Below are 123,692 nucleotides of genomic sequence, written 5' to 3'. Positions count from 1 at the left end.
CACATAGAGATAAACAACCATTCACACCTACGGTCAATTTAGAGCTACCAATTAGTCTAACCTGCATGACTGTGAGGGAAACTGGAGCACCCAGAGGAAACCCACATAGACACGGGGAGAACATGCAAACTCCACACAGAAAGGCCCTTGCCAGCTGCTGGGCTCAAACCCAGGATCTTCTTGCTGTGAGGCGACAGGGCTAACCACTACACCACCATGCCACCTGATGTAATCATCCATCCATCCATCCATCCATTATCTGTAGCCGCTTATCCTGTACAGGGTCGCAGACAAGCTGGAGCCTATCCCAGCTGACTATGGGCGAAAGGCGGGGTATACCCTGGACAAGTCGCCAGGTCATCACAGGGCTGACACAGAGACAAACAACCATTCACATTCACACCTACGGTCAATTTAGAGCCACCAATTAGCCTAACCTGCACGCCTTCGGACTGTGGGAGAAACTGGAGCACCTGGAGGAAACCCACGCGGACACGGGGAGAACATGCAAACTCCGCACAGAAAGGCCCTCACCGGCCACGAACCCAGGACCTTCTTGCTGTGAGGCGACAGTGCTAACCACTACACCACCATGCCGCCTGATGTAATCATATAAACAATAATTTGGTTTATGATGATTGTATTTTGATTTTGAAAGACAAACATGAGTATATATCCACAATGAAGAGTGTGTTGTAGCTAACTTATTGGAAGATATGATTTAAGAAGCCAAGTTGTCTGTCGATGACAGGGTGCATCAACGAGTAATGAAGCATTACATCACTGATCAGGACAGTCTTATGAAAACAGAGAGCAGAGGTGCAAGCAAAGATAAGTTTCAAGGATGTAACTGAAACTAGACAAAACAATTAGCAAGCAAACTGGCCAAAACCAGTTGTAAGCATGCAAAACAAATATCACTATCAGTGCCCTCTTACATCCTGAATGGATCTGATGCATGCTTGCTCACACTGGACTTTCCTCATCTTTAAGTTCGAGGTCTTGCAATGGTACGGCGATATAAGTGGCATTCACAAGTCATGCCAGTATACGGGTCATAAGTGATTGTCATGAGAAAGCTAATACAGATTACTATAGACCCCTTTGCATGTTTGTAAACAAACCGACCATTGCCAGGATGCGTGTGCAGCCTGGACCCAGAAACAATGGCGCTGCCCATAGACCGGCATTATGAGCTGTCAGATTATGCAAAACAATTGTTGTTACAAGATCGAGAATGCTACATAAATAAGTTAACTCTAACAAGTGGACATCGCCTACCGGATCCGTATTTAATTAAAGAGTGGACGGACGATGTTAGTAAGTTCCCTGGTATACAATGGCCAGATATATACTCGTACCTTATTGACAAGACTTCAGTGTACACCCACGAAAAACTTCGTGCCTACAAGTCTTTAGACGCATATGATTATGTTATGTGCGGGCATGTACAACTTGATTAACAATGGGACATTCATATTCATTTTGTTTTAATCAAATTATGCCAGTGATGTGATGGCAATGTGGCTTTAGCTACAACAGCAAATACCAACACTAAACAGCAATTTGCAGGAGGTAATGGCATGAAAGGAATGATAGTGTAAAGAGTGCAGCTAAGAGAAATCAGAGCTGCGTAAAAAGCGAGAGGCAGAGAGCAGAAATGAAACTGAACAGGGCGGGAGCTAGGTTAGAGCAGTCAACGTAAGTTGGCATTTAGAGTGAGGGCACACAATTTTACCTTTCCATCCTTGCTTTAAAATTGTGATTTTCGCCACTGTCTGAGGCGTCCACCTCCATGATGAATGGTTGGGAGGTGTCCGGGAGGACCAGAATGGGTGCCATGCAGAAGCGGTGCTTGAGGTCTTTGAACGCCTTTTCCGCCTGAGGAGACCAGACATATGATCCACCTGTCCCTTTGGTGAGGTCCGACATGGGTGCTGCTACAGAACTAAAGTTCCTGATAAACTTGCGGTAGAAGTTAGCAAATCCTAAGAACCGCTGAACCTCTTTGACGGACTTGGAAGTGGGCCAGTCCCGGACGGCCAGGGTCTTGGCTGGGTCCCTTTGGAGTTGGCCTGTCCATACAATAAAACCCAGAAAGGAGACCTCGGGAACATGAAATTCGCATTTCTGGGCCTTGGCGAACAGATTGTTCTGTAGCAGCCTCTGGAGAACCTGGTGGACATGGTGGCGGTGCTCCTGCACGGTCTTGGAAAAGATAAGGATGTCGTCGAGGTAGACAAAAACGTACAGGTTAATCATGTCCCTCAAGACGTCGTTGATTAGGGCCTGAAAAACAGCTGGTGCATTGGTGAGTCCGAAGGGCATCACCTGGTATTCGTAGTGCCCAGACGGGGTGTTAAAGGCAGTCTTCCACTCGTCTCCCTGTCAGATACGGATGAGGTGGTATGCGTTCCATAGGTCCAACTTGGTGAAGACGGTGGCGCCTTGGAGCAGGTCAAATGCTGTGGACATCAGCGGAAGGGGATATCGGTTGTGCACAGTGATCTTGTTCAGGCCCCTGTAGTCAATACACGGCCGGAACCCCCCATCGTTCTTGCCGACAAAGAAGAAGCCGGCACCAGCAGGTGAGGTGGAGGGTCGAATGAACCCAGAGACCAGGGCATCTTTGAGGTATTCCTCCATGGCCTTGCGTTCTGGCTGAGAGAGGGAAAACAGTCTGCCACGAGGAGGGGTAGTCCCAGGGAGCAAGTCGATGGCACAGTCATAGGCCCGGTGCGGAGGGAGAACGGCGGCCCTGCTTTTGCTGAATACCTCCTTCAAATCCCAGTACTCTGTGGGAACTTGAGATAGCTTGGTGAGATCAGGGGGCTCGGCAGGAGACACAGGAGAGCTAGAGAGCAGACAAGAGGCATGGCACGCAGGGCCCCATTTCACAACCTGGCTTGTTACCCAGTCTATGCGAGGGTTGTGGCGGGTAAGCCAAGGAAGGCCTAGAATCACTGGGAACTCTGGTGAAGGAATCAGGTGCAGGGATATTTCTTCCTTGTGACCTTGAGACTGGAGGAAGACTGGAGAAGTTACTTGGGTGACTCTTCCATCACCTAAGGCTTGGCCATCCAGGGCAGACACAGACAGTGGGACTTCAAGAGGTGCAGTTGGGACATTGATACTTTGGGCGAAGTGAACATCCATAAAGTTTCCAGCCACCCCGGAGTCAAACAAGGCTTGACAAGAGTGGACGGACTCACCCCAGGAGATGGAGACCGGGATGTAGACTCCTTGGCCAGGAAGTTCAGGAGAGAGGGTAGGCCCCGTCACAACCCTCCCTCGGCTGGACGGGGCGCTCCTTTTCCCGAGAGTTCGGGACATGATGCTCGGAAGTGACCAGGCTTGCCACAGTAGATGCAGCACTTGTCCCTCCTTCTGCGCTCCCTCTCAGATGCGGAGAGGCGAGTACGGCCCACTTACATGGGTTCTGGACAGTCACTGGAGGAGGTAGACGGGCTCCAGGTAGAGGCAGTGAGGCCAGGGAGACTCAGGACTTGGTGGTGTTCTCTCATCCTGTTGTCCAGACGAGTAGAATGTGAGATCAGTGTTTCGAGGTCACTTGGGCATCCGATAGAAGCCAGACCGTCTTTGATGGGGTCAGCCAGACCATAGTGGAAGGCTGACACCAGGGCAGTCTCGTTCCATCCACTTACTGCTGCGAGCATCCGGAATGAGATGGCGTAGTCTGCGGCGCTTCCCCCTTGCCGGATGGACATGAGCTTGGACATGGCTGCATCTTTACTGATGTCTGCTTGATCGAAGACATGAAGCATCTCCTCAGTAAACAGCTGGAAATCAGAGCACTCAGGTCCCTGTCTCTGCCAGATAGCAGTGGCCCAGGCCTGCGCCTTACCAGCTAACAAGGTTATCACAAAGGCAATCTTGCGGCGATCCGTAGTGTAGGTGGTAGGCTGAAGCTCAAAGGTGAGTTGGCACTGGGTAAGGAACTCTTGACACTCACTGTGCTTGCTGTCATACCTCTGTGGTGCAAGAAGGCTGGGTTCGCGAGGTGAAGGCAGCATGGCAGGAGGCACTGGAGCAGGTGCGGAAGGTGGAGCAGGAGCAGAATCAGGAGGAGGAGATGGGGGCAGAGAAGTCAGCTGTGCCAGGGTTTTCCCAATCTGCTGAAGCCGTACCTCGTGGCGAGCAAGGGTCTCACGTTGGCTTGCGAGAGTCCGTCCATGAGTGTCCATGGTGGATCCGAGGCATGTTAACGCAGCCATCATTCCCTGAAGGTTGGCCGGGTAGACAGATGAAGAAGCCTCTGCTGAGTCGGTCATGACAGAGTCTTTCTGTTAGGGTTTTGCTGGGATTCAAACCTGGTTTGCTGGTGTGATAATCCAGCAAACCCCCACTAGGCCACCAGGGGGATGACTCAAGTGCAGAGGCGTGAGGCGGAAGTAGAAAAGTATCAAAAAGTTTATTTACAAAATGTACAATCCATGGCAAAAAACAAAAGTAATCCAAAAGCTCAGAAGATAAAGAGAAAATAAAAAATATCCAAAAGTTCAAAGTCCAAAAATAAGAAAAGAAAAGGCAAAAATGCAAACGCTCAGAAGATCTCAAAAATGGTAGAAACAAAATTCAAAAAGTTCCAAAAAGAAAGCAAAGTACAAAAACCACAAAGACACAGGCAAGGCACATGGAACAGAGGGAACTGGCACTAACAGGCATAGCATAGGAAAAAGACTCCGTAACAAGGGAACAAACAGAGGGGTATTTATACACACACTAATTAAGGAACAGGGCGGGGCAGGAAACAGGCAATGAAGACAAACACAAAAACACAGTGGCGGCCTCTAGAGGCCAAAACAAACATGACAAGATGGAAATAACAGCGGCCTCTAGAGGCCAAAACAGTCCCAGTCCTAACAATGGTGGCATGGTGGTGTAGTGGTTAGCGCTGTCGCCTCACAGCAAGAAGGTCCAGGTTCGAGCCCCGTGGCCGGTGAGGGCCTTTCTGTGTGGAGTTTGCATGTTCTCCCCGTGTCCGCGTAGGTTTCCTCCGGGTGTTCCGGTTTCCCCCACAGTCCAAAGACATGCAGGTTAGGTTAACTGGTGACTCTAAATTGACCGTAGGTGTGAGTGTGAATGGTTGTCTGTGTCTATGTGTCAGCCCTGCGATGACCTGGCGACTTGTCCAGGGTGTACCCTGCCTTTCGCCCATAGTCAGCTGGGATAGGCTCCAGCTTGCCTGCGACCCTGTAGAACAGGATAAAGCGGCTTGAGATAATGAGATGAGAATAATAATTTATTGACTTATACTGCGCCTTTTACATAAAAATGATCAAAGGCGCATTACAACATATCATCTCATCTCATTATCTGTAGCCGCTTTATCCTGTTTTACAGGGTCACAGGCAAGCTGGAGCCTATCCCAGTTGACTACGGGCGAAAGGCGGGGTACACCCTGGACAAGTCACCAGGTCATCACAGGGCTGACACAGACACAGACAACCATTCACCAAAACAAACCAAAACACTCTGTCTGAGGATCCTCCAGATCTACACCTTTACCTCATAAACACCATTAACAAAAGGCTTGACTAAACAGATATGTTTTCAGCCTAGACTTAAATGCTGAGACTGTGTCTGATTCCCAAACACTACTTAGAAGACTGTTCCATAACCGTGGGGCTTTGTAAGAAAAGGCTCTGACCCCTGATGTAGCCTTCACTATACAAGGTACCAGCAGACAGCCTGCACCTTTTGATCTAAGTAGGCATGGCACGTCATAAAGGACCAGAAGTTCGCTCAGGTACTGTGGTGCGAGACCATTCAGTGCTTTAAAGGTCAATAGTAGTATTTTATAATCAATACGAAATTTGATTGGGAGCCAATGCAGTGTGGATAAGACAGGGGTGATGTGGTCATATTTTCTAGTTCTAGTAAGGACTCTTGCTGATGCATTTTGAACTAACTGGAGCTTCTTTATGCACTTATTGAAACATCCAGACAGTAAGGCATTACAGTAATCCAACCTGGAGGTAAAAAAAGCATGAACTAGTTTTTCTGCGTCGTGTAGTGACATTAAATTTCTTATCTTAGCAATATTTCTGAGATGAAAGAAAGCTATCCAGGTAATGTTATCAATGTGAGTTTCGAATGAAAGACTGGGGTCAATAATCACTCCAAGGTCTTTTACTGCTGCACGTGAAGAAACAGAAAGGCCATCCAGAGTTACTATGTAATCAGAAAACTTACTTCTAGCTGTATGTGGTCCTAGTACAAGTACTTCAGTCTTGTCAGACTTAAGCAGAAGGAAGTTAATAAGCATTCACTGTCTAATGTCCTTTACACATTCCTCAATTCTATTAATCTGGTGTCTCTCATCCGGTTTTGCAGAAACATGCAACTGTGTGTCATCAGCATAACAGTGGAAACTAATACAATATTTACAAATAATATCACCCAGAGGTAACATATATCAAGAAAAAAGCAATGGACTCAAGACAGAACCTTGTGGAACATCAAACTTTACCTCAGTATGTCTAGACAAATCACCATTTACATCAACATACTGATAGCGATCAGTTAAATTAGACCTGAGCCAGGAGAGGGCCATTCCCTTAACTCCCACAACATTTTCTAGTCTATCCAGAAGAATGGAATGATCAATGGTATCAAATGCTGCACTAAGTTCAAGCAACACAAGCAGCGAGACACAGCCCTGATCAGACGCCAACAGTAGGTAATTTACTACTTTAACAAAAGCTGTCTCTGTGTTATGATGAGGTCTAAATCCTGACTGATACATTTCATGGATGTTATTCCTATGTAAATATGAGCATAACTGCTGTGCCACAGCTTTTTCAAGGATCTTGGAGATAAAGGGGAGGTTTGATATTGGCCGATAATTGGACAGCTGACAGATATCCAGATGGAAGAAGAGAACCCATGATACTTAATGAAAAATTATCTTCCCTTCCACATGGAGATCCCAAATGAGCCCCCAAAAATCTGATAAGATTTGATCTGTCTGTACTGAAGAAAGTTGAATTGACAAAGTATGATCTTGGAATGGTGATGTCTGTTAGGACTGGGACTGTTTTGGCCTCTAGAGGCCGCTGTTATATTTATCTTGTCATGTTTGTTTTGGCCTCTAGAGGCCGCCACTGTGTTTGTCTTGATTGCCTGTTTCCTGCCCCGCCCTGTTCCTTTATGAGTTTGTGCATAAATACCCCTCTGTTTGTTCCCTTGTCACGGAGTCTTTATGCTATGCTATGCTGTTAGTGCTAGTTCCCTCTGTCCCATGTTCCTTGCCTGTGTCTTTGTGGTTTTTGTACTTTGCTTTCTTTTGGACCTTTTTGGACTTTGTGTTTACCATTTTTGAGATCTTCTGAGCGTTTGTATTTTTGCCTTTTCTTTTCTCATTTTTTGGACTTTGAACTTTTGGATATTTTTTATTTTCCCTTATATCTTCTGAGCTTTTGGATTATACTTTTGTTTTTGGCCGTGGATTGTTTATATTGTAAATAAATTGTTTTTGATACTCTACTTTCGCCTCACGCCTCTGCACTTGAGTCATCCCCCTGGTGGCCTAGTGGGGTTTGCTGGATTATCACACCAGCGACCCGGGTTCGAATCCCAGCAAAACCCTAACAGAAAGATTCCGTCATGACCGACTCAGCAGAGGCTGCTTCAACTGTCTACCCAGCCAACCTTCAGGGAATTATGGCAGCTTTGACACGCTTCGGAGCGACCATGGACGCTCATGGACGAACGCTCACAAGCCAACGTGAGGCCCTTGCTCGCCACGAGGTACTGCTTCAGCAAATTGGGAAAACCCTGGCACAGCTGACTCCTCTGCCCGCATCTCCTCATCCGGCTCCTGCTCCCGCTCCAGTGCCTCCCGCCACGCTGTCTCCTTCACCTCGTGAACCCAGCCTTCCTGCACCACAGAGGTATGACGGCAAGCACGGTGAGTGCCGGGAGTTCCTTACCCAGTGCCAACTCACCTTTGAGCTCCAGCCTACCACCTACACTACAGATCGCCGCAAGATTGCCTTTGTGATAACCTTGTTAGCTGGTAAGGCACGAGCTTGGGCAACAGCCATCTGGCAGAGACAGGGACCCGAGTGCTCTGATTTCCAGCTGTTTACAGAGGAGATGCTTCGTGTCTTCGATCAAGCAGACATCAGCAAAGACGCAGCCAGAAAGCTCATGTCCATCTGGCAAGGAGGAAGACTACGCCATCTCGTTCCGGACGCTCGCAGCAGTAAGTGGATGGAATGAGACTGCCCTGGTGTCAGCCTTTCACCATGGTCTGTCTGACCTCATCAAAGACGGTCTGGCCTCTATTGGATGCCCAAGTGACCTCGAAACTCTGATCTCACATTCTACTCATCTTGACAACAGGATTAGAGAGCGCCGCCAAGTCCTGAGTCTCCCCGACCTCACTGCCTCAATATGGAGCCCGTCTACCTCCTCCAGTGACTGTCCAGAACCCATGCAAGTGGGCCGTACTCGCCTCTCCACATCTGAGAGGGAGCGCAGAAGGAGGGACAAGTGCTGCATCTACTGTGGCAAGCCTGGTCACTTCCGAGTATCATGTCCCGAGCTCTCGGGAAAAGGACCGCCTCGTCCAGCTGAGGGAGGGTTGTGACGGGGCCTACCCTCTCTCCTGAACTCCCTGGCCAAGGAGTCTACATTCCGGTCTCCATCTCCTGGGGTGAGTCCCTCCACTCTTGTCAGGCCTTGTTAGACTCCGGGGCAGCTGGAAACTTTATGGATGTTCACTTCGCCCAAAGTATCAATGTCCCGACTGCACCTCTTGAAGTCCCACTGTCTGTATCTGCCCTGGATGGCCAAGCCTTAGGTGATGGAAGAGTCACCCAAGTAACTTCTCCAGTCTTCCTCCAGTCTCAAGGTCACAAGGAAGAAATATCCCTGCACCTGATTCCTTCACTTGAGTTCCCAGTTATTCTAGGTCTTCCTTGGCTTACCCGCCACAACCCTCGTATAGACTGGGTCACTAGCCAGGTTGTGGAGTGGGGTCCTGCTTGCTATGCCTCTTGTCTGCTCTCTAGCTCTCCTGTGTCTCCTGCTGAGCCTCCCGATCTCACCGAGTTCTCAAGTTCCCACAGAGTACTGGGATCTCAAGGAAGTTTTCAGTAAGAGCAGGGCCGCCGTTCTCCCTCCGCACCGTGCCTATGACTGTGCCATCGACTTGCTCCCTGGGACTACCCCTCCTCGTGGCAGACTGTTTTCCCTCTCTCAGCCAGAATGCAAGGCCATGGAGGAATACATCAAGGAAGCCTTGGCCTCTGGGTTCATTCGACCCTCCACCTCACCCGCTGGTGCCGGCTTCTTCTTTGTCGGCAAGAAGGATGGGGGGCTCCGGCCATGTATTGATTACAGGGGTCTGAACAAGATCACTGTATGCAACCGCTATCCCCTTCCGCTGATGTCTACAGCGTTCGATCTGCTCCAAGGCGCCACTGTCTTCACCAAATTGGACTTACGGAATGCATACCACCTCGTCCGTATCCGACAGGGAGACGAGTGGAAGACTGCCTTTAACACCCCGTCTGGGCACTACGAATACCAGGTGATGCCCTTCGGACTCACCAACGCACCAGTTGTTTTTCAGGCCCTAATCAACGACGTCTTGAGGGACATGATTAACCTGTACGTTTTTGTCTACCTCGACGACATCCTAATCTTTTCCAAGACCGTGCAGGAGCACCGCCACCATGTCCGCCAGGTTCTCCAGAGGCTGCTACAGAACAATCTGTTCGCCAAGGCCCAGAAATGCGAATTTCATGTTCCTGAGGTCTCCTTTCTGGGTTTTATTGTACGGACAGGCCAACTCCAGATGGATCCAGCCAAGACCCTGGCCGTCTGGGACTGGCCCACCCCCAAGTCCATCAAAGAGGTTCAGCGGTTCTTAGGATTTGCTAACTTCTACCGCAAGTTTATCAGGAACTTTAGTTCTGTAGCAGCACCCATATCGGACCTCACCAAAGGGACAGGTGGATCATATGTCTGGTCTCCTCAGGTGGAAAAGGCGTTCAAAGACCTCAAGCAATGCTTCTGCACGGCACCCATTCTGGTCCTCCCGGACCCTTCGCAACCCTTCATCGTCGAGGTGGACGCCTCAGACAGAGGCGTCGGCGCGGTCCTCTCTCAACACTCGGAAGGAAGGTTGCAACCCTGTGCATACTTCTCCCACCGCCTGAGTTCTGCAGAGTCCCGGTATGACGTGGGGGATCGAGAACTGCTAGCAGTTAAACTGGCCCTTGAGGAGTGGAGGCACTGGCTGGAGGGAGCGCAACATCCATTTTTGGTCTGGACGGACCACAAGAACCTGGAGTACCTCCAGCAAGCAAAGAGACTCAATCCACGACAGGCTAGGTGGGCCTTATTTTTCAGTCGGTTCGACTTTACCCTATCATACCGCCCCGGCTCCAAAAATACCAAACCTGACGCGCTTTCCAGGCTGTTCGCTCCCACCAACAGGGAGAGCGAAGTTGGGCCTATTATCCCTGTGTCCCGGATTGTGGCCCTGGTCTGCTGGGGTATTGAGGAGGCCGTCCGACGAGCCCAACGCCAGGACTCCAGTCCTGGGATGGGGCCACCGGGCCTCTTGTACGTCCCACATCAAGCCCAGGCCAAGGTTCTCCAGTGGGGTCACTTGTCCCCTCTCACTGCCCACCCAGGAGCTCGAAGGACCCTGGACTTTTTGAGAAGGCGCTTCTGGTGGCCTAGCATGGAGAAGGAAGTGAGGTCATTCGTCCTTTCCTGCGAAGTGTGCACCAGAAGCAAGAACCCACGACAGCATCCCCAGGGTCTCCTGCATCCTCTGACCATTCCCCGGCTTCCCTGGTCCCACGTGGCAGTCGACTTAATCACGGGTCTCCCTGAGTCACAAGGTAACACTGTCATATTGGTCATAGTTGACAGATTCTCCAAGGCCTGCCGCTTTTTACCACTGTGCAAGCTCCCTTCTGCTCTTGAAACTGCTAAACTATTATTTAATCACGTCTTCTGAGTCTTTGGTCTCCCACAGGATATCGTCTCTGACCGGGGGCCCCAGTTCTCCTCCCGAGTGTGGCACGGGTTTTGCAAGGTCATCGGAGCCACTGCCAGCCTCTCCTCTGGGTTCCACCCACAGTCCAATAGCCGGACGGAGAGGCTCAACCAGGACCTGGAAACCACCCTGCGAGGCCTGGCTATGGATAACCCGACATCGTGGAGCACCTGGCTGCCATGGGCAGAGTACGCCCACAACCATGCAGTCATCGGCCACCAAGCTGTCACCATTCCAGTGCCAATTCGGGTTCCAGCTACCTCTGTTCCCAGACCAGGAGGAGGACGCGGGGGTGCCCTCGGTCAACCAATATGTGAGACGGTGTCGCAAGACCTGGAGCAAGGTCAGGAAGACACTCATCCTGACCTCCAGAACCAACCAGACTCAGGCCAACCGCCATAGAAGACCTGCCCACGCTTTCCGCCCTGGGCAGTGGGTTTGGCTGTCCACCAAGGACCTTCTGCTGTGGGTGGAGAACCGCAAGCTTGCTCCTCGCTACATTGGCCCCTTCAAGGTGGTGCGCAGGGTGAACCCTGTCGCCTACCGGCTCCAGTTGCCCCGGACTCTGAGGATCAACCCCACATTCCATGTTTCCCTGTTGCGGCCCGTACTGACATCCATGTATGCCCCTGCCCCTAGGAATCCCCCACCCCCCGCATCTTCCAGGGTCAGACTGTGTTCACCGTGCATCGCCTGCTTGACTCCCACCGGGTCCGCGGTGGGCTTCAATATCTGGTAGATTGGGAGGGCTATGGCCCTGAGGAATGCTGTTGGGTCCCCGCCCAGGACATTTTAGATAAGGGACTGTGCCGGGACTTCCATTTGGCCCATCCGGATTGCCCTGGGAACGTCAGGAGACGCTCCTAGAGGGGGGGGGTCCTGTTAGGACTGGGACTGTTTTGGCCTCTAGAGGCCGCTGTTATGTTTATCTTGTCATGTTTGTTTTGGCCTCTAGAGGCCGCCACTGTCTTTGTCTTGATTGCCTGTTTCCTGCCCTGCCCTGTTCCTTTATGAGTTTGTGTATAAATACCCCTCTGTTTGTTCCCTTGTCACGGAGTCTTTATGCTATGCTATGCTGTTAGTGCTAGTTCCCTCTGTCCCATGTTCCTTGCCTGTGTCTTTGTGGTTTTTGTACTTTGCTTTCTTTTGGACCTTTTTGGACTTTGTGTTTACCATTTTTGAGACCTTCTGAGCGTTTGTATTTTTGCCTTTTTTCTCATTTTTTGGACTTTGAACTTTTGGATATTTTTAATTTTCCCTTATATCTTCTGAGCTTTTGGATTATACTTTTGTTTTTGGCTGTGGATTGTTTATATTGTAAATAAATTGTTTTTGATGCTCTACTTTCGCCTCACGCCTCTGCACTTGAGTCATCCCCCTGGTGGCCTAGTGGGGTTTGCTGGATTATCACACCAGCGACCCGGGTTCGAATCCCAGCAAAACCCTAACAGATGTCTACCACCTCGGAAATTCTGTCTCGTGGTTTTCCGAGAGCAACAGACACAGCTGTTCAGATGTCTCTCAGCGTATTGAAAGACAAACATGAGTTTGGAGATGGGAAATTTAGGGCTAGTATTAAGGTAAAACAATTAAATGATGAGATTTGAAATAGAAATCTGTTCATCAAAGAAAGATAGGAAGGGATTTGGATATTTCACTCTCTACAATGCATAATATCATTAAACAATTCAAGGAATCTGGAGTAATTTTGGTGCGTAAAGGGCAAGGGCACAAGCCAAAGCTGAACACCCATGATCTCTGATCCCTCAGATGGCACTGCATCAAGAACCATTAGTCATTTTTAGACAGTATAACCACATGGGCTTGGGATTACTTTGGCAAACCTTTGTCAAGTACTACAATATTGAACTACATCCACAAATGGCAATTAAAACTTTACTGTGTAAAAAAGAAGCCTTATATTAACTATGTCCAGAAGCACTGTCGACTTCTCTGGGCTCTGAGGTATCTGGGATGGACCACACAGTAGAAACATGCATTGTCATCAGACAAATCAGTATTCCAAGTTTTTTTTTAAAGAAATGGACGCCGTTTGCTCCGAACCAAAGACGAAAAGGACCATCCAGACTGTTACCAGCAACAAGTCCAAAAGCCAGGGTCTGTCATGGTATGGGGTTGTCAATGCCCTTGGCAAAGGTAACTTACACTTCTGTGATGGCAGCATTAATGCAGAAAAGTATACTGGGATTTTGGAACAACATATGTTGCCTTCAATACAACATTTTTCCAAGGATATTTCAACAAGACAATGCAAAACCACATTCTGCACACATTACAAAGGCATGGCTGTGGAAGAAGAGGGTGCCTGTCCCCTCTGTCCTCAAAAGAGAATGTATGGTCAATTTTAAAGCAAAAAATATGACAACGACGACCCCGTACTGTTGCACACCTTAAGACCTGTTTGCAGGAAGAATGGGACAAAATAACACCTGAAACACTTCATCAATTGGTGCTTTCAGTCCCTAAACATCTTTTAAGTGTTGTGAGAAGGAATGGCAGCATTATAAAGTGATAAATATTTTACTGTCCCAACTCTTTTTGAAATATGATGCAAGAATCAAAACTGAAGTGTTTATTAAAAATAGATAAATAAATAAATAAAATTCATGAGGAAAAACATCAAATTATGTGCTGTTATACTGTTTTGAATACAACAGAGGTCAAAGATTATTTACATACCGTCCTAACTTTTTCTGATTTGGGGTTACATTTAGCAAATTGCACGTTTTTAATCAAAAAAGGAAGCATAAAGTTCTAGATTAATTCAAAATATTAATTTACGATATGTATATAGCATACAATTTATTTATTATCTATTGATTTGCATACCTCTTACTGTAAGTCAAGATGCTAGTGGTTAATGGGTTTTTGTTTGTTTGTTTTTGTTTTGCTTTACATTTGAAATCCCAATCAGTACTGGATTTTTCAAGATTGTTTATTTATTTATGCAAACAAGGCTTTATCTAATTAAACAGGCATACATTTGCATACTTTATAAACAACAAAATTGTAGTCTTTGGATGAGAATTGGAATCTTTTCACTGATAACACAATGAATATGCTTTTGAAAATAGATGTATACAAAACACTTCATTTATTGAGAAGTGTTGCATGTCTGGCTAGCAGGGACGCAAAGGCTAATGCTTTACACTTAGCTTTAGGGAGCCCCTCCTCTTCAATTACACCAAATAGTGCTATAAGTGGATCAGGTTGAAATGTATGTTGTAATATATCAGACAATGTTTCAAAAACGTCTCGCCAAAATTTTTCAAGACTAGGGCAAAACCAGAACATATGAATCAATGTTGCTTCAAAGTTACCACATTTATCACAGTTGGGGCTGAGTTCTGGGTACATTTTGGACAACTGCGTTTTGGATATATGAGAGTGGCATGCACACAAAGAAGAAGAGTGCACTTGGCTTAAAATTCTTTCCCATGTATCTTCAGGAAGTAATATATTTAGGTCTTGGTCCCAGGCCAACTTAATCTTATTTAGTGAGGTTCAGTTTAGCCCTGATATAAGATTGTAGATAACTGATATTGACCCTTTAGCGAGTGGTTGAAGGGAGAGAAAACTATCAATGGGATTTTCAGCAGGCATATAGGGGAAAGAAGATATCTCATCTCATCTCATCTCATTATCTGTAGCCACTTTATCCTGTTCTACAGGGTCACAGGCAAGCTGGAGCCTATCCCAGCTGACTACGGGCAAAAGGCAGGGTACACCCTGGACAAGTCGCCAGGTCATCACAGGGCTGACACATAGACACAGACAACCACACTGAAAAAAATTAAACATTGGCTCAAATTAAAAAAATTGAGGTAATCGATCACACCTAATATTGTAGTGTTATACAATATAAATAATTCATTTGATTTGACCTGAAATATTTAACTTCATGTAAACCAATTTCTGATGGTTGAACCAAAGCAATTATTTCAGATTTTCCTAAATTAAAATAAATGCATTGTTTTTTTTTCACCTTTATTTGATAGGACAGTGTAGAGACAGGAAATGAGCCAGGGAGGGATCTGGAAATGATATCAGGTCAGAATCGAACCCAGCTCCCCAGATTTATAGCATGGCGCCTTAATCGACTGAGCCACAGCATTGTGCATTGACCACAGCCCAACCATACATTGGTTTTATTACTTAATGTACACTGAAAAAAGTGAAACAAAGCTGTTGTTCATTTAATGTATTTGTTTTCATTCCAGTGAATAAAAAAAAAAATAGTTTGCTCCTAGAGGTCTGCGCGGGTCGGATTTTTCAGTCCCGCTCCCGCCCGCGCCCGCATTGTGCAGTCCCACTCCCGCCCGCGCCCGCAAAGAATTATGATTTTCAGTCCCACTCCCGCCCGCGCCTGCCATATTTTGTCCCGCTCCCGCCCGCAAATCCCGCCCGCAAATCCCGCATGATACAGACGTTCATGTTATTTCTCAGGAAAATTCTTGGTGCCCCACCCCCTACTTTAAGTGGATTTGAGCATAAATATCTACAGCTCACGTTTGTTATTGTTTACCTTGTTTCTGAATTCAGCATATAGTTTCTCTAATAATAATAATAATTAGTGCTGTCAATCACAAATCGCACATTCTTATCACATGAGAAACCATTGTAATTCTCTGACCAGCATAAAAAAATGAATGGGCTTGCTTTGTACTAATGGTGTGTTTTTTTTTTTTTTTGTTTTGTTTTTTTGCAAAGCAGAGCTAGTAAGAGAAGTGAATTGCTTGAGTTAGTCTACAACTTTAATCAGAGAGACAGGTTACACAGTGACGGTAGGCTTGACTCAATGCTATCCCAGAAATCCTTCCTGTAATATGCAAATTTGGCCACCTCTGATTGGACAGCCAAATTTGCATATTACAGGAAGGATTTCTGGGATAGCATTGAGTCAAGCCTACCATCACTGTGTAACCTGTCTCTCTGATTAAAGTTGTAGACTAACGCAAGCAGTAAATCGCTTCACTCATGGTTCTCTTGCTAGCTGGGTGTGAACTGTGAGTCATTAGAGTGATTAAAGGATTTCCTGTTAGGGTGATCAATGGCAAGTTTAAGATGCCATTCCTCACACAATTTGATTCTCTCTGCAAATTTAGGCATCTTAAAATGTTTTTATTAATGCCAAATAAAATATCCAGCACAAATTATATATGATAGACATAAATTAATAATTTATAAATTTTAATTCAAACACATTTTTAGTTAGTGGGACTGCAACTTATCACCGCCCGCGCTGCATATGTGCACTTCCGGTCGCGCCCGCAATGAGCTTTCAAAATTTGTCCCGCGCCGCACTGCTTTGTGGCGGGTCCCGCGAGTCCCGCGGGACTCCAGCGGGAGTGCAGGGCTCTATTTGCTCCCATATTCAAAAGTTGTTTAAATGAATTTAAAATATTCAGGTTTAACAAAGATTATTTAATCTTTGTTAAACCTGAATATTTTAAATTCATTTAAACAACTTTTGAATATGGGAGCAAACTATTTTTTTTTTATTCACTGGAATGAAAACAAATACATTAAATGAACAACAGCTTCGTTTCACTTTTTTCAGTGCATTCACACCTACGGTCAATTTAGAGTCACCAGTTAACCTAACCTGCATGTCTTTGGGGGAAACCGGAGCACCTGGAGGAAACCCACACGGAGAACATGCAAACTCCACACAGAAGGGCCCTCGCCAGCCACGGGGCTCGAACCTGGACCTTCTTACTGTGAGGCGACAGCGCTAACCACTATACCACCATGCCACCCCAGAAGATGTTACATTTTTAATATAATGTCTGACCTGCAAATACCTGAAAAAGTGGGTAGGTGGCAAATTATATGCTTCAAATCCTTCAAATGAGCAAAACAATCTCCACTAAACAGGTCCCTAAAAGACGTTATACCTTTTCTGTGCCATTCTGAGAAAGTTGAATCCTGTAAGGACGGGGTGAAGAGGTGGTTAAGGGCAATAGGACTTAACAGTGAAGGCAGTTGTAGCCCAAAGCTTCTCCTAAATTGGGCCCACACTCTCAAGGAATGGTGTACAATTCTATTGCTACCTGATCCTGGAAGTAAAGGAAGCGCTGCCCCCAACAGCGCAGGAAGAGATGTGTGTTTGGTAGTGTTGGCTTCAATGGAAATCCAAGCTTGGGGGGTTAGGATGAAGATGAAAATGCTTCCAGAGCATCAGAGCTCTAATGTTACTAGCCCAATAATAAAAACGAAAATTAGGAAGCGCCATACCTGTACTGCACTTAGGCCTCTGCAGGTATGCCTTGCAAAGTCGGGGCTGTTTATTTCTCCATATATAAGAAGAGATCAGTGAGTCTAAAGATTTAAAAAAAGATTTGGGAATAAAAACAGGGATACATTGAAAAAGATACAGAAACCTAGGGAGTACCTTCATCTTCACCGAGTTAATGCGTCCTATCAGGGACAGAGACAAGGGAGACCATTTTGTTATGTCTTGCTTGACCTGATTAAGGCACCTGACAAAGTTTTCTTGAAAAATGTGTTTATATTTATTTGTTATGGAAACTCCAAGATAAGTCAAACAATATTTTTCAAGTTTAAATGGTATGTTTGAATAGTCTAGTTTTTATGCGTTTTCATTAAGCGGAAAAAGTTCACTCTTTTGTAGGTTTAGTTTATAACCAGAGAACTCACCAAACTGGCCAAGCAATGAAATTGCAGCAGGAAGTGAAGTTTCTGGGTGGGAAATGTAAAGAAGGAGGTCGTTTGCATATAAGGAAACTCTGTGTTCTACATCTCCCCTCCAAATCCTTGACAGGTGACTGCATCCCCAAAGGGCAATAGCTAGTGGTTTGATTCCCAAATTGAAAAGTAAAGGGCTCAAAGGGCACCCCTGGCAGGTTCCCCACTGTAGTTGAAATGGTGTTGAACACACAGAGTTTGTTACCACAGAGGCTGTTGGAGAAGTATATAGCAACTTTATCCAAGAGATCAAGTTTGACCCAAATCCAAATTTCTCCAAAACTGTAAATAAATATCTCCACTCCACCCTGTCAAATGCCTTCTCAGCGTCCAAGCTGACCACACATTCAGGGACACTATTGTCAGTTGAGTACAGAATATTGAGTAAGCGACGTACATTGAAAAAAGAATGGCGGCTCTTCACAAAACCTGTTTGATCAGTGTCTATTACAGACGGAAGTGTGTCTTCTAAACGTCTTGCTAGCACCTTGGATAAGATTTTAACATCTGCATTTAGTAGTGAGATCAGCCTGTAAGAGGCACAATCTTCTGGATCTTTCCCCTTTTTAGCTATCAGAGTTATGCAGGCTCGATTGAATGTTGGTGGGAGACCACCAGTTTTGAAGGATTCTTCCAAGACAGAGGACAGAAGAGGAACAAGTTTTGCTGAGAAAGCCCTATAAAACTCGGCTGGAAAGCCGTCGGGGCCTGGGGATTTCCCACTTTGCATAGATGATATGGCCTCAGCAATTTCAATATCTGTTATAGGGTCATCCAATCTGCTTTTTACATCTTCTGATATTTTTGGGAAGTCTACTTCTCATCTCATCTCATTATCTCTAGCCGCTTTATCCTGTTCTACAGGGTCGCAGGCAAGCTGGAGCCTATCCCAGCTGACTACGGGCAAAAGGCGAGGTACACCCTGGACAAGTCACCAGGTCATCACATAGACACAGACAACCATTCACACCTACGGTCAATTTAGAGTCACCAGTTAACCTAACCTGCATATCTTTGGACTGTGGGGGAAACCGGAGCACCCGGAGGAAACCCACGCGGACAACATGCAAACTCCACACAGAAAGGCCTTCGCCGGCCACGGGGCTCGAACCCAGACCTTCTTGCTGTGAGGCGACAGCGCTAACCACTACACCACCATGCCACCCGGAAGTCTACTTGACCTAGAAAATTATCCATTGTTTTGGTATCAGACTGAGACTCAGAGGTGTATAGGTTTGAATAGAATTCTTTAAACATGTCATTAATTTTAGTAGGATCAGTTGTCGCCTCCTCTTTGTTACATATCCTTGTAATCATTTGTTTAGCCTTGATACCCCTTAATTGGCTGGCCAATATCTTGCCTGATTTTTCACCATGCTCATATACAGTACTTCACTCTTAGTCTTTTGTAATAAGTTTTCTACGTGATATGTGGAGTGGAGATCAAACTCCGTTCTAAGCTCAAGTCTCTTTTTATACAGTGTGGGTGTAGGGGTTTGGGCATATTGTTTATCTAGTTTTAGAATTTCAGTTGAGAGGTCAAGCCTCTTCTTATAAATACTTCTATTTTTGTTTGCAACAAAGGATATAATTTGACCCCTTAAATAGGCTTTGAGGGTGTCCCACACAGTAAGACAGGAGACCTCGGATGTCCTATTTGTCTCAAGAAAGAGAGATATTTGGTCTGACACCCATGTTACAAATGCTGAATCAGACAGCAGTGTGGTATTCAATTGCCAATGCCTCTTTCCCTCACCACTGCCAGGGAGAGAGAGGCCTAAAACTAGGGGGGCATGATCTGATATCACAATGCTTTTGAACTCACAGGAGTGAGTGTGTGTGATTAGCTTATTGTCTATAAAAAAGCAATCAATTCTAGTGTAAGTGTGGTGAACATTAGAAAAGTAAGAGTATTCCTTTGTAGAGGGATGTAAAAAACGCCAAATATCAGACACACCATATTCAGAAAGGAAGGACTGTATGTGACTAGTTGATTTGCGTACCACAGCTGGATTGGAAGAGGATCGAGCTAACACTGGATCTAGTCAGCAGTTAAAGTCACCACCAAGAATCAGAGTGCGTGTTAAGATCAGGTAGGAGTGAGAAAAAGCGGTCAAAAAAAGCAGTGTCGTCAAAGTTTGGAGTATAGACATTGGCTAGCACAACCTGGGCACCAAACAGCTTCCCTTTTATAATTATGTATCTCCCATTACGGTCCTTGGTTACACTAGAGGGCTCAAAAGGTATATTTTTGTGTATTAAAATAGCCACACCCCTTGATTTAGCCTGGAAGCATGAACAAAATAGTTGTCCCACCCATTTGCCATGTATGCGAAAGCAGTCAGCATCTAGCAAGTGGGTCTCTTGCAAAAATGCGATCCCAACTTTCAGTTGTTGTAAATGCAAGACAACCTTATTCCTCGTAACCTGATGATTTAAACCCTTGACATTCCAACTGATTAGGTTCACATTACTACCCACTATGAATGCCTAGTTAGCTCAGTTAGGACAGCAGATTGCATATTTGTGTTAGTGGACAGCCACTGTGGCATATAAATATAAACTGTATTTTCCAACAGGAGAAAAAGAAAAAGTTCAAGTCCCACTTGAAGAAAAATTAAAAAAAAAAGCTGAGAATAAAACTCCCTCCCCCATATCCATAATCCCTAGTGCTGCTACATAAAACAACAGCAAACTCTTTAACACAACCATTGTGTAACACACTTCACCTAGGGTATCCCAATAACTCTCTGTCCATTACAGGCTGGGTCTGAACCCCAAAAAGTCAAAAAGGAAAAGAAAAAAGGTCTGTCTGTGCTATCAAAACCACATAAACACAAGGCTATTGTACATTAACAGCATTTATCACTAAACATGAAGGCTTGGGTTAAATCTAATTCTACACACAATTAGGAATGAATAGTAAGTTACAGGGGAAAAAATCATTATAAAAGGAGACAAAGATGACTGACGGAATGAATCAGCAGATAATTGCGAGTCCAGTTAGACTGTTAAGAATCTAAAGAAAATTAGCAATTTATGATTGCTATGTAGGCCTATCCTACGTTAACAACAATTTACAACAGCCCACTTAGAAGCTTGGTCATGATAGGTGATGCTGATTTAGTTAAATGACCAATGCAAGACAAAGGATAATAACTGTCTTTAGTGCTAATCATCTGGTCCGTGTTGGCCTATGCCAACATCATTAACTTTACCAGCCTTGTACTCCTTAATGTACTCTTGTGCAGCTGCGACCGAATCCAGACACTTCTTTCCGCCGTTGGGGAGGGTGATGCGCAGACGAGCAGGTCGCAATCCCTGTTTGTAAAGATCAGCCATGACTTCTTTATATTCGGTCCGCTGGCATAGCACGTCTGGGTTGTAATCTTCTACCACATGAATGCTGTGACCCTGGTAGATCATCTTGCCTTTCTTGCGAGCTTCGCGAACTAGGAGATCTTTTATCTGGTATCTGTGCATGCACAACAGAACTGGACGCGGTCTCTCACCTGCCTTGGGCTTGGCCGTAAGACTATGGTGTGCACGATCGATTTCTGGAGGAGTTGGTAGTAGTTCCTTTCCGAAGACCTCAACAAGAAACTCTGCAAAAAACTGAGTCGGACGGCCGCTTTCAATGGATTTGGGCAAGCCAAGGATACGTAAATTGGAGCGGCGGCTACGTCCCTCCAGGTCGGATACTTTTGCGGCTAGCTTAGAGTTGGCATCATGCAGGTTAACACACATAGCTTCCAATTCTTGTAATCGTTGACTAGCATCGTCAGAAAATTATTCGAGTGAGGATATTCGTTGACCATGGTCTTCCGCCAAGGAACGAATTTGATCTAGCTTAGAGTCCATCGCTTCCAGAGCATATTTAAATTCAGCAGATAGGGATTCTTTATGTTGTTCTAAAAGCATGGTCATAGCCTCCACAGTTAAGCTAGCCTTGGATACTGGCTCCTCTTTTTTGCTGTATTTCCCTGGTTTACCGGCCATTCTTGCACTCTCCAGTGGCAAAAAAGTATGACACAATTAAATCAAAAGCATTGACTGTTGATGTGGAAAGTTAAATGGGGTTAGAGATTAATTTTATCTACTTTCAACGAGAGCTTGAGAAATTCACGTCTACTCCATATTCGCCAAACCCGGAAGTCCCAGTGTGTGTTTGTTTAAGCATATTGTTGATGGAGTAAAAATGGGTGGCACGGTGGTGTAGTGGTTAGCACGATTGCCTCACAGCAAGAAGGTTCTGGGTTCAAACCCAGCGGCCGGCGAGGGCCTTTCTGTGTGGAGTTTGCATGTTCTCCCCGTGTCTGTGTGGGTTTCCCCTGGGTGCTCCGGTTTCCCCCACAATCCAAAGACATTGGGGCGTGAGGTTGGGCTGTGGTGCTGAGGCCCCACGTCAACAATAGGTTGATGTGGGGTGGCCTTGGGCTGAGGTGCCCTTGAGCAAGGTACCGAACCCCTGACTGCTCCCTGGGTGCTCTGGGCTGCCCACTGCTTTGGGTGTGTGTGTGTTTTCACTGCTTCAGATGGATTAAATGCAGAGGATGAATTTCACTGTGCTTGAAGTGTGCATGTGATGAATAAAGGTTTCTTCTTCTTAAATTCATCCATCCATCATCTGTAGCTGCTTATCCTGTTCTACAGGGTTGCAGGTAAGCTGGAGCCTATCTCAGCTGACTAACCGCGAGGTAAAAATTCAGTGTCTGTAAAAGTTGACAAACAGCTTTTGGTAAAGGTTGTCTCTCCTTAGCCTCCTCAGAAAATAAAGCCATTGTTGTGCCTTACCACTGCTGAGATGTTGTCAGTTCAGGAGAGGTCCTCTGTGATGGAAAAACATGAAAAACATGAAATATAAAAATTATGACAGTGTACAAGGTGGCAGTATGAGGATAAATAACTGTACAATGGTACAATATGTATAAATATGATAATTAGAAAAACAGTATATACAAAAATATCGTGTGGTGAAATTTGCTTATGAGGCAGAAGGATCAATAGCAGTGGTATGTGTACAGAGGGGGTGGTTAGTGCACCAGACAAGTTAGAGTGCATCTGAAGAAAGGGGAAGGGGCTGGAGGGGTGAGTAGAGGGACAAGGACGGTAGAGAGTTGAGGAGCTGAACTGCTCTGGGGACAAAGGTCGCTCTTCTCCTCTGTGTTCGGCAGCTCGGACAATGGAGCCGGCGTCCTGAGGGGAGCCACTCAAATGCAGGGAACAGGACATGTAAAGGGTCCTAAAGAATCCTGCCCACTGAGTTTACTGTCTGCTGCTCACAGAGAGTTGAGAGTGACCTGAGGGGGAGTCATACATGTCAACCCCTTTGGGCGTCCACCTGTAGTATCAGAGGAAGAAATCCATAAAATCAACATAAAATCCTTATAGCCTTCGAATCGCACCAAACTTAATAAATAAATAAGTAAATATAACTTGCCTGAGAACTTCGTCCAGCATGTCGAAAATCGCCTCGCCCATGCCGATATTGCACACGAGCATGTCTATGATTCTTGACTTCGCCCCTCTGTTTATGTTGAAGATCCGCACCAAAACGGCCAGTCGCTTGTCCGTCTTTTTGTCATTGGATTCATCGATCAAGGAAAATGGCGACGTCCGGCAGTGCTGGATGATCGGTAGTGTAGCTTTGGCGTTCAAGCTCTTTTTGATTATTTGCGTTGTTTTGGTGCGCCTACAGCTGATAGATTTCGCAATCGTACTGTCCGTGCAAATTCGCGGCAACAGTTCTGTCAGGTGGTCCGCAACGGCTAGCAACAAATTGTGCTGAGCAATAAAATTACAGATCGTAACTTCTGCTCTTATTACACTTGTTGGTTGATCATCGGTCTTAGGCTTTGCAAACATCGTCATTTGCGGCTGATTCTGTTTCTGGTGCAAATTTCGCTGATGTAGTTTGGACCTCATGTGTTCCCTCACGTCGTAAACTCCAGATGCCGCAAATTTTATATCTCGCACACAAACTGTGCAGTGCGCGTACTCCTCATTTTTCGCCTGAACAATGACACCATTAAATGTCTCCTTCCATTCAGGAAGATACTGCCCACCGTATCTCATTTTCTTTCTCTGTGTTCCCATTCTTTCACTCAGCAGACGCTATTCAAAATCTCTCAGGTGTAAACAATGTTGCTCTGCACAATGAGAAAATTGTTCGAACAATGACCGTTTGGCGCGTTTAAATGCAGATCGTGCGCATGACCAGAACGAGCGAAGTCTCGCAGTCGCGATACTGCACGAGGCTTGAGGAATAAACATCCAGTTTCACATAGTCTGGGTTACCTGCCCCTGCATACACGCTGTTCTTTGTCTATAAATCGAGCTTTTGTATGTTTTTGCGACGATCAGCTGACGATGTTCAAGTAAGATACACAAAATAAATTTAGGTCAGAAAATACTGAAAATCCGTAAGACTTTGTTTATACGCCCGTATGCCCTTGAAATAAGCTAAAATCCATATAATTTCCAGACAATCCATATAGGTTGACATGTATGGGGAGTCCAGTAATTTTAGAGCACACCTTGACTGTGCTCTGCAGGCGGTTTTTGTTCTGAATGCTAAGGGAGTGGAACCAGCAGGTTATGGAAAACGAAAACTGTGTTGGTCTGGACAGGACTATGTGTGGTCTTCTTGGTAGTCCTAATATCCATGATAATCTCCTTGGTCTATTTGGTGTTCACCACGCTGTCAGGTTCTGAACTTCCTCCCTGTATGTGGCTCGTTGCTGTCTGAAAGGAGTCCAACAACTGTCGTGTTATCCGCAAACTTAACAGCAGGTTTTGGGTTGTTGATGGGTTGGCAGTCATGCGTGAAGAGTGCCTAAAGCCCAGCACACACCTTCCCGATTTCATCGGGGCTTCATGTGTCAGGCGATCAGTTACGAGTATACGGGCCCGATTTGATTGGTTCAAAATTCCCCGCACACATTTGCAAGACATCGTACACGTTCAGCCCGAACAGATGGTCACATGTTCAAGATATCACATGATAGTACTATATATATATATATATATATATGGGGCGGCACGGTGGTGTAGTGGTTAGCGCTGTCGCCTCACAGCAAGAAGGTCCTGGGTTCGAGCCCCGGGGCCGGCAAGGGCCTTTCTGTGTGGAGTTTGCATGTTCTCCCCGTGTCTGCGTGGGTTTCCTCCGGGTGCTCCGGTTTCCCCCACAGTCCAAAGACATGCAGGTTAGGTTAACTGGTGACTCTAAATTGACCGTAGGTGTGAATGTGAGTGTGAATGGTTGTCTGTGTCTATGTGTCAGCCCTGTGATGACCTGGCGACTTGTCCAGGGTGTACCCCGCCTTTCGCCCGTAGTCAGCTGGGATAGGCTCCAGCTTGCCTGCGACCCTGTAGAAGGATAAAGCGGCTAGAGATAATGAGATGAGATATATATATATATATATATCATACATCCATCCATACATAAAGTATTACATTTTGAATATTAGAATCAAAAAGGGATAATAATCCCAACTAGATAAATCAATAATAAGAATTGATTCTAATTTGTTCAGTCATTCTTAAAATTCAACTTGTTCCGGGATTCCGGACAAGCGATTTCTGTACCACTTACAATGCTATAATACTTTACCAGGCATTTTCAAAGCTGACACGATTACAGCCATAGCCTCGTTCCTCTTTTCCCATTTGCTGTAATCAGGTGAACTAATGTCATAAAGACAGGTGGATGCTTCCCAAAGTGACACAAGTTGTGCTTCCTGGTCTGCAGTCCATGTGTGATCAATCCTGGCACTCCAATTGGCTGTTTAAAATGATCGTAACCGATGAGATCGTAGTAACAACACACACACTACCGATTGTGTTGCATACGAGGAGATCGCGTCCAAAAATATCAAGACCAGTTTGATCTGAACCGAGCAACCGAGAACTGATGAAATCGACTACGAGGGGCCCGTGCACACATTTACAATTCGCAAGCGTTTTAATCGGCCCGACAAAATCGTAAGCGAATCGGGAAGGTGTGCGGTGGGCTTAAAGGAAGGGGCTCAGCACACAGCCTTGGGGGATGCTGTTACTCACTATACCTAATATTCTATTTTATATTAGATTTTAAAAACTACTTGCAGTTTTTAATGTTACCCAATTTAAAAATTAGAATATTACTGTTTAAATTTATTATCTCATCTCATTATCTCTAGCCGCTTTATCCTGTTCTACAGGGTCGCAGGCAAGCTGGAGCCTATCCCAGCTGACTACGGGCGAAAGGCGGGGTACACCCTGGACAAGTCGCCAGGTCATCACAGGGCTGACACATAGACACAGACAACCATTCACACTCACATTCACACCTACGGTCAATTTACAGTCACCAGTTAACCTAACCTGCATGTCTTTGGACTGTGGGGGAAACCGGAGCACCCGGAGGAAACCCACGTGAACACGGGGAGAACATGCAAACTCCACACAGAAAGGTCCTCGCCGGCCCCGGGGCTCAAACCCAGGACCTTCTTGCTGTGAGGCGACAGTGCTAACCACTACACCACCGTGCCGCCTAAATTTATTATAATTATGATTATTATTGGGCGGCATGGTGGTGTAGTGGTTAGCCTCACAGCAAGAAGGTCCAGGTTCGAGCCCCGTGGCCGGCGAGGGCCTTTCTGTGCGGAGTTTGCATGTTCTCCCCGTGTCCGCGTGGGTTTCCTCCGGGTGCTCCGGTTTCCCCCACAGTCCAAAGACATGCAGGTTAGGTTAACTGGTGACTCTAAATTGACCGGAGGTGTGAATGTGAGTGTGAATGGTTGTCTGTGTCTATGTGTTAGCCCTGTGATGACCTGGCGACTTGTCCAGGGTGTACCCCGCCTTTCACCCGTAGTCAGCTGGGATAGGCTCCAGCTTGCCTGTGACCCTGTAGAACAGGATAAAGCGGCTAGAGATAATGAGATGAGGAATAGTGATGTAAATAATTAGTCCCACAAATGTTGAAATAAATAATCATACACAATTTAATGATGAAAGCTTTAATTTAACATTTTCATGAAATAATCATCTATGAAATTTTTCGCTCGGTCGTTCCCCTCGCCCTTTTTTTCATTAGAAGGACTCATTTTCACAAAAACCTCTATATTATTCATGGCTAAATATAAAGCCAAATAAATCCCTTCCGCACTGCCAGGGGGCGGCGGTACCCAGTTCCAGGTTCCATCCCAAAAACTCTGTAACGTAAATATAGTGCACTACATAGGGCGTAAGAAGCCATTACTTCATCCTTCCTATAGTGCGCCTATGTAAGGAACATCGAAGTAGTTGGTATTCAGCTGTTTTCTACGCACAGCATCCTACAGTTTGTCGTATGGTCAATGGTGAGTTACGTATTTTCTCGTGCACACGTATACTGTTTAGTGCGCAAGTATGCAATTTCCAATCTGACCGGTATGTGTAGGAAACCGAACCGTTTGTAGCCAGGCAGCATCTTTAACGGACAGAGATATAGACATAGCTTCAAAAAGTGATTAAAGTCGGTTAAAACTGAATTCCGAATCTAAACACAGTGTCAAGGTAAGTAGCTGGTTCATTCTATAGGGTGAACAAATATGGCGGTTAATGCTGACTAGCCGTTTAGCTAGCATCCTAATTAGCTAGCATCCTGGTGTTGAGGATTTGTGGACAGAAGTGGTAACAGTAAATGGTTTTATTAATAGTTTGGGACGTCTTGTTTGCAGGTTTGTGCTTAATTGTTGTGTTTGAATTTTGCACTTAGCTTTTGCTAGCTTGCTTCGGTCATTCAATGTGACATTGTTGGATTCATACTTGAGCTGCTACATGTTTACAGATCACACCGCATTATAACTCAGCACTGTTAGACCTAAAGACAGGATGGAGCAAGAGCAGCAACGGGATTAACATTAAATTGGGCAAAGTTTATGCTTTCTGTTCATTCATTCATTCGGACAGTGAAAACTCCTGTACAGCAGTGGATTGTGCTGTATGGCAGCTGTATTACAGTTAATACAAATCAATAAAGCAAAAAAAAAAAATTGATCTTGCATCTCGAATATACACCTTAACTATATGTACATTACAGAAAGCATCACGTTTGATTTTAAATTCTATGTAATTGGATTAGCCAGGTCTTTATTTTAAATTTTTTTTTTAATATTTCAATTACTATTTTTTACGCTTCACCTCTATCACAGGACTAAATCAATCAAATTTTATTTATATAGCCCTTTACAATAACCGAAAGGTACCCAAAGTGCTTTACATCAAAGCCATAAGTCAAGTCAACTTTATTGTCAAATATGCTATACATGCTCGACATACCGTACAGCACAGATGAAATATCAGTCCTCTCTGACCCACGGTGCAAACAGGCAATGCAATAAATAAGAATAAAAATAGAATAATTGAAAAAACAATCAAACAATAAACAGTATAAACACTCTAGATAGGAACTAGACATGGACTAAACACTCAGACAATATAAACAGTGTAAACACTAGATAAGAACTAGACGTAGACTAAACACTCATACACGTAAATTGGTGCATATAAACAAACAGTCAAGGGCAGTTGATCAATAGTGGTGTGAATGTCGAGGGGCAGATAACACTAAAACACAAAACAATGTTTTGTATAAAACAATACATAAAACACAGGTTTTGACTGCAGAAGGTGCCACAGTGCTGCAGGTTATTAAAAGCCTTTCAGAAGTACATGAAATGGAACAGACGAAACAAAGTACCCCTCAAAAACAAGACTCCCCTAGTCAGGATTGAACGCCAATCTAAAAAACTTGGATTTAAAAAGGCCGAGATCAATAGTGGTGCGAATGTCGAGGGGCAGATTATTCCACGGTCTGGGAGCAGCGACAGCAAAAGAACGATCACCCCACTGTTTGTCTCGACCTTTGGACTTCTAACAGAAGCTGACCTGAAGAACGCAGGGCCCTACCATGATCACGGATAGTTAAAATCTCAGACAAATAAGAGGGAGCTAGGCCACTGATGGCATTAAAAACAAACAACAGAAGTTTAAAGTCAAGTCTAAATGACCACAGGCCTGTTGCACTGACATCTGTGGTCATGAAGTCCTTTGAATGACTTTAGGTCACCTGCTAGCAGGGGCGGAGCCAAGGGGTGGCCAGTAGTGGCCAAGGCCACCTAAATTAATCTCTGGCCACCCCCAACACCGCTTTGTCGGCAACTTTTTTTGCGGAACTATGTCTGTATGCATTTGTTCCCATATGGACGCAATTCAACAGTGCACTCTCAAACCAGTAGTTTTCCACCCAAACAGTAGGTTGTGGTAATACGCTCTACTTGAATATCAACCACCACCAACACAGAAGAAGAACAAGTAGCTGTCTGGAGATGACTTGCAACCCACGTGATCAAAATGTGCTATGTCATGAGCGTCCGCCATGATGGTGGATATACAAAGCAACTAGGATGGCAGCCACTGAAAGCGTGTCTGTAAACAATGTTGAATTTTTTCAGTATTACCACGATTTGAACGATCGAGCGAAGATGGATATGTGTGGTTTTGACCCATATTATTTAAACAAGTCAGGCTTTTCTGAAGATAAGACATTTCTACCAACCATCGCGTACAAACACGGGTCATTTCGTCCATGGCCTTTTTCAGATGCACTATCAGTTATTTTACATTTCATGTATTTGTTTGAAAAAAGGAGGAATTCTCAATGGAGTTTGACTGAATTAAAACACATTTTTGTAAAGCAAATGAGTGCCATTGTCTGGATCATGTTAAATCTTTAGGCGCCAAGCAGCGCTCTTGCGGGTGCCTTGTTCTCGAATCCCGGGCCGAGGTGCGGTCCTGCTGACCTGAGACCGTGTGCTTTCCAAGGGGGAAGCTTAGAGGGAGGTGTATATCTGTGAAGATACTCAGTCATCCAGGTACATACATAGTAATCTGTGGTTGGTAGAAGAGAGCAACTGGACTTGCTTGAAAAGTCTTGAAGACGTTTCGCCTCTCGTCCGAAAGGCATCCTCAGTTCTGTCTGTCTAATAGGGAGTATCCAGTATTTATCCTCTCATGGATCATCATAGAATCCGAATCAGAATGCTGATGGCTGCATTGTAGGTGGCTGATAAAAGATGTCATAGACACCCACCTCTGTTCAGTGATGGTCGTTCCAGGTTGACAAAAATGAACGATCCTCTCTGGCTAAGATGTCTGCCAGTTTTCTGGAAGTCCTACTCCCACGCCAGTCGAAGGGAACTCATCCCAAAGTGCGTAGAAACATATCTGTGAAGATACTCAGTCATCCAGGTACATAGTAATCTGTGGTTGGTAGAAGAGAGCAACTGGACTCGCTTGAAAAGTCTTGAAGACATTTTGCCTCTCGTCCGAAAGGCATCCTCAGTTCTGTCTGTCTAATAGGGAGTATCAAGTATTTATCCTCTCATGTCTGTGAAGATTCTCAATCATCCAGGTCATAGTAAACTGTGGGTGGTAGAAATGGGCAACTGGACTTGCTTGAAAATTCTTGAAAACGTTTCACCTCTCGTCCAAAAGGCTTCCTCAGTTCTGTCTGACTAATAGGGAGTATCAGATATTTATCTTCTCCTGGATCAGAATCAGAATTCTGATGACCAGCTCATCTAAGGTGTCATTGAGGCATCATGTTGGTGTGGGTCACTGGAGGCTGGGTGTGAACGGCGAGTCGTTAGGGTGATCAAAGGATTGAACACCCTAATGACTCGCCGTTCACACCCAGCCTCCAGTGACCCACACCAACATGATGCCTCAGTGACACCTTAGGCTACGTTTACATTAGGCCGTATCTGTCTCGTTTTCTTCGCGGATGCACTGTCCGTTTACATTAAACCGCCTGGAAACGCTGGGAAACGGGAATCCACCACCGTCCACGTATTCAATCCAGATCGTGTCAGCTCCGGTGCTGTGTAAACATTCAGAATACGCGGATACGCTGTGCTGAGCTCTAGCTGGCGTCTCATTGGACAACGTCACTGTGACATCCACCTTCCTGATTCGCTGGCGTTGGTCATGTGACGCGACTGCTGAAAAACGGCGCGGACTTCTGCCTTGTATCACCTTTCATTAAAGAGTATAAAAGTATGAAAATACTGATGCAAATACTGCCCATTGTGTAGTTATGATTGTCTTTAGGCTTGCCATCCTTCCACTTGCAAGTGATAAGTGATATGCGCTGGGATCACACACACAACGGCTCAGTCCCGAAAACACTGCTTGTTCACTTCACTCGCGTGCTCTGTGAGCTGCGCAGGGCCGGAGTGCGCACCCTCCAGAGGGCACTCGCTGTTCAGGGCGGAGTGATTTGGAGTGCAGGATGCCTGCGGAGCCGAGCGTATCCGTGTATTGGTATTGCTGTGTGCACGCAAATCGTGTATTGCTGTTGCTGTGTGCACGCTAATCGTTTTAAAAACGTTAATCTGATGATCCGCTGATACGGTCTAATGTAAACATGGGCTTAGATGAGCTGGTCATCAGAATTCTGATTCTGATCCAAGAGAAGATAAATATCTGATACTCCCTATTAGTCAGACAGAACTGAGGAAGCCTTTTGGACGAGAGGTGAAACGTTTTCAAGAATTTTCAAGCAAGTCCAGTTGCCCATTTCTACCACCCACAGTTTATCCTCTCATGGATCATCATAGAATCCGAATCAGAACGAGAGGCGAAACATCTTCAAGACTTTTCGAGCAAGTCCAGTTGCTCTCTTCTACCAACCACAGATTACTATGCATGTACCTGGATGACTGAGGATGACTGAGTATCTTCACAGATATGTTTCTACGCACTTTGGGATGAGTTCCCTTTGACTGGTGCGGGAGTATGAGAGGACTTCCAGAAAACTGGCAGACATCTTAGCCAGAGAGGATCGTTCATTTTTGTCAACCTGGAACGACCATCACTGAACAGAGGTGGGTGTCTATGACATCTTTTATCAGCCACCTACAATGCAGCCATCAGCATTCTGATTCGGATTCTATGATGATCCATGAGAGGATAAATACTTGATACTCCCTATTAGACAGACAGAACTGAGGATGCCTTTCGGACGAGAGGCGAAACGTCTTCAAGACTTTTCAAGCAAGTCCAGTTGCTCTCTTCTACCAACCACAGATTATTAGAGGGAGGTGCCTTTCAAATTTGGCTTTGCTGTGAGCTCCGTTGGCCAAGTTACGGTATTAATTTTTTAAAGCCGGCTGGATCATGTTAAATATTTATTTAGGCGCCGAGCAGCGCTCTCGCGGGACTTTCGTTTGTGGACACAGTAATACTTGAAATATAAACTAATTGATTGTGCGTCTGAAAAAGGCTTTGGACGAAATGGTTGTTGGACAAAGTGTCCTGATCCTTTCGTCTCCTCTCTGTACTAAGCCTCAGAGTTTCCTCTTTCCGAATCACGGATGGAATTCTAAAAAATTGGAACATGCCATATTCACGAGTCATCTTTAAAAAAAAAAAAGTGTGTAAATTTTTTTTTAAATTATTGTGTGAGCTTTATCACCAATTAAAAAGGCACAATTTTCACAACTTTTTTTTTTTTAAATATCAGCTTAGTAATACATTAAAAAGCTTATTATGCAGGTCTTCATGGTGTAATTCTACATGGCAGTCACTGCCTGCCCAAATTAATGAGTGAGTGACCAAGAAACACCACTAAACCTACAGCAACTTGCCACACAGAGAAATAACAAGAATATATCAGTTTATGTGCCACCCCTGTGTGAACAATGGTCTCAGACCCCGTCCACACGTAGCCGGGTATCTGCTAAATCGAAGATATTTTTCTACGTTTTGGCCTGTCATCCACATGAAAACACATCAAAAACGAATATTTAAAAAAACTCCGGGCAAAGTGAAGATTTTTGAAAACTCCATGTACGCCTTTTCATGTAGACAGAGATAACCGGAGTTTTGCGTTTTAGAACGTCACAATCTGCGCCAAAAAAATGACAACAAATCTGCCCTGACGTCAAACGTGTGACCTTTGTTTACTGCAGAAGCCAGATTAAGCATGGACAAAGAGTAATGGATCGGATTAGTGCCTTGAAAGCGTTAATTATTGTGCAGGTGCTATTTACATGTTTAATTTTAGAAGCCCAACTACTGACAAGATTCCCAATCAACGTTTTCTTGCATCTTTTGAAGTTTATACTCCAAAATTGTGTTTAGAAGCAATTCTGTCTCCGAGTCTGTCCAGACGAATGAGCTTGGCGCCATGTTTTATGTTTAGGCGGAAGTGACGCCAACAGAGGGCTATACTGATGTGATTAGGGGGTAGGATTTGGGGAAATAATGCCATCTACAGGTTTGGAATGCTTATGAATGTGATTGAAAACGCAGATGTTCGGTTATGTGTGGAAGGGATTTTTTTCGAAGACGAGGTGGTGTGGATAAAACATTTTTATAAACGGAGGGGGGGAAATGTTCGGTTTTAAAAATACCCGGCTACGTGTGTACATGGCCTCAGTCTGGCCACCTCTAGAAAAATTGTCTGGCTCCGCCACTGCCTGCTAGACCCCCTGCAGTTTGCTTACAGGGCAAACAGGTCAATGGATGATGCAGTCCCATGTTGACTGCCCTGGGACCTACACAGGAATCCTGTTCTAAGACTTCAGCTCAGTATTCAACACCATAATTCCAGAAGTACTGTCCTCCAAACTGTCCCAGCTCAGTGGATCACCAGCTTCCTGACAGGCTGGGGACAGTCACTTGTGGCATAGTCAGTCAGTCAGCACTGGTGCTCCTCAGGGATGTGTCCTCTCCCCATTGCTCTTCTCCCTTTACACCAACAACTGCACTTCCATGGACTCAACTGTAAAACTCCTGAAATTTGCATATGACACTATGGTCATAGGTCTCATCCAGGATGGCAACAAGTCTGCATACAGGCAGGAGGTTGAACGGTTGGTGCTCTGGTGCAGTCAGAATAACTTTGAGCTAAATATGCTCAAGACAGTGGAGATGATAGTGGACTTCAGGAGACACCCCTTTGTGACGCTCCCCCTCACAATATCCAGCAGCCCTGAGTCAACTGTGGAGACTCACTCATTAATTTGGTTCCGGCAGACCAACTGCCGGAACCAAATTCTTTGTGTCAACATTCTTGGCCAATAAACCTGATTCTGATTGATGATTCCTTTTAGCAATAAAGGCTGAATTACAAGGACCGTCAGCAAGACACAAACAATCCTATATACAGTAATACGAATCAGTAAACAGTAAATAATTATTAAATACTATAATTTATTAATTAATTTTCCTGTCTAAATTCTTCCTCTTTTTCTTCCAGCATAGTATTTCATTTGCTTGAGGTGTCCCTGTGCCCAAGTCAGCATGGCAGAAGCTCACCAGGCTGTGGCTTTTCAGTTTACTGTCTCTCCTGATGGAATCGACTTGCAGTTGAGCCATGAAGCTCTGCGCCAGGTCTACCTGTCAGGCCTCCACTCCTGGAAGAAGAAGTTCATCCGCTTCAAGGTACCAGCAAACATCCAGCATGGCACTGTTTTCAACTGTCATGTGATTTAGTTCATTCTGCCTATGGCAGCACCAGTAAAAGATTGACTGATTTTATATATATATATATATATATATATATATATATATATATATATATATAATACTTCAGCTTGCCACTGGATAAGTACTGATACAACAAAATGCAGTTGGCATCTAACCGGAAGTGCAAATTGGCAAAGCATAACAGGTCTATTGTAAGTATACATATGTAATCAAGAGTATTAGGAGATAAAAAATATATATATTACACACACACAGGTAAGTCAAAAGTTCTAAGACAAATGAAAAAATCTTTATTGATGAAAATAAAGCTATTTCTCTACATATCCTCCATTTAAGTCTAAACTTCTGCAAGCGGTGTTTCCATTGAGAATTCCTTCTTTGTATTCCTTTTTTGAATTCCTTTTGAAGTTATAACATTTGTCTTAACTTTTTGACTTACCCTCGTGTTTTTTTTTTTTAATATATACATATACAATATTTAAGTCATATTTGCTGGCTTTTAGTGGCATATCAGATATACAGGTAGTCGTCAACTTACGACCGATCGACTTTACGACCGTCTGGTTATGACTGGCAAGTGTTTCCCAGCTGAGCTAGCTGAGCATACGACAGTTTCCGCCCCAGCTCCCGGCAGCGCCCAGCATCAAGCCAGTGTTGCTAGATACTGCTGACGGTTTCCAGCCCAAAATGTGTTCAAAACCTGCCAAAATGCACTTAAAACCGCCCAATTTGGCAACACTGCATCCAGCCTCTTCTATTATGTGTGCAGTGTTTCGCTGGACAAACAACGAGCGAGCTACAGCGTGCGTACGGCTTAACCAGATCTTGTACTATAACGTGCACAGCTGGTCATCAAAGTAACTTTCACTTTTCTGTTCTGTTACACTGTTCTCTGTCCAATGTCCAAAATGAAAAGTTAGTTTTCAACTGTTCAGCTAAAAAAAAAAGTAATTAAAACGATTGTGTTGTTGAAATGATGTGTTGGCAATTTATTTATAATCAAAAACTGATACAGGTGGATGAAGGAGTGATAGTGTGATAAAGTACTATACTACCCCTTTTCCACCAAATCAGTTCCAGGGCTGGTTCGGGGCCGGTGCTGGTTCACAACTCGTTCAACTTGCGAGCCAGCTGAGAACCAGTTTGCTTTTCCATAGCTCGCGGTGCTAAGGGAAGCCACGTCATTACGTCGCTGTATACGTCAGTTATGTCGCTACGTTTGCATAAACTTTGGCGCGAATATCGAAGCAAAAACAACACAGAAGAAGCAGCAGCAACAACAATAATAATAATGGATGACTTCGCGTTTGTACAGCAGCTGCTTCTCGTCGCTTAAAAATGGCGATCTTTCGCGGTCTTATTGTTGTTGGTCTTAACAACTCTGCCCCCCCCCGCTGACGTAAGCGGTTCTTTCCTCTGGCCCAGCAGAGAGTTGGCGCTAGCCTGGAACCGGTTTTTCTGGCCCCAGAGCCAGTTCTTTGTCAGTGGAAACAGAAAACCCGGTTCCAAACTAAGCACTGGCCCCGAACCAGCCCTGGAACTGCTTTGGTGGAAAAGGGGCATACTAGTACTACTGAGTGATAAGAAGTCCTAGTGAATGCTTGATAAGTAGACAATAATAAATAATTAGGTGTATTTTTCGATGCGCGCACTATGACTCAAAATAATATACTGGCAAGAAATAAAAGTTACTTTCACCCCTGAGTATGCAGTGTTTTGACTTAAACCAAATAATGAGCCAAGGTAATGAAATAAGAAAATGTTGATAAAATATGCAAATATCAATTCAGTGTGATTTAGAATTTTCTATATTTCTGCATAAATATGACCTAAAACAACATCAGATTTTCACACAAGTCCTAAAAGTAGATAAAGAGAACCCAGGTAAACAAATGAGACAAAAATATTACACTTGGTCATTTATTTATTGAGGAAAATGATCCAATATTACAAATCTGTGAGTGGCAAAAGTATGTGAACCTCTAGGATTAGCAGTTAATTTGAAGGTAAAATTAGTCAGGTGTTTTCAATCAATGGGATGACAATCAGGTGTGAGTGGGCACCCTGTTTTATTTAAAGAACAGGGGTCTATCAAAGTCTGAGCTTCACAATAGAGCCCTGCACTCCCGCGGGAGTCCCGCGGGACCCGACGCAAAGCAGCGCGGCGCGGGACAAATTTTGAAAGCTCATTGCGGGCGGGAGTGGGAGTGCACAATGCGGGCGCGGGCGGGAGAGGTGATAAGCTGCAGTCCCGCTAACTAAAAACGTTTAAAATAAAATTTATAAATTATTAATTTATGTTTATCGTATATAATTTGTGCTGGATATTTTATTTGGCATTAATAACATATTTTAAGATGCCTAAATTTGCAGATGTAGTCTAATCTCGCGTACATTTCCGATTCCTTCCCCTCTTCCGTGTTTGAGATCTCCGATCATGGCAGAAGAGCAGAGCTCCTCTAGTGAAGCTCACAGTGCTTCAGAAGTAAGTGCTGCTTTAAAAAGAGGTACATTTACCATTAAAAAGTCAAGAGTATTAGTCCTAAGTATTAAAAAGTATTAACTAGTATTAAAAAGGACTGTGTATCGCACAGATTGTTCAATTTAAAGCTAGAAATACAGTGTATAATCTGAGGAGCTGGTTGTGGTTGCGCAGCACTTCATATGAAAGGAGAATGAAATCGTGGTTGGAATCATAACACCACAGACTCGGAAGTGGGAGTGCGAGTGCGCAAAGCGAGAGCTGTCAATCAAAGCGAGAGCTGTCAATCATGAGTGCATGCAGCGCTCAACTTGGAATGTGTCAGCAGAATGTCAGAGTCTAAACAATAAACTTACAATAAATGAAGGATCGGTCAGTGGAGAGCTCAGCTAAGCTCAGCATGTTTAATTCCCCAAGCCAATGACAAGAACTTTCGTGAGAAATAACGCGAACGTCTGCATCATGCGGGATTTGCGGGCAGGAGTGGGACTGAAAATCATAATTCTTTGCGGGAGCGGGTGGGAGCGGGACTGAAAATTCTGTCCTGCGCAGACCTCTACTTCACAACACGTTTGTGGAAGTGTATCATGGCACGAACAAAGGCGATTTCTGAGGACCTCAGAAAAAGTGTTGCTGATGCTCATCAGGCTGGAAAAGGTTACAAAACCATCACTAAAGAGTTTGGACTCCACCAATCCACAGTCAGCCAGATTGTGTGCAAATGGAGGAAATTCAAGACCATTGTTACCCTCCCCAGGAGTGGTCGATCAACAAAGATCACTCCAAGAGCAAGGTGTGTGATAGTCAGCAAGGTCACAAAGGACCCCAGGGTAACTTCTAAGCAACTGAGAGCCTCTCTCACATTGGCTAATGTTCATGAGTCCACCATCAGGAGAACCGTGAACAACAATGGTGTGCATGGCAGGGTTGCAAGGAGAAAGCCACTGTTCTCCAAAAAGAACATTGCTGCTCGTCTGCAGTTTGCTAAAGATCACGTGGACAATTGTAATGGAAACTTCTAATAAACACTTCAGAATGCTTAGCAGTTGTCTTTTCAGTTATTTATTATAGTAGATCATATAAAACAGATATATAAAATAGGAAAGGAAAAAAGAAGAAAAGACGACACCACTTCAGTGATGCCGAGAGTACGCGCACTCTGAGTTGTGTTTTAGTGGCTGTTATTATACTCCTAAAGGCATTTGCTTCCTGCTTGCGTCTTCACGTGATTGGCTCAAGGTTTTCTATGAAACTTGGTTAAAGCGTGCACCTGGAATGCTCTGATATGTGCAGGCAGATGCATAGTTAGGGAGAACTCAGGCACCCTGCTTATCACCACCAAGGCCACAGAAAGGCAGTTACAACATGGGAAAAACAACTTTCTCAGTACACTAGGCCACTTGAGCTCAACACACAGAGAAACTGAGAATAGGAATGTTCATCCACTAAATTTCCCTCACATTTCCCCCCTTTTTATCCTACAGGATAATTGCTAAAGAAAGAAATGTTCACAGTTTCAGTGGTAAGAGTTCCCAGAGAGATTTGACTTAACACGTCATTGAGTGTACAGGGATAATGCTAAGGCTGTTTTTGTAAGACATAGATGTCTTAAGTTAATGCTAGCAAGCTATATACATAGATCAGGAAACAATAAAACAGGAAACAACCACAAATGAAAGTGTTTTAAGTTAGGGCTAGTTTCATGTCAGCTGTGCTGATGTCATCAAACGGTGGGTTATAGTCTTCGCGTGGGTTTGGAGGCCAGTCAGGCAAGTCGTCTGGGTCTCTTTTCACCATCTGGTAACCAATATTTTTCAGCTGCCTCTGAAACACAGACATACAACACTGACAGAAAACAGGGAGCAAACATAGTATCACAATCACTAAGCCCAGGACCGGTATGGTGGATAGAATCGGAGTCTTCCATCCACTAAACTAACGCCACCAGCTGTTTTTGACTCCTACATGTTCATCTGCTCGTAATTGTTCAGCAACCTTGCGCATCTTGTTCAGTGCCTCAGTGATGTTACCGAGTTAACCCTTGTCCTTCTTGACGTTTGTTGGTGCTCAGAGGGCGGGCACGCCATATCAGCCCTTGTCCCACCTCACCGGGACTTGGAGGAAACTCAAAACCCTAAGACTTATCTATCGGCTAGACACTGAAACACACTTCCTTATTGAGGGTGCGTGTGTGATTGATGTGATACTCGCACTGTTCCATGCAATGATGCCTTTCTTCCTCACGAGCTTTAGTCAGCGTCTGGGTCACTTAGGCCCTCCTCTTCCTCCTGCTCAGCTGGTTCAGGAACCCTCCTGCAGTGGATAGCGTGGATCCACGTTAGTCTGCCTGTGACCTTCACTGCCGTTGGGGTTGTGAGCAGAACCTGGAATGGGCTATTCCACCGTGGCTTATTCCACTTGGTTCGTCGGAAGTCCTTCACCACTATCCAATCCCCTGGTTGTAGATCGTGCAGAGGTCCCTCAGAGGGCTTGGGAAGTGCTTCTTTTACCTGTTTGTGGATAGATTTCAAAGCAGAGGGCAGCGTTGCACAGTAATTCAACATTGCATCATCACGCAGTGTTCCTTGGGCTGGCCCTATCCCCATGTTGGGTACTCGTCCAAACAGAATTTCAAATGGGCTTAACCCATGTTTAGGCCTAGTTTGCATCCTCATTTGTGTGAGTACTACAGGGAGGACCTTTATCCATCCTAGCCCTGTTTCTGCACAAGCTTTGCTTAGTTTATTTTTAAGGGACCCATTTTCCCTCACTAAGTGTCAGTTCAATGAAGTCCATTTGGAGATGATCAAACGGTTAGTCTGGTATTGGGTGTGCTGCTTGAGTTAGTTTGATACCTTGACCTGGATTATGTTGTGCACATATCAAGCATTGCTTGCAAAATTTCGCAGCATAATTTGAAAACCCCTTTGTGAACCATCTCTTTGTTACTTCTGCTACCATCCCGTCTTTTGACACATGGGTGAGCCCATGGGCCAATTTTGCATAGAAAGGGAACGTGTGTTTTGGTAGACAGGGACGGCCCGAGGGACAAACCCAGACTGAGTTTGCAACGATACAGCCGGCCCGTTTCCAGACTTGTCTCTCATCCTGGGTGGCAGTGCTCTGAAGGTCCGCTAACTGTAAACAGGGGTTAGAAACCTGAGGAAAAGCAAGGTTAGAGGGTGAACTGGAAGCTGAGGCTGCACACTTAGCTGCCGCGTCCGCCCTGGCACTCCCTTGAGACACAAGATCGGTATTGTTAGTATGGGCAGCACACTTACACACACACACACACACACAGCAATGGCTCTAGGGAGTAGAATGGCATCCAACAACTCAGAGACCAGTTTATGATGTGCAATGGGAGATCCTGTGCTAGTGAGAATTTCTGTATTTCCAAATGGTGCCAAAATTGTGCACAATGCCAAATGTGTACCTGCTGTCCATAAAAATATTGACAGATTGCCCTGCAGCCAATTTGCATGCCTCGATAAGGGCACAGAGCTCTGCGGCCTGTGCCAACAGGTTTGAGGACAGACACGACACCTTGAGAACCTCGTGATCTGAGACTATGGCAAAACCTACTTTGTTCTTTCCTGTCTCTGGGTCTCTGGAGGCTGAACCATCCACATAAAGGACCATGTCTGGATTTTCCTAAAGGATTGCTCTTTAAGTTTGCCCTGGGGGAACAAAAATCGTTAGTGAGAGCAACAGAGTCATGTGGTTCTTCATCATCCTCTGTAGGGAGAAGAGAGGCAGAATTCAGAACAGAACAACGTTTCACAATGATGTTAGGCATATCAAGTATGACAGTGTTATACTTTAACCATCTCTGTGCTGACAAATGTGACGTCTTTTTCTCCAACAGAAGCAGGAAGACAGCATCTGGGACCAAACGGGTGAGGTTAGAGTACCCTACAATATTTCTGGAAGCAGTTACTGCCTTTTCAGCTGCAGCAACTGCACACGGCAAACAGGAAGTCCAGCCGCCACTGGGTCCAATTTGCTGGAGAAGTAGGCTACAGGTCTTAATCTATCCCTGTGTTTCTGCAAAAGAACAGAGGTCATGAAACCCTTCTTTTCATCTACAGTTGGAACAAATGGTTTATTGGGGTCAGGTAATCCCAGAGTGGGTGTGGTCTGCAGAGTGCTCTTTAAGGATATGGGACATGGATTTTTACCTGGGCATAATTATGTATAAAGGACATAAGAAATGCCATCTAAATCACTGCAGGGCGTCAAAAATGTGAAAATCATCACATTATTCAAGTTTTTTTATACATCAGCGTAAAACAAGGATTCATTAATGAGCTAGGTGGTCACGTGACCCGTGACGTAACAAAAACTTTCCAAGGAGCCAGCGCTTGGGAATCTAATGTAAACAGGTTACCGAAATGGACACCATCGACAGTGACATTCCCGATGTTTCACAGAGATGTGAAGTTAGACCCTATCAATTCGAACCGATAGCTGGAAATTCACATGAACATGGATCTTGTATTTACTCTGACGGGTCAGATGATTCTGAGAGTGAGGGTTCATTCAGTCCCCATGAAACTGAAAGCGGTCGGCTCGATAACACTTCCTGGTAAGTTAAAAACAATTCTGCTCAAAGGCTAATGATCTGTTGAAAGAAGTATTATTTTTGTATCATACATTAAAAGTTTATCATAGATCTAGCTAAAGTCTGTTGCAAGATATTTTTTTTTTTTTTTTGCTGATATTTTTCAAGATTGATTGAGATGCAATGCTTCCAGAGTCCGAGATGAAAACATTCAAAATGGCGAAACGAGTCAAAATTATGATAATCAATAATTGATACACCCAAAATTATAATACTAATCCTTACCTCGGCTTTCAGTCACTTAGCGAATGCACCTCGGCATTTTTCCGCATGAGGCCCATGGTAAAACCACACTTCCAGGAGGGGCTGCCGTCTGCCTCCCAAGCCGGCCGAGAGCGCTCCTCGTCGGGCATGGCCAGGCGGGCGAATGCCCTGGTTCGTCCGCCCTGTCTAAAAAATAATGGTACAACTCCGAGTGAAGGTAAATTTGGCTTGGCAATTAATTTCGTTCAGTACCTGAGTATTAAAGTTGAAAGAATCCTCTGTGAAATGGTCCGAACACAGTTTGTGGGAAACAGTAGGTGCAAAGTTTTTTCTACGGCAGTAGTGAGCCCACACTTTCCTCAGCTTCGGGTCCTTGGGGAATGCAAAAAAAACTTACTCCAGGGCATTTCTCATTGGAATTATTGCAACCATAAGCAGCACAATACACCATGATGTCCAATGTACTTTAAAGACTATAAAAACAATTTTCTTGTCATCCACTTCTCCATTCATCTACCCGCTTGTGCTGTGCCCGAAAGTTTTTGTGACGTACAGTGGTGCTTGAAAGTTTGTGAACCCTTTAGAATTTTGTATATTTCTGCATAAATATGACCGAAAACATCATCAGATTTCCACACAAGTCCTAAAAGTAGATAAAGAGAACCCACTTAAACAAATGAGACAAAAATATTATACTTGGTCATTTACTTATTGAGGAAAATGATCCAATATTACATATCTGTGAGTGGCAAAACTATGTGAACCCCTAGGATTAGCAGTTAATTTGAAGGTGAAATTAGAGTCAGGTGTTTTCAATCAATGGGATGACAATCAGGTGTGAGTGGGCACCCTGTTTTATTTAAAGAACAGGGATCTATCAAAGTCTGATCTTCACAACACAGGTTTGTGGAAGTGTATCATGCCACAAACAAAGGAGATTTCTGAGGACCTCAGAAAAAGCGTTGTTGATGCTCATCAGGCTGGAAAAGGTTACAAAACCATCTCGAAAGAGTTTGGACTCCACCCATCCACAGTCAGACACATTGTGAACAAATGGAGGAAATTCAAGACCATTGTTACCCTCCCCAGGAGTGGTCGACCAACAAAGATCACTCCAAGAACAAGGCGTGTAATAGTCGGCGAGGTCACAAAGGACCCCAGGGTAACTTCTAAGCAACTGAAGGCCTCTCTCACATTGGCTAATGTTAATGTTCATGAGTCCACCATCAGGAGAACACTGAACAACAATGGTGTGCATGGCAGGGTTGCAAGGAGAAAGTCACTGCTCTCCAAAAAGAACATTGCTGCTCGTCTGTAGTTTGCTAAAGATCACGTGGAGAAGCCAGAAGGCTATTGAAAATGTTTTGTGGACAGATGAGACCAAAATAGAACTTTTTGGTTTAAATGAGAAGCATTATGTTTGGAGAAAGGAGAAACACTGCATTCCAGCATAAGAACCATATCCCATCTGTGAAACATGGTGGTGGTAGTATCATGGTTTGGCACTGTTTTGCTGCATCTGGGCCAGGACGGCTTGCCATCATTGCTGGAACAATGAATTCTGAATTATAGCAGCAAATTCTAAAGGAAAATGTCAGGACATCTGTCCATCTCAAGAGAAGGTGGGTCATGCAGCAAGACAACGACCCTAAGCACACAAGTCGTTCTACCAAAGAATGGTTAAAGAAGAATAAAGTTAATGTTTTGGAATGGCCAAGTCAAAGTCCTGACCTTAATCCAATCAAAATATTGTGGAAGGACCTGAAGTGAGCAGTTCATGTGAGGAAACCCACCAACATCCCAGAGTTGAAGCTGTTCTGTACGGAGGAATGGGCTAAAATTCCTCCAAGCCGGTGTGCAGGACCGATCAACAGTTACCGCAAACGTTTAGTTGCAGTTATTGCTGCACAAGGGGGTCACACCAGATACTGAAAGCAAAGGTTCACATACTTTTGCTACTCACAGATATGTAATATTGGATCATTTTCCTCAATAAATAAATGACCAAGTCTAATATTTTTGTCTCATTTGTTTAACTGGGTTCTCTTTATCCACTTTTAGGACTTGTGTGAAAATCTGATGATGTTTTCGGTCATATTTATGCAGAAATATAGAAAATTCTAAAGGGTTCACAAACTTTCAAGCACCACTGTATGATCACGTGACAGCGGCTCTTCCGGTTGTAGAAAATGCATATTGGAAGTCGAGCAGAAATGCCATATAATCATCACGAATATAACGATTTTGCTGAATTTAATAGATGATTTTGTATTTGTTGATGCAATTAATTCATATTTTTAATGGAAAGAAACTGATATAGCGTGCATTTATGTTTCATGTCCCATATCCTTTAAGGATGTCGGGTGCGCATGGAACAACCGCAGCATTGACTGCTTTCAGATCTTGGACAAACCTCCACTCATCGGGCTTGGACAGTTTTGCCTTCTTAACTGGGAAAATAGGAGTGCGCACTGGAGAGTCCTGGCACGGGGCAATTACATCTGCCTTCAGCAGCGACTCAAAGACCGGTCTTATACCTGTGATTGCTTCTGGTTTGAGTGGGTACTGGGTCTGTTCAGGCCTGAAATCTGATTTGGGGGTGATCACCACTGGTTCAGCATTCTTTATTAGGCCTACATCATGTTTACCCTTCGCCCAAACGGAATTTGGAACTCCCGCCAATTCGGGGTGCACCTCTGCTGGAGTTATGCCTGTGGAAACGGAGACAAACAGGCCACTATGACCGGGGTCCCCAGGATCCCGGTCATCAGTGGCTAATATTACGCTGCGCTTAACATGCACACGCACAGCATGACTTTGTTTGTAGACCCCAAGCTTTTGGCAAAACAACACACTAGGGTCCTCTGTTTGGGACCATTCATTGCCATTGACTGCGCACTTCTTGACTCATTTCCCCACGTCTTTCCAATGAGCGGCTCGTGGCTTTGCTAATGAGACATGGGGTATAGAATTAACAAGGTCAAAGAAATCATGTTGGCAGCAGTCGACCTCAGAGTCCTCTGACATGAGGCCGCGTATAACATGTTTAAGAGCACTGCAATGAACATTGATGCAGCTGTTTGGACAACGAGTAAAATGGACCTGCACAGCGCAATAATGTTTAGACCAATGCATAGTTTTGATGGTCAGTCTTTTACGTACATGGGTGTCTGCAAACCAAGTCTTTTCAAACTCTGCATCTTGCCCTTGGTGAACATGTGCTGTGCAATGCAAATCTTCCTCTTTCATCTAATCTGTGTCAACTGATGAGGTGTTCAAGTGTGCGAGCTGTACAAGGTGTTTGGGAGTTTGTGTGAGTTGATGTGAGCAGAGCTGCCAGACATACACATACAGGGGGCTTCCAAGACCATACTGCACACCACACATTTCATTTAGTTCAATAGTTAGTCCATCTGAAGTGGACGTGAGATTTACTCCTAATTTGCACATTAAATCGCGTGCTAACAAATTTACTAGACATGTATGTGAGATGAGGAATGAGTGGGATGTAACTATTCCTCCCTCGCTTTTACACGGGAGGTTGACTGAGAAAGTTTCGGTCACAGGTCGTCCTGAGATGCCCATCGTCTGAATAGAATTTGAGCTGAGCGGTGGGTCTACTGGAAGTACCCCATGTTGTATAACTGAGTGTCCTGCTCCAGAATCTACTAAAAAGGTTAACACATGCCCCCACACAGTGAGGGGCATACAAGGGAGTTTAGAGAAGGGAGTAGTTGTGTATTTTAACAAATTTAATGCAACTTCAGGTGTATCTATTTGGACTGGTGTATCGGGTGTTTCTGTGTAGTCTTGCTGTTGTATGCAGGTGCTGCTACTAATGTGTTTTAGCGTTATGTGGATGTTCTTGTCTCTGTGTATGTATATCATCAGGTGTGTGTGTTACCTCCCCTGTTCTCTGTGTGGCGCCTGTTCCCGGAGTCCGCCCGTCAGTCTGCTTTGCTGTACTCCTCACGGGGCCTCTGTTTGCTACTGTGGAGATAATCTCAAGCAACGTGTCCCTTCTGATTGCAGTTGTAGCAGGTTGCACCTTTTATCCAGGACGAGTCACTCCAGGTCATCCTGCCTCGGCCCCTACCTCGACCTCTTCCTCTTTGTCCAGGTTGAGCAGTCTGGAGAAGAGTGAGAGTGGTGGCGTGTAGGTCTTGGTCTCTTTGTGTTGACTTTGTCGTCTTCTCTTTCAGCAGCCTTTCTGCATGCACAGCGTACTGCTTGATCTTGGTGAGACTGGTGGTTTCCCACAGGAGACAGAGCTGCTTTACTGACTTGGCCACTGCTGGATTCATACCGTTCATGAAACTGTTCCGCAGGTGCGTTTCCCAGACCTCAGGAGTGCCTTCCACTCCAGCCAGGGTCACGGGTCTGGTCAGGCCACTGTTTCTTGTGCGCGGCGGTGAGACGGGTGAGAAACGCTGACACCACTTCTCTATCTTCTTGCTTACACATACTGATCTTAGTCATGTGTATGTTCAAGGGAAAAGCACTGTCCAGATGAGCACAGAAAGCAGTGATGGTATCTCTGTACTCATCATTGCCATCCGCTCTCCAGTCTGGTGTAGTCATTCGCTGGTCAGCTTCCGGCCACTCTCTGGAAACTTTGTTCCAATCTTTACCCATCTTGGTCATGAGTAGGCAGCGAAGTTCATGGGTGGTCGGTCGGAATTCTCTGTAAAACATCAACAGTTCGTTACCAAATCTCTTTCCTCCTACCTCTCTCACGTTGGGAAGAGAAGCCATGCTTTCCTTGATATCAGCTGTCATCCAGGGTCTGTGGACTAGAAGCACACTGTCAGCTCCAGCCACTTCCACCATTGGAAGATGAAGAACTTCAGACTTTAGGTTACGGCCTTGTGGACCCACTGGTGAGCATGTGGTCAGGTCCGGGGGGGGGGTGTCTTCCGTCACCATATGCAAGACCGGATCTCATGTGTGATGGAGAAGCGCTGATGCTGGAGGCGGCTGGTAGGCTGGGAGAGATTCCAGAGGCTCAGTTTTTTTTTTTTTTTTCCTTTGTCTCGACTTCTCCCCCTTTCTGTGGGTGAGGCGCTTGTGGGAATGATGCTCCGCCTTGCTGAGGAGGAAGTGTGTGTCGGGGTGTTGGGGCAGACTCCAGGTCAGGGTCCATCTGAAATTTCAAACACTGAGAAGAGGGTGAGAGCCCTGCCTGTCTTTTTTCTCTCTTTTGTGCTCTCTCAAGTGTTTCTTCTTTCCATGCAGAAAACGCCCACCAGTCCCCTAAGAACTTAACATTTTCTGCAGACTCTTCTTTTTCCTTCCATTTCAGCTTTTTTCTTCTAACTGTTCTATCTGCCTAGGACTAAAACTGCCTTTCTCAGGGAATCCTAAGTCCTTTACCCATATGTCAAACTGTGCCAAACAATCCTCGCCATACGAGGTTTTCATAAACTGGATGTTTGGGCTGTCATAGGAACATCCAATTCTTATTATAGCACATATAGCCTCAGGCTTACTTGCTTTTTTCTTTTCTTTCCCTAACTTACCGTTTCTGTTCCTCATTGTACACTGTTATAGGTTATGACAACAATGGCTGAGTGTTTTTTTTTTTTTTTTTTTTTTAAATATATCCGGATCGCAAGAACAAGTTAGACTATGTCCAAAAATGCGACACAATAATCCTTTTAGGTATGTTCTTATTAGTAAACAATTTATCTGACATTTGCCTTAAACTAAAGTAGGTATCATTTAGCACAACAACCTCAAAGACAACTCACGCATGTGTACAAAATCTATTTCTCCGTTTCAGAATTTGGAGGAGGACAGTCCTCTGTTAATTCATCAATATTTTGCATGCACACCGGTGTGTCTTGGCGACTTCGTGATCGAACCTCTCTATCCTGTTCCTCCGACGGGCCAGTTGTTCACACAGAACAAAGGGAGCAAGATTCAATTCTTTCCCAGTTACGAATTGCTGAACGCGAGTCCGTCAAAACACGCACCTGTACTTCCCCCTCTCAAGTAGGTGAGCCGTTACCCAGTCGTCACTTAGGCGGATAATTCTCTTACACAACCCAATAAACTACTCGTGGTTTATTGTCTCAAAATTGTGTTTTATCCATTTCTGCAAACATATTGATGATACCACAGCTTAACAGTCCTCCCGGCTCGGACAAACTTCTGTCCATCTCTTATATCAGTCTTTAAATACTGTTTCCACTAATTTCTTTATACAAGAATGCAAAGTTATCACTTACTGGTTCGGTGAGCCCTGACGGTCTGGTCTCTCGTCCGAGTTCTCAGCTCTGCACCGTAGCCTTGGGAGTGTCCTGTTGTCTGAGGATCAGACGCGTAGGGCCCACCCAGGGACACCAAATTGTAATGAAAACTTCTAATAAACACTTTAGAATGATTTACCGTTGTCTCGTCGTCGTCTCGTCGTCTTCCGCTTTATCCGGGACCGGGTCGCGGAGGCAGCAGTCTAAGCATGGAAGCCCAAACTTCCCTTTCCCCAGACACCTCAGCCAGCTCCTCGGGAAGAGCACCGAGGCGTTCCCAGGCCAGCCGAGAGACATAGTCCCTCCAGCGTGTCCTGGGTCTTCCCCAGGGCCTCCTCCCGGGGGGACATGCCTGGAACACCTCCCCAGGGAGGCGTCCAGGAGGCATCCGAAAAAGATGCCCAAGCCACCTCAGCTGATTCCTCTCGATGTGGAGGAGCAGCGGCTCTACTCTGAGCTCCTCCCGAGTGACTGTGCTTCTCACCCTATCTCTAAGGGAGCGCCCAGCCACCCTGCGAAGGAAACTCATTTCAGCCGCTTGTATCCGCGATCTTGTTCTTTCGGTCATTACCCAAAGCTCATGACCATAGGTAAGAGTTGAACGTAGATCGACCGGTAAATTGAGGGCTTCGCCTTTTGGCTCAGCTCCTTCTTCACCATGACGGACTGGTAAAGTGACCGCATCACTGCGGAGGCTGCACTGATCCGCCTGTCGATCTCACGCTCCATCCTTCCCTCACTCGTGAACAAGATCCCGAGATACTTAAACTCCTCCACTTGAGGCAGGACTTCTCCACCAGTTGTCTTTTCAGTTATTTATTATAGTAGATCCTATAAAACAGATATATAAAATAGGAAAGGAAAAAAGAAGAAAAGAGAAGATACCACTTCGGTGATGCCGAGAGTACACGCACTCCGAGTTGTGTTTTACTGGCTGTTATCTATTATACTCTAAAGGCATTCACTTGGCTCAAGATTTTCTATGAAACTTTGTTAAAGCGTGCACCTGGAATGCTCTGATATGTGCAGGCAGATGCGTAGTTAGAGAGAACTCGGGCACCCTGCTTATCACCACCAAGGCCACAGAAAGGCGATTACAACATGGGAAAAACAACTTTCTCAGTACACTAGGCCACTTGAGCTCAACACAGAGAATAGGAATGTTCATCCACTAAATTTCCCTCACACAAGCCGGAAGGCTATTGGAAAAATGTTTTGTGGACAGATGAGACCAAAATAGAACTTTTGGGTTTAAATGAGAGGCGTTATGTTTGGAGAAAGGAAAACACTGCATTCCAGCATAAGAACCATATCCCATCTGTGAAACATGGTGGTGGTAGTATCATGGTTTGGGCCTGTTTTGCTGCATCTGGGCCAGGACGGCTTGCCATCATTGATGGAACAATGAATTCTGAATTATACCAGTGAATACTAAAGGAAAATGTCAGGACATCTGTCCATGAACTGAATCTCAAAAGAAGGTGGGTCATGCAGCAAGACAACGACCCTAAGCACACAAGTCGTTCTACCAAAGAATGGTTAAAGAAGAATAAAGTTAATATTTTGGAATGGCCAAGTCAAAGTCCTGACCTTAATCCAATCGAAATGTTGTGGAGGGACCTGAAGCGAGCAGTTCATGTGAGGAAACCCACCAACATCCCAAAGTTGAAGCTGTTCTGTATGGAGGAATGGGCTAAAATTCCTCCAAGCCGGTGTGCAGGACTGATCAACAGTTACCGGAAATATTTAGTTGCAGTTATTGCTGCACAAGGGGGTCACACCAGATACTGACAGCCAAGGTTCACATACTTTTGCCACCCACAGATATGTAATATTGGATCATTTTCCTCAATAAATAAATGACCAAGTATACTGTAAGATTTTTGTCTCATTTGTTTAACTGGGTTCTCTTTATTTACTTTTAGGGCTTGTGTGAAAATCTGATGTTTTAAGTCATATTTATGCAGAAATATAGAAAATTCTAAAGGGTTCACAAACTTTCAAGCATCACTGTAAAGCTTACGTCATCTTTTATAAAAATGTCTCCACAGAATGGCATTATGACTGGTGTATACCCAGGCAGTGCCCCAGGACTGATGTTGGTGCTTGCAGGATACATGGGAAGGGCAAAATATGCTCAAGTGGATCCCTCCTTAGGTCTCTTCAGTAAAATTGGCAAATATCTCCCAGTAAGGTAAACCTGTAACTATTACTCTGTTTCTTTCATAAACTGACTTGTACACCTCCAAAATTTCTCTAGACTTTAAACCTCCCTACATATCAGATGTACATTTTTTCCTTAAAAATTTACAATCTTCATGATGTACTCTGTATCAAGTGGCTTTCTTTGTATTTGTCACTTAATGAGCTGTTTCACAATCAGGATATTCTTTGCAGGTCCAAAACAGTCCAAAAATCAAACCTCAAATGTTTGTGTTTCTCTGCTGCCAAAAATGACCTTTTGAGATGGAAATGAACTGTGTAGAACTTCAGAGCTACAGGTCATATAGTGGACATGTTACTTGTGGTGAGAAGATGTCATGTAGTGTATTTCTAAAATTGACCCACTTTCTTATAGTCTCGCATCAGAGTAATGTTTACGAGGTGAAAAACTGTTGAAATTGTTTGAAATTATGATTTTAAGTACAAATTTTCAAGCACTGTGCAGCAATGTTTGTACATGGTGGTAACGCTGGTTACGAATGTAACCGTGGTTCTATGACTAAGTGGAAGACCGCCAGGGCGGTGCTGAAAGCACTAGTGGAAGCATCTTTGCATCCGTGCGTTTCAAGAACCGCAAACAAAAGTTGTCATCTCATGACGTGCCTGCCTACATAAGGCAACATCCCACGTCATTTGGCCTCAAGATCATTCTCGCGCAATCCGAGTGACCAAAGACCCTGGTGGTCTTCCACTTAGTCATAGAACCACGTTTACATTCGTAACCAGCGTTCTATTTCCTTCACTCCAGACCGCCAGGGCGGTGCTGAAAGCACTAGTGGAAGATGAATACCAACCCAGTCAGGAGGAATTCAGAAGAGCATCACCACCTTCTGGAAGAACAGATGCACACAGCAATGGCATGGACACAACATTTAGCCTGTACTGTAGTACCAGGCAAATGTACATGTATTGGACCAAGTTGCAGCAGCACAAATGTCAGAGAGTGGTACGCCCTGGAGAGCTGCCCATAATGTTGCCTGAGCACGCGTCGAATGGCAGTGGACAGGAGAGGGCACAGTCCGTCCCATAGATTCATAGGCATAGGTGATTGCCTCCACAACCCAATGGGAGAGCCGCTGCTTGGACAGAGGCCTTCCTCTCAGAGCACCACCAAAACAAACAAACAATTGGTCTGTCGTACGAAAGGCTGCCGTCCTATCAGAATAAAACCTCAGAGCCCTGACAGGGCACAACTCTGCACGCAAGTCCATCCTGTCCGCCGGTATAGCAGTCAGCAAAATCGGCTGGTTGCTAAACTGGGGAGATAAGACTTTCTGGAGGAAAGCTGGGTTAGGCCACAATGAAACACTGTCAAACATAAGGCCCCAACGAAGACAAACAGTACTCACTGAGAGGGCATGTAGCTCACTCACACGCAGGGCTGTTGTGATGGCAAGAAGAAAAGCCGTTTTAACAGACAGCCACTTAATGTCAGCTGCTGACAGGGGCTCATAAGGAGGCAAGCAAAGGGATTCGAGCACAGTGTTCAGATCCCATGATGGACTCCGCACAAAATGAGGAGGATTAAGATGAAATGCCCCTCTCAAAAAGGCTACCACCAGCCCGTGGGACCCAAGTGAAACACTTCCAACCTCTGAACGGTGGGCTGTTAGTGCTGCAACATACACCTTAAGTGTAGATGCAGCCCTGCCAAGCTCTAAAAGGTGCTGCAGGAAATCTCAAGTCTGTGGAACAGAGCAGCTTAGGGGGTCGATGTTGCGTTCCGCACACCAATCACAGAACACCTTCCACTTGCCTGCATACAAGCGTCAGTTAGATTCTGCACGTGCGTTCACCACAGTGTTCCTGGTCCCTTCTGAACACTCCAGTAGTAGCCCCAGGGCACCAAGGGCCACACCCAGAGCTTCAGGCATTCGGAACATGGGTGTTGAATCCTGCCCTCCATCTGCGTCAGCAAGTCGGGCCTGTTGGGCAGCTGACAAGGGGGTCCCACTAGTAGTGACAGCAGGAGCTGGAGCCATGGCCTGGATGGCCAATGAGGAGCTGTCAATAGCACATGGTGATTTGATCACGCACATGGCAGAGAGTCCTCCACAACAGTGGTAGAGGGGGAAAGGCATAAAGGATGGCCCTTGGCCAGTTGTGGGCCAGAGCATCCTGGCCCAACGCTGCCGTTTCTTTCCCCAGGGAAAACCATGTTGGACAATGAGTTGTCTGACTGCTCGCAAACAGGTCCACAGTCGCTCTCCCATAGGTTATCCAGATCTGTCCCACCATGTCTGGATGCAGTTTCCAATCCCCTTGAGACACCTTGCCACATGACCGAGCACCTGCCACACTGTTTAGGCATCCAGGTAGATAAGATGCTCTTATGGAAAGGAGGTTGTCCTGAGCCCATACCAGGAGACACTGAGCCACCTGAAGCGCAGCTACAGACCTTGTGCCCCCGATGATTGATATAGAAGACAGTTGCCACATTGTCTGTATGTACCAATACATGTTTGCCCTGTAGCACTTCCTGAAAGTGGCACAACATCAGAAACACCGCCATCAACTCCAGTGTGTTGATGTGGGACGTGCGCCACGGAGTAGGCCAGGTGCCGTTCACACCTTGCCGACGCCAGACTCCACCCCAACCCATGAGGGAAGCATCTGTCTGGATAACCTCCCACCATCCCGGTGGGGGACCAAGTGGAACTCCATGAGTGAGAAAGTGTGCCTGGGACCAAGGTCTTAGCGTGAGCATGCAACGGCGTGTTATTCTCACCCTCGTGTGTCTGTCTCGCACTGGACACAGTTGACGAAGCCATCTCTGAAAAGCCCTTAGCCACAGAAGACCCAGAGGAATGACTACTGAGGCCGCTGTGAGTTTCCCCCAACAGCTGAAGGAGAGAAACATAATGCTGAGTTCCCCCGACACAAAGGTGGTTCACTCCAGTGAGAATTGAACTTACTCTGTCTGGCGTGGGACTGGCCAGCATAGTGTTCGAATCCAGGGCAAGGCCGATGAAATGTTGCCTGGACTGGGACCAGTTTGCACTTCCTCTGGTTCACCCTGAACCCCAGAGCCGTAATGTGTAGTAGTAACCGGTGAGCATGTTCCCTGGCCTGTTCGGGCGATGCCGCACAAAAAAGCCAGTCGTCCAAGTAAGGGAGCACTCTTATGCCCTCCTTCTGAAGGGGTTCTAGTGCTACTTGGATGCATTTCGAGAACACCCTTGGTGCCAGAGAAGGTCCAAAGGGGAGAACTCCGAACTGAAAATTTTTTCCCATGAATGAAAAACGAAGGAAGCGCCTGTGGTCCGCGACAATGGGTATGTGAAAACAGGCATCCTCGAGATCTACGGTCACAAACCAGTCCTGGTTTGTGACCGCTTGCAGTACATCTGTTGTTCGTAGCATTCAAAAAGGAAGCACCTTCAAGAAACGGTTTAACCTTCTTAAATCTAAAATCAGCCTGAACCTGCCGTCTTTCTTTGGAACGAGAAAATAAACTGAAAAGAAACCCCCTGGGTGAACAATGCGGTCGACCATCTCTATGGCTCCGTTTTTGTAGTAACAACTGAACTTCTTTCGACAAGGCTTCTGCCTGTCTTGGATTGGTTATAACTGTCTGCCTCACACCCGAATGCATTGGTGGCCAGCGGCGGAATTGCAGGCGGTACCCTTCTGAGAGGGTTGTGAGTAGCCATTGGTTGGTTGTTATTTCGTGCCAGTGCGCTAGCTGGCTGCCTGTAAAAACTCCTGCCACTGGCCCTGACCTGTCAGTGGTCCTGTCTTCGTTTTTCAGAAGGGATTGGGGGGGTGACGACGGCGGGGAGGACCTGTCTGTCGAAAAGGGCGAAAACTCACGTGTGGCTAAGTGCCACCCTGCCTGGCCGAGGGAGGTGAGGGATTGGGGGCCCGCTGCTGGGGTCGATGGGGAGACCTTTGTGCAGCTCTAGGGACCACATGCCTAAAGCGTGTGGCAGAAGGGTTTGGCGGAGCTCTGAAGGTGGGTGCTACGCCCACATGACGGGAGCGAGACTCTGTAACAGACACACGTCTGTCAAGGGCCTCTTGTGCTGCTGGCCCAAAGACCTGTCCAGGTGCCAGTGGGAGGTGCCTCAGGTTGTTCCTGCATACTTTTGGCAGAGGCGATTGAGCCAGCCATACTTGCCGACAGGCTTGCAGCAAGGTGCTCAAGGTAGTGCCACACTGGTTGGCAATGACACCCATAGCCTGCAATGCAAGTTCCAGTACCTCAGCCGCCAGTGGGTCTGCCGATGATGTGTTGAGGTGTCGAGTGCAGCATAACAAGCATGTGTGCCAGTGAGTTAGACACCTTGCCAAGAAAGGCAAGGTGTAAGCACGAGAAAGTAGCTCGTCTGTGCGGCGGCACTCAGCGTTAGGACAACACACCTGCTCCCGAAGTGCTTCATCGGGAGACACAATGAGCAAAGCAACGTTTGATTTGACTACTGGCATGCTACCCAAGCCAACAGCACCGGGGTCTTGCATCGCCGCAAGCATGCGAGACATCTAGTCTGGATGGGCAGATTTCGTAGCAGCCTCCAAGGCAGAGGCCACCACAGAAGTAAAAAGTCATGACACTGTGGAATTACCAGAGAGGTGCGCTGAACACGGCTCAGGAACGTGTTCTCAGATCCAGTAGGAGGCGCCAGGGTGTCCAACTGCAAACGTGCAAGCAAAGCCTTCAGTGTGGCCTCCACCAAACCCACCACTGAGGCAGACTCCCCAGATCGCCCAGAGGTAACATCATTGCCCGACCTGGCAGGACTTCGCTTGGTGGCTGCGCCGAGGAAGAAGACTGACTGAAAAAGGTGTCTGAGGCAGCCACAGACATCACTTCCTCTTGGTCAGGTGGCTGAGAACATGAGCCAACGGGCGACAAGGAGGCAGGCGGTGCAGGCTGTTCCTCTACAGTACCTACCTGTGCCCCTGCTGTGGGGGGGGGCCTTGCAAGCAGAGGCAGCAGACGCTCCACTGTAGATGAGAGCAGTTCCACTTTACGCTTTAACTCAGAAGACTTAGATTTTTTGCGCTGTTTTGCATGCACTGGTGGTGAAAGCCTACGCTTATGCTGTCTGAGAATCCGAGAGCAGAAAACTGCTAGACGCATGTTCCATACCAGCCAACCGCGCCTGTCTAACAGTAAGCGGCATTAACGCACAGGAAGGGCATGGATCAGACATTGCCTCCCTTAGATGTTGCATGCCACGGCACTCCACGCAGCGATCATGTGCATCCAGCACCTCCATTAGGTTGGGACAAGTGGAAGACCTCACTGAATCCATGTCAGTGTCTACTCACCCAAGGTTTTTTTTTTTTTAAGAAAAGAAGCAAGGTGTAGCGCTGCTTGCTAGCCTGGCAACCAAGGCTAGCGAGTTCACAAGCGAAACTTTACCACTACAGACAATGATTTACTAGCAACCAGAAAACCGATGCTCACGTAAAGTTGTAAGTACACGTTAACGTTATTGGCAACAAATTCGCTAACTCACTCAACACTGACAAACCTGCCGGCAACCGAACAGTTTGTGACAAGACCGATATAATAGCTGTCCCTGAAAACTTGGCAGCCACGATTCAGTGACTATCGATACATAAAACAATCTCAAAATAATGTTAACGAAGTTACCTTAGCGACCAAACAGCTCGCGTGGAATCGAGTCCCACTGAAGTCCTCTTCAGTCATGAGCTGCACTGTAGATTGTCACAGGTATTCCCACAGTTAACGGATAAAACACACAGAATTCCAATAGAAGAGATGCGATTCCAACGCAAGAAAAAAGAAGAGGCCAAATGACGTGGGATGTTGCCTTATGTAGGCAGGCACGTCATACGTCATGAGATGACAACTTTTGTATGCGGTTCTCGAAACGTGCGGATGCAAAGATGCTTCCACTAGTGCTTTCAGCACTGCCCTGGCGGTCTGGAGTGAAGGAAATAGAACTGTAATAACAACTGAAGTGGTGACGATCCTTGTGGTTTTCTGGAGAGGACACTTTTTTTTGTTTTTTAAATGGACTCCCATTTCAACCACGTGTGAAGCTCTGCTGCAAATGTGTCTTGCATCTGTTTCAAGTCCTGTTTTTTTTTTACTGTGCAACAACCGAGTATTCTGCTTCAAAAGAGACAAATATTTTCTTAAATCATTTCCAACCTCATCATATGGCGAGTGATTTCCAGAGAGGATATTTTTAAGGGACAAAGGATCCTGTCAGAGGCACTTGGTTTAAAAAAAAAAAAAAAAAACCCGTAACAACTTCTTAAACATCTTTCTATTGTGAATGAAAGGATACGTCCCAAAGTAAAACCTAGTTAATGTTAAAAATGCAGTTCTGAATTTAACCAGTAAAATCTAAGTGTAATAATTAAAGTAGAATTAAATGAAATTACTACAAGGTCAAAACTGAGCCCACATTTGACTTTTAGAAATATATTTATAAGAACATATAAGAGACATTACTGCTGTAGGTAGGGCTGGTGTGTCCCTGTAAAATAAGGCATAAGAAACTCCAGCATGTGTGTGTATATATATTACATTTATAATGATGTTACAAGCATTTAGCAGACGCTCTTATCCAGAGCAACGTACAACATACCTGGAGCAGTTGGGGGTGAGGTGCCTTGCTCAAGGGCACTTCAGCCAGTCCTGCTGTTCCACAGAATCGAACCAGTGACCGTTTGGTCTCAAAGCTGCTTCTCTAACCATTAGGCCATGGCTTCCCTATATACTGTATATTGGACCTAGTTGCAAGAGTTAGTTGGTATTATTCAAGAACACAACCATGATTGTGAAACATCATCCCTAATATTTTCATATCTACCATGTCTTTTCTTCTTCCTGCAGTAAATACATGTCCATGGATAACCAGAGAAGAGTTGGGGGCATTATATTGGGCACAGGGCTCTGGGTGGTCATCATATTTTCCATGAGAAGTGTGCTGAAGTGCCTGCTCTCCTGGCATGGCTGGATGGCTGAACGTCATAGCTCGTTAACATTGAAATCACGCGCATGGCTGGTAAGTCAGTCAGGGTGCAGTGTCATTTATAGACATTAATGGTTAATAAAAGGTTGATTTTAGCCGTGCCAGCTTATTTTCATGATTAACTTTTCACTACTAGTTATAGCTTCAGTTGAATTACCACTGCAGCCAGGATGTTAAGACAATCTGCCACACCCATAAAACTTGGATTTGTGTAGCATTTAAGGAGAGTAATACCACAGCATAGAAGGTGCTGATTGATTTAATCTTCTACAACAGCACGGATCTGACAGTAGTGCAGGCAAGTCATGTTTACATTAATTTGGTCAGTCTAGTACATTGTCATTTATTGTTATCTGTAATGTATGTGATGACAAACTTGTTTTGCAAATATTTAATATTGATTGGCTTTGAATGGTATATCAGATATATTCCATTCAGCTAGCATGACGCTGAATGAGTCGAAGACGAGTTCAATATCATGCCAGCTGAATGGAATATATGATACACCACGAAAAAAAACATTATTATTATTATTATTATACATGCACATTCGATGGAACAATTATAGATTTTACAAAAAGTTAAGAACAGGGTGGTAACTTACCAATATTGAATGAATGCTGATTCTGATCGAATGTAATTCAGTGTTCTGTCAATCCAATGTACTGTACAAAGTTCTAACAGTAAAAATGGTACAAGTCCAAAAAGCCTGAACAACAGCCCAACTTGTATACAAGCTATGTACAGGTTGACAGTTCACATTCAAAGTTACTTTCGGTCGTAGTTAATTGTTGCATTGCAGTTGTTCAAAACAAAAGGGCTTTGCTGAGTGAAGTCCTCTTGTAAAAGTCTCCGTCACTTTTCCTCACCTCCGACTAGAACTTTGACCATATTTCTGCTATTGCTCTCTTTTTCAGTTTTTCGATGTCCGTTGGTATGCTTTTTTTCTCTTGTAAATATGCATGAAGCATATCCAGTGAAGTTTTGGTAGCCTTTCTGGTGTTCAGCGCATCTTTCTCTTTTTAAGGGTGTATTCAGGCCAGGATAGTTCGATAGTTCACTTGCTTTGGTCTGAACCAAATGTTGGGTTTTTTTTTTTTTTTTCATTTTGGTGCAGTTCGCTTTCACACTGTACATTTTAGTAAGCGGACCAAAATCTGTCAACAAAGCCACGCCTCAATTATATTTTGACCCCAGAATAGTATCCAGGTCATCGTAATAGATGAATTTCTTTTTTGCGTCGCTAGTACCGCCACTTTTTGAAAGAATGTCCCTGATTTTAATGTAGGTCTGACGGAGTTTCTTCACTTTTAGCCGACATTTGTTCTGGGGAGCGCGTGAACCCCTTCTCCTTCATTTTCTCACTGAATACAGCAAACACGTCGGCATTTTTGTGTGTTCTCTCCAAAAGCTCAGGTATGTGGACATCTGCCCATATATCCACAAGGGTGCGTGTTTCTTCCTTGGCCCACGTTTTCCCCCTACTCATTTTTTGTACTCGCCTACCACTGGTGACTGAACGACTGTTGTAAGATTCCCTTGACAACTGAAACAGTGTTTGCACTTTGCGGTGGAGTGTCAAGACTCTGTTTCCCATAATGCTCGAAAAACGACGGAAGCTCCCAAGGTACAAAAAAGCAAAACTGTCGGATTAGGTCTGGTCTGTTTTCACACCTCCAAAAGATCCGCACCAGGGTTCCTTTGGTCCGGACCGAGTCCGACCTTGCAGCTCGGTCTCGGTCCACTTGTTTGGTCCGGACCAGAGTTCGGTGGTTTGTATTCAGACCAACCCAAAAGGTCCGGACCAAGGGAAATTTGGTTCGTTTGGTCCGGACCAAACAACGTAGGTGTGAATACGCCCTAAATCTCCCGCTTTTAATGAAGCAAACCTCTGCAGCCATGTTTATGTACAAACTGTCCGAGTCACTCGCACAGAAGTTTTATGTCTCCAACATGTTTCTCTTCCAGTTTTTCGATGCCCGTTGGTTTGTTTTTCTCTTGTAAATATGCATGAAAAATATATAATGAAATTTTGGTAGCCTTTAGGGTGTTCAGCGTGTATTTAGTTTCAGTTTTCAGTTTATTTATTTAGTGCTTAAACCGAGCACTGGATTAACCCCGTCTTCTCTCTCTCCCGGATGACAAAGAAGTGATTATGTGCGTGTGCAGAAGAAAAGTTGTCATTGGATCTTCACATGAGCTCCACTGTGTGATGTCGTGTTGTTTTGACAACATACATTAGAACAATATTGCACGCTCGTTCTCCATTGGGTAGAGTGGCGTAATACATGGAGGATAAGTGATATGATAACAATATTGCATGCCATCAATAAACCCACTAGAAGGGAATAGAATACATGTTTTTATTCCATGGAAAAAGTGGCCCATATGTATAATAATTCACAATATTAAATCTAACCATAAACTGATGTTAAAGTATATGTTCTTCATTCTTTAATAATTTTAAAAAAATGGTTGGCATTGGAAGATTGTTGTGTGAATAACATGCCTAAAAGGAACACATTTTTGTACAAGTTTTTATATTATTAAATTTTTGCATGTACATAATGCTCCATTTCTAGTTCCTTGTGAAGATTTTCTCTGGGATGCAAACACCAAATCTCTATAGCTTCCAGACATCGCTGCCTAATCTACCCCTGCCCTCTGTGAAGAACACAATGAAACAAGTAAGCTCAACAATTTTAAAGCCTTCATGAACACGTTTGCTACTAGATGTCAAAGATTGTTTATATTTACTTAGTCAGCACTTGATTATTTCATTAATTTTTCAGTTCTTTCTTTCTAATGTGAATCACTTTGCAGATTGGTTTATTGTGTCAGGACCCAGCAGTGGTCTGGTTCTGGGTCCTGTTTTCAGAGTTATCTTGGTATTTATCTCCTTAAAACATGAGGTACATTGTGTGTGATGTCCATTAATCCACTAAAATGCACGCAGTTGGGGGACTGTGCTTCTAAACTAGTTCTAGTGTTGGAATGGATGTGGGAATGCAGGCATCACTGGTAACCAAGTTTACACGATGGTTTCATCCATCATCCCAGAGCATTTTTGAGGGAACCATCATACAGCATGTTTTAATCGCATCTCTTACTGATGAAATACTGTAGATATACAGGTATTTGAAGCATGATTGTGCATGCCTGACTAAACTCTCTGTACCCTCAGTATCTGGAGTCTGTGCGCCCTCTTCTGGACGATGAGGAGTACAAAAAGATGGAGGAACTCGCTTCAGATTTTGAGAACACATTGGCTCCCAAACTCCAGTGGTATTTGAAGTTGAAGTCATTGTGGGCGACCAATTATGTATGTTACTTTTAATACATTCTATCATTGTGTGTGTGTGATTTTTAGTAATGCCAGGCTTACACTAATTTGTCCTCTATTTATACTCTCTTCCCCCCCATGCCAGAACTGATTTTGTGATGCGACAAAATAGATAAGTTACCAGTTTTGTACACGAGATGATTAGCGGAGTGATTATAGTGTCTATGGGTCCTTAAAATGGCTTTGTGTATAATTACTTACTATAAGCGTTTTCAGGCTCTTCTTAATCTGGTAGCATTTTATTCCTTGTTTCCTAATTATTTAAATCAGTTTTAAAAACACCTTCAGTATCACTCTCTTTAAACCCATCAATATGTAAATTTGCATATGTAAATTTACCATTGTAAAATTCAAATGTAATAAAGAAATATTTTTCAAGTATTAATAACCAAAAGTAGCTGCCGGGTTGAAAATCCACCGGTGGTTTTGATGGGACTTGTTTAAATTCTCCCCCTCCACCCTGGTTCAAAATACACATTTCTCATATGACCCATATGGACCCGTGCACACGCTCTTAATAAACCCATTGGGAAAAGTCACGTGACTGGACAGATGTTTTTTTTTGTTTGTTTTTTTTTAAATCCGGTCCGGAAAAACACACGAGGCCCCGGACCTGTTTCCCTCACTTCCGCTGTTTTCATTTTGCTCAGAATTATTACTTTGAAAAATGAGTGACACAACTGAGCACAGTCAAAAAGTGAAATTTTATTTATTTTATCCAAGTGATTTACCAGACACAGACCTAATTGAACAAGCTGAAATTGTCAAAGAAATTGAAAAAAGGTACTTTCGAGCGAAGAAATTCACTTGTTTTATACAAGGACAACAAGAAAACGCTGTTTAAAAAAAACAGAGTATGACAAAGTTTTCAAATCAAATTTCTTTTGTGTAGCTTGATGTCTCCATGAGCTAACCTGAGTTTGAACTGACTTTTACTAATGATGTTATCTTCAAATCGTTTTCATTTCGAGAGAACACTAAAATCAATTGTATTTTACAGAATTCAAACTTGCGCAAAGGCGATTCAGCATATAAATGGTTTGCTGTCAGTCACGTAAAAATGGATTGGTTTGTTTTTCGTACACCATTGTTCATTGTTTTCCACTGTGTATGTTGGTTAAAAAAGGTCATGTGATAAAATGCTTATTGACTGAGGCCCTGTCCACACGGCAACGGATTCAGGTGAATCTGATAAAATTGTTTATCGTTTCGGCCTGGTGTCCACACGGCACCGGCGTTTTGGGTGCCCCAAAACGAAATCTTTTGAGAACGGGTTCCAGAGTGAGAAAATCTGGCAACGGAGCCGTTGCGAAGTCGTCTGGATGAGTAGAACGGATTTGTTTACGATGACGTCACAACCACATGTGCTTCACGCCGGGTAGAAGTGTAACGAACTCGATGCGAGTTGTCAACAAATCCTATAACTTGGTTCATGAAACGCGCTTACAAAATATTTTCACTGTGAATATTTATTGTGTAATGGTGCAAAGTGAGAGAGAGAGTGAGAGAATAGCCCTTAGGGCAGAGTCAATCCCGCCAGCAAAAATAGGGAAAAAAAAGGAGCAATCTCACCTCTTTAGATGTTGGTTTAAGTCCTACAATACATTCCTCAAAAAGGGCGTAGAAGAACAAAGTAATCCATCAACGTGTACACTGTGTGCACAATTATTAGGCAAGTAAGTACTCTGACCCTACCATTATTTCTATGCATAATTTCCAACCCCAAGCTATATACACTTGAATGCTAATTAGATTTAAGCATTCTCAGGTGGTATTTGTGTAATGAAGGAGGGTGTGGCCTAAAGTAATTAACACCCTATATTAAGGTGTGCATAATTATTAGGCAGCAGCTTTATCTCAGGCAAAATGGGCCAAAAAAAGAGATTTAACAGACACTGAAAAGACAAAACTTGTAAAATGCCTATTACGCTACGTTCACACTGCAAGGCTTAATGCTCAATTCCGATTTTTTTGTGAAATCCGATTTTTTTGTGAGGTCGTTCACATTAACAAATATATGCGACTTGTATGTGATCCTCAGTATGAACGAAAAGCGACCTAAAAGTGTTCCACATGCGCATTGCAGGATACGACGACGTCACACGCAGTGAGCATGGCCAGTGTTTACGGAAGTAAAACCGCCTGGTTGTGGTATGACCCATCCAATCTAGCTTGAATAGCTGCATCCCCCCAAATGGAAATCAGCTCCCTAACCTCTTCGTCCTTCCATTGAGAAGATTCAGAACCTTCACAGCCCGAAGCGTCCCTCGCATTGATGTCATGCGCAGGGGCGCAGATACGTTTTTTTGAATTGGGGGGGGACAAAAAACTGGGGGGGACAAAGCTGCCAGCAAACCAACCCCAACCCCGATATGCCTGTCAAACTTGTTGTAGGTTACCATAGCAACCAAGCTCGAGCTCGCAACCTGTGCAGTCTGCGCAGCTCAACCAACCGAATATCAGTCTTTGTTTTGTTTTATGTGAATTGTTGCAACTATGTATACACTGCTGTGCACCTCAATAAACCGAATGGTAATTAGTCTTTTGATTTTTCCGTGAGGTTTGCCTTATGCAAAGAAAGACAGCATAGACGTTTTTTCCTCCCTATAAGTGGGGGGGACCGAGCGAGGTGAATTTAAATCTGGGTGGGACGAATCCCCCCCGCCCCCCCCCCCCCCCCCATCTGCGCCCGTGATTATGCGCCATGTTGTTGTAACTTTTTTTGAGAGACCCGCCGCCTACTTCAGCGCAGAATAGTGACGTTTGTGGCTTGTTGATGACGTGTAAGTCAGATGAATGCGACCTGGCGGTTCAGACTGAAGTCGCATATGAAAAGAGCAGATAGGAATCGGAATTAGGACCACATATCCAAACGGCCTGGGTCGGATTTGAAAAAATCGGATCTGTGTCGTTCATATTGTCAATAAAAGATCGGATACAGGTCACATATGGGCGAAAAGATCGGATTTGAGTCACTTCAGCCTGCAGTGTGAACGTAGCCTTAGAGGGCTGCAGCAGTTCCAAATAGTCAACAGGGTCACAAAAAATGTGTGGAGAAGAAAAGGCACAAATTAACCACAAAAGACTTGAGAAGGATTAAACATGAAGCTACTGGGAACTCACTATCCTCCAGTGCCATCATATTCCAGAACTGCAACCTACCTAGAGTGTCCAGAAGTACAAGGTGTTCGGTGCTCAGAGACATGGCCAAGGTAAAGAAGGCTGAAACATGACCAAAACTAAACAAGACTCACAAGTTGAAACGTCAAGATTGGGCCAAGAAATATCTGAAGACAGATTTTTCAAAGGTTTTATGGACAGATGAATTGAGAGTGACTCTTGATGAACCAGATAGATGGGCCTGTGGCTGGATGACTAATGGACATATGGTACCACTTCCACTCAGACGCCAGCAAGGTGGAAGGGGGTACCGGTATGGGCTGCTATTATTAAGGATGAGCTAGTTGGACCATTTTGGGTTGAAAATGGACTTAAAATCAACTCCTAAACCTACTGCCAGTTTATTGAAGATACATTCTTCAAGCAGTGGTACAGGAAGAAGTCTGCATCATTCAAGAAGGCCATGATTTTTATGCAGGACAATGCAGCATCATATGCATCCAAATACTCCACTGCTTGGCGAGCCAGCAAAGGCCTTAAAGATGACAGAGTAATGGCATGGCCCCCTTCCTCACCTGACTGAAATCCTATTGAGAACTTGTGGGCCCTTCTTAAACATGAGATTTACAGTGATGGAAGACCACTCTGAACAGCATTTGGAAGGCTGTGGTTGCTGCTGCACAAAAAGTTGATCGTCAACAAATAAAAATACTAACCGACTCCATGGATGGAAGCCTTAGGGCAGTTATTGAAAAGAAGGGTGGCTATATTGGTCAATGAATATTTTTGAAATGCCAGAAGTGTTTATTTGTTACACTTACTCTAAAAATTAAAATAAATAAGTGAGATGGGGAAATTTTAGCTTTTCATTTAGTTGCATAATAATTCTGCACACTAAATGTTGCCTAATAATTGTGCACACTTTTATATATTCCCCTGAGAAAGCCTAAACTACCTTTTCCTTTGTTAAACATTCAGGTTTTAGGTTTATTAACAATTTGAATTGATTGAGAGCACTGTATTTGTTCAACAATAAAATTAATCCTCAGGAATACAACTTGCCTAATAATTGTGCACACAGTGTAGCATTCAGTTTATTCCGGACCATTAAAGAATTCTGGAGGATATCAGAATGTTGGCGTACCAGCTTCCAGCTACCCCCGTTCATTCCTCTTTCCGCGTCTTCATTCAAAAAATGAGCACGTGATTTAAAGGGACTATATCCATAGGATAGGGAGTGAGAAAGTGTGTGCGTGTGACAGTGACAGGGATAGTCACTGTGCGCATGTGCAGTTATGCGCATGCGTCCTACTTCTATTGTTCTGGTGTCTCCGATGGGACCGTCTTACAGCGCACGTAGTGGTGTGGCATGTGTATTGCATCGTTTTCAGCAAGCGTTGCGTTGCCTTATGACCCTGATATTTTACTGATCCGTTGCCCATGTGGACGCGATATTTAAAAAAAAAAAATCTCGTTGCTGTTGTCGTGTGGATGTAGCCTGAGTTAGGTCGGGCCAGATGGGAACATATTTGGCTCGAGGTCATACCGTCATACAAATTACCAAGAGCCAAATATTTTCCTATCCGGCCCAACTTAACTCCGTCAATAAGTACATATTTTTATACAATTGCTAGATCACCGTGGCAGATTTGGTTTAAATTTGCATTTAAAATGGAATTTGAATACTCCCTAAAACATTCAACTTGAGAAATCCTGGAGGGTTCTGTAGGCGATGGTCTGTCTTTACCTAATCGTCTAATATGTAGTTGCAGCATAATGATAAAAGCACATCGAGTGTGAAATAGGTTTAAAAATCAGTTGCTCTGCCGACACTGTGTGAAGCTTCTGTGCCTCTTTTGTCTGTGTGCTTTCATCACCTTTGATCTAACTGAACCTTTATTTCAGGTCAGCGATTGGTGGGAGGAGTATATCTATCTTAGAAGCCGTAACCCGATTATGGTCAATAGCAACTATTATGCAATGGTAAGAGAGAGATCCCATGCTTCTCAATATTCTGAGGTGGTTAATGTGTACTGTCTTCTAATCTGAGGTCTGAAATAATTTCCTCTCTCCAGGACTTCCTTTATCTTTTCCCCACACGTCATCAGGCAGCGAGGGCTGGTAACGCCATCCATGCCATCATGCTCTATCGGCGGAAGCTGGACCGAGCTCAGATTAAACCTGTAAGAACATTTTGACGGAGATAGCAATGACTTTTGACTCTAATAGCATAACCGTTGTTTGGACCATATTAACTGCCTGAGTAAAGATACACTCACCAAATAATAGGTTTCAGACGTTTACTGAAGAATCGCAAGAAAATCTTAAACACATTTTTGCTTTTAATCGGTACTTGCTCATCATACATATAATTACATATTACAGTTTTCATGTCTTCTGGTTTGATCGTCTAGATTTCTCAGGGTTCCTACGCAGTATGGAATTTGATTATAGTCATTTTCAGGTCTGGATAAGGATTGAAAAAAATGAAAAGTTTGGAAAAATATTTGTTTCCAGATCATTGCCCCAACTTTTTCTGAAATATAAAATTAAGTTCAGACTAGCGTGAGTTTGACGTCACTAAATTTAAACAAGGCAAGACGTGCATGTGATCTGTTCGAGGTGATTTCACTGATGGCAGATGCCACAGAACTGTCTGATGTCAGCACGTTGGGCTACGTCATACCTCTACAGAATTTAAAAAAAAAAAAAATCGGCGCAAACGCACATTGCAACACTACAAATGGGTAATTACACATTTTCCAAGAGGTGGAACGTTTTGCTGATGTGGGGCTGGCCCATGGCGTGAATTTTGTGTGTATGTCTGTCTCTGTGTATTTGTGTATCTGCATGACAATGCATTTCTCTGTGTGTGTTTTAGAACAGATGTGTGAGAGAACATGGTTGCCCTTACTTATTTGTGTGTGGTGCACTCACACAAGCTTGAATACTGTCTTAATACCATGTTTTATCTTTATATTTGAACGTGTGTGTGTGTGTGTGTGTTCGGGGGGGGGGGACAATTGGCAATGACAAGAAATTCAAGGCAATTTGGTAATTGGATCATCCGTGCATCAAAGCATCAAGATGAGAAGTGTGCATTTTGTGAAGTATGTTGGTCTGATTTCTCGATCAGTTTGCTTCAAATATGCCACTCAGAATGCGGGAGAATGCACCATTTTACAAACTCTCTTCCCCGCTCCAAAATTTTCTGGGGGAGCATGGCCCCAGACTCCCTAGAAGGGCACAACTATGTCACAATCTGATTTACCACTTTTCAGTCTCTGGGGATTGATATACAACCCCGATTCCAAAAAAGTTGGGACAAAGTACAAATTGTAAATAAAAACGGAATGCAATGATGTGGAAGTTTCAAAATTCCATATTTTATTCAAAATAGAACATAGATGACATATCAAATGTTTAAACTGAGAAAATGTATAATTTAAAGAGAAAAATTAGGTGATTTTTAAATTTCATGACAACAACACATCTCAAAGTTGGGACAAGGCCATGTTTACCACTGTGAGACATCCCCTTTTCTCTCTACAACAGTCTGTAAACGTCTGGGGACTGAGGAGACAAGTTGCTCAAGTTTAGGGATAGGAATGTTAACCCATTCTTGTCTAATGTAGGATTCTAGTTGCTCAACTGTCTTAGGTCTTTTTTGTCGTATCTTCCGTTTTATGATGCGCCAAATGTTTTCTATGGGTGAAAGATCTGGACTGCAGGCTGGCCAGTTCAGTACCCGGACCCTTCTTCTATGCAGCCATGATGCTGTAATTGATGCAGTATGTGGTTTGGCATTGTCATGTTGGAAAATGCAAGGTCTTCCCTGAAAGGGACGTCGTCTGGATGGGAGCATATGTTGCTCTAGAACCTGGATATACCTTTCAGCATTGATGGTGTCTTTCCAGATGTGCAAGCTGTCCATGCCACATGCACTAATGCAACCCCATACCATCAGAGATGCAGGCTTCTGAACTGAGCGCTGATAACTTGGGTCGTCCTTCTCCTCTTTAGTCCGAATGACACGGTGTCCCTGATTTCCATAAAGAACTTCAAATTTTGATTCGTCTGACCACAGAACAGTTTTCCACTTTGCCACAGTCCATTTTAAATGAGCCTTGGCCCAGAGAAGACGTCTGCACTTCTGGATCACGTTCAGATATGGCTTCTTCTTTGAACTATAGAGTTTTAGTTGGCAACGGCGGATGGCACGGTGAATTGTGTTCACAGATAATGTTCTCTGGAAATATTCCTGAGCCCATTTTGTGATTTCCAATACAGAAGCATGCCTGTATGTGATGCAGTGCCGTCTAAGGGCCCGAAGATCACGGACACCCAGTATGGTTTTCCGGCCTTGACCCTTGCGCACAGAGATTCTTCCAGATTCTCTGAATCTTTTGATGATATTATGCACTGTAGATGATGATATGTTCAAACTCTTTGCAATTTTACACTGTCGAACTCCTTTCTGATATTGTTCCACTATTTGTCGGCGCAGAATTAGGGGGATTGGTGATCCTCTTCCCGTCTTTACTTCTGAGAGCCGCTGCCACTCCAAGATGCTCTTTTTATACCCAGTCATGTTAATGACCTATTGCCAATTGACCTAATGAGTTGCAATTTGGTCCTCCAGCTGTTCCTTTTTTGTACCTTTAACTTTTCCAGCCTCTTATTGCCCCGTCCCAACTTTTTTGAGATGTGTTGTTGTCATGAAATTTCAAAATGTCTCACTTTCGACATTTGATATGTTGTCTATGTTCTATTGTGAATACAATATCAGTTTTTGAGATTTGTAAATTATTGCATTCCATTTTTATTTACAATTTGTACTTTGTCCCAACTTTTTTGGAATCGGGGTTTGTATATATAAAATGTGTGCGCGCATGTGTTCTAAACTTTTGGTGACCAATGATTTTACATTTTATTCTCAGTTCCATGTTAAGTTTTCAAAATGCATTCTTTTAATGTATGATTTTTGTAAATTATTATTTGACTTTGTTCAACAATGAACTATAAATAGTGTGTTAAACAGCATTTACGGTAAACGGTTTTATTCCATCTAATATTTAATGAAGCAAAGTCCGTGCACTTCTGTTCCCTTTTCTTTTGAGGAGTTGTACATCATCCTTCCTGTCACTGTTATGGGTCAAAGATATCAGTTTAATTTTTCAAATTTGCATGCATGGCAGAAACAGAATAACACTATTGTTTTAGCTTTGCAGCTTGAATAAAATGTGCACTGAACTTGTCAGGGTTTGGTTTTAACTAATTTGTATGAGGTACAGTACTGTGCCACAGGGGTGCACAAGAAATTTTGGGCACTATGAAAGCATATCCGTCCATCCATTCATTATCTGTAGCCACTTATCCTGTTCTGCAGGGTCACAGGCAACCAGGAGCCTATCCTAGCTGACTATGGGCGAGAGGCGGGGTACACCCTGGACAAGTCACCAGGTTATCGCAGGGCTGACACAGAGACAAACAACCATTCACACTCACACCTATGGTCAATTTAGAGCCACCAATCAGCCTAACCTGCATGTCTTTGGACTGTGGGGGAAACCGGAGCACCCGGAGGAAACCCACGCAGACACGGGGAGAACATGCGAACTCCACACAGAAAGGCCCTCGCCGGCCGCTGGGCTCGAACCCAGGACTTTCTTGCTGTAGGGCGACAGCGCTAACCACTACACCACCGTGCCGCCCTATGAAAGAATATATCATCAGCAATTACTTGCTTGCTTCTAGCAATTATTTGACAACATGCTAGCTTCTATACTCGCAATGTAGCGTGCATATTAAGTTTGATTTAAAAATAATTTATTTAAATAAAGCATCTAGTTATTTGTACTGTGGTGTCAAATATGGTCTGAAAAATGTGCCGTGAAGTCTGGGAATTTGAGTATGGAACTTTGAAATGGAAAATGTGTAGGAACCCTGATTTCTCTAAGCCAAGTTTTTGCAGATTAGTTTGAATTTTCCTCTGAGTTTTTGTGCTGGTTTTTGTTTCATGCTTCCTGATGTTGCACTCGCTGCGGCACAGCTCTTTGCGCTAGCAAACAGGGTACCGTTCTGTTCGGCCCAGTGGGAGCGGTTGTACAATAGCAGCCGTATCCCAGGCCAGGAGAGGGGTAAGATGAGACCGTTTTAGCCACCTGCAGTAGCTCATTGAGATCCTCTCACTATCTGTAGCCTCCTGATAGTACAGGAGCTCTTCTCATTGCCATTACATTACTCCATCATATCGTCTTTTTGTGTGTGTGTGTGCTTGTTTTTTCTTTGTTTTTGTATTTGATCCTTCTCCCTCCATTCTGCTCCACTGAGTTTAGACTCTCTTCACTGCTTCATACCCCAAGATTAACTGGCAACCATGTTCTTGAGAAGAAATGCTGTAGCACCTCATTAGCTGTATTAAATCCCTCGCCCATTTTATTTGACCTGCTCCTTTTTGCTTTTCCTTTCAGCTTTTGGTACAAAACACTATTCCCATGTGCTCAGCACAGTATGAATGCATGTTCAACACCAGTCGCATCCCAGGCATAGAGACAGGTACAGAACCCTCATGGCACAGCCCTCACATTTAAGCTAGCTTTTGAGCCACCTTTACTCCTACCTGCTCTATACCTGGTGTGTTTCTACACTTTTTACTCAACGATCAGCATACCTGCCTTGATCGGTGATGGCTAGCTCATTAAATTGGCGAATTAATTTAACATAATACTGTTTGTCAATTGAACCTATGCCACTTTAGGAATGAATATAGAATAACACCAGTTTCCTGTAATTTAGGCTTTCCCCAAACAAACGTCCCCCCTAAATATGATTTTGATTATTTTTTTTTTTCCAATCATAAAGTCTCCATACATAGCTTGCCAAAAGGTCAGACATTTGTTTTGATACCAAGTTACTTTAATGTGGCCTGTCAAAGGAAAAAAAAATGAGTGATTCCACGCTTATGGGTACTGAAATGGGGACATGAACTTATTTTTAAAAATTCACCTAAAACCATTTCTTTTTTTTACCATCAGGTCACAAAACATGTAATCTTTAATGAATGATATGTTAAAAGGTAACTTTAATTTTCTGAGATGTAATAAAAACATTTATATGCCAAAGTCAGAACGTAACAGAAGTGTTGTGGACATATATATTCTCAATTTTAACAATGTAGAATTACTTTTTGAAACATACGAAGGTGATGTTTTAGCAAATATAATTAATAAACGTGTGTAGTAGAATAAACATACACATTCTTTCAATAAGATTAACATGGTATATAGCTAGATTGTAATTAATTTGTAACAGACGCGAGATGGACAATCGTAACAGAAGTAATGTAACAGACATCATTTTGGAACTCATAGGCTTGACTTTGGCATATAAATGTTTTTATTACATCTCAGAAAATTAAAGTTATCTTTTAACATATCATTCATTAAAGATTACATGTTTTGTGACCTGATGGTAAAAAAAGAAATGGTTTTAGGTGAATAAGTTCATGTCCCTATTTCAGTACCCATAAGCGTGGAATCACTCGTATACAAACGCGTTGAGTTATACACGAAACAAAGGTCTTGACCTGATTTGTCATTCCCATATTTCCCCTCCTGTGGCTTGTTGTGTCATTGCACTTTTTAAAACATTCATACTCCTGTCATTTTGCTATTTAAAATGCCTGCTTCTTTTCTGCATTGAACCCGCGCTTTATTTTCTCCTGTGAGTATAGACACCCTCCAGCATGTGTCAGACAGCAGGCATATTGTGGTATACCACAAAGGGCGTTATTTTAAGGTGAGCATGTTTTACGATGGACGTCTGCTCCTACCACGAGAGATAGAACAACAGATCGAGAGGATCCTTGCTGACACTTCAGAGCCTCAGCCTGGAGAGGAGAAACTGGCTGCCCTAACTGCTGGAAACAGGTATTTGCATAGTACTCTGGCACCAACGAGTTCGAGCATTATGACTCCTGAACGGTAACTAATGTCTTCAGAGCTTGATTTTGTGCATTGTGCTGCTGCCACATGAATGGCTGATAGGTTTTCTCTGAATGATCACTTGATTATTGGCTTTACGTAAATAAGTTGTGATGTTATCTCGATTTATAAATATTAAATATCTTGTTTTTGTTTTGTTTTTTTACTGCTGATTACATAACACAAGTCTTGCTAAGTGATTCAGACTTTTCGACTCTATTGTAGTGATGATTTGTGTGGTTTCTCAGTTGTTGTGATTCTACTCGTTTATTACTTTTTGCATTTCAGGGTGCCTTGGGCATGTGCCCGTGATGCCTACCTTAGACAGGGGAAGAACAGGCAAAGTCTCGATGCTGTGGAGAAGGCGGCTTTCTTTGTCACACTGGACGACACAGAGCAGCGTCACGATCCAGAAAACTCGGTTGAGTCTCTGCACAGGTTTGGTAAATCCCTGCTGCATGGCAAGTGCTATGACAGGTAAATGTTATAGTTGGAAAAATATGCTACCACGTTGGAGCTGCATTCTTTGCCTGAGTTGTTTGTTTGGCTTATGATGAAATATTTTCTTTTCAGGTGGTTTGATAAGTCGTTCAACTTGATCGTATACATGAATGGAACAATTGGCCTGAACGCAGAGCACAGCTGGGCTGATGCCCCAATCATAGGCCACCTCTGGGAGGTATATGTATACATAATCAGTCACCTGAAAAATCCAGTCACGTATGTTCTGCATTATTATGATCAGAATCAAAAATGCTTTTATAACCTTGAGGGGAAATGGAGTACGTCTGCAGTTGCTCACATTCAAGTAGAGAAAAGAAATTAAACAGATCATTTATCAATAATATATCAAAAGGAGGAAAAAGTATGTTACAGACAGTAATATTTAAAAAGAAAAAAGTTATTGCACAGTTCTTGTCACAATTATTGTACATAACTAGTGGCTAAGTAATGGCTATGGTACATAGAAATTGTTACACAAATATTGCACATTGAGTGAGGTATTAAATAGTTATATTTTGTAATTATTGAACCTCGGTGCAGTATGGATGGATGCAGTACAATGGAATGGTATACACAGGTGCAATATTGAATACTCCATGGTCTGTTGCACTACAGAGCACCCCAAGGTGCTCTGTAGTGTCTGTAGTGCATCTTGGGGGGGGGGATGAGTCTCAGTGAAAGTATTTTTACTGAAAGTACCAGCAAGGTATGGAGTGGGTGGGAGATATTGTCCAGGACAATATGCAGTTTAGCCAGCATCCTGCTCTCAGACAGCATCTCCAGAGAGTCCAGCTCCACTCCCACAACGTCACTGTCTTTGCACATCAGTTTTTTTTAGTCTGTTGGCATCTGCTGCCCTCATCTTGCTGCTTTAGCACACCACAGGAGAGCACTGGCCACCACAGACTCATAAAACATCTTCAGCATAATCTTGCAGATGTTGAAGGACTTCAGCCTTCTCAGAAAGTAGAGATGGCTTTGGCAATTTATTGTCAAACTTATTAATAAATACATTTATTTGGTAGTCTATTGTCAGTATGTACCCCCAGGTACTCGTAGTCCTCCACAATGTCCACACTGACCTCGTGGATGGAAAGACGAGGGTCAGTGGTGCCTTGTTCCTTCTCATGTCCACTACCAGGTTTTTACCTGCAGATGGTGCCGCTCACACCATGTAACAAAGTTTTCCACCACCACCTTATACTCAGTCACATCATCCTTACTGATGCATCCAACTACAGCAGAGTCATCAGAGTACTTCTGAAGATGGCAGGATTCTGGCTGATAGTTGAAGTCTGTGGTGTAGTGGGTGAACAAGAATGGAGCGGGGACTGTCCCCTGTGGTGCCCCAGTACTGCTGACCACCTTATCTGACACAGTGTTGTAAATGTATATACTGTGGCATGCCGGTCAGGTAATTGTGGAAGTCATGGACTAATGGTTAGAGAAGCAGCTTTGGGTCCAAAAGGTCACCGGTTCGATTCCCTGGACCATCAGGAATGGCTGAAGTGCCCTTGAGTTAGGCACCTAACCCCCAACTGTACCTCTGGGTACGTTGTACATTGCTCTGGATAAGAGCATCTGCTAAATGCCTGTAATGTAATTGACAATCCAGGACCTGGAGGGGGCCCTCCACATTCATCGCCATCAGCTTCTCACCCAGATGTACTGGCTGGATGGTGTCGAAAGCAGTGGAGAAGTCAAAGGACATTAGCTTTACAGCACTTGAGTAGGGAGTAGGTGCAGTCAAGCAAATAGATTGATATTCTCAATTCCAAGTCTGGGCTGGTTGGTGAACTGGAGAGGGTCTAAGAATGGTCTGACCATGGGCTGGAGCTGCTCCAGAACAAGTCTCTCCAGGGTCTTTGATAGGTTGTGATCTGTCTGTACTGAAGAAAGTTGAATTGCTAAAGTATGATCAAGGAATGTAGACCTCTGCTGCCGAGGAGATTCTGCCTCACAGATCCGGGGGCAACATTCACTGATGCAGATGCAACTGTTCATTGATGTTTTTCAGTTTATTGAAAGACAAACAGGAGTGTGTGTGTGTGTGTGTGTGTGTGTGTGCAGGGCTCGAAATTTGCGGTGGTCCAGTCGCCCGAGGCAACTTAATTTGTCATTTGGCGGGTAATTCCTGTCACTAGCCAGCCTGGCTGGCTAGTTGAAAATAAAAAATATATATGAAGCGAAGATTCAGACACACCGTCAACTAAAGTCACCACATATTAAGCGTGTGCCGTGTCTGTGTTCATCGATGTGTTTATCGGCAGGACTGAAACTACCGAGGAATTCTGAATCATATCGTGTACGAGTCAGGCTGTCGGTTTTTTCACTACTGCGCATGCATATAACGCATCTCGTTGAATATCGCGGTAATCACGTGTAGTATTGGACCAGGTGGGTGGAGCACAGAAACACGGCAGGCCAGAACTGAGTTCTCGATGAACTGTTTATTGCTAGCTTTTCAGCCTTTTATCACTTCCCAGCCGTGCGCGCGCACACATGTTCTGGTTGGGGAGAGAGGGCTCCCTTTCTCTGCTCTCCTCTCCTTTTAAAGGGTGCGGTCACTGGGGAAGATACACAAACACAGGTTTAATCCCCATCAGGTGCAATGATTCCACCACTTACCTTCCCTGACTCCGCCCTCCATTCACAGACCGACTCTTGGCCACGCCCCCGCTGCCACATCACGTTACCTAATTCAATATATGTGGCCACATTATCGCCCATTTAAACACGTGTTTTTGTTGTTGTTTACATCTACATCTGCCAAAGCTACGTTGCGATGTGGAATTTTCTGAAAGGTGTACAGAAACCGCCAGAGACGGGAACAAAGCGACCTCCGTCTGAAGAAGAGAAACGACAAAGGACTTATAAGCAAATGTGGGAGCAGGGTAGGCCTTGGCTGCGATACGATTTTTATGGAATAATTAATTTTTTTCAAGTTGATTCCTAGTCAATATGAAGCTCCTAATGCTTTCTCTCTCATAAATGGTTAAATACAGAAAGCATTTTGGACTTATTTTTGGTGCTATAGTCATGATAGTAAGTATATTTGCTTTCAATACTCCTACACCAAGTTGCCAAGTTTTCCAATATATTATTATTTGTTGATATTATATTATGGTGCTCTGTGTTCTCATTTATGTATTTAACAACAGTATCAAAATACTCAGGTCTTGAAATAAATGCACATTAGTCATGAACAATGGCAACTACTCTCTTTTGCGTTATTTTTGACAAGTAAAATTCATACATGAACAAATTTTGGCTAGTTGATTTTCTGTTTGGCTCGTTACTTTGGAAGGTAACTAGTCTGGCTGGCTGGTGGAAAAAAAAAAAAATGAATTTCGAGCCCTGGTGTGTATATCCCCACATTCAAGAATGTGGTGTTAAATGATTGGAAGATGTGATTTGTGAAGCAAAGTTATCGGTGTATGACAGGGTAACGTCAATGGGTGATGAAGCATTACATCACTGATCAGGATAGCCTTATGAAAACCGAGAGCAGTTGTGTGAGTAAAGATAAGTTTCAAGGATTTAACTGGAACTAGCCAAAACGATTAGCAAGCAAACTGGCCATAACCAGTTGCAAACATGCCAAACACGGATCTCTATCAGTCTTCGTGATGTGAAACATCAAAGCCACTGGCCTGTAATCCTTGGAGCCACTGGGGCATGCCGTCTTCAGCATTAGGACGAGGCATGATGTCTTCCACATCATGGGGACCTTCTGAAGATTTAGGCTCATGTTGAAGACATGATGAAGCACTCCACAAAGCGGGGGGGCACAGCACAGGCTTTGAGCACCCTGGGGCTGACACCATCAGAGCCAGCAGCCTTGCGTGAGTGGAGACGCTTCAGCTGTCTTCTTATCTGGTCAGAAATTAAACTAATCATGGTGGAAGAGGGGTGGTGATGGTGTCAGTTTGGCCAGGACAATTGCCCCAGGAGACAGTGAGGGGAGGCAGGTAAAGCAATCACTTGACAATGGTGAGCTATTTGAAAGTCAGGGAGAGATGGTGGAGTTCATGTTCCTGGGCAGGCAACAGATGGGTCAGGGGGCACTGAATCAAATCTGTTGAAAAACAGATTTAATTCATTGGCCCTATCCACATCATCCTCAGCCACTCTGCTGCTCGTTGGTCTGAAACCACTGATCTTCATGCCACTCAATACCTCTCATGTTGTTCTGCTGGAGTTTCCTCTCCAGTTTCCTTCTGTACTTCTCCTTAGCCTCCCTGGTCTTCACTTTCAGCTCCACTCATCAACTCCTTCCTATTGAGGTATTTCACCCACGTGACCAAGTCACGTGACACAGCCATTTTGGACGGCACGCTTAAGTCCTTCAGTGCAAGGCGGTATGAGATGGTGGAGACCTTTGCACATTTTAACAAGAAAGTAAGCTGTGATTCATGTTAAATTGGATCCGTCTTTTATCACAAACACTGTACCCAGCCTTGGTATGGAGCCCTGTTTGTTTATTTCTGTGTCCCGTTTCTTTCTAGCCTCTGTTATTGCGTTTTATGTCTGATGTCTGCTACATGCAACCCTAGACAAATTAACACTCCCTTGTTTCACTGCTCAGATGGGTTAACAAACACTGACCCATTTACTTTTTGCTATATATTTTATCAAAATTGCGTTAACTGATAAACTAACCTGAAATGAAATGATCACTGCAAAGTCTGGAGTACTCTGTTGGCTCCCAATCCTGTCTCTTCACAGCTGCAATCCATTTGGCCCTCTTGTCTGGGTCAGTAGGAAACCGGTAGTGATGTGTCGGTCGCGAACGATCCGGTTCATAGAGCCGGCTCTTTGAAGTGAACGACGGGAGCCGGCTCTTCGGTGGGAGCCGAGTTGGGGAGCCGAATTAGTTTTTTGTCCTTAGGTGCCTCAGAGAGAGGGACTTTCACAAAAAAAAGTTGCTGTCCGATTGCGTCTTTGTGTTGTCTATTACCATTCAAAGGAAAAAAAGTAGCATGGTGTACGCCTACTTTTTTTTGGTTGGGGGGGTTGATGTCATTCACAGCTGCGAAAATATGAAAATTGGTGTAATGCTTAAAGCTGTGGAGCGCAGGGGAGAGGAGTCTGTGAGGCACCTGAGGAGGGGAAAATCAACTGTGTATTTTATATTGGTAATATAACAGTTTTGCATTATGTTTGTGAGAAAATAATTTATTAATTGGTAAATAAGTTTTATTTCTATAGCTAGAACATTGTTACACTGCTATACTTTACAAAGCTTTACAATGGCTACAAAAACTAAAAAATAAAATGGAAAACATCCTATTGATAAAATATAAATAATAATGTAATTAATTAACTAGTTAATTGCAGCAATTAAATCAAAAATACAATCTCAGGAGCCGTTTGGGAGCCGAAAGAGCCGGCTCCTTATAGTAAGAAGAGCCAAAAGAGCCGGCTCCCGAAAAAGAGCCGAAATTCCCATCACTAGAAACCGGTAAAAGGAGCGTCCTGCACGCTGTCCCTGTCTGTTGTGGCAGCCCACAGCACAACAAGCAAACACCATGGTTATTTATAGAGTGCTTACTGACAAATTAATCTATTCTAGGTGTCTGTAACACGTTTTTTTTCAAGCTGGTTCTCCCTCTCTGTCTGCAGCGTTAGTATGTAGCTTGACGTTCAAAATGGCGGACACCGGGGCGTCACGTGACCCTGTGACGTCAGGTGAAATACCTCAATTGCCAGATCTAAAAGCCATCTTCTTGGCATTGGGAATGTTCTTTATGTTGATTGTTACCCATGACTTATTTGAATAGCAAATGACCGTCTTTTCTGGGACAGTGAAGTCCACACAGAAGTTGATGTAATCTGTGATGCACACAATGAGCCCATCAGTGTTCTGTTAGTGTGGTTCACATGGCGCCTGCCAGTCCGTTGTCTCAAAACAACCCTGAAGTGTCTCACAGGCCTCCTGTGACCACTTCCTCACTGTCCTTGTTGTTGCAGACTGTCTTTTCACTAGGAGTACATAGCTGGGGTTTAGGTGAATTAGGTTATGGTCTTCCCTACACAGAGGGGGGAAGAGCTGTATGCATCCTTAATGTTGGCATACAGCAAGTCCAAGGTCTTCTCCTCTCTGGTGGGAAAATTGACGTACTGCATGAGGTTGGACAATGTTTTGTCCATGGTGTTGCGGTTAAAATCACCCAAAATTATAATAAGGGCATTTGGGTGTGTAGTTTGGAGTCCCGCTAAGGTGGTATGAATGACCTCACATGTTGAAGTTGGGTTGGCCGAGGATGGGACATAGACAGCCACTATGATAACATGAGATGATTTTCCTGGGCCCCTCCTAGAACTGCCACCTTATTGTGGTGGAGGGGTTTGTGTGCTTGAATGATCCTAGGAGCTATGTTGTCGGGGGCATTATGCCCCTGTTAGGGTTTCCCAAGGCAGACAGGTCCTAGGTGACAGGCCAGACCAAGAGCAGTTCACCAAAAAACCCCTATGGAGAAAAAATCCAGGACCGTGACGTCGCCCGGTAGGACGCAGCCGGGGCCCCACCCTGGAGCCAGGCCCGGGGTTGGGGCTCGTATGCGAGCGCTTGGTGGCCGGGCCTTTGCCCATGGGGCCCGGCCGGGCTCAGCCCGAAGAGGTGACGTGGGCCCGACCTCCTGTGGGTTCACCACCCACAGAGGTAGCAGTAGGGGTTTGGTGCAGTGTGGATTGGGTGGCAGTCGAAGGCAGGGGCCTCGACGACCTGATCCCCGGACACAGCGGCTGGCTGTTGGGACATGGAATGTCACTTCGCTGGGGGGGAAGGAGCCTGAGCTTGTGCGGGAGGTTGAGAGGTACCGGCTAGAGATAGTCGGGCTCACCTCCACGCACAGCTTGGGCTCTGGAACCCAGCTCCTCGAGAGGGGCTGGACTTTCCACTTCTCTGGAGTCGCCCGTGGTGAGCGGCGGCGGGCTGGTGTGGGCTTCCTTATAGCTCCCCAGCTCAGCCGCCATGTGTTGGAGTTTACCCCAGTGAACGAGAGGGTCGCCTCTCTGCGCCTTCGGATTGGGGAGAGGGCTCTTGCTGTTGTTTGTGCCTACGGGCCAAATAGCAGTATAGAGTATCCGGCCTTCTTGGAGTCCCTGGGAGAGGTACTGAGGGGTGCTCAGACTGGGGACTCCATTGTGCTACTGGGGGACTTCAATGCTCACGTGGGCGATGACAGTGACACCTGGAGGGGCGTGGTTGGGAGGAACGGCCTCCCCGATCTGAACCCGAGTGGTGTTTTGTTATTGGACTTCTGTGCTAGTCACAGTTTGTCCATAACGAACACCATGTTCGAGCATAGGGGTGTCCATAAGTGCACGTGGCACCAGGACACCTTAGGTCGGAGGTCGATGATCGACTTTGTAGTCGTGTCATCTGATCTCCGACCCTATGTCTTGGACACTCGGGTGAAGAGAGGGGCTGAGTTGTCAACTGATCACCACCTGGTGGTGAGTTGGATCCGCTGGCGGAGGAGGAAGCTGGACAGACCTGGCAGGCCCAAACGTATGGTGAGGGTCTGCTGGGAACGTCTGGCCGAGCACTCTGTTGGGGAGGTCTTTAACTCCCACCTCCGGGAGAGCTTTTCCCAGCTTCCGAGGGAGGCGGGGGACATTGAGTCTGAGTGGACCATGTTCTCTACCTCCATTGTGGATGCAGCTGTTCGGAGCTGTGGCCGCAAGGTCTCCGGTGCCTGTCGTGGCGGCAATCCCCGAACCCGGTGGTGGACACCGGAAGTAAGGGATGCCGTCAAGCTGAAGAAGGAGTCCTATCGGGCCATGTTGACCTCCGGGACTCCTGAGGCAGCCGACGGGTATCGGCAGGCCAGGCGCGCTGCAGCTCGGGCAGTTGCGGAGGCAAAAACTCGGAACTGGGAGGAGTTCGGGGAGGCCATGGAGAAGGACTATCGGTCGGCTTCGAAGAAATTCTGGCAGACCGTCCGGCGCCTCAGGAGGGGGAAGCAGTACTCTGCCTACACTGTTTACAGTGCGGGTGGGGAGCTGTTGACCTCGACTGGGGACATTGTCGGGCGGTGGAAGGAATACTTTGAGGATCTCCTCAATCCCACCGTCATGTCTTCCACTGAGGAGACTGAGGCTGATGACTCAGAGGTGGACTCGTCCATTACCCAAGCCGAAGTCACTGAGGTAGTTTGCAAGCTCCTCGGTGGCAAGGCACCGGGGGTGGATGAGATCCGCCCTGAGTATCTCAAGTCTCTGGATGTTGTGGGGCTGTCTTGGTTGACACGCCTCTGCAACATCGCGTGGCGGTCGGGGACAGTGCCTCTGGAGTGGCAGACTGGGGTGGTGGTCCCTCTTTTTAAGAAAGGGGACCGGAGAGTGTGCTCCAATTACAGGGGAATCACACTTCTCAGCCTCCCAGGGAAAGTTTACTCCAGGGTACTGGAGAGGAGAATTCGACCAATAGTCGAACCTCAGATCCAGGAGGAACAATGCGGTTTTCGTCCTGGTCGCGGAACACTGGACCAGCTCTATACCCTTCATAGGGTGCTCGAGGGTTCATGGGAGTTTGCCCAACCAGTCCACATGTGCTTTGTGGATCTGGAGAAGGCATTCGACCGTGTCCCCCGTGGTATTCTGTGGGGGGTGCTTCGGGAGTATGGGGTTCGGGGCTCTTTGCTAAGGGCTGTCCGGTCCCTGTATGAACAGAGCAGGAGTCTGGTTCGCATTGCCGGCAGTAAGTCAGACCTGTTCCCAGTGCATGTTGGACTCCGTCAGGGCTGCCCGTTGTCACCGGTTCTGTTCATAATTTTTATGGACAGAATTTCTAGGCGCAGCCAGGGGCCGGAAGGAATCCTGTTTGGGAACCACAGGATTTCATCTCTGCTTTTTGCGGATGATGTTGTCCTGTTGGCTTCTTCAAACCAGGACCTTCAGCATGCACTGGGGCGGTTTGCAGTCGAGTGTGAAGCGGCTGGGATGAGAATCAGCACCTCCAAGTCCGAGGCCATGGTTCTCGACCGGAAAAGGGTGGCTTGCCCTCTCCAGGTTGGTGGAGAAGTCCTGCCTCAAGTGGAGGAGTTTAAGTATCTCGGGATCTTGTTCACGAGTGAGGGAAGGATGGAGCGTGAGATCGACAGGCGGATCGGTGCAGCCTCCGCAGTGATGCGGTCGCTTTACCGGTCCGTCGTGGTGAAGAAGGAGCTGAGCCAAAAGGCGAAGCTCTCAATTTACCAGTCGATCTACGTTCCGACTCTCACCTATGGTCATGAGCTTTGGGTAATGACAGAAAGAACAAGATCGCGGATACAAGCGGCTGAAATGAGTTTCCTTCGCAGGGTGGCTGGGCGCTCCCTTAGAGATAGGGTGAGAAGCACAGTCACTCGGGAGGAGCTCAGAGTAGAGCCGCTGCTCCTCCACATCGAGAGGAACCAGCTGAGGTGGCTCGGGCATCTTTTTCGGATGCCTCCTGGACGCCTCCCTGGGGAGGTGTTCCAGGCATGTCCCCCCGGGAGGAGGCCCCGGGGAAGACCCAGGACACGCTGGAGGGACTATGTCTCTCGGCTGGCCTGGGAACGCCTCGGTGTTCTTCCCGAGGAGCTGGCCGAGGTGTCTGGGGAAAGGGAAGTTTGGGCTTCCATGCTTAGACTGCTGCCTCCGCGACCCGGTCCTGGATAAGCGGAAGAAGACGAGACGAGACGAGACGAGATTTTCCTGGGTAAATAATATGGATGGAGTCCTACAGCTAACAGTTTAATGTTCAGGCAACAAATCCATTCTTTGGTCATAATGTGTTCAGGATTGCACCATCTCTTGTTAACAAGAACAACAAGACCCCTCCTTTGCCCTTACCACTCTTGATGCAGTCTCTGTCTGCCCACACAGTCTGAAAGCCCTCGATAGAAATGTTGTGGTCAGAGATATCCTGGTGTAACCATGATTCTGTAAAACGCATGATGCTGCACTCCTTGAACTCGCTTTTGACTTCTAGCTAGCACCGTTAGTGCTTCCATTTTATTAGCCAGTGACCGCATGTTTCCCATGATTAAAGCTGGAAGATATGGCTTGTATCTCCTTCTGTTCCTCCATGCCTTTTCTTTTCACTGTCTCATCCTCCTCCTTTTACCACGTCGTCCCCGAAACTTTCTCCTAATCTTCATGGGGATTTGGTGTGTACAATCCGATGCTATGCCACGGCGTGGCTGTGGCGACATCCGCTGATCCCTACTGTAAACAATGGACCTGCCATGTTGCTGTCCCGTAGTCGGTATGTCATTCTGATGAAAAGTTGTCCTAACACCAGAAAAGTGATCAAAACTCCTCTAAACTATGTGTTTTAGAAGGACACAACTTAGAAAAACCCTACTTAAATACTTTTCTATACACTAAAAGAGCAAATAAAGACAAATATTAAAAGTGCAAAAAGAGCAGAGCAGCTGCAGCAAGCGACCGTCAACAATGACGTAATGCTAACGGTTGGCAATCGACATATTGTAATGAGTACAACATGAATTGTGTTAATCTTATGTCTCAACATGAATAATTGTGTTTTTTTTAAAGCACGTGCTGTCAACTGATGCCATCAAGCTGGGTTACACAGATGATGGCCACTGTAAAGGACAGCCTCACCGCAACCTCCCTGGACCTCAAAGACTACAGTGGAACATCCCTCCTGAGGTACATCACATCCCCAAACCATAGCCCCATATAGCAGGTTTCAGTACCAAGTGGACTGTTATTACTATGTAACTTATCAAAAATAAGTAGGTGGTACTTGTTAAAGAATAAATTATTCACACCTGAGGAATTTTTTTCCAATGGTAGTTCATTCAAGTGGTAATGTATACGCGTAGTTAAATGTAGTTACTTTTTAACAGAAGAGAATAATGCAATCTTGTTTGAAAAATATAATTTAAGAAAATTTTATTAGTTTTTCATAACTGGTAAGATTAAGCCATGGACCATATGCCAAAAAATCAGGGCTTTGAACCGGTTCAAGGAACGAAAACGAAAACCGGGAACTTTTTCTATTTTACATGGAACAGAAACGAAACCAGAAACTTTATTTTTTATGTTCCGGAACAGAAACGCTTATTAAAAATAATGGTAACCGGTTAATACCGGTTTTTATTTCGTTCCTCAAAGTTTCCGTAGCCTACAAATAAAGTCATTCTTCTCCTGCGCAAGTTTCTATGACCCGCTGGGGTTCACTTCCTGTGTGACGTTCGCTGACTGAATGGAGAGAGCGGGAGGGTGGACTACTATCACGTCTCCACATCTTAAATAAGAGGTAAATATTGCAGTCTATCGTTATTCAAAAACGTCAATTTCAAACACGATATCAATATATTTGTCCACGTTAATGAGAGGCTCGCGAACATTAAATGACGTTAACCTCTGTTAGCCTATCAATGCATAGGGCCTGACTAGCCTTTGGTAACACACTAAACGAATTCTCTTTCATTTTTGGCACTTTTTCTGTTTGTGTAGATGGGAAGACATACTGAGAATCCAAATCGCCAACATTTGAAATAATAATTGTTTTGAATTATTTCTTGTCTTATTTAATGAAGGTTGTAATAGAATTAGCCTACATTTGGCTTAAGCTGGATGAGACAGAGACATAATTTTATAGCCATTTGTTAAACAGCTGACAGGGAACGTAATTAACCGGTTCGGGAACGTCTATTTAATGGTGGAACCCAAAACCGGAAACGTTAAAATTCCGTTTCTGTTCAGAACGAACCAATAGGAAAAAAATTCTGGTTCAAAGCCCTGCAAAAAATACATAATACTTGAAGACAAGGTTCATGATATGTAGTTATTCTAAAGAATGAAAAATGCATATTGTGTTGTATGCTATCGTACGACAATGATGAGGAATTCTGTTAGTGTAAGAGGAATAAAAGTCTTCAAACATGCTGGAATTATATGGAGAGAAAAAAAAAAATCCACTTTGGTGAGGTAACTCTGATTTGCATTGGGTATTATAACTCCAGCCCAGTCATGGCTTATTTTTCTATAAGGGTCAGTCCATGAAATGTTACTTTTCATTGGTCCGGGTTTACATAATCATTTCATCTTTAATGTCCATGATTTAAAGAAATATTTAGCAGATTATCCATAAATATTGTTTGAAGAAATAAAATAAATAAAAAAAATGAAGTTTTCTTTTGAAATAAAGAAATGTGAAACATTTTCTTCCCCTGTGACTGGACACGGATGACACGTTTTTTGTGACATGGAATATTTGCTGACTTTGAGCTTAAATAAACCTTCATTACTTTCTGAGAATTTCAATAAAATTAGTTTCATGGTACTTGCAATTTAGTTTTACACTCACATAATAAAGTTAAGAAGGTTCTATAAACTATTTAGCTTCGAATTCATCCACTAAAAATAGGTTGTGAACGTAACATTGTGATGTGCTACCGTGTTACGTTAGAAACCAGGCTTATAAAAAATAAAACGAGTTGAAATCATGATTGATGTTTTTAATATAAAGAAGAATATACTATAAAACAATGTAGGTAGAAAGAAATTTAAACAAACGGCAATAAAAGAAATTATCGATGTTTTTTTCTCACATCCTAACTTGGCATCCACTCACTTCCTGGTTCGTTCACAACCTGCGAGACCTATTTACTCAATCTAGGTCAGCTGAACTGACGCGAGATAACTTCTTGCGGGATCTCACACACCACAACACGTGCTCTAGAGAAGTGCAGATATAAGTGTGACTAAGTAAAGTACCGGTAATGAATTCAATAATCTCATTTACCCCATATAGGATGAAACTGTTTCCTGTTAATGACTGTTGTTATTGTTCAAATCTTAGAGATTTTATGAAGTTTGTGAAATACTGGTATTTCATATTTTCAGTGTTTGATGTTGAACTAATATTTCTAATGAATTCGTATTCAGTGTTAATGTTTAAAGTAAGCAAATAAAAGCAAAAAATTGATTTTATCAATATTTTTCCTTTATTTTTAAAAGCTTGTTCATGTCCTTGTTACATTAGCAACCGGGTAAATATTTATGGATTTTATCATACATTGTAGAGCAGGAGTTATCTTAACAACTATGTTATATTTTCTTATATGGTCAATGCTTCATGGAAATAAAAGTTGTTTTCAGTTGTAAATTGTTTTAAGTGACTCCCTCTGTCACATTTTGGTAACCCCATTTCATGGACTGACCCATAACACAACTCCCTATCATGTTTTATTCCTTACTTATCCTATGAAACCGGTTCTTCATAGTGGACTCAGACGTTTGGACTCCACTGTTATGTTCCCTATGTTTGCCCTTTAAAACCCCAAAACACAGCTCACCAGCTATTTCTTTGTCTACTGTACACACCATTTTTCCCCTATGAGTCACATATTCTCTTCTCTCTGTGAATACTATCCAGTGCCAAACCATGATCGCCAACTCCCTGTCCGAGGCTCAGGCCTTGGCTGATGATGTGGACATGGTCATTATCCCTTTCCAAGAGTTTGGTAAAGGGATGATCAAGAAGTGCAAGACCAGCCCGGATGCCTTCATCCAGATTGCCTTGCAACTCGCCCATTTCAGGGTGAGCTCACCAAAATTAGAGAGAATTCTTCTTCTTTTCCTCCTCCTCCTCTGAACGAGATGTATTGTAAAGCTCACTGTCCAAAATAAACTCGGGAGTGGTTCATATTTTTCAGTTACATGGTGTTAATTGTCTGCTTTATCAGATAATGATTGAATTGTTCGTCTACACAGACAGTCACACTTGTTTGACGTGCCCCCCCCCCCAAAAAAAAGCCTGTTTATTGTACATGAATTTTCTATCTCTAATGCTATTTATTTGCCTGTATTTCAGGACAAAGGGAAGTTCTGCTTGACCTATGAGGCATCCATGACCCGACTTTACAGAGAGGGAAGGACTGAGACAGTGCGATCGTGCACCATTGAGACCTGTGCCTTTGTCAAAGCCATGGTCAACAATGAGACGGTACTTAACTGCCCTAATTTATAATGAGACGATATTTAACTGAACTAACTTCAAAACACTGTGGCATTTAGACACTTTGATCATATTGTGTTTGTGTTCACATGGTTGAGAACATAATGGTACTTAGCTGTCTTTTGTGTATGATAAACAAGCCTCTTAATCACGGCACACCTTTCTTGCGAGTACAAACAACTAAAGTGTCCTCATCAAGCACACTGTGGCATTCACACTTCTTGCCAAGCACATGATCAGCGGGTGCTGTCACTCAAAATTACCGCACCACATGACCTGTTTTGTAAGCTTGCATGCTGCAAGTCTCACACTGCATGATTTCACTTATTAATATAATCCTGATCCTTTCCTCCACTAAATATCACTTAATATTTTTGAGGACTAGTAAAAAGCCTTTAATCTTTTAGTTTACATTTCAGTTTCTAATATCTAATATTGACCTCAGTATTTTTATGGGGAAAAGTGTCCTTTGCAGTGCAGAGGAATTCCCCAACCTTTTCCACGGAAGGCAGGGAATTTTTTTTTGGGGGGGGGAGGGGGGGTACGTCTTAATACATTAACGCTTATTACACAGAATAAATGGCCAGTATTGTGGGGTTTTTTTTGTTTTGTTTTTTTGTGTGTGTTGCAAAAGCACAAGGGAGCCAAGTTCTTTAGACCCTATTTAGACATTGTATAAACATGTGTTTTGAATCACAAGTTGGTAGCGTTTAAATACAGGTCTGAACAGGGTCAAATGCACCTTGTGATCTGATGACTCTGACCACTTACAGAGGTCGTCTGGGATGTAAAATGGATATAAAAAGTCGAAACACTCCTGTTAAAATTGCAGGGGTTTTGTGATGTACAAAATGAAACCAAGATAAATCATGTCAAAATTTTTTTTTCTAACCTGTAATGCAGTGTAGCAACCAACAAAATTCAAAGAAAACAAAAACAATTTTAGATGGAAAAAAAGAAATGGTAAATAATTAGAATAACCTGGTTGCACAAGTGCTTTAATTAATGCTTAAACCACCATTTAAGTTAAACCACCTTTTGCTTGTATTATAATGCGCAGTCTTGACAAGAGTCTAAGAACTTCACACATCTTGACTTCGCAGTTCTATTTCGTTTCTACTGACCGCCAGAGGCGGTGCTTTCAGCACATGGATATCCATCACACGAACGTGCAGGTCGAGTAATAGTAACAACAAAGTCACGTGTGACCTGGGTGATGTCACCCCGTGACCCCGGCATAAAAGACCGGTAAACCCAGGAAGTGACCTCTTACATCTTCTCGCGTTTGCAGGTTGCGAGTTGGGTTGAAATTTGGACAAAGCGCTGAGGTAGTTTCGTTACCCGTAGGGTTGGGGCTGTGCTTATGCACCCTCCAAGAAACTGCGCTAAGTCCACCAACTCTTGTCGTTATATTCGTATTGATTTATTACTCCGTAAGCTGAGCGCTCTCGCTCGGTGGAGTTAGCTGATTAGCCCTCCGGGGCGGTGTCCTCACCGCTGGAGGCCGGCTTGTTTTCGCTTCAGGTAAGCGGGTTTCATTATTTAAATTAAAGCGGCGTTCCTCTCGCCGCTGTTTATCAGTTCTGCGGCGCTCGGCGCCTACCCTTGTTAATATTATTAACCACCTTGTTTTGTGTAGCCTCGCCACCGGCCTGTTCACAGGCCGGCTGTCTTGTGTGTTGTATTCGTATTGATTTATTACTCCGTTAAGCTGAGCGCTCTCGCTCGGTGGAGTTAGCTGATTAGTCCTCCGGGGCGGTGTCCTCACCGCTGGAGGCCGGCTTGTCTTCATTCAGGTAAGCGGTTTTCATTCATTTAATTTAAAGCGGTGTTTCTTGCCGCTGTTTATCAGTTCTGTGGCGCACTGCGCCTATCTTTGTTAATATTATTAACCGCCTTATTTTGTGTAGCCTTGTCTCCGGCCTGCTCACAGGCCGGCGGTCTTGTGTTGTATTGTTTGTTACTCCGTTAAGCTGAGCGCTCTCGCTCGGTGGAGTTAGCTGATTAGTCCTCCGGGGCGGTGTCCTCACCGCTGGAGGCCGGCTTGTCCTCATTCAGGTAAGCGGTTTTCATTTATTTAATTTAAAGCGGTGTTCCTCGCCGCTGTTTATCAGTTCTGTGGCGCACTGCGCCTATCTTTGTTAATATTATTAACCGCCTTATTTTGTGTAGCCTTGTCTCCGGCCTGCTCACAGGCCGGCGGTCTTGTGTGTTGTATTCGTATTGTTACTCCGTTAAGCTGAGCGCTCTCGCTCGGTGGAGTTAGCTGACTAGCCCTCCGGGGCGGTGTCCTCGCCGCTGGAGGCTGGCTTGTTGTCGCCCAGGTAAGCGGTTTTCATTCATCTAAATTAAACGGTGTTTCTCGCCGCTGCTTATCAGTGCTGTGGCGCACGGCGCCTATCCTTGTTAATATTCCCGACCACGGGTGTGTTCGCCCGGTCGTTTTTCATTACCGCCTGATTGTTTATTTTGGGCTGCTTACTTGGGGTGTTCTCGCCCTATTTTTTAAGTTCCCTTCTGCCAGCCAGGCGTCATGGACCTCTCTCTCGCTGCGCCAACTGCCGGTCCCCCTCGAACCGGAGGACGGCCACCGCGAGTGCCCCTCATGCCTGGGTATTGATCACCTGCGGCAGGGGCTGACGGACATGGCCTGCGCAGACTGCATGTGCCTGGGCGTGGCTGCGCGGACCGCCGGGCTGGCTCGGCTGGATTCTCCGTCTGACATCCCCCGGGCCTCGGGGGGACAGGACACGGTGTCGGCTGCAGCAGCGGGGCCCAGCAAGCGCCGTGGGTTCCCCCACACGTCTTCGCTTTTAAGGCGAAAAAGAAGCGCTCGGGCGATTTGGCTCAGAAGGTGGAGGTGATGTCCACCGAGCTGGAGGAGATGAAGGCCCTGCTGGCGAATCTTCAGCCTCCGCCACAGGGGGCAGTGTTCCCGCTGCAGGGCCCTGGCGGCAATGCAGGACACCCCTACCTATGGTCCGGCCTGCTCACGGGCCGGCTGTCTTGTGTGTTATATTCGTATTGTTTGTTACTCCGTTAAGCTGAGTGCTCTCGCTCGGTGGAGTTAGCTGACTAGCCCTCCGAGGCGTGTCCTCGCTGCTGGAGGCCGGTTTGTTATCGCTCAGGTAAGCGGTCTTCATTCATTTAAATTAAAGCGGTGTTTCTCGCCGCTGTTTATCAGTTCTGTAGCGCACGGCGCCATCCTTGTTAATATTCCCGACCACGGGTGTGTTCGCCCGGTCGTTTATTTTTTATTTCCGCCTGATAGTTTATTTTGGGCTACTTACTTGGAGCGTTCTCGCCCTATTTAAGTTCCCTTCTGCCAGCCAGGTGTCATGGACCCCCAGACGCTGGAGGGGACGAGCGCGGCATCACGGGAGCTGTGTGACGCGGCTCCAGGCCTTTGCCTACTCGTCGCGGGAACTGGGCCGGCTGATGTCGTATCTCACCCTCGGCCGCCAGCAGATATGGCGGGCACAGTCCCCTCTGGCCGAGCCCGACCGGCGTGTGCTGCACTCTCTCCCTGTTGTCCCCGGGGAGCTGTTTGGCGAAGCCACTCAGCAAGCCCTGGATCGGAGTGCCCAGGTCATCTAGGCGTAACAGCAGTTCGCTGGCCCCCGCCAGGCCCACCACCATGGCAATGCTGCCCAGTCCTTCAGGGGGCCCACACCGACTCTGTCTCGGCCACGCACCCGCCAGGAGACCAGACGGGTTGATGACTTTCGCCACCCCACCACCTCCCGGACCCGCGGTGCCGCCCCCTACACCCAGTCCACTCCTCGTCGCCCCCATGGTGACCGACGGGGGCGCTCTGGACGGCGCTGATATCAGCGTGCCGGCGGTCGGCCACTTTTCCAGCGAACAGCTCCAAAGCTGGAGAGCGTTGACCCCTGGGTGCTGGTGACCCTCACCGAGGGTTACCGCATCCATTTCTGCCGCTGTCCACCACGTTTCATGGGGTCAAACACCACCGTGAGCCATCCGGGGAAGTCCCTCGTCCCCCGGCAGGGAATTGCCACCCTCCTGGAGAAAGGAGCAGTCTCTCCCGTCGACAGGCAGAGACAGCAAGGTGGGTTCTACTCCAGGTATTTTCTGGTTCCGAAGGATGGCGGTATCCGCCCGATCCTCGACCTGAGGTCCCTCAATTCCCACTTGAGGACCATGAGGTTCCGCATGCTGCGTACAGTGGATGTCTTACACCACATCCAGGCGGGCGACTGGTTTGTCACCTTCGACCTGAAAGACGCCTACTTCCATGCTCCCATTGTGCCACACCACAGGCAGTTCCTGCGGTTTGCCTTCGAGGGCCAGGCTTTCGAGTTCAATGTTCTGCCCTTTGGGATACCGCTGGCACCCCGTGTGTTCACCGGATGTGCGGCAGCGGCATCGGCACTACTTCAGGCAAGGGGTTTGCGTGTCCTGCCCTACCTGGACGACTGGCTTGTCTGTTCACGGTCAGCAGCTCAGGCCCGCACCAACATCGCGACTATGCTCTCGCATGTCGTAGAGCTGGGGCTCAGGGTGAATTACAAGAAGAGCTCGCTGGTGCCCAGCCGGGAGACGACTTTCTCGGGCATGCACCTGGATTCGAGGTCGTTGATGGTAACTCCCTCCCAGACCAGGATCCACAACATCCGCCTACTGCTTGGCCGCTTCGGACGGGGTAGGTCACTCGCCCTGAAGACCTTTCAGCGCCTGCTGGGCATGCTTACGGCAGCCTCCTCTCTGGTCCCGCTGGGACTTCTGGACTTATGCCGCTGCAGAGGTGGTTCAACGGTCTCCACCTCCACCCGGTGCTGCACGGGCGCAGCACATCAACGTGCTGGAGCTACGGGCTGTGTTCCTCGGCCTACAGCACTTCCTCTTAGGCCTGACCGGCAGACACGTTCTGGTGCGGACGGACAACGCTACGGTAGTGTACCACATCAACCACCAGGGAGGCACAAAGTCCCTCCAGTGCTTGGAAGTGGTTGGCCAACTTCTGCGGTGGGCCCATCGACATCTCTTGAGCCTGTGTGCCATGTACTTGCCAGGCACTGCCAACAGGGCAGCAGATCTGCTGTCCCGCCAGGACCCCGATCCCGGGGAATAGAGATTCAACCCAGCGGTGGTTCTCGCCATCTGGGAACGTTTTGGCAGGGCAGAGGTGGACCTCTTTGCCTGCCAGGAGTCGACATACTGCCCTCTGTGGTTCAGCCTCCATGGCCCCAGTCCCCTGGGCCAGGATGCGCTGGCGCATGCTTGGCCGAGGCAACTGCTGTATGCCTCCCCCCCTCTGCTGCTGATCGTGCCAACCCTACACAGGGTTGCGATGGACCACCACGGGCTGCTGCTTGTCGCCCCCCCGGTGGCCGGGCAGAGTGTGGTTCCCAAGTTGCTGCAACTTCTGAACGGCGACCCCTGGTGCCTGCCAGTGGGGACTGACCTGCTATCACAGCTGGGAGGGCAGATCTGGCACCCGGATCCAGCCCGTCTGCAGCTCTGGGTATGGCCGCTGAAGGGCCGGACCCCCTGCGAGGTCCTTGTGAGCCGGCAGTGGTCAATACCATTGCAAGCTCTCGGGCACCCCCCACCAATGCCCTCTATGCCAACAGATGGAGGCTTTTCTCCAACTGGTGCTTAACTCGGGAGGAGGAGCCTACATGCTGCCCCCTGCCGACCATTTGACTGTTCCGCCAGTCTCTGCTTGATAAGGGTCTTATCCCTGCCACCATCAAGGTCTATGCAGCTGCCATCTCTGCTCAGCATGCCAGAGTTGGGGGAAGGACCGTGGGGTCCCACGCCTTGGTGGCACGTTTCTTGAAGGGTGCTCTCCGGTTGAGACCCCCCCGACGGAGCCGGGTACCCACATGGGACCTTCATTGGTGCTGCAGGCTCTCTGCGACGCACCGTTCTGAGCCCCTGCTCACGGCAGACATTTCATGGCTCTTCCTGAAGACTGCTTTTCTTCTGGCCATTACATCGATGAGGCGCGTCGGGGAACTACACGCGCTGTCAGTCAGTGGGGAGTGCCTGCAGTGGCACTCCGGCGACAGTGGGGTCACCCTGTGGCCTAACCCCTCTTTCCTCCCAAAGACCCTCTCTGCTACCTTCGTCAACCAGCCCCTTAGCCTTGCGGCGTTCGAGGCGGGCCATGGTGAGAGGTCGGAACTTTTGTGCCCAGTTCGCGCCCTCAGGGTGTACGTGTCGCGTACAGAGGGCTTCCGTAGGAGTGACGCCCTGTTTCTGTGCCACACAGGACCGTCGAGGGGTCTGGCGCTCTCTAAGCAGAGGCTATCCAAGTGGATAGTCGAGGCCATATTACATGCCTACAGGCACAGTGGCTTCCCGATTCCTCCGGCTGCCAGGGCGCACTCTGCACGGGGCGTGGTAGCCTCATGGGCATCACTGAAGGGCGTGCCCCTTTCAGACATATGCAGCGCAGCCTCCTGGGCTTCCAGCTGCACCTTCACCAGGTTTTACCGTCTTAATGTCGTCCCACATAATCCTGTGGCGACGGCTGTCATTCCAGGCCCGTCGCAGCAGCACTGGGTACGGGTAGGCACTCCTCATGACCTGGTTGGTATTAGTCATCCATGTGCTGAAAGCACCGCCTCTGGCGGTCAGTAGAAACGAAATAGAACGAGGGTTATGTATATAACCGCGGTTCTATGAGTTTCGGATGACCGCCAGAGCTTGGCAGTCACTCGGAGTGTACACGAGAAGATTTGCCAAGAGGTCACTTCCTGGGTTTACCGGTCTTTTATGCCGGGGTCACGGGGTGACGTCACCCAGGTCACACGTGACTTTGTTGTTACTATTACTCGACCTGCACGTTCGTGTGATGGATATCCATGTGCTGAAAGCACCGCCTCTGGCGGTCATCCGAAACTCATAGAACCGCGGTTATATACATAACCCTCGTTTTATTTCATTCCTCCTTGTAAAAATGCTCCCGTCCATCCAGTTGAGCGGAGAACTCCTGTGCACAACCGTCTTCAAATGATTTCACAGGTTTTCAGTTTTTTTTTTTTTTTTAAACCCTGCAATAGGATTTAGACCCTGATTGGGCTGTTTCGCAGATCATCATCTTTAAAAGCTGTATTTTTGTTGACTTAGATTTGTAGTTTGGGTCATTATTTTCCTGGAATGTGAAATTCTTTATTTTCATCTGTATAATGGAGGCTTGCTGGATTTGTTCCACAATAGTTTGGCATTTGGAGCAATCCACGATTCATCCTATCTTGACTAGCATCCAGTACCAGCTGAAGAGAAGCCCCTAAGCGTGATGCTGCCACCACCATGCTTCACCTTTGTGTTCTTTCGATGAAAAACTATTGTTTTTATACCAGAAAAGTACAGAAGTTCTACTTTGGGGGGGGGGGAGGGCTTCTGTCCAGCTAACCTCCCCCAGAGCCCAGAGATGTGAAGAATGCAGGATATTGTCACATGCAAAGAGTGACCAATACTTGCCAGATATTCCAGCAGCTACTTGAATGTTGCTGTAGGTCTTTTGGCAGCCTCCCTGATAAGTCTGTTTTGTCCTTTTTTTCAAATTTGGAGGGATGTCCTGTTTTTGGTAACATCACTGTCGTGCCCCATTTTCTCCACTTCTTGATGACGGCCTTCATAGCGTTCCATGGTACATCTAATGTTTTGGAAATTCTTTTGTACCCCTCTCCTCAGTGATACTTTTTGACAATGAGATCCCATACATGCCATCTTTCATCACACACTTGTGTGTGTGACATGCCATACATGTCATATGGCATAAGAAAGAAAGAAACATGCCATACATTCTTGCTTTCTTTCTTTCTTGCTTGCTTTCTTGCTTTCTTTCTTGCTTGCTTGCATTGTAATTTCGTTCATTTCATGTGCATTTTACCAGAGTTATGGCCTAGATGCTAGCAGGGGGATATTGTGCTTTCAGAGCACTCTTGTTTTAAATTTCAGAGCTGATGAGGAGCCTGCTTCATAGTGGTGACGCATAGTAATTATTTTGGATTATTATTATTATTATTATTTTTTAAAACCGATCCCTGTATTATTGACACTGTCTGATGTGCTTGTGGACAGTAAGGGCTCAGAGTGTGCCTCCCCTGTGGCTGTTTTGGCCCTTAAATAATTTCACTGCTTGAAGAAGCCTGCCCAGAAAACTTCTGCAGCCTAGACTGCGCCATTGTTTGGTTCACGCAGAGGTAATTACAACACCACACCAGGTCGATTAAGACACACTGCGATTGGTCAAAAGCTTGGTGCCCATTTGGTCATTTTGTGTTGTCGATTTTTATTAGTCACAAACACATGCTCATTGTTTACACTCTGGCTTTTCTAGAAAGGGATTTTTAAAAAAGATGACTTCGGATGATAAAGATGGCTCATGCATTTGTCACTGTGATGACTGCTAGTAATTTTCTCTTCGTCACTAATGGATTGCGTTCGTCAATGACAAGCGCCAGCGGGAACCTTGCTAGTGTAAGTCCCCTTTCAGTAAATCAGTGCAGTCAGTTAGCGGCAGGTCTGGAGAGGAGAACCTGCTGTAGTTGTATTATACCTGTGCAAGTACAGACATCAAGATGTACCTACCTTCTGGCTGCAGTTACTTTTTGCTCTCGATTGCACGACTGTTAAAAGCACATTAATTTCAAAGCAACTGAAGAAATGCCTCTCCTTTTTTCTCTTTTGAGCCTGTTTTTAACTGGGAGAGCATCTGCTGCTGGAAATATTGGCATGCCAGTTAGTTTGTTGGTGATTGGGGCTGAGAATCTGGTTCACATGTGGGGAAATTCCATGAAACTCTTATCTATTATTTGTATGCAAATGCTGAACTTTTCTGAGGTACAAATTTAGAATGAATTCAAGATATATAAATGTCCCTGGACAGTAGGACTTTTTTGGGAACTAAGCTCATCATATTTCGTTCTAAAGCATATTACCGACCTTAATTCCTTATCCTGAAAAGAAATAAATATCTCCTGTATTACCACAGTGTTTTCTGCTTGTATAGATTCTCAGTCTACTTTAAGGAACCTGACAATCTGAAGTCCCTTGTTGGCCTAGTTACCATGCCTACCATTTGGGCGGCACAGTGGTGTAGTGGTTAGCACGGTCGCTTCACAGCAAGAAGGTTCTGGGTTCGAACCCAGCAGCCGGCGAGGGCCTTTCTGTGTGGAGTCTGCATGTTCTCCCCGTGTCTGCGTGGGTTTCCTCCAGGTGCTCCAGTTTCCCCCACAATCCAAAGACATGCAGGTTAGGTTAATAGGTCTTTTAAAAACACGTATGTTCTTGCACTCTTCTGCTTTAATATTTCATATGGTGCAGCCATCAAGAGAGGACTTGTAGTGCTTTTAAAGCATGGCATGCTGAGTGTCTGAACCTGCATTCTGGCAGTGCTCTGAATTTACAGTGGAGGAAATAATTATTTGATCCCTTGCTGATTTTGTAAGTTTGCCCACTGGCAAAGATATGAACAGTACAATTTTAAGGGTAGGTTTATTTTAACAGTGAGAGAGAGAATATCAAAAAGAAAACCACATTTTATAAAATATATAAATGGATTTGCATTTCGTTGAGTGAAATAAGTATTTGATCCCCTACCAACCATTAAGAGTTCTGGCTCCCACAGACCAGTTAGACACTCCTAATCAACTCGTTACCTGCATTAAAGACAGCTGTCTTAAATTGTCACCTGTATAAAAGACACCTGTCCACAGAATCAATCAGACTCCAACCTCTCCAACATGGGCAAGACCAAAGAGCTATCTAAGGATGTCAGGGACAAGATTGTAGAGCTGCACAAGGCTGAACTGGGCTACAAAACCATAAGCAAGAAGCTGGGTGAGAAGGAGGCAACTGTTGGTGCAATAGTTTGAAAATGGAAGAAATACAAAATGACCATCAGTCGACCTCGGTCTGGGGCCCCATGCAAGATCTCGCCTCGTGGGGTATCGAGGATCACGAGAAAGGTGAGAGATCAGCCTAGAACTACACGGGAGGAGCTTAAGGCAGCTGGGACCACAATCACTACGAAAACCATTGGTAACACATTACGCTGTAATGGATTAAAATCCTGCAGTGCCTGCAAGGTCCCCCTGCTCAAGAAGGCACATGTGCAGGCCCGTCTGAAGTTTGCCAATGAAGACCTAAATGATTCTGAGAGTGATTGGGAGAAGGTGCTGTGGTCAGATGAGACCAAAATCGAGCTCTTTGGCATTAACTCGACTCACCGTGTTTGGAGGAAGAAAAATGCTGACTATGACACGAAGAACACCATCCCCACTGTCGAGCATGGAGGTGGAAACATTATGCTTTGGGGGTGTTTCTCTGCTAAGGGCACAGGACTACTTCACCACATCAACGGAAGAATGGACGCAGCCATGTACCATAAAATCCTGAGTGACAACCTCCTTCCCTCTGCCAGGACACTGAAAATGGGTCATGGATGGGTCTTCCAGCACGACAGTGACCCAAAACATACAGCCAAGGCAACAAAGGAGTGGCTCAAGAAGAAGCACATTAAGGTCATGGAGTGGCCTAGCCGGTCTCTGGACCTTAATCCCATAGAAAACCTATGGAGGGAGCTGAAGCTCTGAGGTGGTGTTTACATTAGACCGTATCCGTCTCGTTTTCGTCGCGGATGCACTGTCCGTTCACATTAAAATGCCGGGAAACGACTCCACAGGTGGAACAGCTTGAATACGCCAGGGCCCACGTATTCAATCCATTACGTATCTGATCCGGTGCTGTGTAAACATTGAGGAACGAGGATACGCTGTGCTGAGCTCTAGTTGACATCGTCATTGGACAATGTCACTGTGACATCCACCTTCCTGATTCGCTGGCGTTGGTCATGCCACGTTGGTCATGTGACGTGACTGCTGAAAAACGGCGCGGACTTTCACTTCCTGCTATTTGTCCCGAATCGCTGCTCGTGCGCTTCACTCGCGCGCTCTGTGAGCTGCGCAGGGCCGGAGTGCGCACCCTCCAGAGGGCACTCGCTGTTCAGGGCGGAGTGATTTGGAGCGCAGGATGCCTGCGGAGCTGAGCGTATCCGTGTATTGGCGTTGCTGTGTGCACACGAATCGTGTATTGGCGTTGCTGTGTGCACGCGAATCGTTTTAAAAACGTTAATCTGATGCTCCGCTGATACGGTCTAATGTAAACACCACCTGAGTTGCGAAGCGGCAGCCTCAAAACCTTAATGATCTAGAGATGATCTGCAAAGAGGAGTGGACCAAAATTCCTCCTGACGTGCGCAAACCTGGTCATCAACTACAAGAAACGTCTGACCGCTGTGCTTGCCAACAAGGGTTTTGCCACCAAATACTAAGTCTTATTTGCTAGAGGGTTCAAATACTTATTTCACTCAAAGAAATGCAAATCAGTTTATATCTTTTATATGAAGTTATTTTCTGGATTTTCTTTTTGATGTTTTGTCTCTCACAGTTAAAATAAACCTACCATTAAAATTATAGAATGTTCATTTCTTTGTCAGTGGACAAACTTACAAAATCAGCAAGGGATCAAATAATTATTTCCTCCACTGTAAATATGACTGGAGTGTGCTTTGGCATAGCAAGCGCAAATTCACAAACACTTGCAGACAGGAGAGTAAGTTCCTATGCATGATGATGTGAAATGTCTGCTAGTGTCCATGTCTTTGTTGTGCTCATCTCATCTCATTATCTCTAGCTGCTTTATCCTTCTACAGAGTCGCAGGCAAGCTGGAGCCTATCCCAGCTGACTACGGGCGAAAGGCGGGGTACACCCTGGACAAGTCGCCAGGTCATCACAGGGCTGACACATAGACACAGACAACCATTCACACTCAAATTCACACCTACGGTCAATTTAGAGTCACCAGTTAACCTAACCTGCATGTCTTTGGACTGTGGGGGAAACCGGAGCACCCGGAGGAAACCCACGCAGACACGGGGAGAACATGCAAACTCCGCACAGAAAGGCCCTCGCCGGCCACGGGGCTCGAACCCGGACCTTCTTGCTGTGAGGCGACGGCGCTAACCACTACACCACCGTGCTGCCCTCTTTGTTGTGCTGTCATCGTAAAAATGTACTGGCAATGATGGAAAAAGGGGATCATCATGAGCTTCCCAGTGGACTTGCTCTGCCTGGCCTTCTTGGGTCTGGGGGAGCCAGGATGCTTCCATTGGGCACTCTGTCTCTTGGGCTTTGAATCATAATAGTAGATCCAGCTTTCATCACTGGTCACCAGAGACTCGCGTACTCTTGGATTGGAGATGATGAGCTCTACCATCTCCCTGCTGTCACCAACTTTGCTTCTGTTCATCACTGAGCACCCTGGGAACAAACTTTGCACATATTTTGCACATGTTCAGATCTTCATGAATAATTCTGTGTACAGTTGCCACACCAACTCCAAACTGTATACTTACTGTGTCAATAGACACATGGCGGTCCTCATCCAAAAAATTGTTAATTTTCTCAACCAACTCTTGGTATTCTGACGTCCCCCTCTTTCCCACACCTCTCATCGTCACTCTCTGCCATCCTTGAACCTCTTGTATGAGCTGAGCATCTGTTTCTCGCTGGCACAAGTTGATCCATAAGCAGTCTGGAGCATTTCATAAGGTTCTGTAGTGTTTTTGCCCAGTTTAACACACAACTTTATTATATAGGTTAACTTTATTATATAGGTTAAAGACCAAGCTGTTTTCAGATGCTTTCTGTTAAATAATTAATATTGTCTTCTTTACATTTTTTATAATCTTTACTTTCTCTGCGTGTTTCAAATTTACTTTAACTTTATTCTATTTTATTCTGCTGGTTTCTTTTTTTTTTCTTTTTCTCCTCCTATTTAAACTACTACTTCATTTTATTATTTTATTTCTACTATTGTTTAATTCTTATAATATATATTAGAATAAAAATAAAATTATTTTATGTAATTTTATTCTCTGTTTACTGTTTTGTTTTTACTTCTGTAAAGCACATTGAACTGCCATTGTGTATGAAATGTGCTATATAAATAAACTTGCCTTGCCTATAGCGATTTATATTGTCTTCACGTCCCGAGTGCATTCTGCAAACTAGGTAGCTGTGACGAGCAGTGTTTAGTAGGGTGTGTTCAAAGTGCTGTTACAGCCGTCTCCTTCAACCTGGGATAACGAAAGTTGGCATGTCAGCTTATTAGATGTATAGTAGTGATGTACTAAAATGACAATCTAGGACGATTATAACTGCCTCTCCCAAAAAATTCTCAAAACTTCTGGAATGCCCCTCGTATACACCAGCTTATTTGCCTAACATCACATCATAGTTGGCGAAAGTTAGATAAACTTCAGTCTATCGCAGCTAGTGTGTTAGTGCAGCAAGACTGTGTGCAGATGTCTCACACACACGCGAGATGTTTGCGAGTTGTTAGGATTGGAGAACCATAGGCGTTTGGTTCATGATAACTGGTCCCTTAGACAGTTAGGCTGATGCTCAATTCCTCATAATCTTCCATGAGAACATCTTCCATTTTTATATTTGCAAAAGTTTTGTTGTAAAGGCTCCATATTCAGCTAGGTGAGCTTGCGTGACAAGTAAAGTGGCCTGTATATAAATAAAAACAGTGGATTTGGATTCTGGGAAGGGTGAGCTGGCCCCTTTAACATCTGTCTAGTCCACCCACAGGAATTTATGGCTGCATGAGTTAAATACAGAATCCACTATAGGTTTTTTTTTTTTCTTCAGGGAAAGTGATCATTTATTATTATTTTTTTCTTCAGAGAGAAAGGAAAGTGAGTTTGCTGAAGCAGGCAGCAGGGAAGCACCAACAGATGTACCGAATGGCTATGACTGGGAAAGGCATCGACCGCCATCTCTTCTGCCTCTATGTCGTGTCTCAGTATTTGCAGCAGGAGTCTCCCTTCCTCAAAAAGGTAGGCTGAGAATGAAGTTGATCACATGTTTAATACAGTGGATGTGTTGTGTTTTCTATTGATGATGCTGTTTTGAAACACAAAGTCTATACCGTTTTATTCCAATATTATAATATTCTAATTATTAGACAAGTCAGTTCCATAAAAATTAGCACAGAAGTACGTACACTTTTAATCTCCTTAAGTAATCCAATTTCTATGAAGGTGCTTTTTTTTTTTTGTTTTTGTTTTTTTTGGACATGCCTCGAATTTGTTTGAGCCTTCTGCTGGATCACAATACAGTGGTGCTTGAAAGTTTGTGAACCCTTTAGAATGTTCTATATTTCTGCATAAATATGACCTAAAACATCATCAGATTTTCACACAAGTCCTAAAAGTAGATAAAGAGAACCCAGTTAAACAAATGAGACAAAAGTATTATAGGCCTACTTGATCATTTATTTATTGAGGAAAATGATCCAATATTACATATGTGAGTGGCAAAAGCAGTTAATTTGAAGGTGAAATTAGTCAGGTGTTTTCAATCAATGGGATGACAATCAGGTGTGAGTGGGCACCCTGTTTTATTTAAAGAACAAGGATCTATCAAAGTCTGATCTTCACAACACATGTTTGTGGAAGTGTATCATGGCACGAACAAAGGAGATTTCTGAGGACCTCAGAAAAAGTGTTGTTGATGCTCATCAGGCTGGAAAAGGTTACAAAACCATCTCTAAAGAGTTTGGACTCCACCAATCCACAGTCAGACAGATTGTGTACAAATGAAGGAAATTCAAGGCCATTGTTATCCTCCCCAGGAGTGGTCGACCAACAGATCACTCCAAGAGCAAGGCATGTAATAGTCAGCGAGGTCACAAAGGACCCCAGGGTCACTTCTAAGCAACTGAAGGCCTCTCTCACATTGGCTAATGTTCATGAGTCCACTGTCCACCATCAGGCGAACGCAGAATAACAGTGGTGTGCATGGCAGGGTTGCAAGGAGAAAGCCACTGCTCTCCAAAAAGAACATTGCTGCTCGTCTGCAGTTTGCTAAAGATCACGTGGAGAAGCCAGAAGGCTATTGGAAAAATGTTTTGTGAACGGATGAGACCAAAATAGAACTTTTTGGTTTAAATGAGAAGCATTCTGTTTGGAGAAAGGAAAGCACTGCATTCCAGCATAAGAACCTTATCCCATCTGTGAAACGTGGTGGTAGTATCATGGTTTGGCACTGTTTTGCTGCATCTGGGCCAGGATGGCTTGCCATCATTGATGGAACAATGAATTCTGAATTATACCAGTGAATTCTAAAGGAAAATGTCAGGACATCTGTCCATGAACTGAATCTCAAGAGAAGGGGGGTCATGCAGCAAGACAACGACCCTAAGCACACAAGTCGTTCTACCAAAGAAGAATAAAGTTAATGTTTTGGAATGGCCAAGTCAAAGTTCTGACCTTAATCCAATCGAAATGTTGTGGAAGGACCTGAAGCGAGCAGTTCATGTGAGGAAACCCACCAACATCCCAGAGTTGAAGTTGTTCTGTACGGAGGAATGGGCTAAAATTCCTCCAAGCCGGTGTGCAGGACTGATCAACAGTTACCGGAAACGTTTAGTTGCAGTTATTGCTGCAGAAGGGGGTCACACCAGATACTGAAAGCAAAGGTTCACATACTTTTGCCACTCACAGGTATGTAATATTGGATTATTTTCCTCAATAAATAAATGACCAAGTATAATATTTTTGTCTCATTTGTTTAATTGAGTTCTCTTTATCTGCTTTTAGGACTTGTGTGAAAATCTGATGATGTTTTAGGTCATATTTATGCAGAAATATAGAAAATTCTAAAGGGTTCACAAACTTTCAGGCACCACTGTAAATAAGTAAACACACACGCAGTACTGTGCAAAAGTCTTAGGCACATGTAAAGAAATGCTGCAGACTAAAAAATTGCTTAAAATAATAATGAAATGAAATGTTTCAGCGTAAAAAAAAATTCTATAAACAGTAGCAGTAAGCCATAATAAATGAAACAAAGCCAACATTTGGAGTGAGACGACCTTTTGCTTAAAAAAAAAATAGTAGTCTCAGGTACAGTGAGTGCAGCTTTATAAGGAAATGAGCTGTAGGTTTTACTGAGCATCTTGCAGAACCAGCCACAGTTCTTCTGGACACTTTGACTGTCACACTCGCGTCTTCATTTTGCACTAAAACCCAGTAGCCTTCGTATTTTTTTTTTTTTTTCTTTTTAAATCTGAAAAGTGCTCTGGTATGTAATATGCTGCTCAGATACATTTTTTTCCCCTGTACCATTTAATTTTGTGCTGGAAAATTAACATTTGGAACTTCTAAAATGTTTTGTACTGACTCGATAATGTTGGAGTCATAAAATAGGAATCTGTAACAGTTTGTATGGAAAAAAAGAAAATAGGGTGCCTAAAACTTTTGCACAGTTATTCCCCATTTCCTTAAAGGCAAGTGGCCTGATGTGCCCTGTGAATGTTTAAATTAAAAATAAAACAACATATCACAACAATTGATCCATTTTAAAAGTTATGATGTTGCTAAAAATAGGCTTACCTGCCCGCAACCATTTGCACTGAAACCAGATATCCGGCCATGGCATTAATGGCACACTAGAATGCCGTTTACTTTCATTAGATGGAGCCATCAAATAAAGGCTTCACTCACTCACGTGTAACCATGTGATTTTTACTGGCAACAAAATGCACAAATCAACCGACTTCACTTTTATAAAGTTTAAATCTCACTCGGTGAGATGACTCATACGCAGTACTGACAGATACTAGTAAACAATCCCGCTGCCATAGCAACATGATTCTTGTCATCTAAAAAGATCACTTTTCTCAGTGAATAAAAACAAACAAAAGCATTTTGCATAAAATGATCAGTGATCAGCCCTGTGATGACCTGGCGACTTGTCCAGGGTGTACCCTGCCTTTCGCCCGTAGTCAGCTGGGATAGGCTCCAGCTTGCCTGTGACCCTGTGGAAGGATAAAGCGGCTAGAGATGATGAGATGAGATGATCAGTGATCGAGCTTGTTTTTACAACCAAACGCTTGACACTTGGCATCTTTGGGGTTGTTTACAATTTAGAAGCCATGTGTCCATGAGCTCCACTAGCCTTGGTAGGTCATGTGGCGGGTAGGTGACATCATGATTTGTACTCTGAGCGTGATATTTGAACCTCCGAGAGAGTAAGATGTCAGCGCCCAGGAACATTTTTGTTTTTCTTTTAAAATAAAATCTGTACACAGTATACAGGTACAAATATGAACACGTGAACACTTGAACATGTCTTGTATGAATATTATGTCAGTATAAAGGAGTTTATTTTTGGGTTTTGTTTGGCTTTAAAAATATGAAATCACACTTGGTAGGGTTTAAAATAAACTTGTTTGAAAGTGTTAAGTCTATGGCTGTTTGAACCTATGGTTAAACATACAGCTTTTCTACTGTTCGTATAATTAACGCTCGGATTATGGATAGCACTAAAGCCCTTTCCAATATTGCTGCATCTTTCAGTGCAATACAAAATGTGCACGGTTGTTAAAATGTAGAAGAATTCTGTTAAACACATTGTCTGATGTATATGCAGGTGCTGTCTGAGCCGTGGCGGTTGTCCACCAGTCAGACGCCTGTGCAGCAACCGGAGCTGTTTGATCTGGTGAAGCATCCTGAGAATGTTTCCAGCGGTGGTGGTTTTGGCCCGGTAAGTCAGCTGCAGTCATTTTCAGGTTACTTTTATGAATATTACAAAAAAAAAAATGACTTAAAGGAGATACGCAGAACCTTTTATTTTTAAATAAATTTGAGTGTCTAGTATCTCCATCCTTGACTCTTGTATGCTGCATAAATGGGAATAAAGAAAATATATTTGAGAGTTAAACTTGACCGCAAAGTTGGCATTCGAGCTGCCCCGCTGAGCCACCCAGCCCTGAGCACGTGACACCGCGACGGTAACCAGTTTTAAGGCCGAGGCCTTTTACAGTCATAGACCGAATTCATATGTAAATAAAAATTTATGGCGAAAGTTAGAAATGGCGTTACCGACTTGCTCACCTAAGACTGATCTGACTTCAGTGATTGTGGGTTGACTCTCGTTAAAACAGGATAGGTGTTATACAACATACATGTACATGCATGCATTTTCACTGATAAAACGTAAAAGGCTCATTAAATAATCAGATGAACCGAGACGATCACATTCTGAAGCAAATTAAATAATCTTATATCGGTAACTTAAACCCACAATACAAGTTAGATGTATTAATCTAAATGCAGGTAAGCAACGAGTTGGTGTTTTGTATCCAAATGAGGCACAGCTTACCTGTCTGTGTTCTTGCTTCTTGTGGCTGATTGTTTTGAAACAATCTGACTTTCAGTTGTTTTGTTCAGTTCTCCGTTCATTCACTTCTTCCACATACAGTGGTGCTTGAAAGTTTGTGAACCCTTTAGAATTTTCTATATTTCTGCATAAAAATGACCTAAAACATCATCAGATTTTCACACAAGTCCTAAAAGTAGATAAAGAGAACCCAGTTAAACAAATGAGACAAAAATATTATACTTGGTCATTTGTTTATTGAGGAAAATAATCCAATATTACATATCTGTGAGTGGCAAAAGTATGTGAACCTTTGCTTTCAGTATCTGGTGTGACCCCCTTGTGCAGCAATAACTGCAACTAAACGTTTCCGGTAACTGTTGATCAGTCCTGCACACCGGCTTGGAGGAATTTTAGCCCATTCCTCAATACAGAACAGCTTCAACTCTGGGATGTTGGTGAGTTTCCTCACATGAACTGCTCGCTTCAGGTCCTTCCACAACATTTCGATTGGATTAAGGTCAGGACTTTGACTTGGCCATTCCAAAACATTAACTGTATTCTTGTTTAATCATTCTTTGGTAGAATGACTTGTGTGCTTAGGGTCGTTGTCTTGCTGCATGACCCATCTTCTCTTGAGATTCAGTTCATGGACAGGTGTCCTGACATTTTCCTTTAGAATTCACTCGTATAATTCAGAATTCATTGTTCCATCAATGATGGCAAGCCGTCCTGGCCCAGATGCAACAAAACAGGCCCAAACCATGATACTACCACCACCATGTTTCACAGATGGGATATGGTTCTTATGCTGGAATGCAGTGTTTTCCTTTCTCCAAACATAACGCTTCTCATTTCAACCAAAATGTTCTATTTTGGTCTCGTCCTTCACAAAACATTTTTCCAATAGCTGTCTGGCTTGTCCACGTGATATTTAGCAAACTGCAGATGAGCAGCAATGTTCTTTTTGGAGAGCAGTGGCTTTCTCCTTGCAAGCCTGCCATGCACACCATTGTTGTTCAGTGTTCTCCTGATGGTGGACTCATGAACATTAATATTAACCAACGTGAGAGAGGCCTTCAGTTGCTTAGAAGTTACCCTGGGGTCCTTTGTGACCTCGCCGACTATTACACGCCTTGCTCTTGGAGTGATCTTTGTTGGTCGACCACTCCTGGGGAGGGTAACAATGGTCTTAAAGTTCCTGCATTTGTACACAATCTGTCTGACTGTGGATTGGTGGAGTCCAAACTCTTTAGAGATGGTTTTGTAACCTTTTCCAGCCTGATGAGCATCAACAATGCTGTTTCTGAGGTCCTCAGAAATCTCCTTTGTTAGTACTATTATACGCTTCCACAAACATGTGTTGTGAAGATCAGACTTTGATAGATCCCTGTTCTTTAAATAAAACAGGGTGCCCACTCACACCTGATTGTCATCCCATCGATTGAAATCACCTGACTCTAATTTCACCTTCAAATTAACTATTAATCCTAGAGGTTCACATACTTTTGGCACTTACAGATATGTAATATTGGATCATTTTCCTCAATAAATAAATGACCAAGTATAATATTTTTGTCTTATTTGTTTAACTGGGTTCTCTTTACCTATTTTTAGGACTTGTGTGACAATCTGATGATGTTTAAGGTCATATTTATGCAGAAATATAGAAAATTCTAAAGGGTTCACAAACTTTCAAGCACCACTGTAAGGGTGAGATATTGCTGCTGAGGCAAGCATATCCTGCGGAGAAATCGGACAGCTGGTCCACTCGTTCTCTGTTTTCTCCATACTGAATACTCCGCCATTACTGCTCGGCTCAGGCAATTACTAATTAGCAACAACCGCGGGGAGGTCACTGCCTGAGTGATATGTCCTGTCCTGGGTTTTAGCAACAACCCTCGGCTCATGCTCCAGGAAGACTGGTGCAACTGAACTTACTTTCCTTTTCTTGTATTTTTATTTAATTGTTGGTACTGCACCCTCTTTCGATACGGGCTTATAGCCAACACTCCTCAACAGATCAGACGTCTCGTACGAGTCTTCTGTAAAATGTGCAGAGGAGAGACCACTTCGTAGCTGCCCAATGTGCCCGTGAACTTCTTGCAAAATGCATCTAAATCTTTGCAATTTGAACATTCTTGGGCCATGAATGCAGTATAAATCCACCTTCTGTCATGTTGCTGCACCCGCCAGCAACACATCTACATGGCATGGCGAAAAATTAGCTCAAAATGGAGGATCAGAGTTGCAGTCAGCTCTGTGTTTTAATATAGCAGAAATGGCAATGAGACCAGGCGGCACGGTGGTGTAGTGGTTAGCGCTGTCGCCTCACAGCAAGAAGGTCCGGGTTCGAGCCCCGTGGCCGGCGAGGGCCTTTCTGTGTGGAGTTTGCATGTTCTCCCTGTGTCTGCGTGGGTTTCCTCCGGGTGCTCCGGTTTCCCCCACAGTCCAAAGACATGCAGGTTAGGTTAACTGGTGACTCTAAATTGACCGTAGGTGTGAATGTGAGTGTGAATGGTTGTCTGTGTGTGTGTCAGCCCTGTGATGACCTGGCGACTTGTCCAGGGTGTACCCCGCCTTTCGCCCGTAGTCAGCTGGGATAGGCTCCAGCTTGCCTGCAACCCTGTAGAACAGGATAAAGCGGCTAGAGATAATGAGATGGCAATGAGACCGATAGACTTCCTGCTGTGACGTCAAGGTCGTTCACTCAGACCACTACCTATATGAATCACTTTAATTGTAAAAATGACTATATTAGATTTATTGTTGACGCTTAAAACTATTCCTATGCCATTCCTGAGGTCTCAAGGCGTTTATAAACAAAAGTGAGGCCATGGTTCTGCGTCTTTCCTTTCAGCTCCACATGAAGATTGGGCTAATTAACATGTTGGTGCTGCAGTATACCCAGTATCAGGATAATGTTAACCTCAGTGTTTTATACTCTGCGTGAGTCATATAAATCTCAAGCACTGTCACACATTAATTATATATTCTGTGTAATATGGTAACATTTTATGTATTTTTTTATCATATAATCTGCTTGGGACAGACAAACTAGGGAAGGGCACATCATGTACTATAAAACAGCAATGATCAATCCTAACACAACATAGTGTACTATAAAACCAGTGGACACCTGACCATCACTCCTATAAATTCTTGTTGAACATCCCGTTCCAAAACCCTGGGCATTAATATGGCGTTGGTCTCCTTTTCTCTTCTGGGAAGACTTTCCTCTACATTTTGAAATGTGGCTGAGCTTGTGCTCATTCAGCCACAAGAGGATTAGTAGGATTGGGCATTGATAGCGGGTAAAAAGGCCTGACTCGCAGCTGGCATTCCAGTTCATTTCAAATATGCTCAGTAGGTTTGAGGTCAGGACTCCTGTGCCAACCTTGGCAAAGTCATGTCTTTATGGAGCTTGCTTTGTACACAGGGACATTGTCATGCTGGAACAGGTTTGGGATGGAACACCTTACTTCCAGTGAAGAGAACTTGTAATGTTAGAGAGGCATTCTAGACAATTGTGTGCTTCTAACTTTGTGGCAACAGTTTGGGTATGGTCAAATGTTCACAATTTTGGCTATATAGTGTATGTGTTATGTGAGCATTATATAGTTGGACCAAAGAAACTGGAATGAAAGAGGCTTGAACTCCTTTTCGTTTTTGTTTTTTTAAATAACATAGGAAACCGTTTCAGTCTTGTAACCTCAATATGAAGGGGTTATAGAACATGTACGTGTGTGTGGTGTGGTTTTTTTTTTTTTCCAAAATTTAAGTATGGTTTTATAAAAAAAAAACTGAAGTCAGTTACCAAACAACATAATGTAAATGCTTCAAGGAATAGACTCTTTATCTTGGGCTACATCCACACGACAACGGCAATAAGATTTTTTTTTTTTTTTTTTAATATCGCGTCCACATGGGCAACGGATCAGTAAAATATCAGGTTCATATGGCAACGCAACGCTTGCTGAAAACGATGCAATACACATGCCACACCACTACGTGCGCTGTAAGACGGTCCCATCGGAGACACCAGAACAATAGAAGTAGACGCATGTGCATAACTGCGCACAGTGACTGTCACTGTCACACACGCACACTTTCTCACTCCCTATCCTATGGATATAGTCCCTTTAAATCACGTGCTCGTTTTTTGAATGGAGACGCGGAAAGAGGAATGAACGGGGGTAGATGGAAGCCGGTACGCCAACATTCTGATATCCTCCAGAATTCTTTAATGGTCCGGAATAAATTGAATGCTACACGTTGATGGATTACTTTGTTCTTCTACGCCCTTTTTGAGGAATGTATTGTCGGACTTAAACCAACATCTGAAGAGGTGAGATTGCTCCTTTTTTTCCCTATTTTTGCTGGCGGGTTTGACTCTGCCCTAAGGGCTATTCTCTCTCTCACTCTCTCACTTTGCACCATTACACAATAAATATTCACAGTGAAAATATTTTGTAAGCGCGTTTCATGAACCAAGTTATAGGATTTGTTGACAACTCGCATCGAGTTCGTTACACTTCTACCTGGCGTGAAGCACATGTGGTTGTGATGTCCTCATAAACAAATCCGTTCTACTCATCCAGACGACTTCGCAACGGCTCTGTTGCCAGATTTTTTCACTCTGGAACCCGTTCTCAAAAGGTTTCGTTTTGGAGCACCCAAAATGCCGGTGCCGTGTGGACGCCAGGCCGAAACGATAAACAATTTTATCAGATTCACCTGAATCCGTTGCTTTGTGGACAGGGCCTTGGTGTAAAATTGATGATTGGTTCTAGGGGGCACAGGGAGCAGGACATTACAGTCAACAGAGGGTTGCTAGATCATCAGTTCTGAGTCAGAATGTTGGAGCCTCTTATTTTAGACCAGAAATTTACCATTTAACTCATTAAGTGATTTAAAAAAAAGTGACTTGCAAACACACAAAAACAAGCAAATTGTGAGTTATGTTGTGCAAAGCAGTTATATAACATTGCTGTCAGTGCATTCAAACACAATGTAAAGAATAGACAAAGGTGCTATCCAGAATCAAATAATGTCTTTTACCCCAGGAAAAAAAAAAAGACGTCTAATTGATAAATGTTTGCTAAAAGCTTGATATCATTAAGTGTTGAAGTATTTGAGTGTGAAACCACCACGGCTATAATGACTTGACTCCAAATGTGATTTTAGGAGGTAGTTTAGAAGCTCGTGCTTTGTTCTAACAGGTGGCTGATGATGGTTATGGAGTCGCTTATATTATCGTCGGAGAGGGCCTCATTAACTTCCATATCTCCTGCAAGTTCTCCAGCCCAGAAACGGTGAGTATGGTGCCAGTTACACTGCTAGTTTCAGTAAGGAATAGCTGAAGTGCTGATTGAAAGTCCTTTTAAATGTTTGAAATGCAGGATGCTCGACGCTTTGGCAGGAACATCAGACAGGCGATGCTCGACATGCTGGAACTGTTCCAGCTGGAACAGAGGGCGCTGAAGTGATAAGGCGATGTGTCACTTACCTAATGAATTATGTGTTCTTCCTGTGTTGTTCAAAAAATTTGGCATATGCTTTTGACTTCTAAGTGGAGAGATTTAAAATTGTTGATTGATGTGAATAAGATGTGTGGTTTAAAAAAAGAGAATAAGCAGACTAAGTGGGTGAGTGTGTGTTGGTTCAGTAGCATTAAAATTCAGCCATGTCATTAATAAGCATTGGAAACTGAACAGCTGAAGTCAGACAATATAAAGACCAAGCAGTAGCCATTTCAAATAAAACAAATTAATTGATGCATTAAGAGTAATTTAAGAATTTAGGAAGGGAATGAGCTCATGCTTAACACTCTCACATTCAGCTTGGAAAGGTGTACTGAGCTCTGAAACCACACCGTCGAACAGTCTGCTGACATTTCAACTTGCATTTCGGTGGACAAACTAACCAGCTAAGCATAGGTCAGTGAGGAAGCAGTTCTTTTTACCTTGGCTAACCCCTCACTGTGGTTAATGGCATCATTGTGGTAAAGCTTACTCAAAGTGATTTCAGTGGAATTGGACGTTGTTGGCTCTCCAGCTGACCGTTTTCTTGCACACATCTTACATTACTGAGTCATGCTGAAGCATGTATTATTGTAATATATTAAATATTATACAGTTGTGAGCATTACATATTTGGACTAAAGGAACTGGAGTTGAAGTAGGCTTGAATTAATTTTTGGTTTATTGTTTACAAAAACAAACAAACAGGAAGTGGTGTCAGTCTCATGACTTGCCTCAATATGAAAGGGTCCTAGAACATACCTGTTAAGATTCACTTATTTTTATGTTAGAGTTAATTGTTTCAGTTTGCTTTGTTAATGTACATTTATTTTTATTATATTATGTCTTTTTGGTAAAATAATTGTAGATTTTGAAAAGATCTAAATCAGTTATTTGTGGTTTTGTTTGTTTGTTTTTATGTAGTTTAATGCTTGAATTTAACAAATGTCACAAACTAAGAACGACCAGAATGCTCATCTGCTAAAGTATATAAAAATATGAAGTGTCCCTTATTATAAAATAAAAGGCAAAATAAAATGTTTCATGCTTTTTTTTTGGGGGGGGGGGGGGGGGAAATGTGCATAGATACAGGATAATTTCTTTTTAAAAATAAAATCAATAATTGTCTTTTTTCTGAAATGAAACTATCTGTCATAAATTTAAAATGATAATGTTGACATTTAACTTGTGTATGAATAGAAATTCTCATGCTCGGAGACCAGATTTTATCATCGTTCAAATGCCATTAAAGACCCACGGCAGGTGTTGCTACGCCATGTAAATATTGAACGATATTGAATAAATCAATATTCAAATTTGTCTTGCCTTTTGGTTTTTCTTAAGGCAGATATGATGTGCTTAAGTATATTTCTTCATGGGAAAAGAATTTCCAATCGGATGACGCATAGAAATGGTGGGTTCCACCAACAAAAGTGCAGACGTCCAGTAGATTATCACACTGTGATTATCCATCACCTGTTGTATAGCTGCAAAACTGGCAGCAGCGATCAAAGTGCCAACTTAATTGTTCCTTCGTGTTAAAGGGGTTGAGTGAAAAGTAGAAAGGAAATATGCATATCATTTAACTTCAGGGCAAGATTACAGATAAGTGCTGCAGCTTAACAAAAAGATGGATACAGGATCCACTTTGAAGATTTTTCTGTTTCTGATATACTTGCAAGATCCTGTCTAATGGCCGAAGCGTTTTATGCCATTCGTGCCTAGGTCATGTTAGTTTAAAATCAGTTCTGTCTCAATATACTTCTCGGTTAAAAAAAGAAGCAGGCGAATAGAACAACGTTGGGCAGAGATCTGCTTAGCACTAACGTTTTCTTAAACGAAACCACACATTTCTTCATCCAAACCAGTTAAAAGTTGAACATAATCCATCTTGCTGATCGTTTCCTTTCTCCACTCACAGGTAGGCTATGCACACACTTCTCTTTAACTGTCTAGTTTCCGACCACTTTTATGTGTGATGTTATATTTACAGAGTATTAGATTTTGGCTTTGATCCAATTAAGCTCTATAAATAACAGCATGACTACTTTTTGGCCAGAAGCAGTCACAGACCATGGGGAACGTGGAACAGAAATCAAAATAAGGACAATTTTCCATGTTTGTTTCTGCACCTTCCACGTCAAGGATTACTTAACTGAGACATAATAAATGCAGACAACTAGGATGTGGAACCAGGATACACTCCCTACTGATCTTGTTTTAAAAATTTGAATGTTAAATATACATGTACAGATGTAACAAGACATGCATTTACACATTTTAGCTAAGTTGTGAATAATTGATAGATATATTAATGCAAAAATTGTTAGTATATTAATTCACTTTCAGACTTGTATGACTGTCCTGAAGGCAATCATGTTTGAGCAATTGTGCTTCTTTGGTTTTACATGTTCATTGCACAGAAATTTCCAGAATCATCTTATTCCTTTGGATAATTTTTTGGTATTTTTACATTGTTCTATTACTATGATGTAGTTGTAAAAAAAAAAAATATATATATTTACAAAGGGTATATCCCTTTACAAGGGGTGCCAATAATCGTAGAGGGCACTGTACATATATATGTACAGTGGCCTCCACGATTATTGGCACCCCTTGTAAAGAAGAGTTTAAATAAATAAAATAATTAAAAATGCACCTTTTGGTGAAGTAGCTTCATCTCACACTGAAAAAAAAAAATTTTTGATGAAGACTAAGAGAATTTGGCCTCTGTGTCACCTCATATTTGTATCTCAGCTAATCAGGAAGTCATGGATCACAGCTTGAAAGTTCTTGCACACTCCAATCAACTCAAAAATCTACAATTGAAAAGGGAAATGTGCTTCAGTTACATTGTATTCACTACAATTTCCAGGGGTGCCAATAATAGTGGCACGTGTTTTGTTGAAAATGGTTATTTCTTGGAGTTTTTCCTCTGAATAGATGTATTTCAATTAAAGGTTGGATTTCTCATTTTTTCAGTGTGAAATGAAGCTACTTCACCAAAAGGTGGATTTTTCTTCAAACCCTTTTTACTAACCTTTTACAAGGTGACGTCGGGCGAGAGACAGGGTACACTCTGGACGGCTCGCCAATCCATTGCAGGGCCAATACAGAGAGAGCCATTCACACCTATGGGCAATTTAGAGCAGCCAAATGAACTAATCTGCATACCTTTGGACTGTGAGAGGAATCTGGAAACATACACAGGCACGGGGAGAACATGCAAAGTCCACACGGAACCCAGGACTCAATCTCTCTCTAATATATGGTGGTGCTTGAATGTTTGTGAACCCTTTAGAATTTTCTGTATTTCTGCATAAATATGACCTAAAACAACAACAGATTTTCACACAAGTGCTAAAAGTAGATAAAGAGAACCCAGTTAAACAAATGAGACAAAAAATATTATACTTGGTCATTTATTTATTGAGGAAAATGATCCAATATTACATATGTGAGTGGCAAAAGTATGTTGGTGGGTTTCCTCACATGAACTGCTCGCTTCAGGTCCTTCCACAACATTTCGATTGGATTAAGGTCAGGACTTTGACTTGGCCATTCCAAAACATTAACTTGATTCTTCTTTAACCATTCTTTGGTAGAACGACTTGTGTGCTTAGGGTCGTTGTCTTGCTGCATGACCCACCTTCTCTTGAGATTCAGTTCATGGACAGATGTCCTGACATTTTCCTTTAGAATTCGCTGGTATAATTCAGAATTCATTGTTCCATCAATGATGGCAAGCCGTCCTGGCCCAGATGCAACAAAACAGGCCCAAACCGTGATACCACCACCACCACCACCATGTTTCACAGATGGGATAAGGTTCTTATGCTGGCATGCAGTGTTTTCCTTTCTTCAAACATAACGCTCCTCATTTAAACCAAAAAGTTCTATTTTGGTCTCATCCGTCCACAAAACTTTTTTCCAATAGCCTTCTGGCTTGTCCACATGCTCTTTAGCAAACTGCAGATGAGCAGCAATGTTCTTTTTGGAGAGCAGTGGCTTTCTCCTTGCAACCCTGCCATGCACACCATTGTTGTTCAGTGTTCTCCTGATGGTGGACTCATGAACATTAACATTAGCCAATGTGAGAGAGGCTCTCAGGCTACATCCACACGACAACGGCAACGAGATTTTATTTAAAAAAATATCGCGTCCACATGGTCAACGATCAGTAAGATATCAGGTCCATATGGCAACGCAACGCTTGCTGAAAACGATGCAATACACATGCCACACCTCTAGGGGCACTGTAAGACGGTCCCTTCGGAGACACCAGAACAATAGAAGAAGTAAGGACGCATGCGCATAAACTATTATGCGCGAGACTTCATATTAGCCACAAAGTCAGGAAAATCTGTTCGTAAAATTACGTTATACTGACCAAATACAATGAAAAGTATTTTTCCAGTCTCACCTGTGAAAGGTAATCCCATGTGATCTCGTTTGGACGGTAAACCTGTTGGTACAGTTAAACGCAGCACATGAATGAGGCATCTTTAGTCTCCGCTTTGACCTATCCAATATGGCGGCGAGGATGACGTATGATTCTACGCGGAAGGCGGCTTCTTTAATGGTCCAGAATAAATTGAATGCTACACGTTGATGGATTAATTTGTTCTTCTACGCCCTTTTTGAGGAATGTATTGTAGGACTTAAACCAACATATGAAGAGGTGAGATCGCTCCTTTTTTTCCCTATTTTTGCTGGCGGGATTGACTCTGCCCTAAGGGCTATTTTCTCTCTCTCTCTCTCTCTCTCTCTCTCTCACTTTGCACCATTACACAATAAATATTCACAGTGAAAATATTTTGTAAGCGTGTTTCATGAACCAAGTTATAGGATTTGTTGACAACTCGCATCGAGTTCGTTACACTTCTACCCGGCGTGAAGCACTGACAGTCATGTGGTTGTGACGTCATCATAAACAAATCCGTTCTACTCATCCAGATGACTTCGCAACGGCAATATTGCCAGGTCTTTCCACTCTGGAACCCGTTCTCAAAAGATTGCGTTTGGGGGCACCCAAAACGCCGGTGCCGTGTGGACGCCAGGCCTAAACGATAAACAATTGTATCGGATTCACCTGAATCCGTTGCCGTGTGGACAGGGCCTCAGTTGCTTAGAAGTTACCCTGGGGTCCTTTGTGACCTCGCCGACTATTACAGGCCTTACTCTTGGAGTAATCTTTGTTGGTCAACCACTCCTGGGGAAGGTAACAGTGGTATTGAATTTCCTCCATTTGTACACAATCTGTCTGACTGTGGATTGGTGGAGTCCAAACTCTTTAGAGATGGTTTTATAACCTTTTCCAGCCTGATGAGCATCAACGCTTTTTCTGAGGTCCTCAGAAATCTCCTTTGTTCGTGCCATGATACACTTCCACAAACGTGTTGTGAAGCTCAGACTTTGATAGATCCCTGTTCTAAATAAAATAAAACGGTGCCCACTCACACCTGATTGTCATCCCACTGATTGAAAACACCTGACCCAAATTTCACCTTCAAATTAACTGCTAATCCTAGAGGTTCCCATACTTTTGCCACTCACAGATATGTAATATTGCATCATTTTCCTCAATAAATAAATGACCAAGTATAATATTTTTGTCTCATTTGTTTAACTGGGTTCTCTTTATCTACTTTTAGGACTTGTGTGAAAATCTGATGATGTTTTAGGTCATATTTATGCAGAAATATAGAAAATTCTAAAGAGTTCACAAACTTTCAAGCACCACTGTGTGTGTATATATATATAAATAAAAGTTTGTCGCAGGCAAGCTGGAGCCTATCCCAGCTGACTACAGGCGAAAGGCGGGGTACACCCTGGACAAATCACCAGGTTATCGCAGGGCTGACACAGAGACAAACAACCATTCACACCTACAGTCAATTTAGAGCCACCAATTAGCCTAACCTGCATGTCTTTGGACTGGGGGGAAACCGGAGCACCCGGAGGAAACCCACGCGGACACGGGGAGAACATGCTAACTCCACACAGAAAGGCCCTCGCCAGCTGCTGGGCTCGAACCCAGGACCTTCTTGCTGTGAGGCGACAGTGCTAACCACTACACCACTATGCTGCCCCAATAAAAGACACTTCATGTCTTAAAGTAATGATGGATGTTGTTTCTCTTTACTTAGTTGTGCGGTTCTTGACATACTGTAGATTACTACAGTTGAGGAATTGGACTATTTACTGTATTTTTATTATTTACTATTTACTGTTTGATTTCAAACGCATTAAGAAGGCAAAAAAATTGCACTAATTAACTTTTGACGAGGCACCCCTATTAATTGAAAAGCATTCCAGGTGACTACCTCATGAAGCTGGTTAAGATAATGCTAATAGTGTGTAAAGTATCATCAAGGTAAATGGTGGCTACTTTCATCTCATCTCATTATCTCTAGCCGCTTTATCCTTCTACAGGGTCGCAGGCAAGCTGGAGCCTATCCCAGCTGACTGCGGGCGAAAGGCGGGGTACACCCTGGACAAGTCGCCAGGTCATCACAGGGCTGACACATAGACACAGACAACCATTCACGCTCACATTCACACCTATGGTCAATTTAGAGTCACCAGTTAACCTAACCTGCATGTCTTTGGGGGAAACCGGAGCACCCGGAGGAAACCCACACGGACATGGGGAGAACATGCAAACTCCGCACAGAAAGGCCCTCGCCGGCCACGGGGCTCGAACCCGGACCTTCTTGCTGTGAGGCAACAGCGCTAACCACTACACCACCGTGCCACCCGTGGCTACTTTGAAGAATCTAAATTATGAAACTTTTTTAAATGCTTTTTTGTTTACCATATAATTCCAAATACACTCACTGACCACTTTAATAGGAACTTGTTCTTGATTCTAAGATTTCTGTTCTTGGCTGGCAGGAGTGGAACCCAATGTGCTCTTCTGCTGTTGCATACTGAGATGCTTTTCTGCTCACCACGGTTGTAAAGAGTTGCTATGAGTTGTTATATCCTTCCTAGCAGCTCAAACCAATCTGACCATTTTCCTCTGACCTCTCATCAACAAGACGTTTCCACCCACAGAACTGTTGCTCACTTGATGGGTTTTTTTTCTGTACCATTCTATGTAAACTCTAGAGAATGTTGTGTGTGAAAACCCCAGGAAATGAGCAGTTTCTGAAATACTCAAACCAGTCCATCTGGCACCAACACCCATGCCACAGTAAAAGTCACACTTTGAGATCACAATTTTCTCATTCTGATGTTTGAACAAAGTGAACATTAACTGAAGCTCTTGATTTGCATCTGCATGATTTTATGCATTGTGCTGCTATCAAGGGATCGGCTGATTAGATAACCGCATTAAACAGCAGGTGTTCCTAATAAAATGGCCGGTGAGTGTATGTTCCATATGTTATTTCATAGTTTTAATATCTTCAGTATTGTAAGTAAAACTTTCGACTGGTACAACAGTACCAGTCAAAAGTACCATATCTCGTCTTACCACTGGAGGGTGCCAGAGTGCATGTGTCATATAACAGGCCCTGAAACAAAGAAAACACAAAGGAAACATAATTCTTGCTTATGATTCGTGCTGGAAGACCAGAGATCCAAATATGTAACAAAACATCAATTTTCCATGATCGAAGGATCATGGGGGATCTCTAGTTTTTAAAGAACAAAGCCATATTATGTGGTTTTGCGCAACTGTGGTCCAAGTGATTTTTCTGCTCTACCATGTCTGATTCCACTCATCTGGCTGAGAAAGAGGAAAGTCTAAAAAAGCCAGTCTTGTACTGAGTCATTATGGGTAGTGTGAATGCTTCCACCAAAGCAACATAGAAACAAATGAAAGGAAAAACCAAGTAGTAAGGTGTTGAGCCAACATAAAACAGCAGAACAGCTTCAATACACCTTGGCAGTCATCCTTTGGAACTGTACTGGAGGGATGATTATCATTCATTCAGAAGTTATTCCCTCGAATGGTGTTTTGATGATGCTGTTCGAGAATGCCGGTCCAAGATCTCCCATAGGTGTTCAACCGAATTGAGACTTGGAGACTGTGAAGGTCATAGTTTTCCATCATTTCATCTTCAACAAGTCATTCAGTTAGGCCTCATGCCCTGGGGATACTGTCATCCTGGAAGAAACCACCCCCACCAGGGTAGAAATGTTTCATCATAGAGTAAATATGATCACTTAAAAGAACTTTGCACTGATTTACGGTGACATTTCTCTCTCAAGGGACAAGTGGAGCCAAACCATGCTAGCAAACATAATCTGCACTCGAGTTTCTCCATTCATTTATGCAGTTTTTTTTTCTATCACTCGTTTGTAGGCCTGTGCACTTTGGCTGCAACTGTCAGGCCTGAGGGAGTACACCAAGGGGAGGATATCCATGCTCTAGCTCCATCTAGCAGGAAAATCATGGTTCTGAGAATGTCTTCAGCCAGGGCATGTTGAGACACGTCCCCTGTTCTATTTTATAATATCAGTGCTCAAATTTAATCCTAGATGTACAATTACATGCAAAACCATGAATTCAGCTAATTACAGAATTTCCACCGAAAAGCAGAAAAAAAAACATGGCTCAGCAATTCTATATGTGACTTTCTAAACTGAACACCATCTGTCTTTAAAATACCATGAATTTTTTTTTTTTTTGAAAGTCGTTTGGAAAAAGTCCCTTGTTCACACTACAAGTATAACGTGGTGTTAAAACCAGACCAGGCTGACTGTAGGCTGCCATCCAGGCCACTTTGGGCCACATTAAATCCACAGTGCTGAATTAACAGCTACAACATCGAATCAACTCTCACAGCATAGAATTAACACGTACTTCCCGTGTTCTTTTGTGTCTGCTTGGACTTATGACCCCTAGTCGATGATAATTCAAAACTAGGGTTTTCTTGCTGGGTGCAGGTACAACCCTCCCATCCCACGCCATCAGTCACTCAGTGTTTGTCTCTGGTGAAGGTGATTTCTCACATCTTGTGTGTTTGCATACACTGGAATGCATCCCCCAAACCCCTGCTTTTGTTATGGTAAGAAGCAAGAATGTGGTCTACCCTCAATTAAAATTCCTTTCACTGACCTCTTGCTAAAAGGTAGGCCATTTTAAACCAGAAAGCCTATTTGATTAACAATGCACACGGTTACCTGACATACAATTGTCTTCTCCGACTACGGCCGTGTATGCATATGAAAGCAGGGTGCAGGCACCATACCCCACCCTGACACTTCACACTTATTCCTGGTTTCTGTAAAAACAAGGTTTGACGTGCAGGTTATTTTCAGAACGAATGTCAGACGGACATCTTAAATGTTCACGCTTTATTGAAACCAACTGCCTGGAAAAATCTCAAGGAGATCAATCCATATGTCAAAGAAATGTTAATCAGCACTCTTGGCCTACATCTCAAAGTGATATCACATCAATCCCAGGAATATAGTGTTAATAAGAGTTAATTCATTATAATAGGTCTTGAAGATGGTGTCTGAATGATGGTGGAATTAATTTCATATACTACAAGGTGTGACATGTCCATGACTCCATGACTCCACTGTTACAACGTGACTTCTTAAGTTCTCTGGTTCGAACTCGGTTGTCCTGTCTCGTGCCTCACACATGCGCACGGGGCCAGATCGGGGTAAAAAGTTGCCAGATTGATCTTATTTGAGCGAATGTTTCACTCGAGAAATCTGCTTCGATGTGTGGAAATCCTCGACTTGTTATTTATTCATGATTGTCTCTCAAGGCAACCAGAGACTTGCTCATGACTTGTCAGAAATTTGGTAGTGTAACAGCCTGGAATTGATTTGCACTGAATTGGGCGGGGTTGAACGGTGTTTATTGGTGAATCTGGCAACCCTGGTCGGGGGCAGATAGGGGCGGAGGGGTGGGGGCACATATAAAATGCCTCTCGCTACCAATCCGCCCCCGACTTTGTCCTGTGAACTTCGAGTAACAAGCTCGAGCATCATCATTGTAATCATCCTCATCATCACCCTCATCCTCATCCTTAACCCTGCCATCCTCATCCTCATCCTCACACTAATGCAGCAGTGTGGAAACTAAACCCAGATCGGACACTTTTTTTATGCAGGATAAAGGCGATGGAGGAGCAGAAAGTCAGCTCAGATCATTCAGTGTGCAGATCTTGCAGAAGAGCCGAGAGACGCACAACAATGGTAAGAGAATAGCAAACTCTTTCCTTATTATTATTATTATTATTATTATTATTATTATTATTATTATTATTATTATGTGTTTGCTATTTCATTATATATATATATATATATATATATATATATATATATATATATATATATATATATATACCCTGACTGCTTTTAATATGAGCCAGATAGGACTTAAATCAATCATGTTACCTGAAAAGACATCACCATCAAGCATCAGTGACACATAGATGTTAGAGATACAATCTTAAGTCCAAAATTCTTCTTTCACTCTATTATAATCACAGATTTTTATGTGCTTATAGAAGCTTTTGTCTTCAATTATGGAACAAATAGCCTTGAAATGAATGATCCTACCTGTTTATATATAGACAGGTAGACATGCTTGTTTTTGGAGATGCAGAGTAAAAATCTCCAGTGGTTAATTAACTCTTGCAGTGTTGAATGAACTCCGTCAATGTTCATTTGTGTCCAGCTGGACTTACATAAACACAGTGGGTGTTAACACAGGGGATTTCAACATATACCCTGGTCCTCTACTGCTTTGACTGGAACAGATGCTTGAAATGATATGCAAAATGTGCCTTTGCTTTCTGACCCTGTCTGTCCACATACGTAGTCTATCTGGATAACTCAGGATATCATACACACATACATATATATATATATATATATATATATATATATATATATATATTTTTTCCCCTTTTCTAGATGACGTCTTCCTGTAGACTTTTGCTTTTCACAGTGGCATTGTCACTGTATTCGTCTCAAGTCTCAGCAGAGACGCTATGCGGTGGGGAGCTAGTGGACACTCTGCAGTTCGTGTGTGGAGACAGAGGCTTTTACTTCAGTAAGTTTTAATGACATTTCCCATAGTGCATGCTGAGTGCTACTAGGTTTGAACTGGCCACTACAGCTTCACACAGGCCACTAAAGCAGTCATCTCCACTGCATTAAGCATTAGATGCAGTTGTCCAGACTTTTAAATGCCTAATGGATTTTCATCTTTCTACTGCACATTTAAACAAATGTAGCAGTGTGGGTTACCTGCCTGATGCTGTCTGATGTTATTCACATAGAAGTCTGACTGTTCTTATAATGTACACCTTTAATTTACCTACTTTATTCATAACTTTAAATACAATCTACGTTAAACTGTATCACATCAAGACAGTATTTTCATGCAGATAGTCAGTTATTTCAGGGCTACTCTCAGTTTTTAATATGTGCGTATTCCAGGATGTATTCTTTTAAATTTGGACTGTCTGACAGGGGTTGATCTTAAAGATCAGATTAAATTAGCTTCCACTCCCACCTCCCATTTCACTTCTATGAACTGACAGTGGACTTCCCCCTCTTAATATTTACCACTTATCTCTGTTCAATAGATAAAGGACAAGGTTAAATGATTTCTGTAGCTTGGACATTTACATGTCAGTTTTCCTTTTTCTCTGGAAACTCTTATCTACGTAGACCTTTTAAGAGCTGTTTCTATGACTATTGTATGAATATTACACAACATGCTCCATGTTACACAATTACTACTACTACTACTACCACTACCACCACTACTACTACTACTACTACTGATAATAAACACAATGAACAAAAATGGCATGATCATTATACATATCATTATATACTATTCTTCTATACTAATTTTAAAGCTTTAAAGCTAAAATGTTGAATTTTAGAACTTCATTATTTGCACTTGTTAATTTCACAACATTAAAAAAAAATTTAAAGAATAGACAATGTAAAAATGGACCCTCCCATTCACATGCCTAATGTGATTTTCATTTAATGTGCAAACTATTGTCTCCTTAAATAGTGTAGATTACTACTACTACTACTACTACGAATAATAATAATAATAATGTTTTTTCTATATATGTTCTGCAAATGCCAGTAAGCATCATTGTGAGGCATGATCTAGGAAGTGTACTTGTGCACCAGATGAAGTTAGCTTTTATTGTGACTCTACTGACAGAGTAAAGTAAATTACTGTATCTGCAGGGCTACATGACTATTCTCAGTACACTACATAAGGTGCAAATAATGCGATAAGTCGAAGAAAAAATCACATGGCGTTTATGATTTTGCTCTGTTTCTCTCCTCAGGCCGGCCGTACAGATCAAACAGTCGCCGTCCTCACCGAGGAATAGTCGAGGAATGCTGTTTTCGGAGCTGTGATTTGCATCTCCTCGAGCAGTATTGTGCGAAACCTGCAAAGTCTGAGAGAGACATCACTGCCACTACACTGCAGGTCGTCCCAGTGTTACAAACTCTTCCTAAGGTACGTACAGTAGCCTATCTCATCCAATCTACTGCCAGGCACATTGATTCTGCTGAGCCAACACACACAGGACGTTTTATCAAGGGAACATCAGTGTCAAGCATGTATTCTATCTGAAACAGCTGAGTAATGTGGAAAAACAGCAGAGATCACGAAAAATGGTTGACAGTTTTAAAGGAAATACACTGGCTACAAGGAGAAAGACAGCTCGAAATGCATATAGTAACACAATGCTATTGGCCTGCACATGGAATGATGTCATTATTCAAAACACCAAAACAAGTGCCGTGCCACATTCTGGTGCGTGGCTGCGCCATGTGGTCTTGGCATGAAAATATGTTAAGCACTGGCAAGACTGTAGGCCAGCTGGCTGGCCAAGGCTTGAATTTCAAAACAACAAAAACAAGATAACCAGCAGAACAATAATTGGGCTGCATTTAAGAACAGAACGTTGACACTGAGTACATGTACAGAGTCACACTCTCGACACGTATCACAAATAGGAAAGCTGTTCTTTAACCCTCCAGTTGTAGAGAATAGAACAAATAGCAATGAGACATGGATCATCATAACAGCGGCATTATAAAATGCTACATGCCACATTTGAGCTAAACCTACTCTACTCTAAAGCTAAAAATCAATTATTGCTAATGGAACTTGAAGCAGTAATGGTGAACTAATTCAGGAAGTGAGATAGCAAACAGAGGATATGGGGGAAATGTGAAATAAAGAAGCATATGCATCTTCTAAAGTTACAGCAATTCATGAGGCTGATTCCTCAAGTTGATAAATCCATCTTGTTTTGCAGGATAGCACAAGGAAGCCTCTTAACATGAGGCTTTCCCAATATGAGTTGTGGCAACGGACAGCTGCTCAAAGGCTGAGGAGAGGAATCCCTCCCATCCTCCGTTCCAGAAAGTTTAAAAGGCTTGCTGAGAAAATCCAAGACCAGGAGCAGCCCAACTTTCATCGGCCCCTGATGACCGTTTCCAGTATAAGTCCTCAAATTACCCACGCCTCCAGAGCTTCGCTGTCCATAAGTGAAGCAAAAACTGCTGAGATTTAAAGGGATTATAAGCCTTGACCTTGATCAAGCGAGGCTTTTTTAATGAACCCTGTCATCGAGCATCCTTTACAAATACAGATATGAACATTCTGTGTTATCTCCTGCCTTACTCAGCCGAAGAGACTTTAGTGATAGAGCTGAATGTAAGAGTGATGGATCAGGCGACAGAAAAGATCAATGAAGTCTCTGATTCACAGGGTGCACAGCCAGATTCCCAATGAATTACCAATGGAGTGTGTATAGCAGTGAGTATGGCAGCCTTCATTCCACAAAATCCCAACCCTGAGATGGAGTGACTCTGTCTCATTTGCACCTGCGATTCTAAAGTTACACTATTGGGAGCATTTTTTTTTAAAATTAAAATGATATTTGCTTTATATGCACCTTCATTCACCCTACCCCCTGCGGTTCAATAATGAAGAAAAATCATCGGCAGATTGCACAATGCCACGGACAATATTAATGGC

The 123,692-nt window shown here is 44.2% G+C and overlaps 2 protein-coding genes across 3 annotated transcripts in view; both read left to right on the top strand.

Annotated features, from left to right (window-relative positions):
- The first annotated feature begins 27,018 nt into the window (after positions 1 to 27,018).
- cpt1aa (carnitine palmitoyltransferase 1Aa (liver)) lies at positions 27,019 to 110,719 on the top strand. Of its 2 annotated transcripts, none has more exons than XM_060911495.1 (19): positions 27,019 to 27,114; positions 34,062 to 34,246; positions 49,904 to 50,046; positions 56,893 to 57,064; positions 59,614 to 59,718; positions 60,216 to 60,353; positions 65,400 to 65,477; positions 65,570 to 65,677; positions 69,968 to 70,052; positions 71,230 to 71,425; positions 71,768 to 71,956; positions 72,053 to 72,158; positions 82,514 to 82,630; positions 85,368 to 85,532; positions 85,806 to 85,937; positions 99,683 to 99,835; positions 103,434 to 103,547; positions 109,385 to 109,477; positions 109,565 to 110,719. In XM_060911495.1, the coding sequence occupies exons 2-19, from the start codon at positions 34,106 to 34,108 to the stop codon at positions 109,649 to 109,651; spliced, it is 2,322 nt and encodes a 773-aa protein (XP_060767478.1). In that variant the 5' UTR covers positions 27,019 to 27,114; positions 34,062 to 34,105; the 3' UTR covers positions 109,652 to 110,719. The 2 variants fall into 2 exon arrangements, with proteins under 2 accessions (XP_060767478.1, XP_060767477.1); XM_060911494.1 differs by lacking the exon at positions 27,019 to 27,114 and adding an exon at positions 27,125 to 27,310.
- Positions 110,720 to 119,617: 8,898 nt separating this feature from the next.
- Positions 119,618 to 123,692, top strand: part of igf2a (insulin-like growth factor 2a) — a 4,946-nt gene continuing 871 nt past the window's right edge. The window contains exons 1-4 of the mRNA XM_060911955.1: positions 119,618 to 119,851; positions 120,575 to 120,713; positions 121,984 to 122,159; positions 122,968 to 123,692. The exon at positions 122,968 to 123,692 is cut by the window's right edge and continues 871 nt beyond it. Of these exons, the coding sequence (XP_060767938.1) occupies positions 119,777 to 119,851; positions 120,575 to 120,713; positions 121,984 to 122,159; positions 122,968 to 123,225 (648 nt within the window). The 5' untranslated portion in view covers positions 119,618 to 119,776 and the 3' untranslated portion in view covers positions 123,226 to 123,692. The remainder of the gene's footprint in view (positions 119,852 to 120,574; positions 120,714 to 121,983; positions 122,160 to 122,967) is intronic.

Source organism: Neoarius graeffei, chromosome 27 (assembly GCF_027579695.1).
Source record: "Neoarius graeffei isolate fNeoGra1 chromosome 27, fNeoGra1.pri, whole genome shotgun sequence".
Taxonomy (NCBI): domain Eukaryota; kingdom Metazoa; phylum Chordata; class Actinopteri; order Siluriformes; family Ariidae; genus Neoarius; species Neoarius graeffei.
Note: the sequence above shows the minus strand (reverse complement) of the source record. Positions and strands in the feature narration are given on the sequence as shown.

Bases quoted from the DNA above. Each gene is read 5' to 3' on its own strand.
- cpt1aa (XM_060911495.1), top strand. From the start codon at position 34,106: ATGGCAGAAGCTCACCAGGCTGTGGCTTTTCAGTTTACTGTCTCTCCT. The intron at 60,354-65,399 runs GTATGTTACTTT...CCTTTATTTCAG, and splicing joins CATTGTGGGCGACCAATTAT to GTCAGCGATTGGTGGGAGGA. The intron at 85,533-85,805 runs GTGAGCTCACCA...CCTGTATTTCAG, and splicing joins TGCAACTCGCCCATTTCAGG to GACAAAGGGAAGTTCTGCTT.